Genomic DNA, 144,179 nt, shown 5'->3' with positions numbered 1-144,179 from the left:
TAGCTGTTTTCCCTAATGCTCTCCTACCTCATGCCCTCCCCCAACAGGCCCCAGTGTATGTTTTTCCCCTTCTGTGTCCATGTGTTCTCGTCGTTCAGGCCCCACTTATTAAAAACAAGCTGCATTAGGTTTTCTGTTCCTGTGTTAGTTTGCTGAGGATAATGGCTGTCAGCTTCATCCATGTTCCTGCAGAGAAAATGATCTCATTCCTTTTTATGGCTGCACAGTATTCCATAGTGTATATGTTCCACATTTTCTTTATCCAGTCTATCATTGATGGGCATTTGGGTTGATTTCATGGCTTTGTTATTGTGAATAGTTCCTCTTTTTGAGCCTCTTGTAATTTAGATGTAGCAGATAGCAATGTCTTCAATACTTCTATCGGTACTTGATATGGTTTGGCTGTGTCCCCATTCAAATCTAAACTTGAATTGTATCTCCCAGAATTTCCATGTGTAGTGGGAGGGACTCAGGAGGGACCCAGGGGGAGGTAGTTGAATCATTGGGCTGGTCTTTCCCATGCTATTCTAGTGATAGTGAATAAGTCTCACCAGATCAGATGGGTTTATCAGGGGTTTCTGCTTTGCTTCTTTCTCATTTTCTCTTGCTGATGCAATGCAAGAAGTGCCTTTAACCTTCTGCCATGATTCTGAGGCCCCCTCAGCCATGTGGAATGGTAAGTCCAGTTATACCTCTTTTTCTTCCCAATCTCAGGTATGTCTTTATCAGGAGCTTGAAAACGGACTAATACAGTAAATTGGTACCAGAAGTACGGTGTTGCTGAAAAGATACCTAAAAATGTGGAAGCGACTTTGAAACTGGGTAACAGGCAGAGATTGGAACACATTGGAGGGCTCAGAAGAACACAGGAAAATGTGGGTAAGTTTGGAACCTCCTAGAGATTTGTTGAATGGCTTTGACAAAAATTCTGATGGTGATATGGACAATTAGGTCCAGGCTTAGGTGGTCTCAGATGAAAATGAGGAACTTTTTGGGAACTGAAGCAAAGGTGACTCTTGTTATGTTTTAGCAAAGGGACTAGTGGCATTATGCCCCTGCCCTAGAGATTTGTGGAACTTGAACTTGAGAAGGATGATTTAGGGTATCTGACAGAAGAAATTTCTAAGCAGAAAAGCATTCAAGAGGTGACTTGGGTACTGTTTAAAGCATTCTGTTTTAAAATGGAAACAGCATAAAGTTTGGAAAATTTGCATCCTGATGATGGAGTAGAAAAGAAAAATCCATTTTTTCAGGAAAAATTCAAGCAGGCTGCAGAAGTTTGCATAAGGAGCAAGGAGCCTAATGTTAATCCCCAAGGCCATGGGGAAAATGCCTCCAGGCCATTTCAGAGACTTTCACAGCAGCCCCTTCCATCACAGGCCCAGAGGCCCTGCAGGAAAAAGTGGTTTTGTGGGCCCTGCCCAGGGTCCCCATGCTATGTGCAGCCTAGGGACTTGGTGCCTTGTGTCCCAGTTGCTCCAGCTATAGGTGAAAGGGGTCAATGTACAGCTTGGGCTGTGGTTTCAGAGGGTGGAAGCCCCAAGCCTTGGCAGCTTCCATGTGATGTTGAGCCAGCAGGTGCACAGAAGTCAAGAACTGAGGTTTGGGAACCTCTTCCTAGATTTCAGTAGATGTATGGGAACGCCTGGATGCCCAGGCAAAAGTTTGCTGCAGGGGCGGGGCCCTCATGGAGAACCTCTGCTAGGGCTGTGCAGAAGGGAAATGTAGGGTAGGAGCTCCCACACAAAGTCCCTACTGGGGCACTGCCTAGCGGAGCTGTGAGAAGAGGGCAACTGTCTTCCATACCCCACAATGGTATATTCACTGACTGCTTGCACACTGCACCTGGAAAAGCCACAGACACCCAACACCACACCATGAAAGCAGCCAGGAGAAAGGCTGTACCCTGCAAAGTCATTGGGGTGGAGCTGCCTAAGACCATGCCTAAGACACACTTGCATCAGTGTGACCTGGATCTGAGATCTGGAGTCAAAAGAGATCATTTTGGAGCTTTAAAATTTGACTGTCCCGCTGGATTTTAGACTTGCATGGGGCCTGTAGCCCCTTTGTTTTGGCCAATCTCTCCCATTTGAAACAGCTGTGTTTACCCAATACCTGTAACCACATTGTATCTAGGAAGTAACTAACTTGCTTTTGATTTTACAGGCTCCTAGGTGGAAGGGACTTTACTTTTTTCAGATGAGACTTTGGACTGTGGACTTTTGGGTTAATGTTGAAATGAGTTAAGACCTTGGGACACTGTTGGGAAAGCATGATTGATTTTGAAATGTGAGGACATGAGATTTGGAGGGGTCAGAGGCGGAATAATATGGTTTGTCTGTGTTCCCATTCAAATCTAATCTTGAATTGTATCTCCCAGAATTCCCACATGATGCGGGAGGGACCCAGGGTGAGACAATTGAATCACGGGGTCTGGTCTTTTCCATGCTATTATCATGATAGTGAATAAGGCTCATGAGATCTGATGGATTTATCAGGGGTTTCCACTTTTGCTTCTTCCTCATTTTCTCTTGCTGCCATGATGTAAGAAGTGCCTTTGGCCTTATTTCTTGATTCTGAGGCCTCCCCAGCCATGTGGAACTGTAAGTCCAATTAAACCTCTTTTTCTTCCAAGTCTCAGATATGTCTTTATCAGGAGTGTGAAAAAGGACTAATACAGTACTAATGTGAAATTGAGAAACAAATTCCAAAGTGAAAAAAGACACTTTGAATTAAGAGATTCTCAGGAAAACTATGTGGTTCTAAACATGGGTTCAAACGTTTTGATTAATAGCATTTTTTTCTGACATATCAATATACAGACACTAATCAAACAATTGAAAGTTAAATTTGATTTTTCACCTAATGATATTCCAAGTTATTATACATTGGAGCTAATTTGGCAGCACTGACAACTTGAATTACTACTTTCTAAGGTTTTATTGTGATAAAACACACCCTAATTTATTCATTGAAAAATATAATAAACCCTTTACGAGCCAGATTAACACAATATAAGAGCTAAACATGTAAGTAAACACTAAAAAAGAGCAATAACACATTTACATGAAAATATGAAAATAATAACAAGAAAATACCACATGCTACTATGTACAAGTAAATCAAAAATATAGAGAAAACAGGCTACTTTTTATCAAAATGTAATCTTCCAAAATTGCCCTTGGAGATGTAAAACATTTATTTAGATACATTATCATAAAATAAATTGTTAAAATATTTGAGTGTCTGCCATTAAATAATACATCAAGGTAAGATATGTTCCAAGTATACTTCTATCTAAAATTTACAAAGAAAATAATTCAAATATTATTAAAAATTTTATGACAAGCTAACAAAAAATAAAGTAGTATGAAGCAAAAATAACATTAATAATAAAACATTGAAATAATTTAAAAACTTGAAGGTACTCTTATTTATGAATGTAGAAACAACAATTATATATAAAATGCATGAAAAAGACTCCCACAGTATATTAAAATAAAAATTTACTAAGATCAAGTAGGCCTCCCCTTCCCTCCTCTGAGCATAGATGGGTTGTTCAAAATTATGACATTAGAAAATCATAATATTATGGGACCCACCCATCATAAATGCAGTTTATTGTTGACTGACTTTCATTATGCAGTTCATGAGTGTACAGTCAAAAAGAATCCAAAAGTTAAAAAAATTAGACATTTTATAAAGAAAGTTTAATAAGCTAAAATTAATTATTTAGAGGAAAAAATTTTTATAAATTTACTGCAGCCTAAGTGTACAGTGTTTATAACATTTACAAGAGTGTACAGTAATATCCTAGGCCTTTACATTCACTTACTACTCACTCACTGACTCACACAGAGCAAATTTCAATCCTGTAAGCTCCATTCATGGAACATGCCTTATATAGGTATACCATATTTTATCATTTATATATTATTTGCTGTACATTTTCATTGTTTAGATGTTTACATACACAAATTCTGACCATTTTGCTATAATTTCCTACAGTATTGAGTACACTAATATTTTCTAAAGGTTTGTAGCATGTGAGAAATATGCTATTACGTATAGTCCCCATGTGTATACCAACTAGGTTTGTGTAAGCACAGTCTATGAAGTATGCACAACAAAATTGCCTAGTGATGCATTTCTCAGAACATATTCATGTCCCTAATTAATGCATGACTATAGATATATATATACACACACGTATAATTTCATCAATATTGTTTAAAGCTGTATGAAATAATACAACAGCCATTTCTAACAACTCAAAGCAAAATAAGAACAGAAGTTAAACTATTTAGTGATAGCATGAGTACTAGCACAGATGCAAAGCTTGTCAGCATCATTTAGCATCGTAGTGAAGCTTCTAGTAGGTATATAATATTCAAATACATTCCAGATTGAATATGTATCAAAATATTATTACTAATAATTAATACACATTTATAATCTAGCTGAGATGCTGGGGTGATTTTTTGATCAATACTAGAATTCAGAAACTTCAAAAAATATTTAAAAAATCAAAATCAGATATATTTGAATATACAAAAAAATTAAAACTGTTGTACATAAAATGTTACCATAATGTTAGTAAATAATCTATGGATTTTGAAGGATGTACTTATAATGTTGACAGAAAATGTCTCCTATTCATTAAAAAAGGGTTGTTAGAGATTTACAAGGAAAATTTTATAGAACAATGAACAAATTATATAAATGAGAATTTTACAGATGAAAAATCTAAATGGATAAGCACATGAAAATATTATATTTATATTGTTAATATTATGCAGTTGTTAAAAATTATGAATTAGAATTTCACCTTTGGAGTGAGGATAATATAGATTGATAAAGAGGAGTGATAGAAAACAGAAAAGAAAATAAAGCAAACAAATAAAATGTAGACCGTTATAAAAGAAAAAGGGGCTATATATTATAATTATATTGTGTTCTGTAAATTATATATGTATCAATAAATATGACTAAATATTAAAAATTTCAAAGAGGACATTATACCAGGTTTTTTTTTTGTTACAACGTAATAAATTACCACAAACTTAGTTAAAACATTACATTTATTAGCCCACTGTTTCCTTGGATCAGGAATGGTGAAATTGCTTAGCTGAGTCCTCTGCTGAAGGTCTCACAAGGCTGTAATTAAGGTATGTTAGTTAGGCTATGTTTCCTGTGCTTGTGTCCCTCTTCTAAGCTCCTTCAGATTGGTGAAAGTATTCAGTTTCATTGAGTTGTACTACTGAGATTCCTATTTTCTTATTGAATGTGAGCTGAGGGCTGCTGTCAGCTCTTACAGGTGTTCACAGGCCTTTTAACAACACAGCAGATAACTTCTTTAAAGCCAGCAGGACAATCTTTCATTCTAGTCTGTTAAGATAGATTCATGCAGTATTATAACTAGTAATGTGGGTTCCCTTTTTGTCTCCACCCAAATCTAATGTTGATTTGTAATTCCCAATGTTGGGGGAGGCACCTGATGATTGGTTCATGAGGGCCTATTTCCCTCATGCTGTTTTCCTGATAGTGACTGACTTCTCACAAGATCTGATGCTTTTATAAGGCAGTTTTCCCTGCTCTTGCTCACTTTATCTCACCTGATGCCGTGTAAGACGTGGTTGCTTTCTCTTCTACCATAATTATGTTTCCTGAGGCCTCCACAGCCATACAGAACTGTGCGTTAATTAAACCTCCTTTGTTTATAAATTACCCAATCTTGATAGTATCATTATAGCAGTGTGAGAATGAAGTAATACAGGAAATTGGTACCACAGAGAGTGTGACACTGCTATAAGGATACCCAGAAATGTGGAAGCAACTATGGAACTGGGAAACAGGCAGAAGTTGAAACAGTTTAGAGGGCTGAGAAGAAGACAAGACAAGTCTAGAGACTTGTTGGTTTTAATCAAAATGCTAATAGTAATATGGACAACGAAGTCCAGGCTGAGGTGGTCTCAGATGGAGATGAGAAACTTGTTGAAAAGTGGAGTGAGGGTCACTCTTGCTATGCTTTACCAAAGAGACTGGTGGCATTTTGCCCCTACCCTAGAAATCTGTGGAACTTTGAACCTCAGAGAAATGACTTGAAATTGGAATTTATATGTAAAAGGGAAGCAGAGCATAAAAGTTTGGAAAATTTGCAGCCTGATGACGCAATAGAAAAGAAAAATCCATTTTCTGGAGAGAAATTCAAGCCTGCTACAGAAATTTGCATAAATAGCAAGCAGCCAAATGTTAATCACCAAGACAATGGGAAAAATGTCTCCAGGGCATGTCAGAGATCTTGTCAACAGCCTCTCTAATCAGAGGCCCACTGGCCTAGGAGGGAAAAATGGTTACATGGCCCAGGCCCAGGCGTCCCTGCTCTGTGCAGCCTTGCGACTTGGTGCCCTGTGTCCCAGCTACTCCAGCTCCAGTCCTGGCTAAAAGGGGCCAAGGTACAGCTTAGGCCATTGCTTCAGAGGTGCAAGCCTCAAGCCTTAGTGGCTTTCACATGGCATTGGGTCTGCAGATGCACAGAAATCAAGAATTGAGGTTTGGGAACATCTACCTAGATATCAGAAGATGTATGAAAAGGCCTGAATGACCAGGCAGAAGTCTTCTGCAGGGGCAAATCCCTCATGGGGAACCTCTGCTAGGGCAATGCAAAGGAAAAATGTGGGGTTGTAGCTTCTACACACAGTCCCCACTGGGGCCTAGTGGAGCTGACAGAAAAGGGCCACTGCCCTCCAGACCCCAGAATGATAGATCTGCTGACAGCTTGCACTGTGTACCTGGAAAAGCCACAGACACTCAATACCAGCCATGAAAGCAGCCAGGGCAGAAAGCTATATTCTGCAAAGCTACAGGGGCAGAGCTGTCCAAGGCCATAGTACCCCACCTTTTGCATCAGTGTTCTGTGGATGTGAGACATGGAGTCAAGAGAAATTATTTGGAGCATTAAGATTTAATGTCTGCCCCAGTTGGTTTCAGACTTTCATGGGGCCTGTAGCCTCTTTGTTTTGACCAATTACTCCTATTTGGAATGGGAACATTTATCCAATGCCTGTACCTTCATTGTATCTTGGAAGTAACTAACTTTCTTTTTATTTTACAAGCTCCTAGGTGGAAGAGACTTGTCTTGTCTTAACTCATTCAGCATTAACCCAAAATTCCACAGTCCAAAGATTAGACTTTGCGGAACTGAGGGGAAGACATAAGTGTATTTTGGAATGTGAGGATTTGTGATTTGTGAAGGGCCAGATGTAGAATAATATGGTTTGGCTCTGTGTACCCTCCCCAAACTCTTCTTGAATTGTAATCCTCATAATCCCCACATATCAAGGAAGGGACCAGCTGGGAGGTGATTCGATCATGGGGGTGATTTACCCCATGCTGTTCTCATAATAGTGAGTGAGTTCTCACAAGATCTGATGGTTTTGTAAGACAGTTTTTCCTACTCTTGTTTGCTCTCTCTCACCTGCCACCATGTAATATGTACCTGTTTCCCCTTCTGCCATAATTGTAAATTTCCTGAGGCCTCATAGCCATGTGGAACTGTGAGTCAATTAAACCTTCTTTGCTTATAAATTACCCAGTCTCAGGTACTTTCTTTATAGTAGTGTGAGAACGAACAAATACATCCAGTAAAGGTACTACCTAGGTAACTATTGGAATAAGTATCTTTGCCATGTAGTTTCTTATTAAAAAAATTCAACAAGTGGTAACTATACATGTGTAATAATAACCATGCAATATATAAAGTTAAAATTTGTGATACCAATAATGTAAACTACAAGGAAGCAAACTATATTAAACCAAAGTGTTTGTCTACTATTGAATATAAATGGGTATACATTCAAATTAGTTTACTGTAAATCTAAGATGCCAATGGTAATCTTCACCAAGAAAACAACTAAAAAATATAGAGAAAACAAAATGAGGAGGAAATAATAAAAAGAAGACACACTAGAAAGAAACATCAATCAAACATCAAACACATAAAAAAGTGTCATTTGATGAATTGAAGGCAAACAATATGGAAAACACTTAAAAATCATATAGAAAAGTGCCATAAATCTCTTCCTTTCACCTTACTTTAAATGAAAATTGAATAAATTCAAATAGAAGACAGAGACTAGGGGAACTGATAAAAGAGGAAGATCCAATAATATACTGTCTACAGAGACATATTTTAGAAACAAAGACACAAATATATTGAAAATAAAAAAAGAGAAAAAATAATATTCTATGTAAAGAGTAACCAAAAGAGATCTGCTAGGAGGTGGAACAAGATGATGGAATATAAGGCTTCACTAACTTTTCCTTCTGCAAGGACACTAAGTTAACAAGTATCTACACATAAAAACCACCTTCATGAGTACCTAATGGTGACTACTTATAGTACCTGGTTTTAGTTTTATATTGCTGAAAGAACTGAAGAAATAAAAAAAAGTCCTTAATCACCAATGCCACCTCTTCTTCACTCTCTGGCAGCAGTGGTGAGGTGTGGAGAGCATCTCTGGGTACTGAGGGAGAGAGAACACAACATATGAGACATTGAACTCAGTGCTGTTCTGTTAGAGCAGAAAGAAAAACCATGCCAAACTCAGCTAATGGAGGGAGCATTTAAACCAGCCCTAGCAGACGGGAATTGCCAATTCCAGCAGTCTGAACTTGAATGCCTGAAAACCACACCACCTAGGGCTACAGTACTGTTTGTTTGCAAGTAAACTTGAAAAACAGTTTGAGCCATAAAAATCGCAATCATTCTGTGAGTCCTAGTGCTGAACTAGGCCCAGAGACAGACTGGGAGGCACACAACACACTGACACAATAGCTGAATCAACCAAGGGAGTGCTGGAATCACCTTTCCCCTAGCCCCAGGCTGTGCAGCTCATGGCTCCAAAAGCAACCTCTTTTTTCCACTGGAGGAGAGGAGAGGGAAGAGTTGGAAGGACTTTTTTTGCATTTGGGATACCAGCTCAGCCACAGAAAAATGGGGCACTGATCGGATTCGTTAGGCCTCTGTTCTAGTCTCTAGCTCTCAGACAGCATATCTAGACACTGGGCCAAAGGGAATCTGCTTCCTTGAAGGAAAAGACCCAGTCCTCACAGCATTATCACCCATTAACTGAAGAGCTCTTAGGCTCTGAATAACTCACAGTGATACCCAGGTGCTATGTTAAAGGCCTTAGGTGAGCCTCTGATACTTGGTGGCTTCAGGTGAGGCTCAGCACATTACCACCAGTGGCAAAACTCTTTCTGCTTGTGAAAAGCAAAGGTAAAAGTAAAAGGGACTTTGTCTTGTCCCTTAGGTACCAGCACAACCACAGGAGGCTAGAGCACCAAGCAAGCTCTTGGGGTTCCAAATTCCATAACTTGATTCTTGGAAAGCATTTCTGGACTTACGCTGGACCAGAAGTTCACTAAATGAAGGGTGAGTCCCAATCCAGGCAGCATTTATGACAAGCTGACTTAAGAGGCCTTGGGCCCTAAGAAAACCTCAATGATAATCTGGCAGTACTCCTTATGGCCTGGGGCAACAGTGACTATGGTGTGGTGCTCCTCTGCCTTTGGAAAGGAGATGGAAGAGTGGAAAGGACTTCATGTTGTAGTTGAGTGCCAACTCAGCTACAAAATAATAGAGCATCAGGGAGAATTATAAGGTTTTACTCTAGTCTCTGACTTCCAGCACCTCTGGACCTACCAGGGACCTAGGAAATCTTGCCACCCTAATGAGAAGTACAGAGCCCATTCTGGCTTTGCCACCTGCTAATTGCAGAACTACTGAGCCTTCAGCAAACATAAGCAGTAGCCAGGGAGCAGTTACAGCAGGCCATGCGTGAGACCCAGTGCTGTGCAGGCTTCAGTTCTCATCAAGCACAGTTATAGCAGTGGAGGCTACATGAATGCTTGTGTCACTTCAACTGTAGCTTCAGATGGCTCAGAATAGAAAGAGAGAGAGACTCTGTTTTGGAGAAAGTAAGGAAAGAGAACAAGAGTCATGCTCCGGTAATTCAGAGAATTCTTCCCAATCTTGTCCAAGACCATCAAGGTGGTACCTCTAAGAGTCTGCAAGAACCAGAGCATTACTGGGATTGGAATGACCCCTAAAGTAGATACAGCTTAAATTACAGCACTCAAGTCCTTTCAAATATCTGGAAAGCATTTCCAAGAAGAATAACTACAAACAAGCCCATGCAGTGAATACCACAATAAACACCTAACTCTACAATGCCCAGACACCAAAGAACATTTACTAGCATCAGTGCCATTCAGAAAAACGTGATGTCACCCAATGCACTAAGTAAGGCACCAGGGATCAATCCTGGATATAAGAAAAAGATATGTCCAGAGAATTGAAAATAGTAGCGTTGAGGAAACAAAGGAAATTCGAAGTAACACAAAGAAGCTATTCAGAATCCCATCAGATAAATTTAACAAATAAATAATTATAATTAAAAAGAATCAAGCAGCAATACTTGAGCTATAAGATGCAATGGCATACAGAAGAATGCCTGAGTCCTTTAATAACCGAATTGCTCAAGCAGAAGAAAGAAATAGTAAGTTTGAAAACAAGCTATTTAAAAATACATAGTAAAAGGAGACAAAAGCAAAAAGAATAAAAAGCAATGAAGTACACCTTCAAGATCTAGAAAACAACCACAAAATGGCAAATCTAAAAGTTATTGTCCTTAAAAAGGAGGTAGTGATAAACATAGGGGTAGAAAGCTTATTCAAAGGGATAATAACACAAAACTTGCCAAATCTAGAAAAAGATATTAATATCAAAGTATAAGAAGCTTATAGAACACCAAGCAGATTTAATCAAAAGAAGAGCACTTCAAAACTTTTAATTAAATTCCTAAATATTAAGGACAAGGAAAGAGTTCTAAATGCACCAAAAGAAAATAAACAAATAGCATACAATGGTGCTCCAGTAAGTTGGGCAGTAGACTTTTCAGTGGAAACTTTACAAACCTGGAGAGAAAGGCACAACATATTTAAAGTGCTGAAGGAATAAAAATCTGTTACCGTAGAATAGTATATCTGGCAAAAATGTTTTTTAAACATGAATGAGAAATACTTTCCTAGACAAAGAAAAGCTGAGGGATTTTGTTAATACCAGATCTGTATTATAAGAAATTCTAAATGAAGTACTTCAATCAGAAAACCAGAATATTAATGAGCAATAAATAATTACCTGAAGGTACAAAACTCCCTGGTGATAATGACTACAAAAAATACAGAATATTATAACATTGGAACTGTAGTGTATAAATGTCTCTTATCCTAAGTAGAAAGACTAAAGAATAAACCAATCAAAAATAAAATAACTACAACAACTTTTCAAGGCACAGTCAATACAATAAGAAATAAATAAAAACAACAAAAAGTTAAAAAGCACAGGGACAAAGTTAAGGTATAGAATTTTTATAGTTTCTTTTTAGATTGATTTTTTTATGCAAACAGTGTTGTTGTTATCAGGTAAAAATAGTGGGATATAAAGTAGTGTTTGTAAGCCACATGGTAACTTTAAACAAAAAAGACATATGATAGATACATAAAAAATAAAAAGCAATAAGCTAACTCATATCACCAGAAAAATCATCTGCACTAGAGGAAGACAGAAAGAATAGAAAGTAGGAAGAGAAGACCACAAAACAATCAGAAAACAAAGAAGAAAATGGAAAGAGTAAGTCCATACTTATCAATCATAACATTAAATATAAATGAACTAAACTCTCCAATAAAATGCACAGACTGTCTAAATAGATAAAAGAACAAGAATCATTGATGTGTTGCCTAAAAGAAATACAGTTTGACTATAAAGACTTAGGTAGACTGCAAATAAAGGGATGAAGGGCAAGAGTTGCTATACTTATCTCAGTCAAGCTATATTGCAAGGCAAAAACTATCAGAGACCAAGATGGTCATTGTCTAATGATACAAGGGTCAATGAAGCAAGACAATATAGCAATTTTACATACATATGCATTCAACACTGGATTCTCAGATATAAAAAGCAAATATTATTAGAGATAAAGGGAGTAATAGGCTCCAATACAATAATAGCTAAAGACTTCAACACCATATTTTCATCATTGGACAGATCTTTCATAAAGAAAACCAAAAAAGAATCATAAGACTTCATCTTCACTGTTGACCAAATGACTAGAATAGATATTTACAGAAATTTTTATCCAATAGCTGTGGAATACACTTTATTTTTCTCAACACATGGATCATTCTCATGGATAGACCACAAGTAACAAAACAAGTCCTAAAACATTAAAAGCATTGAAATAATATTGGGCATAATCTCTGACCACAATGGAATAAAACTAATAATTTTAAACAAGAAGAATTTTGGAAACCATATAAATACATAAAAATCAAAAGTATGCTACTGAATGACAAGTAGAGAAAAAAGAAATTAAGAAGAAAATTGAACAATTTCTAGAAACAAATAACAATTATAACAACATACCAAAACCTATGGAATACAGCAAAACCAGTAGTACTAAGAGGGAAGTTTATGTCTGTAAGTGCCTACATTAAACAAGAGGAAAAACTTCAAATGAACCATCTAACAATACATCTTAAAAAATTAGAAAAGCAAGAGGAAACCAAATCCAAAAATACTAGAAGAAAAAAATAATAAGTAACAGCAGAAAAATGAAATTGAAATAAAAATACAAAAGACCAATAAAAAATAGTTGGTTTTTTTGAAAAATTAAAACAATTGGCAAATCTTTAGACAGACTAACAACAACAACAGCAAAAAACCAGAAAGGAACTAATAAAATCAGAAATAAAAAAGGAGACATTATAACTGATATTGCAGAAATTCAAAGGATTATTAGTGGCCACTGTGAGCAACTATATTTCAATAAATTGGAAAATCTAAAAGAAATGAACAAATTCCTAAATAAATACAACCTACCAAGGATGAACAATGAAAAAATCTAAAACTTGACAAAACTGATATCAAGTAATGAGATTGAAGCCCTATTAAAAAGCCTCCTGGTAGCAGAAGGCCCAAGACCTGATGGCTTCAATGCTGAATTCTATGAAACATTTAAAGAAGCACTAATACCAACCCTACTAGGCTATTCTGAGAAATAAATGAGGAGGGAGTATTTCCAAACTTACTATATGAGGCCAGTATTACCCTGATACCAAAACCAGATGAAGACACTTAACAACAACAACAAAAAAGTTAAAGGCCAAAATATCTGATGAATATTTATGCAAAAAATTTTAAATGAAATACTATCTAAACAAATTAAACAATATATTAGAAATATCATTTATGATGGCCAAGTGTAATTTATGCCTTTGATGTAAGAATGGTTCAAAATATGAAATCAATCAATTTGATACATTACATAAACAGAATATAGGATAATAGCCATGAGACCATTTCAATTGATGCTAAAAAAGCATTTGATACTATCCAACATTATTTCATGATAAAAACCTTCAAAAAACGGGATAGAAAGAACAAACCCTCAACATAATAAAAGCCTATATAAGAAATCCACAGGTAGAATTATACTTGATGACAAAAACTGAAAGCCTTTCCTCTGAGATCTGGAACATGACAAGGTTGCCCAACGTCACCACTGTTATTCAACATAGCATTGGAAGTTCTAGTTAGAGTAATCAAACAAGAGAACAATATTAAGGGCATACAATTAGAAAAGGAAAAAGTCAAATTACCCTTGGTTGCAGATGATATAATCTTATATTTGGAAAAGGCTGAAGACTCAACAAGAAAACTACTGCAAATTCAGTAAAATTGCAGAATACAAAAGCAACATAGAAAAGTCAGGAGCATTTTTATATGCCAACAGTGAACACTATAAAAATGAAGTAAAAAAAAGTCACCCCACCTACAATAGCCACACATTATATTAACTATTTAGGGATTACCCAAAAAAGTGAAACAAATCTCTATAATGAAAACTGTCATGTAAAAATAATAAAAAAACCGTCAAACACTAGTAAAAAAAATTGAAGAGGACACCAAAAAGCAGAAAAATATTTCATGTCCATTCATTGGAAAAAATTAATATTGTTAAAATGTTAGTATGGTCCATGGCTATCTATGATTCAATTCAATTCCTGTTAGAATACCTATTATATGCTTCACAGAAATAGAAAAAAAACTAAAATTCATAAAGAACCACAAAACACTGAGAATAGACAATGCTATCCTAAGGAAAAATAACACAACTGGAGGAATTATACTGCCCTACTTAAAATTATACTATGGAACTATACTAAGCAAAACAGCATGCTATTGTCATAAAAAAAAACAGAAACATAGACCAATGTAACTGAATAGAGAACCCACAAATAAATCCATACACCTACAGTGCACTTGTTTTTGACAAAAGTGCCAAGAACATACACTGGGAAAAGACAGTCTCTTTAATAAATAGTGTTGGGAAAATGGATATCCATATGCAGAAGACTGAAACTCGACCCCTATCTATCTCCATATAGAAAAATCAAATCAAAATGGATTAAATATTTAAATCTAGATCCCAAACAATGAAACCACTACAATAAAACATGAGGGAAAATCTCCAAGACACTGGTACAGGCAAAAATTTATTGAGCAATACCCCATAAATACAGGCAACCAAACAAAAATAGACAACTGGTATCACATGAAGTGAAAAGCTTCCACATAGTAAAGGATACAATCAACAAAGTGAGGAGACAATCCACAGAATGGGAGAAAATATTGATAAACTACCCATCTAATAAGGAATAAATATGCAGAATATATAAGGAGCTCCAACAACTCTATAGGAAAAAATCTAATAATGTGATCAAATATGGGCAAAATATTTGAATGGACATTTCTCAAAAGAAGACATACAAATGAGACACAGGCATATGAAAAGGTGCTCAACATCATTGATCATCAGAGAAATGCAAATCAAAACTAAAATAAAATATTTTCTTACCCCAGTTAAAATGGCTTATATCTAAAAATCAGGCAATAACAAATGCTGATGAGGATGTGGAGAAAAAGAAAAAAAAAACCCTTTTACACTGTTGGTGGGAAGGTAAATTAATAAAACTACTATGGAGAAAAGTTTGGAGGTTATTCAAATAACTAAAAATTGTGCTAGTATATAATCCAGCAATCCCATGGGTGTACTCCCAAACAAGAAAATCAGTATATCAAAGAGATATCTGCACTTCTATGTTTGTTGCAAGACTGCTTATGATAGCGAAGATTTGCAAGTAATGTATGTGTTCATCAAAATAAAAAAAGGTGAATGGATAAATAAAATGTGGTAAAGATTCACAATAGGATACTATTTAATTACAAATAAGAATGAGATTCAGTCATTTGCAACAATATAAATGGAACTGGAAATCATAATGTTAAATAAAATAAGAACGGAAGTATTTTGGAGAATTAGCTAAAAATTTAATATCTCTTGTAAATATAGTGCTATTCACTTTATCTGTTTCTTCTTGATTTGTCTTGTTAGTTTGTGTCTTTCAAATAATTTACCTATTTCATGTAAGTTGTCATTTTTGCCAGAAATGTGTTAATCATATTATCTTATATTTTTAATATTCCTATTTTCTTGCTATCTTCTCACTCCCTGATATTGGCAAGTTATATCATATGTATTTTTTCTCTGATCAGTCTTGCTATAATTTGATCAGATTTATTGATCTTAAAAATAGCTTTTGGTTTCATTGATTTTCTATACCATTTTTTCCTGTTTTCTATTTTATTAGTTTCCATAATGATCCATATTATTTCATTTCTTCTATTTACTATGTGTTTAATTTGTACTCTTCTTACTAGTTTAAGGTTGAAGCTTCACGTATTTTTAATTTTTGAATTTTAATATTTCAGACGAGTGGAGTACACATTTAAATTGCCATCACTGACAAATGTTTCCACTATAATTATGTTCTCTACTTGCTCAGGTATCTTACTTAACATTACAGAATCCCTCATATTCTGCCTAAATTTTTCTCGCAACATTCTTGTTTGGGGTAGTTTAGTCAATTAAACCAATTTGATAATTCAAATTTGGCAAGTAATTTTTTTCTATTTCAGGAATTGCATTAGATTTTTAAAATTCTTGGCATTTGAGAGATACTGCATATTATCACCTCTACATGACTGTGCTTTCCTTAGGAAAAAATTGTATTTTTGCCAGAATACTTTTGAAAATGACATAGTCTTTGAATATGAAAAGTTACATCAATATGTTTTTAGTAGAAAATTGTTTTTACTGTAGACTTCAGCAAAAATATTGTGTCTCATAGTAGAGCCAATTGTATTTAATTTCTGAAGATTAAATGTTGCCAGTTTTGGTTAGTGTGTAAATTTCACGAACCCTCTTTTTAAATTATGTTTCCATTCCCTTCATTTCCACTGTCATATTGAGGAGAACTCACATTTTGCAACTGGCTATTTCAGTTTGGCACCTTACTCTTGCGATTTCAATTTGGCACCTTACTTCAATCAAAGAAAACAATTTGCTATATTTTAAGCACAATTGTGAATTGCATGTATTTCAAGGAGGATGTGCAATCCTAATTGCAAATTTGACTGGCGTTTTTCATAAGTGTTTTCACTGTTATGATTTTTGGAATGCCTTTCATTATTGAATTTATTCTGTGTAATATCAAACACTAATTTATGTATATTCCAGGGAACAGCCAGTTTTATTTTGGAGCCCAGTTTGATGCTGTTTGTGAATCATATGCCTCATCATTCTGTCACTTCTGACAGCTCAAAGGAGTGAAATCAAAAGCTTTGCATTTTCATTAGCTCTTGAATTGGGTAGGAATAATTTTCTCTTGAACATAGTTCTTTTTAGGAATCTCTTTTAATGAATAGAAAAAAACTTATTAATTCATTTTAATTAGATAAGTTTTTAGTTCTGTATATAAACTAGGTAAGCTTGACAGAATAAATATTTTCTGTGAGGAGGTGAAATTATCTTGGCATAAATGAAAGCTTCCTTCTCTGCTATTCTATGATTCCTAGCTGAAGAGCCTATAGTATCATTATTGCTATGTGTTGAATTGTCACTTCTAGCTATCACACATAAAAAGAAAATTTGTCATTTTCTCTCAATTAAATCAAATTCACTAAAAAACTAGAAATAACTCGAAATATGCATCTAGCTATTAAATAAAATTTAAACATTTTTCCTGTGAAATGTGCTAGTCTTGGAGTTTAAATTTACTAGCATAAGCCTTCACTTTATAAACATTTAGTTTTCAGAGGAAATTCTGCATTAACTAGTTTTTTGGTGTTCAAGTCTACTCGCAAATTACATTCTTGTATGCTTTGAGGAAGAAGAGCTATCTGACTAAATAATCAGAAGTATAATGTTCTAAATGTATATTGTATTAAGGAATATATAATACAGAAGAGAAAAAATAGTCAAATATGAGAAATTATCAAAAGATAAAAATGAGCATAATATGTGAGAAATTATAAGATAGACAATGCCTTGAAAAATTGGTGAAACTAAGAAAATTAAAAATGGGAAAAACATTACGAAAAAAGCACATATTCATTTTGAAATTTAGACTATAATTGATGTTGGATATAGAATCACTATTTAAAGAAAGAAAACCACCCTTTATCTATTCAACACTTATTTCATCTAAGTATTAAACAATTTTTAATTTCCAGGTTTTAAAATAGTTGCATGACTACTTGAGAGTTTAAAATTGTCCAGGTCATACACAAATTCACATCATATATAGGTATATATGTATGAGTATGTATTTACATATGTAATTCATAGCATATATGATGTATGTTTGTGTATGTATATGTGGTTTGTGTGTAATTATATTTTGTTTTAATTGTCAAATTCATCATCTCCAAAAGCTTTTGCATCTATACAGGTCACAGCAGAATAATCAAAGAGACCTGCTAAATTTTGAAGAAAGCTGTTTATTAAACAATCAAAATTATTTCTACCTAGAAGTTTTACTAATGACATTTATTTATCTCTGCTCAGATATTTGGATCTAATACCACAACTTTTTAAAAAATAATATCTGTTGACATTCCTCAATTATTTTTCTGAGTCTTCTCTCTGGAACAGGAGAGAAATGGATCTTGGGTCACTTTTTAAATCCTTTCTTCCTCTGGCTAAATTCAGAATGGAATTTCAGAGACACTATATCAAACCATGTACCTAGACCTGACCATTTACAATTTGAGCCTATATTAATCTGACCACTAATGGGCAAACAAATTATTATCACTGTTTATAGCTTCTCTACATTTTCTTCTATTATTTTGTGCCTTCTTCTTTTCATCTCATTAACAATTTCTGAATATTATAGATATTTTGCCTGTCTTTTCTGTGCAGTAAATTGTTGCTTTCAAATGTACACTTTGTCTAATGACTTTTGTAGAATTAATAAACTACACTTTTTAGAGCAGTCTTAGGTTGATAGCAAGATTAGGTGGTAGGTACTATATACCTCTTGTCACCAATAATGATCAACCTTTCTCACTATCAACATCCTGCACCAAAGTGCTATTTTTTTACACCTTATTAGCCTATATTTATACATCCTTATCATCAAATGACCATGGTTTACATGGCGTACATTGTATGGGTTTTCAAAAATATATTAATATAACTACCATGATAGCATTATGCAGAATTATTTTACTGCCATAAAAATCCTCTGTGTTCTGGCTATTAATCATTTCATCACCACAATCCCCAACAACCACTAATCATTTTACTCTCTACATAATTTTTCTCCTTTCAAAATGTCATATAGTTGGAATCAGACAGTACGCAGCCTTTTTACATTTACTTCTTTTTCTTAGCAATATGCATTTAAGATTCTACTGTGACTTTTCATTCTATGAAAGCTAATTTATGCATAGCACTAAATGATATTCCATTATCTGGACATGCCACAGTTTATTTATCCATTTACCTACTGAAGGACAATCTTGTTGCCTCTAAGTTTTGATAATTATGAATAAAGCTGCTATAAACATCTGCAGGCAGATTTTTGTGTCAGCATACGTTTTCAACACTTTTGGATAAATACCAAGTAGTAGGATTGCTGGATCATATAATAAGAGTTTGTTTAGTCTTGTAAGAAACTGCCAAAATGTCTTCCAAAGCTTCTGTACTATTTCACATTCCCACCAGCTATGAACAAGGGTTCCTGTTACTCCACATCCTTGACAGAATTTTCTCTTTTCAGAGTTCTGGATTTTAGTCATTCTAATTGGTATATAGTGGTATTTCATTGTTGTCTTAATTTGAAATTCTGTAATAACATTTGATATTGAGCATATTTTTGTATGCCTGTTTTCCATCTGTGGTGTGATGTCCATGTGTTTTGCCTATTTTTAAATCAGATTGCTTATTTTCTTATGGTTGAGTTTTAAGAGATTTTTGTATATTTTGGATAATCATTCCTTATTGTAATAGTTTCTTTTGTAAGTAGTTTCAATCTGTGGCTTGTCTTCTAATTCCCTTGACAAGATCTTTAGCTGAGAAATGTTTTAAATTTTAATAAAGTCCAGCTTATTGATTCCCCTAGAGATTCTTCCTAAGGGTCTTCAAACTTTCCAATACTATTTATTTAAAAATAACCTGTCATTTCCCCCATCGAATGACTTTGGCACTCATAGGGAAAATTGTTAGATTTTAATAGAAGGTTTGTTTTGGGGTTCTATATTTCATTTATCCATAGGTCTGTTTTTATGGCAGCACTACACTGTTTCGATTACTAAAGTTTTGTAGTAAGTTTTGAAATCAGGAATTTTTTATAACTCTAACAATGTTTTGTAGTTTTCAGTGTACAAGTCTTTTGCCTTCTTGGTTAACTTTTTTTGCTAGCTGTTTTATTCTGTTTATGCTTTGGCTGATGAAGTATTATTCTCAATTTTCTCTTGGAATTGTTTAATATTAGAGTATAGAAAGGTAACTGATTATTGTCTGTTCATTTTGCATCCCCAAAATTTGCAGAATTTATTTATTAGCTCTAAACAAGTTTTTGTTTGTTTGTTTGTTTCATTTGTTAAACCTTTGAGGTCTTCTACATATAAGATCATGTTGTCTAAAAGCAGATATAATTTCACATCTTCCTTTTAAATTTGGATGCCTTTTAAATCTTTTATTGCCTAATTACTCTGTTTGGGACTTCCAGTACTCTAATGAATACAAGTGGTGAAAGTGAATATTCCTGTCTTAGTCTTTACCTTACAGGAAAAGGTTTCACTTATTTATATTACATATGATGTTAGCCATATGTTTTCCATATATGATTTTTATTATGTTGAGGCAATTTCCTCTTATTTTGAATTTGCTTAAATAGCTTACCATGCAAGGTGTAGAATTATGTCAAATGATTTTTCTGCATCAATTTAGATAATTATGGGTTTTTTCTCTCTTTTACTCTGTTAACGTGGTATTATTATAGTGAATGAGTTTTGAATATTGAGCCATCCTTGCATTCCAGAAATAAATTCCACTTGGCCTTGGTGTTTAATTCTTTTAATATGCTGATAATTCATTTAGCAAGTGCTTTAGTCATGATTTTACATTAATATTCATAAGGGGGATGGGTCTGTAGTTTTCTTTTCTTCTAGTGTTTTTGTCTAGCATTATTATCTGGGTAATGCTGGCCTAATAGAATGAGTTAGAAAGTTTTTCTATTCATACTTTTTTTGGAAGAGTTTGAGAATTTCCATTAAACTTTTTGTAAAAGTTTGTTAAAATTTATCAATGAAGCCATTTTGTTTTTAACTTTTCATTGTGGGAATTTTTTATTGTTAATTCACTTTATATTTAGTAACTCCTAATGCTATCCTCATTAATTACAGTTCTATTCAATATTTCAATTTCTTTATAACAGATTCTTGATATGTTGTATGTTTCTATGAATTCATCTATTTCATTTAGATTACCTAATTTGCTGGTGTACAATTGTTCATAGTACACTCTTATAATCCTTTTTATTTCTGTTAAAAGGTAGTAATGTCCTCTTTTTCATTTTTTGTTTTGGTTGAGCCTTGTCTCTTTTTTTCTTAATCAATTCTGCTAGAAATTGTTAAATTCTGCTCACTTTTTGAAGAATTAACTCTTCGTTTCATTGATTTTCTTTACTGACTTTGTATTCTCTATGCTATTTACCACTACTCTAATCTTTTTCATTTCCTTCTGTGGACTTTAAAGTTACTTTTTTTCATTCTACGTTTTTAAGGTATAGAGTTAGATTTTTAATTTGAGAACTTTTTTCTCTTTATTGTAATTGTTTGGAGTTATTAATTTTCTGTTTTGCTTTGCTTTTGCTAAATCCCATGGGTTTTTATATGTCGTGTTTCCATGGTCTTTTGTCTCAAGATATTTCCAATTTCTCTTATTTGTATTAATTCATTGGTTAGTTAACAGTGTATTGTTTAGTTTCTATATATTTGGATATTTTATAGTTTTCCATCTGCTATTGATTTATTGTTTTGTTCCATTGTCATATGTTGTATGATTTCAGTCTCTTTAATTTATCAAGACTAGTTTGTGTACTAACGTGTTCTGTGTTTATTTCAGAAAAAATATTTATTCTGCTGTTGTTATGTGGAGTATTCTATATATGTACATTAGTCTATAGTGTTGTTCTAAACCTCTCTTTTCTTTTTTTTAATTTTTAAGCCAAATTCCTAAAATCATTCAAAAAACACTTGCATTTTATAATTGTCAAGCAATGCATTTATGTAATAAAAGATACAACAAATTTAGAAATAAAAAATCTCACACTATATTCCAAGTACCAAAATAAGAAAGAAGAAATTTGCAAATTAAGAAATTATCAATGTTGCTCAGAAACATGCCTTACTTTTACTCTGAAATTCACTTTAACTGCTTGACATATAATTTAGTACTTAAAAATAATATAGCTAAGTTGTTTAACAGTATTCATAGAATGTTACTTTTCTGGGTAGACAGGTTTCACACAACAGTTTTCAATTAATGATGAGAATTCATTTGATAATTTTAGTCATAATTTATGATTCACTGATTAATAAATTAATAATTTATTCAGTAATTTAGATGCCATAAGAACCATTGAAAGGAATAATCGGATAGTTGCTCATTGTACAATCCTGCCCATTAGTAATACTAAGCCAAGAATCTGATAGCTCTCCCACTCTGTTGAATTACATGTTTCCATTTGTGTGATTTTGGTCAACAACAAAAAATCAATACACAATGTCACGCTTTTTCCTTTTCCTTTTTTTTTTTTTTTTAAACGAGCAGCTCGATGATTTGAGAGGTTGGTTAGTACAACACAGAGAACATAGGGAGAAAGTATAAAATGGCATTTAATGCCAATGCCAATACATATTTCATTATGTTTATAACTAAGGATATTATTAATATTTGTGTTGTTTTTCTTTAGAACATAAATCAAAGCCATTAACTTGGACTTGAGGTATATACACATTACACACACAACCTTAAGTCAAATACTTTTCATAAGTAGCATTACATTTTAAAATATTGGAAACTGAATATCTGTGCTGATTTGTATTTTGACTTCATGGAACAAGAAAAAAACAACATTCAACTAGGGAGGGTTATACTGATAACAAAGCTCTTAAAATTCAAAATGTCTTCCTCTCCCTTTGTACTTACCACAGGCTACACAATGTCCTGAGAGGATTCATTATGAGAAATATGTCAATAACAGCTTTAATTACTTACTTTGGAAAAAACTACTGAGAAAGCACACTGGAAGGTGAGACTTTGTCTTTGTTTTCAAATAAGTGGTCCTAATTTTTCTTCTTATAGCAAATGTTTAAATCAGTTTATTTTAAATATATATAAACCATTAACTTTTGCAGCTCTCAGGTACTAAGTCCAGCACTTCATTTATACAAAGTCTATGAGAAGAGGTCAGCAGAGATCATCTAATCTTATGTCATGACATCATCCATTCAAGTCCTTGCCACAATCCCTCGCCAGTTAGAGCACAACATGCCTGGATATGCCACTGGTGATCTTTAATAGAAGTTAGCTTCAAAAACTGGGAGATTTCTGCTACAGTCATGCATTCTTTAACATCTTGGTTATTAGCAAAAATCAGCAATCCAGCTTTTCTTAGATCCTCATGTGCTAACATTTTATAGAGTTCTTTTCTAGTTACAAATCCTCTCTCTGTCTGTACTGTCCACAACAACTATTACAAAAATTGGTAAAGGATGGTAGTTTTCCCTGCATTACCCAGCCCAACAAAGATAACTTTGTGCTCCTGGTGATTGAACAGTCTCCATATTCCGGTGAAGAGAATTCCCATTCTCAGGCAGTGGACCCCCCCTCCAGACACTCGGGCCGCCTGGCCTCCTCTGGCTCAGGCTGAGCGGGAGGAAAGAGACGCCCTGGAGCCTCCGCCTCTGCTGCTGCTTCCGCACTGGCCGCGGGCCCGCTTCTAGGGAAACAGAGGGAGGCCGAAGCTCAGGCCGCCCCGCCACGCGCGAGGCCCCGCCGCTGCCGCCGCGGCACTGGCCTGGCTCGCAGGCATCGCCGCCGCGCTGTCTGCAAGGAGCCTCGCGGGTCACCCTCCTCCCCCAGCTCCTCCTCTCTTTTCCTATTAAACTTCTGCCTGGTTGTTCTATTCATTATTGAAAGTGGAGTATTGAGGTCTCTTTTTATTATAGAACTGTCTACTCTCATTCCAATTCTGTCAATGGTTGCTTCAGGTATTTAGGGTTAAATTTTTGGTGCATACATGTTTATAATTATTAAATCTTTTCAGTGAACTATTTTATCATTATGTTATGTCTTTCTTTGTCTCCTGTTACAGCTTTTAATGTAAATCCCATTTTATCTGATATTACTGTAGCCACCTCTCCTCTCATTTGGTTAGTATTTTCATAGACTGTCTTTTTCCATCCTTTTATTTTCAAACTATGAGTGTGATTACACATAAAGTGAGCCTCTTGTAGACAGCATATAGTTCAATCTTTTTGTTTTGTTTTCATCCATTCAGGTTATCTATTTTTTTATTTAGGGAGTTTAATCCATTTATATATAAAGTAATTATTGATAGGAAAGTACTTCTGCCATTTTGTTTTCTGTATACCTTATATCTATTTCTTCCTCATTTTTTCCATTACTGCCTTTGTGTTTGATTTTTTTGTAATGACACATTATGATTACCTTCTCACTTAAAAAATATTCTATATAGGCCGGGCGCGGTGGCTCACACCTGTAATCCCAGCACTTTGGGAGGCCGAGGCGGACGGATCACAAGGTCAGGAGATGGAGACCATCCTGGCTAACACAATGAAATCCCGTCTCTACTAAAAATACAAAAAAAAAAAAAAAATTAGCCTGGTGTGGTGGCGGGCGCCTGTGGTCCCAGCTACTCAGGAGGCTGAGGCAGGAGAATAGTGTGAACCTGGGAGGCTAAGCTTGCAGTGAGCCGAGATCGCGCCACTGCACTCCAGCCTGGGCGACAGAGCGAGACTCCGACTCAAAAAAAAAAAAATTATATATATATATATTCTATATATATTTTTTGTGGTTACCATAAGGATTACATATAACATTCTAAAGTTATAATGGCCCATTTTAAATTTACTTCAAATGCATTTGAGAACTCTAATCCTTTGGGGTATTTTTGGTGTTGATTTGTGATTATTTATGTTAAATCAGTGTTTATGTTACTGATGTCACAAATTACATCTTTGCATACTGGGTCCCCATTAACATAGATTTATAATTATTTTTGTACTTTTATCTTTAAAATTGTGTAGAGGAATAAAAAGTAGAGTTATAAATAATTACAGTATACTTATTTTTATATTTTTCTATGTATTACTTTTACTGGAGAACTTTCTATTTTTTTATGCCTTTGAGTTGCTCTAGTGTTTCTTATTTGATATGTAATCTGACAGAATTAGAGTCCTTATAAGAATGGACACCAGAGTGCTTTCTCTTTTTCTCTTTCTGTCCCTCCCTCCCTTATTTCCTCTCTCCCCTTTTTTCCGTATGCACTAAGAAAAGCCATGTGAACACACAGCAAAAAGGCGGCCATCTGCAACACAAGTGGGGAAACTTCACCAGACACCAACCCTACTGGCACCTTAATCTTGTACTCCTCAGCCTCCATAAAATGAGAAAATCAATTTCTGTTTTGTAAACCACAGAGTCTGTGGTATTTTGTTACAACAGCCCAACAAAATGATCGCAGCCATAAAGACAGCTTTTACAGTCGAGGAGCATTTGCTTGATTACTATAGATCTTTCATAGCTTATCAAGGCACTTACAAAGATATTTTATGCACCTCTAGTTCTTTCTTTAATATTTCTGTAAGGAATGAATGTCTGGGGTTCCTTAGATTACTTTCTTGCTAAAGTTTGATATAAAATATTGCCAGACACATTAAAAAATTTAAAATGGTTATCTCTTTCTCTCCTGTTCTTAGTTATTTTTTATGTTGTATTGGTAATTTTTCTTTTTTTAAATACTCAGGAGAGTTTACCTGCACAGTTATTGTTGGACCAGGGTATTCTTTGTGAGATGTGTTATTGTAAACTTCTTTATTTTGAACAATATTGTGCCTATTTCAAGGAGGATATGCACTACAATTAAATCCTTGTAGTATTCAAATTCAGTCACCAGGTGTTGTTATTTTATTGCATTTGATTTTTTTCTCTCTAGTTCAAACACATATACAGTTATATTCAAACATATTTTTCTTAAGAATATATTTTGAATTAGCAGCATCATCCCACTTCACCCCTCAACAGTTCAAATTTTGTCTACTTTTAGTAGACATTTTTAATCAACATTTTTTCTGCATAACCTCAATATTATTATTACACATATGAAAATTGAAAATAATTGCATGTTATCATGCAAAATACTCTGATTCATGAAAATATGCAGATTTCTACAAGTTGATCTCAAAACAGATTGCAGCTTTTTAATGTTTCATTATAATTCTATAAAATTTTACTCATTTGTGTCCTTTTAGTTTCTACTGAAGTAGAATGATTTCTCTTTCTTGTGTGTGTGGTGTGTGTGTGTTTAGTGTGTGTGTGTGTGCGTGTGTAGGTTTCACTGCAATAATTTTTGCTAAAACCAGGCTTTTTTAATCTATAGAAAGTGCATATACTGGACTGACATAAATATTTCCTTTTTTGTTGTTGTTTTTTGAGATGGAGTTTTGCTCTTGTCTCTCAGGCTGGAGTGCAATGGCACAATCTCGGCTCACTGAAACCTCCGCCTCCTGGGTTCAAGTGATTCTCCTGCCTCAGCCTCCTGAGTAGCTGGGATTACAGGGGTCTGCCACCACGCCCAGCTAATGTTTGTATTTTTAGCAGAGACAGGGTTTCACCAGGTTGGCCAGGCTGGTCTCGAACTCCTGACCTCAGGTGATCCACCTGCTTCTACCTCCCAAAGTGCTGGGATTACAGGTGTGAGCCACGGCACCCGTCCAAATATTTACTTCTAAGGGTGCTTAAGATTCATATTTGGGGGCAAATATATTACATAATTCATGTGTCAGTACCCCCTTGCAACACAGCAGGAGGCACATAATATCAGATCCCCTATTATAAGAAGATCAAAGAGATTAACCAGATGCCTTATCATGCAGGCACCTTTTCTTCTTTGTACTTTTGGACCATGAATAATTTAAAGTGTATTGTTAAAGTGTATTGTTTAATTTTTAAGTATTTGAAATTTACACTTCTTTGGAGGAAAAGTTAAATATTAAATTTGAACTCGATTGAACATGGACACAAACAAAGGTCACCAAGTCCTGGAACAGGTTGTGTGAGCCCCTTGAGGAGTTCATCCAACACCATTTCAGAGAAATCTCTGTTTTAATCTGTTCCTGTATGTTAGTTATTGAAAAACAAGTTGACCTTTTTGTGTTCCTTGAGCCCAGTCATGAACGGCCCTTGTGACTGGGCCTCACACCAAACAACTCATTACACAAAGAGCTAACGTCCCAGATCACGCCAAAGCTTCGTGAGACCTCTTCTCATCTGTGCATGGACGGGTGACCAACTCTGGAGCCCAGGCTGTTGCTTCCCCGTATAATGATGAATCCGCCATAGTCTGGTGAGTGTAGAGGCTGACTCTGGAGCCCAGGCTGTTCCTTCTCGGTCTGGTGATGAATCCTCAATCGTGTGGTGAGTGTAAATACATATATTTTTTCCTTTCTCCCCTTCCCATTGCAATTTGCTTATTATATGATTTGCTTATTATATCTGTATTGCCATATACTTGGGATAAAGACTGTTTATCCTTAAAATTATTGTGTGTGTCTTTTCCTTTCCCCTTGTGCATTTCCTGCACAGAACAACTTCTTAGAAATATTATTGTTGATGATTTCTAATTCAATACAATTATTGCAAGAGAACATAGTCAATATGATTACATTTATTTTAAAATGTATTAAAACCTGTTTAAGTCCTAGCTTATGATCCATTTTTGGTGTACTTGCCATATGCACTTAACAGAAGTTTATTCTTCGGTTGTAGAGTGCAGCCTTACTATGAATGCAGTTAAAATTTCCCTGCATGCTCATGGAATTATATACTTTATTTCTGTTAAGTGCTGCCTTATGTATTTGGAATGCTATTTATAATGCACATGCATATTTACAATTGTTATATCTCTCTGATAAATTTTCATGTTTGCCATAAAATCATGAAATGTCTCTGTTTATGTTAATACTCCTATACTTTAACTTATCTGATTATAATATAGTGACTCCAGCCTTTTTGTTCTTACTTATGATGCTATTTTTTTTATATATCATCTATCTTTCTTCAACCTATCACAACATAAAGTTGGCTGCAGCTTTTTAATGAGTTTTATTCATCTCAACTTTTATGTTGGAGTATTTATTCCATTAATATTTAAATGTCATTATTGATATTGATATGTTTGGATTCACATTTACAATTACTCATTTGTTTTCAAATTGTTCCCTTTATTTTTGCCTATTTCTGCTTATTTTCCTCTTTATGACTGAATTAAATATTTTTTCAAATACTCTTTCATCTGTTTTTCATGACTAAATATTTGCATTTTTTAGCTTTTTCTCTGGCCGTTGTGACACATATTGTTAATTTCCAAAGTCTATATGGGGTTAGCACTGTTTTTCTTCATATAAAATATAAGACCTTTCAACATTATTTTATTTATTATTATTTAGCTTATCTTTACAGTAGTCACCTGTGCCTGTGTGTGTGCTTGTGTATGGATGAATGCATATGTTTATATATGCATATTTATTGACTCATACACATATATGCACACATATATACCTATTTATAAATTCATATGAATATATAAATTGAAGGCAAGAAATTATATATAATACATATATAGTATTAGATACATAATACTCAAATATAATATATTGTTTTCAATTTATATGTACAATGAATTTAATACATCCAATAGATTTATATATAAGTTATATAAACATATTGTATATATATATATGAAAGCTGGTTTTACTTTTTTTCTATAGAAGTGAGTTTCCATGTTGTATCATTTTTCCTCAACTTGGTGTACTTCCTTTTTTCTGCATTTTTTTTTAATGGGAAAATGTGGAGTCCTCCAACTTTGTTATTTTTCAAGACTGTTTTGGCTATTCATGTTCTCTTGAAATTCTATATTAGTTGTAAGATGAGCTTGTCATTTCTTCAAAAAAGGCAGTTGAAACTTTGATAGCTATTGCATGGAATCTCTACACCAATTTGTGCTGTATTGCTATCTTAACAATATTGTTTTTCAATGCATGAATATGTGATATCTTTTCATTTATTTATCTACTCTTTAATTTCTCTCAAACTTGTTCTATAGTTTTAAGTATACAAGTCTTGCATCTCCTTAGCTAACTTTATTTCTAAGTGTTTTATTCTTTTTGATGTTATTGTAAATAAAATTGTTTTCTTAATTTCACTTTAAGACTGCTAATATAGCTTCTTCTCTATGGGCTGAGCCCAGCAGAGACTAACTCTGACCCCTCTGTCTGGAGGAAGCGAACACTGGAGCCAGCTGGCACCTTGCATATTTTGAGTAGCTCATCCAAATGCATCTCAGTGATCTAATTAATCGAGATATGACAATGTTGAGCTTTCACTTCAACATAGTAAAACATTAGCTGGGGCTTACCCACCAGGAGGAGGAGCCAAGATGGCCGAATAGGAACAGCTCCGGTCTACAGCTCCCAGCGCGAGCGACGCAGAAGACGGGTGATTTCTGCATTTCCATCTGAGGTACCGTGTTCGTCTCACTAGGGAGTGCCAGACAGTGGGCGCAGGTCAGTGGGTGAGCGCACCGTGTGCCAGCCGAAGCAGGGGCGAGGCATTGCCTCACTCGGGAAGCGCAAGGGGTCAGGGAGTTCCCCTTCCAGGGGTGAAAGACGGCACCTGGAAAATCGGGCCACTCCCACCCGAATACTGTGCTTTTCTGACGGGCTTAGGAAACGGTGCCCCAGGAGAGTATAGCCCGCACCTGGCTCAGAGGGTCCTACGCCCACGGAGTCTCGCTGATTGCTAGCACAGCAGTCTGAGATCAAACAGCAAGTCGGCAGCGAGGCTGGGGGAGGGGCGCCCGCCATTGCCCAGGCTCGCTTAGGTAAACAAAGCAGCCTGGAAGCTTGAACTGGGTGGAGCCCACCACAGCTCAAGGAGGCCTGCCTGCCTCTGTAGGCTCCACCTCTGGGGGCAGGGCACAGACAAACAAAAAGACAGCAGTAACCTCTGCAGACTTAAATGTCCCTGTCTGACAGCTGTGAGGAGAGCAGTGGTTCTCCCAGCACGCAGCTGGAGATCTGAGAACGGGCTGACTGCCTCCTCAAGTGGGTCCCTGACCCCTGACCCCCGAGCAGCCTAACTGGGAGGCACCCCCCAGCAGGGGCAGACTGACACCTCACACGGCCGGCCAGGTACTCCAACAGACCTGCAGCTGAGGGTTCTGTCTGTTAGAAGGAAAACTAACAGAAAGGACATCCACACCAAAAACCCATCTGTACATCACCATCATCAAAGACCAAAAGTAGATAAAACCACAAAGATGGGGAAAAAACAGAGCAGAAAAACTGGAAACTCTAAAAACCAGAGTACCTCTCCTCCTCCAAAGGAACGCAGTTCCTCACCAGCAACGGAACAAAGCTGGACGGAGAAAGACTTTGACGAGCTGAGAGAAGAAGGCTTCAGACGATCAAATTACTCCGAGCTACGGGAGGATATTCAAACCAAAGGCAAAGAAGTTGAAAACTTTGAAAAAAATTTAGAAGAATGTATAACTAGAATAACCAATACAGAGAAGTGCTTAAAGGAGCTGATGGAGCTGAAAACCAAGGCTCGAGAACTACGTGAAGAATGCAGAAGCCTCAGGAGCCGATGCGATCAAATGGAAGAAAGGGTATCAGCCCTGGAAGATGAAATGAATGAAATGAAGCGAGAAGGGAAGTTTAGAGAAAAAAGAATAAAAAGAAATGAGCAAAGCCTCCAAGAAATGTGGGACTATGTGAAAAGACCAAATCTACGTCTGATTGGTGTACCTGAAAGTGATGGGGAGAATGGAAACAAGTTGGAAAACACTCTGCAGGATATTATCCAGGAGAACTTCCCCAATCTAGCAAGGCAGGCCAACATTCAGATTAAGGAAATACAGAGAACGCCACAAAGATACTCCTCGAGAAGAGCAACTCCAAGACACATAATTGTCAGATTCACCAAAGTTGAAATGAAGGAAAAAATGTTAAGGGCAGCCAGAGAGAAAGGTCGGGTTACCATCAAAGGGAAGCCCATCAGACTAACAGCGGATCTCTCGGCAGAAACCCTACAAGCCAGAAGAGAGTGGGGGCCAATATTCAACATTCTTAAAGAAAAGAATTTTCAACCCAGAATTTCATATCCTGCCAAACTAAGCTTCATAAGTGAAGGAGAAATAAAATACTTTACAGACAAGCAAATGCTGAGAGATTTTGTCACCACCAGGCCTGCCCTAAAAGAGCTCCTGAAGGAAGCGCTAAACATGGAAAGGCACAACCGGTACCAGCCACTGCAAAATCATACCGAAATGTAAAGACCATCGAGACTAGGAAGAGACTGCATCAACTAACGAGCAAAATATCCAGCTAACATCATAATGACAGGATCAAATTCACACATAACAATATTAACTTTAAATGTAAATGGACTAAATGCTCCAATTAAAAGACACAGACTGGCAAATTGGATAAAGAGTCAAGACCCATCAGTGTGCTGTATTCAGGAAACCCATCTCACGTGCAGAGACACACATAGGCTCAAAATAAAAGGATGGAGGAAGATCTACCAAGCAAATGGAAAACAAAAAAAGGCAGGGGTTGCAATCCTAGTCTCTGATAAAACAGACTTTAAACCAACAAAGATCAAAAGAGACAAAGAAGGCCATTACATAATGGTAAAGGGATTAATTCAACAAGAAGAGCTAACTATCCTAAATATAAATGCACCCAATACAGGAGCACCCAGATTCATAAAGCAAGTCCTGAGTGACTTACAAAGAGACTTAGACTCCCACACATTAATAATGGGAGACTTTAACACCCCACTGTCAACATTAGACAGATCAACGAGACAGAAAGTCAACAAGGATACCCAGGAATTGAACTCAGCTCTGCACCAAGCGGACCTAATAGACATCTACAGAACTCTCCACCCCAAATCAACAGAATATACATTTTTTTCAGCACCACACCACACCTATTCCAAAATTGACCATATACTTGGAAGTAAAGCTCTCCTCAATAAATGTAAAAGAACAGAAATTGTAACAAACTGTCTCTCAGATCACAGTGCAATCAAGCTAGAACTCAGGATTAAGAATCTCACTCAAAACTGCTCAACTACGTGGAAACTGAACAACCTGCTCCTGAATGACTACTGGGTACATAACGAAACGAAGACAGAAATAAAGATGTTCTTTGAAACCAACGAGAACCAAGACACAACATACCAGAACCTCTGGGATGCATTCAAAGCAGTGTGTAGAGGGAAATTTATAGCACTAAATGCCCACAAGAGAAAGCAGGAAAGATCCAAAATTGACACCCTAACATCACAATTAAAAGAACTAGAAAAGCAAGAGCAAACACATTCAAAAGCTAGCAGAAGGTAAGAAATAACTAAAATCAGAGCAGAACTGAAGGAAATAGAGACACAAAAAACCCTTCAAAAAATCAATGAATCCAGGAGCTGGTTTTTTGAAAGGATCAACAAAATTGATAGACCGCTAGCAAGATTAATAAAGAAAAAAAGAGAGAAGAATCAAATAGATGCAATAAAAAATGATAAAGGGGATATCACCACCGATCCCACAGAAATACAAACTACCATCAGAGAATATTACAAACACCTCTATGCATATAAACTAGAAAATCTAGAAGAAATGGATAAATTCCTCAACACATACACCCTCCCAAGACTAAACCAGGAAGAAGTTGAATCTCTGAATAGACCAATAACAGGAGCTGAAATTGTGGCAATAATCAACAGCTTACCAACCAAAAAAAGTCCAGGACCAGATGGGTTCACAGCCGAATTCTACCAGAGGTACAAGGATGAGCTGGTACCATTCCTTCTGAAACTATTCCAATCAATAGAAAAAGAGGGAATCCTCCCTAACTCATTTTATGAGGCCAGCATCATCCTGATACCAAAGCCTGGCAGAGACACAACAAAAAAAGAGAATTTTAGACCAATATCCTTGATGAACATTGATGCAAAAATCCTCAATAAAATACTGGCAAACAGAATCCAGCAGCACATCAAAAAGCTTATCCACCATGATCAAGTGGGCTTCATCCCTGGGATGCAAGGCTGGTTCAATATACGCAAATCAATAAATGTAATCCAGCATATAAACAGAACCAAAGACAAAAACCACATGATTATCTCAATAGATGCAGAAAAGGCCTTTGACAAAATTCAACAACCTTCATGCTAAAAACTCTCAATAAATTAGGAATTGATGGGACGTATCTCAAAATAATAAGAGCTATCTATGACAAACCCACAGCCAATATCATACTGAATGGGAAAAAACTGGAAGCATTCCCTTTGAAAACTGGCACAAGACAGGGATGCCCTCTCTCACCACTTCTATTCAACGTAGTGTTGGAAGTTCTGGCCAGGGCAATTAGGCAGGAGAAGGAAATCAAGGGTATTCAATTAGGAAAAGAGGAAGTCAAATTGTCCCTGTTTGCAGATGACATGATAGTATATCTAGAAAACCCCATTGTCTCAGCCCAAAATCTCCTTAAGCTGATAAGCAACTTCAGCAAAGTCTCAGGATACAAAATCAATGTGCAAAAATCACAAGCATTCTTATACATCAATAACAGACAGACAGAGAGCCAAATCATGAGTGAATTCCCATTCACAATTGCTTCAAAGAGAATAAAATACCTAGGAATCCAACTTACAAGGGATGTGAAAGACCTCTTCAAGGAGAACTACAAACCACTGCTCAATGAAATAAAAGAGGATACAAACAAATGGAAGAACATTCCATGCTCATGGGTAGGAAGAATCAATATCATGAAAATGGCCATCCTTCCCAAGGTAATTTACAGATTCAATGCCATCCCCATCAAGCTACCAATGACTTTCTTCACAGAATTGGAAAAAACTACTTTAAAGTTCATATGGAACCAAAAAAGAGCCCACATCGCCAAGTCAATCCTAAGCCAAAAGAACAAAGCTGGAGGCATCACACTACCTGACTTCAAACTATACTACAAGGCTACAGTAACCAAAACAGCATGGTACTGGTACCAAAACAGAGATATAGATCAATGGAACAGAACAGAGCCGTCAGAAATAATGCCACATATCTACAAGTATCTGATCTTTGACAAACCTGACAAAAACAAGAAATGGGGAAAGGATTCCCTATTTAATAAATGGTGCTGGGAAAACTGGCTAGCCATATGTAGAAAGCTGAAACTGGATCCCTTCCTTACACCTTATACAAAAATCAATTCAAGATGGATTAAAGACTTAAATGTTAGACCTAAAACCATAAAAACCCTAGAAGAAAACCTAGGCATTACCATTCAGGACATAGGCATGGGCAAGGACTTCATGTCTAAAACACCAAAAGCAATGGCAACAAAAGCCAAAATTGACAAATGGGATCTAATTAAACTCAAGAGCTTCTGCACAGCAAAAGAAACTACCATCAGAGTGAACAGGCAACCTACAAAATGGGAGAAAATTTTCGCAACCTACTCATCTGACAAAGGGCTAATATCCAGAATCTACAATGAACTCCAACAAATTTACAAGAAAAAAACAAACAACCCCATCAAAAAGTGGGCGAAGGACATGAACAGACACTTCTCAAAAGAAGACATTTATGCAGCCAAAAAACACATGAAAAAATGCTCACCATCACTGGCCATCAGAGAAATGCAAATCAAAACCACAATGAGATACCATCTGACACCAGTTAGAATGGCAATCATTAAAAAGTCAGGAAACAACAGGTGCTGGAGAGGATGTGGAGAAATAGGAACACTTTTACACTGTTGGTGGGATTGTAAACTAGTTCAACCCTTGTGGAAGTTGGTGTGGCGATTCCTCAGGGATCTAGAACTAGAAATTCCATTCGACCCAGCCATCCCATTACTGGGTATATACCCAAAGGACTATAAATCATGCTGCTATAAAGACACATGCACACGTATGTTTATTGCCGCATTATTCACAATAGCAAAGACTTGGAACCAAGCCAAATGTCCAACAATGATAGACTGGATTAAGAAAATGTGGCACATATACACCATGGAATACTATGCAGCCATAAAAAATGATGAGTTCATGTCCTTTGTAGGGACATGGATGAAATTGGAAATCATCATTCTCAGTAAACTATCACAAGAACAAAAAACCAAACACCGCATATTCTCACTCATAGGTGGGAATTGAACAATGAGAACACATGGACACAGGAAGGGGAACATCACACTTTGGGGACTGTTGTAGGGTGGGGGGAGGGGGGAGGGATAGCACTGGGAGATATACCTAATGCTAGATGACGAGTTGGTGGGTGCAGCGCACCAGCATGGCACATGTATACATATGTAACTTACCTGCACATTGCGCACATGTACCATAAAACCTAAAGTATAATAATAATAATAATAATAATAATAATAAAAGAAAAAAAGAAAAAAAAAGACTGCTAATATATAAAAATACAGCTGATTTTGTATGTTGATGTATGCTGCAACTTTTCTGAATTAATTTCTTAAATATAGTAGTTTTTATGGATTACTTATGGTATTCTATATATAAGATCATGTCACCTATGAATAAAGATAATTCTATTCTTTATTCCCCAATCTGGATACTTTTTACTTTTATTGTTACCTAATTTCTCTGGCCATAACTTCTAGCACAATACTGAAGAGAAGTGGAAAAAAATCCTTTTTTTGTTTTGATCTTACAGAAAAATTTTTAGTCTTTCACCATAAGTATCATATTAGCTGTATATTTTTCTTACATGCCTTTTATTAAGTTGAAGGAATATTCTTCGATTCCTAGTTTGTTGAATATTTTATTTTTCCTAGTTTGTTGAATATTTTATTTCAGAAAAGGGTGACGGGCTTTGTCAAAAGCTCTTTTTTTTTTTCATCAATGTAATAGTTATGTGCTTCCCCCTGTTCGTTCTATTAATGCAGTGTTGCATTGATTTTTTGTGTGTTGAATCACTCTTGTATTCCATTAATAAATCCTACTTTTTCATGATGCATATTCTTTTTAAAATGTGCTCTTGGATTTGTGATATTGGTCTGCAGTTTTCCTTTGTTTCTATGTTATTACCTCATTTTGGAATCAGTTACATTAGCTTCGCAGAATTAGTTAAGAAATGTTATGTAGGTTTTATGCATTTAAAAAGTGGAGAATTCTTTATTCAAATATGGTTGAAGATTAATTCCTCCCTCAGATAACTACTGTCCATAATCTCTTTGAAGTTCTGCAGTACTTTACACTCTTGTATCCTGATACATTTCAGTTATTTTATCAAATATATACATATATACATGTATATGTATATATGTGTGTGTCTATGTATATGTGAGTGTGTGTGTGTGCAGGATACTTATTCACATCTTATAAAATGAGTGTTCTTTGAAATGCACTTTAAAAATCTGCTCCTTATTTGTGAGTATTATAAACATTTTAGATTCTACTGTACAGTATATATCTGGTAGAAAGAAAGTATTTGAGAACCATTAGAATGTCTCTGTATTGTAGCACACGGGTGGTTTTATATCTTAGCTCCATTTTGTATACCCTTAGTTTCAGAAGAGAATAACTGTCTTTTTTACTTTTGGTTATCATTATCTCTGTGCACTTTTTCCTTTATATCACTAACAGGTGTAGCCATCATGGTTTAGGATGATTCTTAGAAGTATTGCATTTCAGTGTGGTAAGAAAATAATAATGTGATATAGTAGATATATTGAGGAGAGTAAAATTTGTGCTTGTTTTTGAAAAAATAAACTAATAAGTGCATGTAGTTGTAATTGATATAAACCATAAAATATTTAATTAATGAGAAATTATACAAAATTGTGCTTCGGACAGAAGAGCTAAGAATAACAGCTCCATTTGCTTGAAACATTTTAGTATTTAAATATTCACTCAAATTGACAGGAGAACAAGAGAAAGTTCAATTATCTTACAGTTTCATTTCATCTTACTTTTATTTCTCAATAAACAATACAATATTTAACAATACATTATTTAAATATTCTCTCAAACTGACAGGAGAACAGGGGAAACTTCAATTATCTTGCAGTTTCATTTCATCTCACTTTTATTTCCCAGTTGGTCACTCAGGTAACAAGAGATCAGAAAATGTTGAACTGCTAAATATTCCAGCTCAATATTAGATATGGAATTGAGAAAAGAAAGCTGGAAAACTGAAAGTTTTTAAACTGTATAACTTTTACTGATGTATCCATATTGACAGGGGAAAAGAGGAGGTAAAGTATGGCTAACCATGATTTGTTTTGGAAATGCTCTATGGCATACAGAATGACAGTCTGACTAACATGACATGACAAATCTATGATTTTAATAAATAATGCTACTTTACTCACAGACTTTTAACTTATTAAACTTCATAAATGGGAAAAATCAATGCTTATTATACATTTACTTAAATATATATGAGTGTATGTGTGTATACACACGTATATCCATATATATACAATTTTTAAAGAAAGATGCTAACAGTGCTTAATCTTTTTTAACTTTTAATTTTGAGGTAATTTTAGATTCACATTCAGTAGTAAGAAACAACACAGAGAAATTTCATGTAAAATTATTACCCAGTTTCAATGTTAACCAATGATAATATTTTTCCTATAGTACAGTGTCAATTAACATTTATACAATTCACCAAACTTATTCAGGTTTTACCAGTTTTACGTGCACTATTTTGTGTGCATATATTTAGTTCTATGCAATTTCATAACATTTGCTGATTTGTATGATCATTATCAATGTAGAGATATAGAACAGTTCTATCACAAGTATCTATTGTGCTACCAACTTCAGACCAGAGCCATCTTTCTACTTCTCCCCCAAAACCTCTGGCAATCACAAATCTGTTCTCCATCTCTTTAATTTTGTCTCTTCACGATTGTTCTGAAAATGGGATCATACATTATGTTACCTTTTGAGATGAGCTCTTTCACACAGCATAATGCCCTTGTAATTAGTGTGTACATCACTAGTCCATTGGTAAGCAGTATTCTATGAAATGGATGGTTTAGCTCATCACATATCTTATAACAGCTGAGTTATTTCCAATTTTGAATATTATAAATAAAGCTGCTTGAACATTAGTGTATAATTTTTTTGTAAACAAAAATATACCCATTCTCTGGGATAAAGGTCAAAAAGTCCAATCATTGTGTCATATGGTAATCAAATGTTTCGTTTTATAAGAAATTGTCAAACTGTTTTATAGTGTTCACCTTTACATTCCCATCAGCAATACATATAGGATGCAGTTTCTCTGCGTCCTTGCCACTTGTCACATGTTTTTGTTTTAGTCATTTTAATAAGTTTGTAGTAATATTTAATTGTAATTTTAATCTGTATTTTCTTAATGGCTAATGATGTTGAAAATTACTCCTATTTATTAGGCTTCCATGTCTTCTTTTCAGTGAGACGTCCCATCAAACATTTTGCCCATTTCAATTGGATTGCTTTATTTGCTTATATTTACTATGTTTTTACAAAGATATCTTTATATACTCTAGATATAAGTTTCTTATCAGGTATTCAGGTTGCAAGTATTTTGTCTCTTCATAGCTTGTATTTTCATCCTTCTTATGGGGACTTTCACACAGCAAATATTTTCAATTTTGATTTCCAATTTATCATTTTTTTTTTCATTTTATGGGTCATGTTTTTGGTGTCGAGTCTACGAACCACTTGCCTAGCCCTAGATCTTAATAATTTTCCTCTATGTTTTTTTTTTTCCTAAGGGTTGTATAGTTTTACATCTTATAGTTAAGTTTATAATCCACTTTGGGTTAAGTCTTGTATAAGACGTGAGAATGATGTCAAAGTTTACCTTTTTTTCTGGTTAATATGTACCCAGTTGCTTCAATATCATTTATTTAAAAGGGTATCTTTTTTCCTATTTAATTGCTTTTTCATCTTTGTCAAAAATCAGTCCAGCACATTTGTGTGAATCTGTATTTGGTTTCTCTGTTTTTTTTTTTTTTTCCATTGATCTATGTGTCTATTCGTCTAACAATATTACATTGTCTTGAATAGTATAGTTATATAGTAAGATTCAATATCAGATAGAGTGATTCCTCCTACTTAATCCATATGTTTTAAGATTGTTTTTCCTATTCTAGGGCCTGTGCCTTTTTCATATGGGGACCTGCTTAAAGAAGCAGTCTGGCCATGCCTTTGTAGAGCAGCTGTGCTGTGCTGGGGTATTGCTTATGCACTGGTTGGCTTGAGCTTACCAAAGCCCACAGGCTGGAATGGCTAAGTTGCCCAAACAGCAAAGATAGCAGCCCTCCCCTCCCTCTGAGAGGTTCCCTTGGTTCCATGTCGCTCCTGGGTGGGCTGTCGTCCTGCTTTATTTTTCTCCATTCTCTGTGGGTCAAGTTATTTCCTTGATTAGTCCCAATGTGAGTACCTGGATGTTTCCGTTGAAGCTGCTGTATTTACTTGCCCTTTCCATTCCTCTCTGTGAAAGCCACGCATCTAAGCCGCTTCTAGTCCTGGTGGGGTCTTAGGGGAATTATACTAAGTGGAAAAAATGCAAATCTGCAAATGTTTCATACCATACCATGGAATTCTGTGTATACAGCATTCTTGAAAAGACAAAATAATATTAGTGAAGAACAGATTCGTGGTTTCTAGGGTTTGCAAAGGTCTAGGGAGAAGGATGTGAATGTGGTTATGAGAAGACAGCATGAGAGATCCTTGCGGTGATAAAATTATCCTATATCCTGACTGTGGCAGCGGTCACATGAATCTTCATGCGACATGTGATAAAATTTCACAGCATGAAATAAACACACAGACACTCAATGACTGTGTGCAACACTGGTAAAATGTGAATAGATAGAGTGTATCAATTTCTATTTTTTAGTCATGACAATGTAAAATAGTTATGCAAGATGTTACCATTGGGGGAAACTAGGTAATACATATATAGGATTTATCTGATTATTTATTGCCACTACATGTAATTCAATAACTACCTCAAAATAGAATGTTAATAAAAGGAATGAAGATATTATTTTTTAGCTGATATGGAGTGAATTATAGGATATAATGTAAATGCTAAAAAGTGAGAAAACAAGATGCTAATGAAAATATTTATTATATATTTGGTGGATAGGTATAGAGTGATGGAGTAAAATTGAAGCAAGACTACTACTTTTCACTTAATTTTGAGTTTTGAACATGTAAATAAATACTCAAAAATTAAATTAAACACAAAAAGATTAAAGAAATACTCTGAAGATGTGGATGAACCCACATTACTAACTAAAATAAAAACACATACTGTGATTCTACACACTTGGTGGAATACATTCTAATGACAAATGTTAGTACAACAAAATCTCAACTTTTACTTTTGATTTTGGTAGTACTCGTGTGGTAACTTTGAAGTTATTTTATGTTTACTTGAAGATAGAGGACTGTCATGAAATATTGATATTGTTGGAAACTTGAGTTCTCAGTAGGAAAGAAAAAAGATAAAAATACAAAATAAAATAAAGCATCCTGTGGTACTGAATTTGAATTGGAGGTTACAGTATGAACTCATGATTTCACTAAAAATGTATTTTCTGACTCTGACTACTAAAAAGTGCTCAGAAAATATATCGTGTTATTTCCTGTGATTGCTGTAACAAATTATCACAAATTCAGTGACTTAATCAAAATTGACTTGCAATTCTCAAGGCTGGGATCCAAAATAAGTACTGCTGGGCCAAAATCAAGATGTCAGCAGGGGTCTACTACTTCCCAATGTATCTAGGGGAATAATCTATTCCTTTTGCAAAGTCTTTTATTTTTAAATTTGATCATATTTTCATGTATTCTGTTTCTCAGAGCATATTAATCATATATATTTTATATTATGTGTTTAATAACTCCAATTATAAAGTATTATGATGTCTGATTGTGCTGTCTTTTGTGTTTAGTGTTTGTAATTCATAGTAACTTTTTTGTGAATTTTGTCATTTTTGAATGTAAGATAACATGGTATTTTGTTAGTGGAAAATCATTACGGCAGGCTTCTATTTCTTCAAAGAGGGTTTGCGCTTACTTCTTCCAGGAAATACTTTTAAAATTATTCCTGCATAAAGGTGAAAGTCATATATATTTACTTACATAAGTCAGAATTACTGTGAAAGTCATATATCTTTATTTACATAAATCAAAATTTACAAGTGGCTTATTGTGTTTATTATTTAATACACACATAAGATATTACTAATGCATTCCCATTTGGGGGGTTAAACATATTGGTAAACACATTTTATTTCAATTTTTTTCTTTCAGATCAACTCAGTTATATGAAAAAAAATCATTAGGTGAAGCTCCACATACACTTTGACAATTCTGTCCTAAACACAGATATCTTGTCATTGCAATGTTCTATCTCTAAACTTTCACCCCTACAATCTTTAGGATAAAGTCATCTGATACATTTTAGAGTAGTGATATCATTTCTGTTTAATATAATTTAATTACATTTAGAAACTTTCTGTGTTTTAACTCATTATTTAGTTAGCCATTAATCCATTTTGCAGAGGCATTTGTATTGTGTTTATGTTTAGTAATAGTTTCATACTAGCTTGACCATGTTATTTAAATTTTAATTTAACTGCACAATAAACCTAATATTGGTATATGTTTACAAATAACTACTTTTATTCTTTCTTACGTTAGTTTTTTTAATAAGATGTGTTTTATTTTGACTGGCCAATGTATCTATTAAATTAGGAATCATTAGACATTTCTAGATGATTTTGTATTTGGTTTGGTTTTTCAAAAATAATTCTAGTGTATATTAAGTAGGATTTGTTTTATGTTCTACTTATTCATATCATGTTTTTTCTTAATTGTACAGCAAACTGACTTTTTATAGTTTAAATAAAAATACTTTAACATATAGAACTAATTAATCATGTTCATAATAATATTAATTATCATAATTAGTGCTTTCCTTAAGAAAAAAATACTTATTTTATATATCCTTTTCAGTTTCTCATCCTTTAAGTCAAATATTTGTTATAAAATATTCTAAAAAAATCATATTTATTAGTACTGGAGAATGAGAATAAAAGTGCTATGTGAGTATGTTTATAATGCAGATAAAAAATGAACTAAGGCCGAATGTGGTGGCTCACGCCTGTAATCCCAGCACTTTGAGAGGCCGAGGTGGGTGGATCACGTGAGGTCAGGATTTTGAGACCAGCCTGGCCAACATGCTGAAATCCTGTCTCTACAAAAATACAAAAATTAGCCCGGTGTGGTGGCACATGCCTGCAGTCCCAGCTACTCAGGAGACTGAGGTAGGAGAATCACTTGAACCTGGGAGGCAGAGGTTGCAGTGAGCTGAGATCGTGCCACTGCACTCCAGCCTGGGTGACAGATGGAGACTCCATCTTGAACAAACAAACAAAAAAATGAACTAAGGTGATAATATTTTCTGTACAATGACATTTTCCTCAATAAAATGAATAGAGAAGAAAAAAAGAAATAGATTAAAATTGTGAACACTAGGTTAAAGGAGAACTTAAATATATGATAATCACCAATACAAGCTGATACTCAATAGATCTAGAAATTACATTGAGAAGCTGAGTGCAAAACTATAAGCCGTTTTTGTAATAGTTCCTTATGCACATAATGCCAGCTCATTTGTTGTTGAAAAGATATTCAAAATTATCCATATTATGTAAAGGAAAGAATGAATTTATGCATGAATATAAATGTATTCATTTCTTGTGCTGTTCTAATCTATACTTTCTCCTATCAGCAATAGCAAGCATGTATAGGTTTTACTTTGGTCATCACTCAAAATGAATGCAATCCAAAGCAGTTACTTTGCCACTGAGAGTTAACCTTCAGAGACCTCTTCAAGAGTAGAAGTGTTTTAGGACAGCTATAGCTTTACCATTGACCTTTTTCTTTTTATTTTTCCCTTTAGTTTTTAATTATCTGTCATTTGTTACCTGTGAATTTGACCTAGGAAAGAAGATAGGTAGCTAACATACTCAGAGAAATGCAATATTGTTCCCACTTAAAGATATTATAATAACAGCATCATAAAAATGTGCCTGAAGGCTACATAAATTCAGCATCTATGAACAACGAAATAATCTTTCATTTTTCACATTGGTTTTGTTTCAATTTACAACAAAGGACTAACAACAGCAGCTGCAAAACAGTGGTCACACATAATGTGATCTGTAAGCAAATGTTTATTCACGAAGTACCCATTTCTCTTCCAGTGCTTTCTAGCTGACTTGTTGCTCAGCATGTAGTGTAATAATCACCGCATGGTACACTAGCAGGCATGCAGCGACCAGCAATAAGGAATCTGCTATGCATTCAAAAACAAATATCAAATGTATTTCTCCAGAAATTTCTAATGGATTTTATGTAGACTAGAGACTATTTGTATCTTTTGGGAGACATCTTTCTTAGAACAAAGGTATATACATTTTTATTATTTTGGTGCATGAACTTTTTCAAAGATGCTTGCAAACACACACATGCACAACTAAATCCTGATCTTTCACAAAATTTGAAGGGCTCATTGTCCTGTATATAAGGAGGCTTTGCTACTTTGATTGGGTCTCACAGTATAAACTCATCATATACATATGAGTGTGTATTTTTCTTCACATAGCTAACTGAAATAAAAGTTTTATGAAACTTGCAAGTGTTATCTGACATTTTTATCCTTTTTCTTTTCTTTTCAATTTCATTAAAAAACCCTCTGATTGTGATTCACTAAATTGATCTCATAAAGCATCATCATGACCCTTTATTTCAAAATCACTCCTACAGCATGTACAACATATACATATATTGAAACATCACACTGTTCCCCATAAACATGTCAATTATTATGTGTCAGTTATAAACAAAATAAGAAGTTTTTCTATCAATGTCATACCACAATATTGAATGCTGACATTCGTATTTACTTCCAACTAAATGGAATTACCATTGTATTACTTCAGAATTGTTAATAGAGACTGTACTAAATTTGAAAAATGTGTACTTCTGTTAATACTCCTAATTTTTGTAAATTCTATAGAAAATTTGATGTATACAGTACTTTTTTAGTTCCTGAATATCATTGTGTATACTTAAAAACATTAAAATGTGGACAAATTTATAAGGAAATTATTCTTATCAATAACTCTAATCACTAAAAATTACTTAATCTTTGATATTGGAAATTCATAAAGTTTATTTCTGTGTGAAGTTTATTTTTGTAGAGCACCACCTGTATGCTTCTCCTTGGTTATTTTCATCAAACTATGTAAGAGATAGAATGATATTAGTACAGCTGATTTATTGCAGCTCCATTTTCTTCCTATCTTTACATTCACCAGGTCAGATCTAAGGGGCTAATTGAGAAAACATTTTCTTCTAGTAAAGTCTAATTTGGAAGAAATTCCCAGAGAGAACAAATCTAATCTGAATGTCCATAAACGGAAAGATTGTCAAAGAGAGACAAAGATACAGTAATTGTTGTGTCCAAGAGTTCTGTCTATAACTTCAAAAGAAAAACATTTAGTGAATCTAACACACAAGAGTGAAATTAGGATCTCTCAATTTCCTCAGCCTCCTGTATTAATAATTTTTGTTGTTTATTTAGGATTTTTTGCTATTATAAATGTTACTGTGCTGTACATACATTTGCTCTATCATCATCATTTAGGACTTTTTTTGACTTAAGAAACTGTTCTAAAGAGTGACATGCTTCAAGTTCTGGATGAATTACAAAAAAATTTTCCCAAAAAGTAATACTAATATGTAGTTCCACATCAGTGCATGACTGTATCTAATTCACCACTTCATTGCCAAAATAAATATTATCTTGTAATTTAAATAAAAAATATTTGTCCATATGACTTACAGAAACAATACAAAAGGGATCATGATAAAAAGCAATAATCCTGCCTCACTCTTCATCACAAGTCCTACTTCTGAGCAAAAAAGAAAAAAAGCCATCTTTAATTGCTTCAGGTTTTAACTTTTCTGATATGTTATGCTATAAACTCAAATTATGTTTTGTTAATATTTTAAAATATGTTAAAATAGCAATTTTTGAGTTTATAGCATATCAGAAATGTTTATCATTTTAAACATGATCCATTTAAATCCCATTATCATGTCCAAAGATTTAGTTCATATACATATCTCCACATTTCCTCACATTCTCCCTGTCCAGGAAAACTAAGTCATTAATATTATTTAACTTATCTATAGCAATTATGACTTATATAACTTAATTATACCTCTATTTCTAGACTCTGCACTTTATAAAAAAGTTTTTAGCAACCCTACTCTTTTTCTTTTCTTTCTACCTGCCAGTTTCTTATCTATTTCAATTTTGTAAATTGCATATAATAACAAAAACGTATACGGTGTAATTTTTTTTCCTGTTGGGCTGAAATTATGACTATGGGTAAAATTGGGTACAAAATGCATTAAATGTCTCTCATTCTAAGTTCAAAATTGTGCTACAATGGTATCAAATTAGCTAAAAATGCAGTTTAAGACCAGTTTCTCCCCATGGGGCTTACTGAGTGTCCCATAACTAGCCTACATTCTCCAGTTACCCTCCCCCACCTCATGCCTAGAAATCATGAGGGAAAAGAATGTATACATTACAGTTTTTGAAATCTGGTGAGAGTGACAATTCAAGCAAACCATTCATAAAGATTAGAAATGCCTGCAGGAAATGTCCATTAGTATTCTGTTACCCATCTGGAAGTCTGTTTTACTCCTGATGGTGCTATGTGGCCTGCCTTCTAACCTCGCTACTGATTGTCAGGTAAGAGGTATTTGGCAATCTAGAATTTGAAAATAGAAGGGTGAGAACATTCTGAGAGAAAAAGTGTGTTTTATAATGCACAGATCACTTTCTTGCCATTATAAGTCACTTGCAGTTTAGACCAGACTAGGTTGTCTTAGGTTGGGTGGTAGTGTCAGAGGCATGTGAACCAGAGAAGCTCCACCTTGAACAGGGATTGGGTAAAATGAGGCTGAGACCTACTAGGGTGCATTCCCGGATGGTTAAGACGTTCTAAATCACAGGGTGAGATAGGAGGTCAGCACCAGATACAGGTCATAAAGACCTTGCTGATAAAACAGGTTGCAGTAAAGAAGCTGGCTAAAACCCACCAAAACCAAGATTGCCAGGAGAGTGACCTGTGTTCTACCTCACGGTTACACTCCCACCAGTGCCATGGTAGTTTGTAAATGCCATGACAACATCAAGAAATTACCCTATATGGTCTAAAAGGGGGAGACATGAATAATCCACCCTTGTTTATTTTATCATCTAGAGATAACCAGGTAGATGGGTACTCAGCAGCCCTCAGGGCTGCTCTATCTATGGAGTAGCCATTCTTTTATTCCTTTACTTTCCTAATAAACTGGCTTTCACTTTACTCTATGGACTTATCCTGAATTATTTCTTGCTCAGGATCCAAGAACCCTCTCTTGGGATCTGGATTGGGACCCCTTTCCTGTAACAGTAGGATAAATACTTTGAAGCAGGTTTGATATTACAGCTTTAACATGAGTAGAACCGAAATGGTAATACCAACAAGAGAATATTTAAGCAGGTTAAAGTGAAAGAAAATTACAGAATCTATCCAAGATGTTATTAAGATATACGATACACATCAGGATAGTGAGGTTTGATAGTGAGGTACAATTGAAAGACAATGCAGTAGCAGTCATCAGGGAAAAATATAAAACCTCATTTTGTGTTTATGTGTTAACAAGTTGAGCAAGTCGAGACTCCTCAAAAACCTGGTTACATTTATGTTACAGTCTATAATTTTATATTTTGTGTGCTTTGTCTATAGGTTGAACCCTCAAAATTGTAAATTGACAGTTCATATAATCATAGCAAATTCTGCTTCATGACCATATAGTCTGTTCCATTTTATTTTCTCTTTTGCACACTTTTATCTTTGCAGGAATATCTATTAGTATTTCTAGGTTTTAATATATTTTTAGATTATATCTTATTAGTAAATTCTCCTAATGTCTCAAGCATATTATCTTTTCTATGAGATCTCCTTTTATCACGGATAACTTCCTTCTGGAACTCCTTGCCTGCCTTCTCCATATTGAACTAGTTGGTCTCTGAGCATGTAGTGCTCTCCTGGATTAGATCTATTCATTTCTGAATTCCATATGTTCTCCTAACTGGGTTTACTTCCTGGTGTTGCAAAAATATCAAGTCTCTTTCCAATAAGGAGTTTATAAAAGGCAAGTGTTCTGAGTTCTGATATGGCTTTTACTTGATTTTATTTAGTATAATATTGTAAGATAAAAATCATTTTTCCTCAGATCTTTGAAGAAACTTTTCTACTTTCTTCTAGAGTCCAGAATTGTTTATGAGATATCAAAAAACAGGACAGAAAACAGATGTACCTTTTTTCTCTGTTTCTCTTTCTCTCTTTCCTCTGAAATTTCACAATTATACATCTAGCTATGCATATTGTTTTCCATTAGTGCACTCTTTTAATTTTCAGAATTATATTTTATTTCATTTGTGGAAAGTACCTTGTATTATTAGTTTCATTATTTCCTCTACTTAATTTTTAATATTTTAATTTTCTGTAAGTTTTACAGGTAAAATATTATGGAGAAATAAGTGAAGGGCAATGAGAAGATAAATATTAAAAAGTTGAATTGCTGGAGAAAAGGAATATGCATTTTAGCTTGTTTATTAAAAAGGCATACCTCCATGGGATAAAACCAAACAACAGCTTGATCCCTCTCACATTATTTGTTTCAAACACACTCAGTCCAATCTCTCTTTTTTGCTTCTGAATGACAACCTGGAAAAGCAGGTCACACAGCTTTTTAGGTCACTTTCAAATATTAACAGTGTAATTTTCAAGTTAAAAAATATAGAACATGAGATCAAATCTTTTACCTTTTACATAATTCACAGTCTAATTCCATCAATCTCCCTGACTTGATGCTCAGAGTTTAGCATGTAGGATGGAGGAGGCATTTTTTTCTGTTCTTTCATTCATTTACTCCTTTTTCTCACTAATTCTGCTTTGATACTGGGGAGAGTGAATGGGTAAAAGAGCAAAAGCTTTTTGATTTATCTAGTATAACTTGAAATTTTCTCTTGCCTTCCACTGCTAATGGTTTCCAAATGTTTACTCTCTTTTCTTGAGGTTCTTTTTTCAGGTTTTATAGAGACATATTTGACAAAAGACTTCATATTTTACCATTCCTTGGTACAGAATATTATTTGACTAAATATTTGACTTAATATTTGATGGGTTGTATTACCTGGTATGAATCCCTTACCTGCACCTGCCACAGTGCAGGAATGCCACCAAGTACCATAAACATATGTCAAAGAAACAATTGTCATACCTGAAAATTACCTTCTGGGAACTATGATACCTCTCAATTCTCTTTTCTTTTGTGGTAAAATGGTATATTAGATCTCAACATTCTACAATAGTTTGGTGAGTTTTTTAACATTTTATTTTACAAAAGTTATCACTTCTTATAAATATTTAATAGTCATTGGCCAATGTGAAACGAGAATTAAGAAGCTTCAGTCTCACAATCAATATTTAGATGCTGCTACTTCTTCTGAAATAGTTAAAATCTTACACACACAGCTTAACTATGAAACTGGAGAATGTAAAATCTGTCAACTCTATCAAAAATATGAGTACATTTAAATTAATGAGTCTAATTAGAAGAGATAATAGAACAATGCAGTGATATAGAACAGGAATGAGTAAACTATAGCCTGAGTGTCAAATACAGTTCATTTTCTGTTTTTGTACCTAAAGTTTTGTTGAAACACAACAACATTTATGTATTTGCTCATTGCCTTTGGTTTCTTTTGTGCTACAGAAACAGATTTAAGTGTCTATGGCAGAGACCTGACAGGCTACAAAACCCAATATATTTACTATCTGACCCTTTCCAGAAAAAGTGTCATACCCCTGATCTAGAAGAATAGGTAAATGTTTCACTTCCTAAGATATATGCATTGCTGGATGGAAATATTCAGGCATAGCAGAATGCATTATAAGTTCAGTAGTGGTAGCAATCCTGTGTCTGACAGCAGGAATAGACTGTAGTATTATCAGAAATCATTTCATTTTCTCCACATCCTCATCACCTGCATTTGTTATTGCCTGTCTTTTGGAAATATAAGCCATTTTAACTGGGATGAGATGATATTTCATTGCAGTTCTGATTTGCATTTCTTTCATGATAAGTGATGTTGACCACCTTTTCATATGCTTTGTTTGCCATTTGTATGTCTTCATTTGAGAAATGTCTATTCAAATATTTTGTCCATATAGATGGACTGATCATTTTAATATATTGTTTTATTTGGTTTGCTAGTATTTTGTTAAGGATGATTGCACCAATACTTATCAGTGATATTGGGCTGTGGTTTTCTTTTTTTGATGTGTCTTGTCTGGTTTTGGTATCCAGCTAATACTAGACCCATAGAAAGAGTTTGTAAGTAGTCATTCCTCCTCTATTTTATGAAATAGTTTGAGGAGAATTGATGTTAGTTCTTATTTTAATGCTTGGTAAAATTCAGGAGTGAAGACATCGGGTCTCAGCCTTTTTTTTTTGCTAGGACACTTTGTATTATAGCTTTGATATCATTATTTATTATTGATTCGTTCAGGTTTTGGATTTCTTCTTGGTTCAATCTTTGTAAATTGTATGCGTGAGGAAATTCATGCCTTTCCTCTAGAATTTCCAGTTTGTTGGCATACAGTTGCTCATAGCAGCCACTAATGATCCTTTGAAATTCTGTAGTATCAGCAGTATTGTCTCATTTTTCATCTCTGAATTTATTTATTTGAGTCTTCTCTCTTTTTTCTCAGTTAGAGTAAAGGTTTGTCAGTTTTGTTTATCTTTTCAAAAGACCGAATTTTTGTTTCATTGATCTTTTGTATTGTTTTCTTCATTTTAAATTCATTTATTTCTGCTCTAATCTTTATTATTCCTTCTCATCTACTAATTTAGGTTTTTGCTTGTTCTTGCTTTTCTAGTTCTTCAATACAATGATTTATATTCCTTTTGGTGTATACCTAATAATGGGATTGCTGGGACAAATGGTATTTCTGTCTTTAGGTCTTAGAGGGATCACCACACTGTCTTTCAAAATAGCTGAACTAGTTTACACTCTCACCAAGAGTGTATAAGTGTTCCATTTTCTCCACAATCTCACAAGCATCTGGTATTTTTTGACTTTTTAATAATAGCCATTCCGACCAGGGTTAGGTGGTATCTCATCGTTGTTTTGATTTGCATTTGTCCAACTATCAGTGATGTTAAGCTTTTTTTCGTATATGACTGCTGTCCACATATATGTCTTCTTTTGAAAAGTGTGTTCATGTCCTTTGCCCAATTTTTAAGGGATTGTTTTTCTTCTTGTAAATTTGATTAAGTTCTTTATAGGTGCTATATATTTGACCTTTATTTCTAATAATATTTGTTTTCTATATCCAGGTGGTCCAGTGCTGGGTGCATATATATTTAAAATTGATATAACCTCTTGCAGAATTGACCTAATAAAGAGGTCAATTCTTATAGTTTTTGTTGTGAAATCTAATTTGTCTGATATAAATATAGCTACTACTGCTCTTTTTTGTTTTCTATTAGCATTGACTATCTTTTTCCATTCATTTATTTTCAGTCTATATGTGTCTTTATAGGTGAAATGTATTTCTTGTAGGCTACAGAATATTGGGACTTGTTTTTTCTTTTATCTATTCAGCCACTCAGTGTCTTTTGATTGGAGTGTTTAGTCATTTATATTTAATGGTATTATTGATAAGAAGAGACTTACTGTTTTCATTTCCTTAATTATTTTTTGGTTGTTTGTTGTCTTCTCTTTCTTTCTTTATTTTTTTTATTTATTTTTTTTTTTGAGACAGAGTTTCACACTTGTCACCCAGGCTGGAGTGTAGTGGCGCAATCTCAGCTCACTGCAACCTCCACCTCCCAGGTTCAAGCAATTCTCTTGCCTCAGTCTCCTGAATAGCTGGGATTATAGGCATGTGCCACCATGCCAAGCTAATTTTGTATTTTTAATAGAGACACGGTTTCACCACCTTGGCCAGGCTGGCCTGTAACTCCTGACCTCAGGTGATCCACCTGCCTTGGCCTCCCAAAGTGCTGGAATTACAAGCGTGAGCCACCACGCACTGCCTGTTGTCTTCAATTTCTTCTTTTCTTCCTTTTTATCCTCCTTTTATTGATGGTCATTTTTTCTGGTTGTATGATTCAATTTTTTGCTTTACAATCATTATATATCTGTTGTATGATTTTTTTGATTTGAGGTTACCATGAGGCTTACAAATAGTATCTTATAACCCATAATTTTAAGCTAATAACAATACTGTTTTCATGAACAAACAAGCAGAAAGAAAACTAAGAAAAACTTATGCCTTACTTTTCTTCCTCTACTTTTTACATTTTTGTTTCTGTTTGTAACTTATTGTAGTGTATATGTCTTGAATATTTGTTGAAGTTAATACTTTTGATTAGATCATCATTTAATATATTTCTCACTTATATAAGAGTAATTTACACACCACAATTACAGTGTTGTAATATTTTTCATTTTTCTGTGTACATGCTATTACCAGTGAGTTTGGTACATTCAGATACTATCCTTCTTTTTTTTTTTTTTGAGACAGAATCTTGCTCTGTCTCCCAGGCTGGAGTGCAGTGGCATGATTTCGACTCACTGCAAGCTCCGCCTCCTGGGTTCACGCCATTCTCCTGCCTTAGCCTCCCGAGTAGGTGGGACCACAGGCACCCACCACCATGCCCGGCTAATTTTTTGTATTTTTAGTAGAGATGGGATTTCACCGTGTTAGCCAGGATGGTCTCAATCTCCTGACCTCGTGATCCGCCCACCTCGGCCTCCCAACATATACTATCTTTTTGATCACTAACATCTGTTTCTTCTATTGAAGTACTCCCTTTAGCATTTCTTGTAGAACACATCTGATGTCGATGAAATTCCTCAGGGTTTTTTTGACTGTATGTCTGAAGTCTTTAATTCTCCTCCATGCTCGAAGAATATTTTCACTGGATATACTATCTTAGGGTAAATGTTTTTTGTTTTTTTTTTTCCCCTCAGCATTTTAAATACGTCATAGCACTCTCTCCTGGCTGTAAGGTTTCCACTGAAATGTCTGCTGCCTGATGCATTAGAGCTCCATTGTATGTTATTTGTTTCTTTTATGTTGCTGTCTTTATTATTCTTTCTTTATCCTTTTCATTTAGTAGTTTGATTATTAAATGCCTTGAGGCAGTCGTCTGTGGGTTAAATCTGCATGGTGTTCTATAACTTTCTTGAACTCATATATTGATACCTTTCTCTATGATTGTAATGTTTTATTTTATTATCCATCTGAATAAATTTTCTACTTATTTCTCTTTTTCTACCTCCTCTTTAAGTCCAATAACTCTTAAATTTGGTCTATTGAGTCTATTTTTTAGAATTTGTAGGCATGCTCCATTTTTTTAATTTGTTTTGCTTTTGTCTTTTCTGTGTATTTTCAAATAGCTTGTCTTCAAGCTCATTAATTCTTCTGCTCGAGCAATTCTGCTATTATAAGACTCTGATGCATTCTTCAGTATGCCAGTTGCATTTTACAACTCCAATATTGCTGCTTGATTTTTAAAAATTATTTCAATGTATTTGTTAAATTCATCTGATAGAATTCTGAATTTCTTCTTTGTGTTATCTTTAATTTCTTGGAATTTCCTCAAGACAGTTATTTTGAATTCTCTGTCTGAAAGGCCACATATTTCTATTTCTGTAAGATTGGTCAATTGTGCCTGAGTTTATGTGGAGAGGTCATATTTTCCTGGATGTTCCTGATGTTTCTGGATGTTCATCTGTGCCTGAGCATTGAAAAGTTACATATTTATTGTAGTCTTTTCAGTCTGTGCTTCTTTGTGATCATCCTTCTTTCCAAAGCTTCATAGGTATTCAAAAGGACTTCAGTATTGTGTTCTTTTTTTTCTTTTTTTTTTAATTTTATTATTATTATACTTTAAGTTTTAGGATACATGTGCACAACGTGCAGGTTTGTTACATATGTATACATGTGCCATGTTGGTGTGCTGCACCCATTAACTCGTCATTTAGCATTAGGTGTATCTCCTAATGCTATCCCTCCCCCCTCCCCACACCCCACAACAGTCCCCGGTGTGTGATGTTCCCCTTCCTGTGTCCATGTGTTCTCATTGTTCAGTTCCTACCTATGATTGTGTTCTAAGTCACACCCGCATTAGCGGGCACCCCAAGCCCACTAACACTGTGGTTCTTGTAGACTCATAAAGGTATTGCCTTGATGGTCTTGTAAAAGATCCAGAAGAATTCTGTGGATTACCAGGCCAAGACTATTTTTCTCTTTCCTTACTTTCTAACAACAAATAGAATCTATCTCTGTGTACTAAGCTGACTGGAGTTGCAGATGGGCTGACACAAGAACCCCTGTGGCCACCACTACTGAGACTGCACCAGGTCAGACCTGAAGTCAGTACAGCACTGACGCTCACCCAAGGCCTGCTTTAACCACTCCCTGGCTACTGCTTATTTTCACTCAGGGCCCCGGGGCTCTAAAATTAGCAGGTGAGAAGCCAGCCAGGCTCATGTCTTTCCCTTCAGGGCAGTGAGCTTCCCCAAGCGCCTGGCAAGTCCAGTGGTGCCATTGTGAGCCAGAAGGTGAAGTCAAATTCTCATAATTTTATCTGTTATTCCATTGTACTGCAGCTGAGCTGTGACTCAAACCACAAGATTCAGTCATTCTCACTTATTTCTCCACTTTGCTTAGACAGACGAGCCTCACCTCCTGGCCACCTCCACCGTCAGCCCATACCAGAGTTTCCTTAAGGTCCAAGTGGGTTTCAGTCAGCTTGTGATGATTGTTGCCTTTCCTGGGACTCACACTTCAGGGCAGTGGGCTCCCCTCTGGCCCATGGCACTTCCAGAAATGCCATTCAAGAGCCAAATTTCTGGAATTTGGGGATCCCAGGAGCCCACTTGGTGCTCTACTTACCTGTGGCAGAGCTGATACCTAAAGGAAGCAAGTATCCAAGTCTCACCCAAGGCCCATGGTGTACTACCTGGATATCACTGGATATAAAGAGCCCACGGGCTCTTTAGTTAGCAGGTGATGAATCCTGCCGGGATGGAGTCTTTTTCTTCAAGCCAGTGATTTTCCTTCTGTCCCAGGTGTGTCTAGAAATGTTATCTTGGACCTACAGCCTGGAAAGTGGGCTTCATGCCTTTGACTGGTGCCCTGTGCTACTCTGGCTAAGCTGGTATCCAAGATGCAAGACAGAGTCTTTTAAAATTTTTCCTCTCCTCTCCACAAGTGGAAGAGAGGGGTCACTTTTGTGTCTGAGAGTTGTGCAGCCTGGGTTTGAGGGAGGGATTGTGCAAACACTCCCTTAGCTGCCCAACTGGTGTCTCAGCAGGTCACATGCCTCCCAAGTTCACTGGCTCTAAGCCCATTTCGGCAGTAGAATTTGCCTACGTTTTTCAGTCCTCTGGCCTAGATTGCATTGCAAGTTTACTTAGGGCACCAGTACGCTTTAGCCTACGGTGGCAAGCCTTACTAGAAATCTGCTTCTGACTGCTTAGATGGGTGATTCCTCTCTGGTTAGGGTTGTCTTAAATATTCTCTCCATGGGGGAGCATCAGCTGAGTTTAGCCTGGTTTTGGTTTTTTCTGTGATAGGGCAGTATTGAGTTCAATGCAATGTCTCACAACTGTTGCACTCTCCCTCTTCCAAGATCACAGATTCTCTATCTCTGCCACACAGTTGCTGCTGGGCACTAGGGAGGTGTAGTGTCAGCAATTCATGACTGTCTTTTTTAACCTTTTCTGTGCCTCTTTCAGTAATATGAAGTTAAACCAACATACTGTGATTATTCATTCGATTCTTTGTTCTTACGAAGATGCTTTCTTTGTTTAAATATTTGTTAAATTGTTTTTCTTGGTGAAGAGCTTTTGGGGGAGCCTTCTATTCACCCATCTTTCTCTGCCTTTCTCCAGCCAATACCTTTTCAAAGAAGTTTCTTTGACATATAACCCTTGCCCCCACACCACATACTGGATAGATACTGTACCTGTGGGTTTTTATAGTATCTTACAGTTACTTGTATTATGGCACTTACCAAATTGCCTTGTCATCATTTTATATCCCCCATGTAGGTTTTGGTTTCCTTCAGATGTGGAAGTGAATCTTGTTTTTCATGTGTTCAATATAGTATCTGAATATAATAGGCAATTATATGTATATAATTGAATGAATGAATCAGTAAATGAACAAATCAACAATATGCTAAAGAGTTACAGATAAATGGATGTAAACGAAAGTAAGCATAGAGATTTTTATGGAGAATGTAATATTGAACTAAGCCACTAGGGGAGGAGTAGAGTAGTATATGCAAAAGTACAGAGGCATGCATTAGCAAGTTGTGTACAATTGTGGAAGGGACATAGGATATATATTTTCGAATGGTGAAAAGCTAAGAAAATGGTCTGCCTGGGGGCAGATCATCAGGGCTTTACATAGCATGCTAAAAAGTTTGGATTTTATCTTGAAAGCTATAAAGAGACATTGAACATTTTTAAGCAAGTTGGTTACATGAGCAGATTTCCATTCAGAGAGATTACCTGGAGATAGATTGGAGGATGGAATGAGAAAGGAGAAAAAAAATGGAGGCAGAGAAATTACTTAGAAAGCTTTTTCAGTAATCTAGGTAATAGATGATGGTGAGTTGAATAAAGCCAGTAGTACTTCCAGGTGGAAATAAAATGACAAATTTAAGATATACTTATTAAGTCAAACTGACAGGAATCAAAGTATGAATACGAGATTTAAAAAAAAAAAACCAATGAGGATGATTCTCAAGTTTCTTTATTGGATATAAAATGAATATTTTCCTCATTAAATGAGATGTGAATTATAGGATAAGCAGTTAGTATGGGAGAATAGAATATACTGAATCTTGGTTTGGTCATGATGTTTGAGATTCTGTAAGATATTCAAGTAGATATGGGCAGGATGTCATTTGAAATACTTATTTGGGGCTTGTTAAAAATATTTACCTTTTCATTTGTCTGCTGGTATTCCTGCCTGCCAGCCTATCTCCTTAACTACCTTTCAATTGCCTAATAAATTACCATTCTATCTTGTCTGAAATTAAAACAGTGTTGTCTCAGAATTTGCTTTTATATCCTTCCAGTTTCAATCACTGGAATGGTTGTAATGACCCAATTTTAGCAATAATAATTTGATTCTCCCTTCTGCTTTCAGTTAAAACCTATCCCATTAGCCCCACATTTTTAATGTTTTCTGTCCTTACTACTTAGTTTCAAAATTTGAAGTCCATAGGACAGTCAAGGCACTAGCTGTTACCATAGGTTTGCTTTAAATGGTGGAAAAGCTAGAGATAGGCCCTTTGCCAATTAGCCATTGATTATACTTACCCTGACTACAGTGTTCTAATTCCAGCACTACCCATAGAACTGTATGGATTATTTTCCCTATCTCCCAGGATATCTGAAAGGCCTTACTGTTATAAGACTCTGAAAGTTTCAAGGTCATAAAATCTCCATAGCTGCCACAGCCTAAGTTCTTCGTATAACTCTATTTTGACCTAAAAGCTTTAAGTTTATTATTTATCTGTATTATTTTAAAGTGTGTGGGGTGGAGTTTCTTATTTATGCACAGAATTCACGGAGAATGAAGACGCTTTTTATTTATTTATTTTTTTTGAGTCGGAGTTTCTCTCTTGTCACCCAGGCTGGAGTGCAGTGGCGCCATCTCAGCTCACTGCAACTTCTGACTCCTGAGTTCAAGTGATTCTCCTGCCTCAGCCTCTTGAGTAGCTGGGATTACAGGTGCCTGCCACCATGCCTGGCTAATATTTTGTATTTTTAGTAGAGACAGGGTTTCGCCATGTTGGGCAGGCTGGTCTGGAACTCCTGACCTCAGGTCATCCGCCCGCCTCGGCCTCCCACAGTGCTGGGATTACAGGCGTGAGCCTATGGGTCCACTGAAGACACTTTATTGTAAAGTTTATCTGGGTTTAAGATATTTTAGAAGAAAATAATGTTGGTCTCAATGAGGTCTTATTTCTCATTTTCCTTATTTTCCAGTCCCATCACACCCTTCTGTATGACACAAGCCTATATATGGGTTAAACATTGCATGCTTCCAGTAATACCAATTTAAACAATTATGCCAGTGGACCAAAACATATTCATAATATAACAGCATCCTGGTACTACAGAAATATCAAGGCAAAGTTGAGAAATTGCATGAAAGATAATGCGTATCATCACTCATTTAATATAGGAACAGATGGAGAAAGCTATTTCTCTTATCTTCCATTTATTTATCACTGGTATTTTTGCAGCTGCCTAACTATAAACTTGCTAAGGAAGTCAGTAAAGTTGTATTTTAAAAACTGTGTTAACAAAGTGAAACATGTAGAAAAGTTTTACTTTCATATACTTACAGGCAATGGCAGATGCAAAATAATCCCACCTTTGACAGATGATACAAATTACAGATATCATGAACACCAAAAAATGTTCATTGTGTTCTCTGCCATAGTGTCACTTAAAGTAAAAGGAGAGAATACCAAGCAGTTTGATGTAACTGAAATCCAAACAACTATAAGTGCAAATAATATTTCTGTTAAGCTTAGTGATCTGATTTAAGAAGCGCGTGTTTGTTCTTTTCCTAACTGAAAGCAAGTGTCAATGCATTCAAAGGCTCTAGAATAACTTGTATGGTCTTCCTAACGTTTAAAATTAAACTATTGTTATTATATTTCACTAATAGGCACAAGTACCTTTTCTATTTGTTTGTTTCTTAGTTGTGGTTGATAATCTTTGGCCTTGTATCTTCAAGATAATAACTACAGAAAAGCCCCAATTTCTTTACTAATGTATTTCTGAGTGCTGGATTCAAGTCAAACTGTTGTAGGTCAGCTTCTCACTTCTTACATACGTGTTTCTATAAACTAGAATCCCATTAACAGGAATTTATTCCATAATATGAAAATACCAATATTAAGCATGTTATTAAAAGTAAATCCAATTATATGTTTTTACATGTATTTATTTTATAAAAACACAACAGCAAAGCTACAGGATATATATTCTCTAGGAGAATGTTTACTTTAATAAAATTGTTGAGGATTTCTTTAGAAAACTGACTTTTTAAGGTTTGTAAATGATACACAACACTACAAACTGAAAATGAAAACTAAAAATGAGCCCTCTATTACAACTAGAATATACCTCAGGTAAGCCCCACTCTTCCAGGCTGAACCCTGGAAGAACATGAAACAAACCTGAACCTGGTAATCAGTTCAGGTTTGAACCAAAGCTCCCTTAGCTTACCCATCAACCCGTCAGTGAAAAATTAATGTTGGTAAACCACTGAGTTTTGGGGTTGTTATGCAGCTTTATCTCACACAAGCACACTAATGGACCAAAGTTAAGTCACTGAATCGCAGAAATTACAAACAATAAATCTCAATCCTCTCTAGAAAAGCACAAAACATTTAAAGAACTAAAAGATACACTTACAAAAATAGGCAAACACGGGAAATTAACAGGAATGAACATACACATTTTGGGAGAAAATTTACAACATATGGAAAATCTAGATACAGAAAATGTAATTGTTAACCAAAAATCAAACTCAGTGGATGAATTTAACAACATATTAGACACAATTTAAGTGATAATTAGTGAAGTGGGAGAGTCTGTGAAAAAAATTACCCAATATGGAACACAGAGACTAAAAGATGGACAATATGAAAGATATCATAAAAGATAATGAAGATAGAATGAGAAGTCTAGTCATGTAATATGTATCTAATTAAAGGTTCAGATATAGAGAATTAAAAGAAGAAAGTGTAAGTAATTATTTGAAAAATACCAAACTAATAAAACTAAACATAAATCCAAGAAGGAACAATATATACCAAGTAGTATATAACTAAAAAAAAATCCACTTTGACATGTTGTAGAAAATTTGAAGAAAGACACATAAAAGGTCTTATTTGCAATTATATAAAGACAGGTCACATACAAAGAATGAGCAATCAGAATATTAGAATTTATTTCAGAATAAAATTGGACTCATCTGCTTTTATTAGGGCTTTTTCTTTGGGAAATTAAGCCTCCTCTCTCAAAGAATAAAGGCTTCTGCCTTTTGTTGAAAATCTTTGAGTTATCACTTTGGCTAAATTAGTGACTTATTTTACAACGACCTGTGATCCTATTTAGTGATATTAAGTGTTTTAAACTTTTTACTTTTGACAAACTTTTCAAAGTCAAGTTCTAACTTTGGTCCTCATTAATTTTTTAATATTAGTCCCCTGAAGTCCAAAAGAAATATATTCAGCTTATTTGATATAAGGAAATCGTACAGGAAGTACTGTCAAATATAAAATATGTGACAATATTTTGTCAAACTAAATTAGGTGTTTAATCTTCTTTGGATTATATTTATATAAATGTGTTATTAGTATGGTTCCAGAATTGTATACAATTCCTGTTATGCTGATATGTTTTAGCATATGTTAACAGTAGTAATTATAATTATTATGTAAAATTATATGCCACAGAGGTAACCAAATTTTCTTGTCAATTGTGTCTTTATGACTGTTTTAAGACTTTTGTCATCCACAATTGTTTTACTTTTATCATTTTCAAAAGGTGGTTTTGTAATCAGCATAGTACTCTGATGGGTGCTGTGAAATGCAGTTTTGGAGATTGTGACATAGATTAGGGAAAAAAAACTCCCAAGACTCCCATGGAGAGCTAAAATGTTACTGAATATCAAGCAGAATGGGAGGTAACGACATGGACTGAACTAACAGAAGACTGAAATAATCCTGTAATGACTTTTTGCTTAAAATGTTGTTATCCTTTTCTTTGTTTTTCACGGCCAAAAAAAAAATTTTTTTCTTTTGAGCTATTTACAGCTTTTAACAATCGAATAAAGTGTGCTCCTATAAAAAAAAATTGGAGCATATTTCTCTCTACCTAATTTCTCCAAAATTTAGAAACTAGTTTTGAATATGTAAGGTCGGCCGAGAGAGAAAGAATGAGAGAGAGATACCCAAGTTCAGGCAAGCCTTTATTAACCTACAGACTGCCCTCTTAACAGTCAGAGAGAGCAGCCCCCAGCTTACAGAATGAGGGATTTATATTGGGGAGGGAGTGAGGGAGTTCTTTGGTATGGCTGCATCCCGGGGTTGTTTGCTGGTTAATTTTGCCACGTATTACCTTGTGATGTTTATGGTAGAATTTACAGGAAGGCATAGGTAAAGTTTGTTTATGCTTCGCACAACCTCCCCCGTGTGGTCTGGATGTTTTGTAATTGGGGTTTGCTTTTTTGAAGCAAGGCCTGATAGATAAAGTCTGCTGGCTTCACCACAGCGCCTAGATGAGGGCTTAGAAATGTAAAATGGTTTTGGGGAAGGATGGGCAGCATGGAGAGGTTTTGGGGAAGTGTTGGCAGTACCAAGAAGCTTTTCGGGGCAGTTTGTCCCTAACAGAATATACTTCACTTATGGCAATATAGTTATTTGCATAAGTACAATAAGAATCTGTGTTATTTTGTAACAGGACAGAATTGGAGACATTGGTTACTTAAGGTTTTGACTGAAATGGCATGCTATCAGATAAAGACTCCTTTAAGGAACGAAAGATGGCTTACAGAGCCAATGAAAGCCCCTTGGGAAAGCTGACTTCAAACCTTGTCTACAAAGTCCTCGTATAGGTTTCTGATCTGTGGTAAGTAAAGAATGTCACTTTCTGGCCAGGTGCGGTGGCTCATGCCTGTAATCCCAGCACTTTGGGAGGCCGAGGCAGGTGGATCACAAGATTAGGAGTTCGAGACCAGCCTGACCAACATGGTGAAACCCCATTTCTACTAAAAATATAAAAATTAGCTGGGTGTGGTGGTGCGCACCTGTAATCCCAGCTACTCAGGAGGCTGAGGCAGGAGAATCACTTGAATCTGGGAGGCGGATGTTGCAGTGAGCCGAGATCATGCCATTGCACTCCAGCCTGGGTGACAGAGCGAGACTCCATCTAAAAAAAAAAAAAAAAAAAGAATGTCGCTTTCTGACAAGCCCAGGGGCTCCAAGTTTTCTGGGGACCTTGAGGTGAAGAATTCACCTAATTAATAAAGGTATTTGCAGGCACAGGCTGGGCCTAAGGCATTAAAGTTAAATCTGAGATTCCTTATGGAATAAAATTCCAGAAAAGCCAATTTTAACAAAAAGGAGGAGCCTATATACTAAATAATTATCCTTGCTGACTTTATGCAAATACTCCAGCCAAGTATAGTAAGACTAAAACTTATTTTGCAAATGAATTTGTCCTATGATTTGTCTTTAGCAAAATCAGGACTGGAGAGAGAGTTTTTCAAAATAAACTATAGTACACCTGTTGTTAGATTCTAGTCTTGCCTAACCTAATGTTTTTCAATTTTTATTATTTTCTACAGTTTGGAATGAATTTTAAAATTTTTCCTGGGTACAAGTCTCCAAAATAATGTTTCCAATTATTTTCCTTCCTTTCCTTTTATTCCCATTTTTTTTCTGATTTGAAATCACTAAAAATTAAGCTCTCTTCTCTTAAAGCCAAGAGAACGGAAGCTAAACAACTTAAATTTCAGGAGAAAATAACAGCAATCTAGTTACATAAATAAACCACTTTCATATCTGCCTACTGATGTATAGATTTTAGAATAATATGGCCTAAATCAATTTTCCAGAATTAATATCTTTTTGTTATTTTGCTTCCCTTCTTCCCCTATTTTCTCTTTGTAGGACGTGAGATTTTACAACCTGCTAAAAATGAGCTTTCCTAATAATGTGGGACCTATTCATCTAAGAATAAATCATCCGCTCTGTGACAGATCAGACAGAACCTGAGACCAGAAACTCATTTTCTTCTAAAATGCTTTCTCTGAAAGATTTTAAAAAGAAAAGGGGGAAATGTAAAAGGAAAATACATCTTGAGACCCCCAAATCACTAAGCCAAAGAAAAAGGTTAAGCTGAGACCTGCTTAGGGAAAATCTTCCTTCCATTCTATTCCTAAAAACAATAGCTTGTAAGATTAAAAAAGCTACATACCTGCCTCACAAGAAATTTCCTTGTGGACAAAGGGCATGCAGAACTCAAAGTCATCCCTCTGCTCACTGAGATAGATATGTATTGATTGTCTCCATTGGAAAGGCTAATCAGAAACTCAAAAGAATAACATCGAGGTTGCCACTCCTGAGGAAATCTCAACTGCACGACCCCTACTATGCCCCAATTCAGCAGGAGGCAGTTAGAGCGGTCGTGGGCCAACCTCCCCAATAGCACTTGGGTTTTCCTGTTGAGAGGGGGACTGAAAGGCAGGACTAGCTGGATTTCCTAGGCCGACTAAGAATCCCTAAGCCTAGCCAGGAAGGTGACCGCATCCACCTTTAAACACAGGGCTTGCAACTTAGCTCGCACTTGACCAATCAGGTAGTAAAGAGAGCTCACTAAAACGCTAATTAGGCTAAAACAGGAAGTAAAGAAATAGTCAATCATCTATTGCCTGAGAGCACAGGGGGAGGGACAATGATCGGGATATAAACCCAGGCATTCAAGCTGGCAAGGGTAACTCCCTTTGAGTCCCCTCCCATTTTATGGGAGCTCTGTTTTCACTCTATTAAATCTTGCAACTGCGAAAAAAAAAAAATGCAACGGTTTACCTTTTATCTGCCTATGACCTGGAAGCCCCCTCCCTGCTTTGAGTTGTCCTGCCTTTCAGGACTGAACCAATGTACACCTTACACATATTGATTGATGTCTCATGTCTCTCTAAAATGTATAAACCAAGCTGTGCCCCGACCACCTTGGGCACATGTCGCCAGGGCCTCCTGAGGCTATGTTACAGGCACATGTCCTTAACTTTGGGAAAATAAACTTTCTAAATTGACTGGGATCTTTCTCAGATATTTGGAACTCACTCTACACAGACACACAGACACACACACAAACACACTCACAAACATGCACACACAAATACACGTATATGTATATTTGTGTTATAAACGTATTAGTCCTTTTTCTGTAATACAGATTTTAAGTAAACTCCAGTGCTTCATTTGTCTTTTTACTTTGCTTATCGTTCTTTTTTTTTTTTTTTTTTTTTTAAGTTTTAAAGCACTTTAGGGAATAGGAAGAGCAAGATGACTAAAAAAAACTCTCCAGTGATAATCCTACCATAGGAACACCAAATTGAATAACTATACATGCAAGAAAGAACTTCCATAAAAAACAAAAAACAAGTAAGCAATCACAGTACCTGATTATAACATCATATCAAGAAAAGAAGCACTGAAGAGGGTAGCCAAGGTAGTCTTGCATTGCCTACATCATCCCTCCTCCATCCCCCAGCAGTACAAAGAGAGATAATGTATGTGCTTGTGGGAGGGGGAGTCAAGGACTTTGGTATTTGTATTGGAATTCAGTGCTACCTTGTCCCAGTGGAACACAATACAGGGCAGAATTTAGCCAGTGCCAACAGAGGAGGCATTTAGACTAACCCCAGTCAAAAGGTAATCTTTTACTCCAGCAGTGGGAACCTGAGTTCTGGCTAGCTCCATCAATGCCTGATTAATGTAGCCTGAGGTCCTGGATAAACTTGAAAGACAGTCAGGCCCAAGGCTTGCAGTCCTTGGGTAAGTCCTGGTGCTTTGCTGAGCTTGGAGACAGTGGTATTGAGATACCCACAACTCAGTGAGACAAAAGCTGGAGTGGCCAAGGGAATGCTTGCATCACCTCTTCTCCAACTCCAGGAAGCACAACTCATAGCTCCAAGAGAGACTCCTTCCACTTGCAGAAAGGAAAAGGAAGAGTAAAAAGAACTTTGTCCTGTGACTTGGATACACGTTCAGCCACAGTTTAAAAATAACAATAATAAAAAAATAAAAGCATAAAGCAGAGTCCTGAGACCTCCAATTCCAGACCCTAGGTCTTGGATGACATTTCTAAATCCACCCTGGGCTAGAAGGGAACCCACTAACCTGAAGTGAAAAACCAAGCCTTGGCAGGATGCAACATATGCTGACTAAAGGGACCTTGATAGGGCTACATGAGTGGTAGCCAGGCAGTAGTCACCATGGGCCTTGGACTAGACCCACTACCATGCTGGCTTCAAGTGTGACCCAGCAAAGTCCCAACTTTGGTGGCCCTGGAAGTGTTTGCATCATCCCTCCCCCAATTTCAGTCAGCGTAGCACAGAGAGACAAACACTTGTTTGGGGAAATTGAGAGAAGAGGATGAGAGACTCCCTGGTATTCCAGGAAATTCTCCCAGATTTTATTCAAGTCCACCCATGATATACCTCTGCAAGTATGCAAATATGGCAACATTACTGGACTTGTGGCACTCGCTAGCACAGATATAGCTGCAGTAACCAAAGACTTAAGTTGCAACTCTAAATTCCGTTTAAGAAATGGGAAAGTCTTCTCAAGAAGTATAAATCCAAACAAGCAAGAACTGCAAAGATTAGAATACCTAAACTCTTCAGCGCCCAAACATCATGAACATCAACAAGCATCAAGAACATACAAGAAAACATGACCTGACCAAATGAACAAAATAAGGCACCACTGACCAATCCCGGAGTGAGAGACATATGTGACTTTTCAAAAGAGAACTCAAAATAGCTTTTTTTGAGGAAGCTTAACCAATTTCACAGTAGCACAAATAAGGAATTTAGAATTCTATTAGAAAACATTTACAAAGAGATTGAAATAATAGAAAAATCAAGTAGATATTTAGGAGTTTAAAAATTCAATTAACAAAATGAAAAAATGCATCAGAGTATTTTAATAGCAGAAATTATTAAGCTGAAAAAAAAGTAGTGAACTTGGAGATCGGCTACTGAAAATGCACAGTAAGAGAAAGCAAAAGAAAAAAGGATGAAAAAGAATGAAGTAAACCAACAAGATCTAGAAAAAGGCCTCAAAAAAATCTAATCATTACTGGTCTAAAAGAGGAGGTATACCAAGAGGTTGGGGTAGAAATCTATTCAAAGAAATAATAACAGTGAACTTTTGAAACCTAAAGAAAGTTATCAATATTCAAGTATAAGAAAGTAATAGAACACCAAGTGGATTTAACACATTAAGACTACTTCAAGACATTCAATAATCAAACTCCCAAAACTAAAAGATAAGAAAGAATCCTAAAAGCAGCAAGAAAAAACAAGCAAATAACATACAAAAGAGTGTCAGTATCCAGTGAAAATACCTTTAAAACATAAAGGAGGCCAGGCACGGTGGCTCATGCCTGTAATCCCAGCACATTAGCAGGCTGAGGCAGGTGGCTGCACGACGTCAGGAATTTGAGACCAGCCTGGCCAACATGGTAAAACCCTGTCTCTAGTAAAAATACAAAAATTATCTAAGGGTTGTGGCATGCACCTGTAACCCCAGCTGCTTGAGAGGCCGAGGCAAGAGAATCGCTTGAACCCAGGAGTCAGAGGTTGTAGTGAGCTGAGATCGGAGATCATGCCATTGCACTCCAGCCGGGGTGACAGAGCAAGACTCTTTCACACACACACACACAAAAAAACCACACACATGAAGGAGAAATATTTTCCCAATGAGCATTAAGAAATTTGGAAAACACCAGACCTGTCCTTCAAGAAATGTAAAAGGAAGTTCTTGATTCTAAAAAGAAAGGATGTTAATGAGCAATAAGAAATTATCTAAAGGTAAAAACTCACAGGTAACAGTGAGTACACAAAGAATATTCTGACAATGTATTCGTTGTGTGTAAACCATACATATCTTGAGTAGTAAGACTAAAAGACAAACTTATTAAAAATAATAACTAAAATACTTTTTAAGGTGTAGATACTGCAAAGGACGTGAACTCATTCTTTTTTATAGCTGCATAGTATTCCATGATGTATATGTACCACATTTTCTTTATGCAGTCTAACATTGATGAGCATTTGGGTTGGTTCCAAGTCTTTGTTATTGTGAACAGTGCTTCAATAAACATATGTGTGCATGTGTCTTTATAGTAGAATGATTTATAATCCTTTGGGTATATACCCTGTAATGGGATTGCTGAGTCAAATGGTATTTCTGGTTCTGGATCCTTGAGGAATCAACACACTGTCTTCTACAATGGTTGAATTAATTTACACTCCCACCCACAGTGTAAAAGCGGATACATTACTAGACATACACAACTTACCAAAAAAAAAAAAGATAGTAAAAGCATTTCTATTTCTCCAAATCCTCTCCAGCATCTGTTGTTTCCCGACTTTTTAGTGATTGCCATTCTAACTGGCATGAGATGGTATCTAATTGTGGTTTGATTTGCATTTCTCTAATGACCAGTGATGATGAGCTTTTTTTCATATGTTTGTTGGCTGCATAAATGTCTTCTTTTGAAAAGTGTTTATATCCTTTGCCCACTTTTTGATAAGGTTGTTTGCTTTTTTCTTGTAAATTTGTTTAAGTTTCTTGTAAATTCTGGATATTAGCCCTTTATCAGATGGATAGATTGCAAAAATTTTCTCCCATTCTGTAGGCTGCCTGTTCACTCTGATGATAGCTTCTTTTGCTGTGCCGAAGCTCTTCATTCTCAGCAAACTAACACAGGAACAGAAAACCAAACACCACATGTTCTCACTCATAAGTGGGAGTTGAAAAATGAGAACATACGGGCACAGGGAGGGGAATATCACACACAGGGGCCTGTCAGGGGGTTGGGGGCTAGGGGAGGGATAGCATTAGGACAAATACCTAATTTAGATGACGGTTGATGGGTGCAGTGAACAACTATGGCACATGTATACCTATGTAACAAACCTGCACATTCTGCAGGTTTGCAATCATCCTCAAATTATTCCCAAAAATAGAGAAGGAGAAAATACTTCGAAACTAATTCTACAAAGCCAGTATTACCCTGACACCAAAACCAGAAAAAGGCACAACAAAAAAAGAAAACTATGTGCCAGAACTTAAAGTATAACTTTAAAAAAAAGATGTAAACACAATAAACAGATATCAATAGAAACAACAAAAAATTAGAAAGTTTGGGGTGATGGAGTTAAAGCTTATAAATTGTATGAGTTATTTATTAGTTGAGTTTTTTTTTGCAATCAGAATTAAATTGTCATCAGTTTAATATGATCATTTATAAAATGTCGTTTACAAGCCTCATGGTAACCTCAAATCAAAAGACCTACAGTAGACATACAAAAAATAAAAAGCATGAAATTAAAACACACCATAAAAGAAAAATCACCTTTATACAAATGAAGATAAAGGAAGAAAGAAGGGCGATAGCACCAAAAAAATCAGAAAACAAATAACAAAATGTCAGTAAAGTCCTCACATATCAATTACATTAAATGTAAACAGACAAAAATATTCAATCAAAAGACATAAAGTGCCTGAATAGATTTTAAAAAGAGACCCAACTATGTGCTGACTGTAAGAAACTCAACTCATCTATAAAATACACAGACCGAAAATAAAGGAATGGAAAACATATTCTATGCCAACAGAAACCAGAAAAAGAGCAGAAGTGCCTATACTTTCATCAGATAAAATATATTTTAAGACAAAAATTCTGAAAAGAGACAAAGAAGGTCATTAAATAGTGACAAAAGAGTCTTGGTGAATTGTTATATTCAGCAAGAGAATATAACAATTTAAATGGATTTAAATATGCACCCAATGCTGGAGCACTTAGATATGTGAAGCAAATATTATTAAAGCTAAAGAGAGAAATGGACACCAATACAATAATAGCTAGAGACTTCATCTTCCAACTTTCAGCATTGAGTAGATTACCTAGAAAGAATATCAGCAAAGACACACTGAACTTAACCTGCATTATAGACCGAATGCAGCTAATAGATAGTTACAGAACATTTCATTCAATAGCTGCAGAGTACACATTCTTTTCTTCAGCATGTGGGTCATTCTCAAAGATAGATCATATTTTAGGCCACAAAACAAGTCTTAAAACATTCCAAAAAGTGAAGAGAATTATATCAAGCATGTCCTCTGACTAAAATTGAATAAAACTAGAAATCAATAACAAAAGGAACTTTGGAAACTATACAAACACATGGAAATTAATTAATATGCTCCTGAATAAAGACATTTTAAAAAATAAATTTTTTTGAAACAAATGAAAATAGTAATAAAACATATCAAAATTTATGGAATACAGTAAACCATCACTAAGAAAAGGTTTACAGCAGTAAGTACCTACATTAAAAAGGTAGAAAAATTTCAAAGGAACAATGATGCATCTTAAAGAACTAGGAAAGCACCTACAAAGCAAACCAAAAGTTAGTAGAAGAAAAGAAATAATAAAGATCAGAGCAGAAGTAGTGAAATTAAAACTAAAATCAATTACAAAATATTAATGAAAGGGAAAGTTGGTGTTCATAAAAGAAAAAGTCAACAAACTTAGGCAAACTAACTAAAAAACAAAGAGATAATAAAAATAAATAAATAAAATCAGAGAATCAAGAAGAGATATTACAACTGATACTGCAGAAATTCAAAGGATAATTAGTGACTACTACAGCAAGTATATGACAATAAATTGGAAAACCTAGGAGAAATGGATACATTACTAGACATAGACAACTTACCAAAATAGAACAATAAAGAAAGCCAAAACCTTAACAACAAGATCAAAGCCATAATAAAAAGTCTCCTATCGAAGAAAAGTCCAGGAATCAATGACTTCACAGTTGAATTTTACTAAACATTTTAAAAAGAACTAAATACAATCATTCTCAAATCATTCCCCAAAACAGAGAAGGAGAAAATACTTCCAAACTAATTCTACAAAGCCGGTATTACCCTGACACCAAAACCAGAAAAAGACACAACAAAAAAAGAAAACTATGTGCTAGTATCTCTGATGAACATTGATGCAAAAATAATTAACGAAATACTAACAAATCCAATTAAACAATGGATTAACAGATCATTCATCTTGACCAAGTGGGATTTATCCTAGTGATGCAAAGATGGTTTAACTACACAAATAAATCAATGTGATTCATCATATCAACACAATAAAGAACAAAAACTATATAATCATTTCAACTGATGCTGAAAAACAATTTGATGAAATTCAACATCCTTTCATTGTAAAAACTCTCAAAAACTGGGTTATAGAAGGAATATGCATCAACACAATAAAACCCATATTAGATAGAGCCACAGCTAGTGTCATACTGAATGGAAAAAAAAAAAACTACCACTGCTATTTAACATAGTACTGGAAGTCCTAGCTAGAGTGATAAGACAACAGAAAAAAAAAAAGTGCATCCAACTTGGAACGTAAGTTAAATTATCCTTGATTGCAGATGAAATAGTCTTATATTTAGAAAAACACAAATACTTCACCAAAAAAACTATGATAACTAATGAATGAACCCAGTAAAGTTGCAGATGCAAAGTCAACATACAAATTCATTAGCATGTCTACATGCCAAAGGCAATCAAGAAAGTAATTTCATTTACAATAGATACAAATAAAATAAAACACCTAGAAATTAACTTAACCAAAGATATGAGAGATCTCTACAAAGAAAACTATAAAGCATTGATGAAAGAAATTGAAAAAAACACACACACACACAATTATGTTTATGGATTTAAATAATCAATATTGTTAAAATTTCCATACTATCCAAAATACTACAGATTTGAGGCAATCCCTAACAAAATACCAATGACACGCTTCACAGAAATCTAAAACAAACAAACAAAAAACTAATCCTAACATTTATATGGAACCATATACAAAAAAACAAAAATATCCAAAGCCATTCTGAGAAAAAAATAACAAAACTGGAAGAATCACATTACCTTATTTAAAATTTCACTACAGGGCTTTGGTAACCAAAAGAACATGGTACTGGCATAAAACAAGACACATAGACAAATGGAATGGAATAAAGAAGCCAGAAGTAAATTTATATATCTATGGTGAACTGATTTTTGACAAAGTTACCAAGAGTATACACTGGAGAAAGGATAGTCTCTTCAATAAATGGTGCTGGAAAAACTGGATGTCATATGCAGAAGAATGAAACTAGACACATATCTCTTGCCACATACAAAAAATCAAATCAAAATGGGTTAAAGCCTTGAACCTAGGAGATGAAACCATGAAAGTACTAAAAGAAAACATAGGGAAACATCTCTAGGACATTGGTCTGGAGAAATATTTCTTGAGTCATACCTACAAAGCATAGACAACCAAAGCAAAAAACGGGATCACATTATGTTAAAAAAAAAACAAACGAACAAAAAAAGACTTCTGCACAAAAAGGAAACAATCAACAAAGTTAAGAAACAACCCACGGGGTGAAAAAATATGTTCAAACTACCCATCTGAGTAGGGATTAATAATCAGAATATATAAGCAGCTCAAACTACCTAATAAGAAAAAAACAAACCAATGAAAAATTCGGTAAAATATTGTAACAGGTATTTCTCAAAAGAAGATATACATTTTCCCATCAACCTCAGGACTGGAGGACGTCTTAGCATGTCTCTCCCGCTTGAAAAGAAAAAGTAATGTGTAGAGACAGACTGTGGACATATATTTTCCAATAAGCAACACAGTAACTAAGCAGGAAAACTTCATAAAACCACAGACCCTTTGAAAAAATGGTTGGCTGCAGCCTACAATGTGAGTCAGGCAGAAAACTGCGAGTCCCCACAGTGTGAGAGGGGGAGACCATGCCTCTGGCATATATACACTTTCACTGGGGAACCTGACACTCCCAGGCCATGGGGAAATGCTTTAACCCTACCCAGCACTTGAGCCGATTTAGTAAGCGGTGGAGAGTATATGAGAAGGATCAACATTGCACGTGCTTTGTGTGCAGTCCTAGATTCCAGTGGGGATGGAGGCAAGCCAATTCTGATCTTACCTCACAGGGGACCTTGTGGAAGTCAGCCAGCTAACTCAGGCAGGAGTCACAGATTGAGAGAAGCTAACAACTGAGATTCATAATATAATCCTGAATGGGAATGGACCCCCTTGGCCAGAAATGAGAAGTGAGTGGAAAGTGTGATATAACCTTGGGCACAGAAACTTGATGCCCCTGCTTCACAGAAGGGATTTGGAGGAGTCTGGCCTGAAAACCCCATTAAACTGGGAGGTTTCTTTCTTAGCAGGGAAGCTTTATTGCTGGGGACAGTTTTGAGTTCTGAGTGCAGACTACCTGGAACCCAGCTAGCTGCTGCTAGTGGGACACTGTGGCTTGCCAAGTGCATGGGAACTGGGTGGAGCTCATTGCCAGCTGCTACTCCCCATTCCCTTTGTGTATTCTTCTGTGCAGCATAGTCAGTTGTGCTTCCCTCTGAAACATCACCACAGCAGCCAGAGAACTGCTCCCTGATCCTCACTGGGGCCACTGCTTGTACCTGCATGTGCAGAGCCAGAGCAAGGACATGCCTGACCACAGTACAATTCATCCACGTAACCAAAAAGCACTTGTACCCTTAAAGCTACTGAAATGAAACACACACATATATACACAGAGAGACACACAAAGAAGGCATACAAATGGCAACCAGGTATAACAAAAAATTCTCAAATCATTAATTATCAGAGAAATGCAAATCAAAAGTACAATGGGTTATCATCTCACCCAGTTTAAATAGCTTTCATCCAAGTGACAGGCAATAACAATGGCTGGTGAGGATGGGAAGAAAGGGGAACTCTTGGACACTGTTGGTAGGAATGTAAATTAGTATTGCCTCTATGGAGAACAGTATGTAGGTTCCTCAACAAATTAAAAGTAGAACTGTCAATCCTCACTGATATTGCTGGATTATATGATACCCCAAAACAGGAGAACCAGCATATCAAAAATATATCTTCCTTCTCAAATATAGAATAAAATGTTTCTTTCATATCTGAGAAAATACAAGTTTATACTCATGAAATAAGAACATGCAATTGTGAAAGGAACACTCAGAGGAGAAAAGAAGAACTCTTGATTTTTTTTTTAATTTTAAAATCTTTCCTGTAGGTAAGCAATAAAACAAAGAGATAAAAAATAAAACAAAGGTTATAAAATTAGAGTTTCAATAGAAGTTCTACATGAGAAAGTAATAAGAAAGAAAAAGAGAATTTTAAAAAAGCTGAATGGAAGAAACAATTCACAAATTTTCTCCTAAATAGAAGGCTACAAATTTTCAGACAAACAAGCATTACTGAGGACCCAGCAAATGGATAGAAATGGACCGACATAAAAACAAATCATTGTAATGTTTCAGAACACTAGGAAAAATAAGATTGTATAAACTTCCAAAAAGAGAACAAGGGAAAAATAAACGGACATGGTCTTATATATTTTTAGCAAGAATCTGAATGATTTCAGATTTCTTAACACAACAGAGGAAGGTAGCTGACAAAGGAGTGCTTTCTTGAAAATGTGAAGGCAAATTATTTCCAAACTGGACTTCTATACCCAGCCGAATTAGCAATCAAGTATGAAGGTAATATAAATACATATGTAGCAAACCGAGTTCATAAGAATTTTCCTTCTTCATAAATTAATACATTTCAGAAATTAATATTATTCCCAGGATATCAATTATTATTATTATTATTGCTACTATTATAGTTTCTGACAATGAAAATTGCATTTTACAGTGGGTATTGCTTACATTTACATTTTCCAGGGTACAGTAACAATTTTTGAATTGAGTTTCACAATATTTTGTATAAAAATTTAAGAGACAGTTTAAATGAAAAAAAGACAAGGTTGTATATTTTAATGTGAGTTTTCAGACTAGCAAAATAAGATTTTTTCTACTGTAAATTATTAAATTCATTCAATTTATTATTTTTTTGGTACCAGCATTTTAATTCAATAGGGCTTCAGCATCTCCACAACTATGAGAAACAAGGTCACAATTTTTATGTCTTAAGTTTCTAAAAATTGTTCTATCAGAAGTTAGGAGGGCTTGTACTTTCTAAGAATAAGCACTGACATTTTAATATTTAGTATAAGGAGAAAAATAAAGAGCTAAACTAAATAAATCTAAAACTTACAATAGAGAAAAATGTCAAAACTTTTTTTTTAAAAAAAGTACAGCAAAAAATTAAACATATACCGTATTTATTAGCTATTAATATCACCAATATATTTATCAGGTTATAAACACTGAATACTTATTCAACCATAATTGCAATACAAATATGTTGAGAAGATGAGACAGAAAAGAAGTTTATGCATCTGTGATTTGGCAGGGTAGGGAAGGCTAGGTGTGAAAAACAACTAAATCCTCATCTCCTGTAATTAAAAATTAATAGCTAAATTATAAATATGAAACATAAAGTGGTAAAATCCATATATATTTTCAAAATATATTGCATTAAATAGCCAAAGTTTAAATAAAGAGGATTTCTAGGTAGTAGGAAAATTAGGTGTAAGGATAGTACTGTTGTTTTTCTTAACAAGCCTGGTGAATCTCTTGAATTTTAAAGCTATGTGCACCTGTAATGTTTTAAAAAATTATTTTAAATTAGTGATGTAAAAGTAATGTATGCTTATAGTAAGTAACTATAAGAAAATATAATAATATATTTTTATCACCCATAAATTAGAATGATGAAATTTGGAAACATGTATCTAGGCGTTATTTAATTAATATATGCAGTTAAAAAATACTGAGTTATACGGTTTGGCTATGTCCTCACCCAAATCTCATCTTGAGTTGAAATCCCCATAATTCCCACATGCCAATGGAGGTGCTTGGTGGGAGGTAATTGGCTCATGGTGGCAGTTTCCCTCATGATGTTCTAATGATAGTGAGTGAGTTCCCACGAGAGCTGATGGTTTTAAAGTGTGGCACTTCCTCATTCTTGCTCTCATTCTCTCTCTCTCTCTCTCTCTCTCTCTCTCTCTCTCTCTCTCTCTCTCTCGCCTGGCACCTTGTAAGACATGCCTGCTTCCCCTTCCACCATGATTGCAAGTTTCCTGAGGCCTCCCCAGCCATGCAAATCTGTGAGTCAAACCTCTTTCCTTTATAAATTACCCAGTCTCAGGAAGTTTTTTTTATAGCAGTGTGAAAATGTATTAATATACTGAGATAGCCAGATACAAATATTTTTAAATTAAGTCATAATTATAAAGCTGTATTTTTCCAAAAACATTTCATCTATTTTATTAAAAAACCCTAAAGCCTAATAAATGATGTGAAACTGAATGAGTTGACTAGTTGAAGATAAGTGCTTTATTATCATGACATATACTATTTCCTAAAAGGCCCCTCTAAAGTTAAGAAAAATTATGAATAACAGTAAAATGTTGGAGTTTTATATCATCTTTTAAACTACTTATTTTAAGTTTAGAAACAGTTGACAACCAACTCTGAAAAGGGTAGAAATAATCTAACAGCCAGTACTTTTTTCACAGCTTTTTTATCTCTAAATTTATTTTTTGACTGACTGAGGCTTTTGAAAATAACAATTTAATCTTGGATGTATTTTTCTTTGTCCCAAAAGAAGCACAGACATTGTTGACTGCACAAAGACTTTTAAAAAGCACTTGATACTAGGATTATATATTTTAGAAATCAGTGAATAACACATTCTTTAAATGACAATTTTGGAGGAATAATAAGTTACAGAGTAATTGAACTTTAAAGATCATTTAGTCTTTCTTTTCTGTAATATCTCATTATAAGCTTTTGTGAATATGGTTTTAAAAATCAAGCATTTTTAAGGATAAGCTCTACCTGGCATCACTGTGCTGCCTATCAAATTGACATAATGTTTCTATCATTTCAGTTAATAGTCAATTGTCATTGAGTCATTCAGTGACCCCAATTACATTATCATAACAACCAGTTTTAAAAAATTCCATGTACAGCTATTTGAAGTTGATTGTACTTATTTACCAAAAAGTTCTTAAGCTAGATAATTACTAATACTGATTTCTTTTATTCTCGTATAGCATTTTCTCATACATCACTGAGATCTTAAGCTTGCCACAAATGAACATTAGATTGGGAAGTGTTACTCTCTCCCAACACTGCCCAAAGTACACTTCCAGAAATGCTAGTGTTTTGGATGTTAACATCAGTAACATTCAAAGAGGTTCTGTAAGCAGATAACTTGGAAGAGTAGATAGTTACACAATTTCCTTTATTTCTCATCTTCAGAGAAACTTTAACTCCCTAATGTATATTTTAAACCTCCAAGGTATGGATATACTATTCAATATTCCAAATTTATTTGACTCTAAACCATGCCCTCCAATTTCAGAGAGCATTTAAAAAAATATTGTTCCTCTAAACATATTTTAAGAAATGCTTATACAGCCTATCCTAAATACAAATGATAAAGTTAGAAATTTTGTCAAGTGTGTTAATATTTTTTATTTTGAAATTTAAATTTGGTAACCACATGATCAGAATCCATTGAAAATATATTTTCCATTTGCATTGGCATGAAGCTTTCTTTTTAAAATTATATTTCCCAGATGATGGCATAACACATATTGTTATTCTTAATAATAAATTCAAATTATTTTTGAAGATTTATTATTTAAAATATAACTAATAACACATTAATAGAATCACTGGAAATAAATGACCTGAAATTGATACATATTCCATAACCTTTCCTCTTAATAGAATTACTAATCTAACTAACAATTGTTGAACACCTACTCCATTCAAATAACTACCATGCCCAGGGGATATAACAGATAATAAAAGAGGAAAATAGCCCTGCCCTCACAAAGTGTATCTTTAAGTGAGTCAGGGCTGTCTAGAGGGACAGAATGAGTTTATTAAAGAGTATTAAACTCATACGATCACAAGGTGCCACAGTAGGACATCTGCAAGCTGAGGAGCAAGGAAGCCAGTCCAAGTCCCAAAAGCTGAAGAACTTGGAGTCTGATGTTTGAGGGCCAGAAGTATCCAGCACAGGAGAAAGATGTAGGCTGTGAGCCTAGGCCAGTCTAGTCTATTCACATCCTTCTGCCTGCTTTTTATTCTGGCTGTGCTGACAGCTGATTAGATTGTGTTCATCTAGATTAAGGGTGGGTCTGCCTTTCCCAGCCCACTGACTCAAATGTTAGTCTCCTTTGGCAACATCCTCACGGACATACCCAAGATAAATACTTTGCATCCATCAATTCAATCAAGTTGACAGTATTAACCATCGAAAGTCCACCCCTTTTCCACTTGAACCCATACACATCTCCTGAGATCGTATATAATCCTCAAACAAAGACAATAATAAAGTCATAATTATGCCTAACATATTACAATTATCCTTCGTATAACTGGAAACACACCAATCCCCAACCCAAATGCTATTACATAAAGTTAACAATTAAATGCTCATATAAAGTCAATAAATATTACGTCACATAATATAGGAAAAAATAAAATGAAGGTATTTTCTTAGTACAGGTGTATACATTCACAAACGTGTTTTTAACAAAAGGAAGAGAAAATACTCATGACAATTACAGTCCCCATTTCTACCATCACTGTTGCTTCAGACATTGCATGATTTATCTCCCCAGACAAAGGTGTAAAGGCTGATGGCAGTGTGGGTCTGGGAGGGGATGTTGCCACAACTGGAGATAGGTGACCTGTTTCTTCTGGCAAAAAAGGTTCAGCAGAGTTTACAACCTCAGTGTACTCAGCTTCATCAGGGTCCTCCCACACATCCCCATTTCAAGTTGCAGGGTGCCATTCTTTTCAAATAAATGCCCTTGCTTTAACAGTAGACACCTGGCAAGGCTGTGCATGTACCTTCCATTGCAGGTCAGCCACTCTCATGATAAGAGCTTGTGTCTGATTTTTCACAATTTTAGCTCTTTCTCTACAGGAGATAAAACTCTCACTCAGGGAAATCTTAGCAGATTTGAGGCTCAGTATCTGCTTCTCAAGCCAGGAGTTAGAATACCTGAGTTTATCATTTTCTTTCATGACTTTGTTCAGTGAACTTAGGAGCAACCAACCAACTTCATTATGTTCCTAGATTCTCCACATCTAGTCAAAGGTATTATGTAAATCATCACTAAACTCCTTGCCTCTCATGAGCAGTGAATCAGGAATGCCAAATGCATGTATTTTGCATAATTTTCTAAACAGTTCATGACAAGGACTATCAGTGTTCTCCATACTATTATAAGTAGAGTTCTTAGCATTTTTGGATCTAATCATGTTAAGCAGCCAACTCCAGAAACCTCAAAACCAATTAAAGAACTCCATCCTTAATATTCTCTTCTTCTAGAACCACTCCTGGTACCAAAATCTGAATTATTTTTTCTCTTTGAGACGAAGTCTTGCTCTGTTGCCCAGGCTGGAGTGCAGTTGCTTGATCTCGGCTCACTGTAACCTCTGCCTCCCAGATCTAAGCAATTCTCCTGCCTCAGCCTCCTGAGTAGCTGGAATTACAGGCATGCACTGCCACACCCAGCTAAGTTTTGTATTTTTAGTAGAGACGGGGTTTCACCATGTTCGTCAGGCTGGTCTCGAACTCCTGACCTCGTGCATCCACCTGCCTCAGCCTCCCAATGTGCTGGGATTACAGGTGTGAGCCACCGTGCTGAGCCCACCAAAATCTGTATTATTCAGGATTCTCTAGAGGGACAGAACAAATAGCATATATATAAAGGAGTGTTTGTTAAGGAGTATTAAACTCACACAATCACAAGGTCTCACAATAGGCCATCTGCAAGCTGAGGAGTAAGGAAGCCAGTCTGAGTCCAAAAGCTGAAGAACTTGGAGTCCAGTGTTTGAGGGTAGGACACATCAAGCATGGGAGAAAGATGTAGGCTGGGAGAGTAAGCCAGTGTAGTCCTTTTATGTTCTTCTGCCTGTTTTTATCCTAGCTGTCCTGGCAGCTGATTAGATTTTGCCCACCCTGATTAAGGGTGGGTCTGCCTTTCCCAGCCCACTGTCTCAAATGTTAGTCTTCTTTGGCAACACCCTCACAGATAAACCCAGAATCAATACTTTGCATCCTTCAATCCAAATCAAGTTGATACTCAGTATTAATTATCACAAGTAGCTAGACTTTACTGAGTATTCTCCTAAATTCCTGTTGTGTATTAATTTATTTTTTCCTCAACCATGTAATATAATAGGTACTAATATTATCCCACTTTGCAGATGAGGAACTTAGAGGTAAACTATTCTTAATATTACATGTTTATTAACTAGAAAAGGCAGAATTATAACCCATACAGTTAAGCTCCTAAACACATTGTCTTTACCATTATACCATCACATTTTCTTTTGTATTTGAATGTATGACTTCTTTTTCATTTCAATTATTTTGGCCCTCAAGTGACCTTTATGGGTCTTTAAACTCTTAAACATTGTTTATGCAAGACGGCATTATTCTAACCTTGTAATATAAGCAAATATTTAGAAATATCCAAATAAGCACTTAATTGTTCAGTCAGTTCCAGACAACATTCTAAAAGCCTTCAAATACTCTTGGTTCCATTGAGGAATTCCTACAATTGAGAATATTTGGTTACTTCTTAATCTAATATATCACTTAGTTTTCCAATACTGCATATCATAATAAATTCCATGAGCAACAGCAATACATTTAAAATTGTTGGTTTTTTCAACTAAAGTTGTTCACCAGACTGGAGTTATCAAAGTACATACATTCAACTGGCTATTGAAAACGTGATAACTTGGGCCGAGAAAGATTCTCTACAAAAACAGTAGAGAATGTATCACAGAAGTATAGAAAAGAGAGGGAGCAGCCCAAACAGAAGGAAATGTATGGTCAGAGAAACAGGGATCTAGGAATAGTTTGTTGTGGCTAGAGACACAGCAGAAATAACATATTCAACATATATGGGAAAGAAGAAAAATATCAAATTCCACTAGGAATTTTTCTAAGATTAAAATACTTGGCTTATTAGTTTTATAATAGCATGAAAAATATAATTGAGCTCACAGAAAATAATTTACATATAATTCTGAGCAGCATGCCAATAATTTATACACTATAAATATATATTTGTAATGTAAACTGTCATTTTATTTTTCAATTTTAAGTCTTTATACTGTCTTTGAATTATAGATACCGAGATAAGTTAATGATTAAAAAAAATCATAAAAGGAAACTCAACTTCAGAGATGCTCTGCAAATATTCCAGTTTCATGTTTTGTTGGCACACTTGTTAATTTCAACAGCAATTCCCTTAAATCTAAGACTGCTAAAGATGAACAAAACCCCAGGAGACATGTCATTCAGATGTGAGGTAACATGACATACACTGGTATGGTTCAGGATATGCTACACCAAATGTATTCAAGCTGAAGGAATTTGAGAAAAATCACAGAAGCAGCAAGGTTATTCTCTCACCCTTTTCTGTGCTTCTCCCCTGAAGAAGGCCGTAAAACCTAGGAAAAATTTTCTGACGTTTCTCTGAAACGTCATAGAAACCTCATGTGAGAGGTGCCCTCTTTATATTCAGAGAAATAGAACATTATTACTTCTGAAAATGAAGAGACACAGATAAAAATCTGAACAAAATGGGTCATGTTATATTTCCTCCAGTTTGTTGTCACTTGATCATACTTTTTTATTCAGTTATACTTCTCCACTATTATTACCAGTTGAGGATAATTGTCCATGTTCTTGGCATGTTGAAAAAAGAATTGGACAAAACACACAAACAAAGCAAGAAAGCAAAAGCAGATTTATTTTAAAAGAAAGTACACTCCACAGGCTGGAGCCAGTGGCTTAAGAGCATTGGTTACACAATTTTCTGCGGTTTAAATACCCTCTGGTGGTTTCCCATTGGTTCACTCTATGCAAATAAAGTAGTGGCCCATGGTGACCAGTCTGACTGGTTGTGGGAGGGGACCAATTAGAGTGAAGAGTAGGCCTACAACCAGTCTGATTGGTTGTGGGAGGGGACCTATCAACGGTACTTTCATTTTTCAACTGCCGTGCAGAAAAAGAAGGGGTTGCAGCTGCCACACAGCAACTGCCACGCAGAAAAAGCGGAAAAATGAGAGGTTGAAAATTGAGTAGCCTCTAACATTCAGTCAGCATGAATCAGCCTTCTATGTTCCTTGCCTCCAGACTCTATTCTCCTGCCTCACTACTATCCACTTTATCAAACCTAGTGAAAGGAGTTATTTAGCTTGCCTTAGATAGATAGCAAGGAAGGTTCCCTGGAAAGCCCCTGGCCCATGGGTCAGTGCCTCTTTCCCACATAACATAAAAAGCAGCCTGAGAAAAAATTTAGGCAGCAGGCACTGATAAGGGAGCTAACATAGGGTGTTGTACCTAGAGAAATGCCCATGGTTGCACAGAGAGAAAAACCTCTGGCCCATTTGAATAAAAACTTGCGCAAACCTCCAGCTCACTCAGTTAAGGGAACAAGGCCTGGCATAACAATGCCTTTGTCTTTTGTATAGTCAGCAGGCTCCTAGGAAAACATTTATTCTCCTTTTTGTGGGAATGGGCACGGTGGGCTCTGGTGGGTTCCAGTGGGCACTCTATTTTCCTTTATTTGGACTGTAAGTCGGGCTTCCACGAATCATCACTTCAGCCCCTGATTGGTCCCAGGCCAACTTTCACTTCAGCTTCTGATAGGTCCTGGGCCAAGCTAAGAAGCAGCTATGAATCATTATTTCAGCTCCTGATTGGTCCTGGGCCAAGGTCCCAGGCCAAGCTTTCTGATTGGTCCTGGGCCAGGGTCACAGGCCAAGTTGAATGACATGTTCTCCAAGACAGCCTAAGCACATTCCTTCCGCATTCCAGTCCATAGAAACCTCAAAACAGACCTCATAGGAGGTACCACTGTTCGGGACTCCCTCTCTGCTGGCAAAGAGCTTTCTTTGGTTTTTTAAACTTTTGCTTCAACCTCATCTTTGTGTCCGTACTTCTTAATTTTTTTGGAGGTAAGACAAACAATTCTGAGCATAATCTCAGACAATAAGAGACTGTTACATTTTGGTGCATTGGTAAGACTACAACACTAGTATAAAAAATACACAGGCTTACAAATGTTAGAGGTCTTAGTTTCCCGATGAAGGCTCCCGTGTCACCTAAAACTTGTATTAAATAAATGTGTGTACTTTTCTCTTGTTAGTCTGTCTTCTATTATAAGGGCCTCAGCCATAAACCTAGGATTGGTAATGACACATTTACACCCTACAATTCAGGAGAACTTAGATATAAAATGCCATAACAATTTAACAAAATGTTCAGTGTATTTTTTACTTATATGTGAAAGTAACATTATTCTAGATAATGGTAACCCTGAAGCATGCTTAATTTATATTTGAGGTCTAATAACATAGTTAAATGGGGTTGGGTGTCAGAAGACTGAAGTCTTTCAGTTCTAGGTTTTTTAATCCACTCTGTGCTTTTAGACAAGTGAATTTATTTCTATATATTTTTGTTTCTTTGCAAAACTAGAATATATTTAATGTTTAGGTTCTTACAGAAAAATAATAGTAGTAATAATAAATAGGTCATGTCTTTGAGCACTTAGTGTAACCCAAGCAGTGTATTAATTGTTTAATATACATTATTTCATATAAGCAAAACAACACTGAGGTGTGCAGTAATTTTTTTATCTTAAAAATAGGATTAACTGATGCAAGATTGGTATACTTGCTTATTCTGGCCTCATAGGTGGTAAGCTGAAGATCAGACTCAAATCTAGTTATGTCTGACAAGAAAATTCATGTGTTTAATCTCTTTTCTCCCCAGAAGTGTGGCTTCCTTATTAGAGAGGTTGCGATTACATATAGAGAGTTTTAAGCTTTCCAGGCTATTAGGCTTTTTTGATGGCTGAATGTATTATATATCAAATTTAGAGTGTCTTCACCAGTTAAGGATGATTTTATTCTCACTATAAATCTCATCGAGAAACATGAATAGAGAGAAAATAGGTTTTTCTTGGGCAAAGGTCCACAGTTTTTAATATGTAGGTTTTTTCTTTTTTTTCTCTTAATTGAAGCAATTGAACACCTATTGTTCAAACCTTTGAAGCACAGCCATATCTTTCATGTAAATGAAAGGATAATCTAAAAACAGTTAAGCAAGCTATGTGTGAAAGGAAACACTATATTTGTATTGAATAATCTAGTTCACGATTGTGCAGGTGATTATGAAAAAGGAAGTATTTAAAAGCAAATTAATAGCTAAATTCCGATTAGAAACCTTTACATTTGGGGCCTATAATAACAGGCAGATCTCATGACTTCAGAAAAGAGAAGAAAAGATATTGCTATTTAAGATGTGTTATGTGTCACACATTGTATGGTCAGAACTTGAATAAAATATTTGACTTAATGCTTCTAGCATTTCTACTGCATAGGTAATATAGTCTTTAACTTACATATGAGGAAGCTGAGGGTCGTAGAGTTTAAATAACTAACTTAGGTTTATATATCTAGTAAATAATAGAGCTGAAATTCACATCTTGGTCATTTTCTTTAATCCCAAATAAATAAACTTTTCATTATATTTAACCGTTCCTCAAGAAAATAAATTGGTGTGATTGTAATAACTTGGAAAATTAACATAAGAAAATTAGTATGGATTTTCTTTACAATGAAATTGTAAAAACAAATAGATTTAGACAAGGAAGTTTTTTCATTGCTTAACAGGGCAGTGGATAAATCTCACCTTCAGTATTATTATCGTCAACATATCAGTGAATATATTATTTGTCAAACTTAGGCTAGCAATATCCTTGTACACATATTCGTGGCTAAACTCAAAATCTGTAGAATGAAATATAATTTCCACACATATATGAAAGTGTCTACCATGAACTAACTGAAAATGTCTTTCTCCTTCAGCTTCTTCACTCAGTTCAACAAACATACCTCATTGTTAGCATGTATAAAGCAGGACACTGCACAAAGATCAAGAGGCGTGCAGTCATAATGAATAGTCTCAAGAAGCAAAATAATTACCCAAAGAAAATATAATTCAATGGAGATTAACTTTTTTAAAAAAATTCAGTTTTTCAAGAATCAAAATAAGTACCTATGTATAATTAAATAAAGACTGAGAATAAAAAATAAAATAAAATATACTGTAAGAGTGATGTAATCTAAGTATTCTGAAACTTTGGTAAATAAAAAATTAGCTTTGGCTGGGAAAACCAAGGAAGGATTCATGAAAAAATTAGCATACAGGCTAGGCAGGTTGATAGTTCCTTATATATAACCTTATTTTTTGTTTGCTTTTCTCAGCTTTTTACCTTTTTAGTTTAAAAATGTTTTAATGTACGGTTGAAAGAATCATACAGTAGTTGAAAGGAGAGTAGAAAGGATGATACAATGAATAACTGAATACCCTTGCCGAAAACCAGAATTATCAGTTAACATTTAGCTACATCTGTGCTTGTCTGCTTCCCTTCTCTGTCTCTCTCTCTTTCTCTCCTTTTATCAATTAATAATGAACAAATATATAAATGATTGATAGAATTTTGACAAACATAAGTGTGGAAAGCTTACTACAGATTTCAAATACTATGTGAAGAGAGGAAGAGTTTGGAATGAAAAGGGACAATTTAGGGAAGAGCATGAACTCTAATGTAGTTGGAACAAAGGATATATGCAAGCAAGGAAATTTGCTTGAGATAAAATTTTGAAAGACCATAATGCTAGACCAAAAGCTGAGAATTTTATTATGTAGGCAACAAAAAGCACATATTTTGATACTTTTAAGTTTTGATTTTACTTATCTGCTACTGTTGCACTTAGATACAGTTGACTAAATCCTCATTCAATTTCCCACATTTATTAGCTCACAGGGTATCTCTTTTCTTAGGTCTCTTTTAACTTACTTTGTCACTCCTTCATGAAGACTGCCTTATGGGTACCTTTTTCTCCATCTGACCTGTAAGTGATACTATTATCTATGGCCCCATAATCAATGTTCTGGATTTTTAGCCTCTCTCTTTCCCTGAAGAATCACATCTGCCTTTATGGTTTCAATTATGTCAATAAATTGATGGCTCCTTAAGCTTAGCTCAAACTCTGATGTCTCATCTTTAGATTCAAGTTCAATTCAATGTATGTCTCTACGTGCATGTCCCATAGCCATCTAAAACTCCATATCTAGAAAATTCAAATTACCCCATTTCTGTCTTTTTCTAAATGTTCTCCCTCTTCTCTACTCACTATATCACTGAGTGTCATCTTCCTAGTTGCTAAAACCCCAAAGAAAGCTTTTATTTCTGCCTTTTTCTTCTCCTTTTCCTCGCTACCAAATCCTGTGGCTTTGCCCTTACTGGTAGTTTAATACAACTCTTCTTTCTATTTTTATTTTAACAAAACATGCTATTACTACTTCCTTCTTATGCTCAATGTTTTCAATATTTTAATACAGAGCTAAGGTATTCATTTGCCTTGATAACCTCTGTCACTGCATATCTGAGTTAATGGTTTTCTCTGAGTGCCCCCACAGAATTCCTTGTTTATCTTTATCATACCCTTTCAGAATGTGCTGTATTTGTTTACATGCCTTTCTTCTTCTTTATACAAAGTAATCCCTGAAGGTAGAAAATACATCTTTTATCACATTTCTTCCTTGCCAACAACATGTACAAAGTAGCCAACATATAAATATTTGTTGGATAAAGATTTAATGGATGAATAAGTTGAAGATTTTAGAGAAAGACGTAAAATGTTCACAAGATATGCTACATATAGCTATTTGACAAGTGTATTCTTGACAAACTTCAGATGTAAAGTGCTTAAAGTGAAAAGACTGAAAAATCTGAGCTCTTAGAGCACTATATATAGGTAGTCATTGTATCACATTTGTGTTAGTCTGTTTTGTTCTGTTATATCCTGTTATGGCACAGACTGGGTAATTTATTAAAAAACCAAAAATCAAATTCATTATTCTCAATTCTGAAGACTGGGGAGTCTGAGACTAAGCCACCAGTATCTGGTGAGGCATCTCTCTGCCTCCAAAATGGTACCTTATTGCTACATCCTGTGAAGGAAACTAATCCTGTGTCCTCACATGACAGAAGGACAAAAGAGAGTTAACCCACTCTCACAAACCCTTCTCACAGTGGCATTCATCCATTCATGAGAACAGAGCCCTAATAACCTAAAAACCTTTCATTAGTCTCTCCTTCCCAACACTGTTGCATTGGGGATTAAGTTTTCAACACACGCATTTTAGAAGACACCTTTACACCATAGTAACCTAGTATTGTAATATTTGTTATTATGATTATATACTTTCCCAGACCTTATACTCCCATGTCTATGTGTGATTCGTTCCTGTCTTTTATGCCAGTACCAATGTTTAATATTTATCAGAAATTTAAATGCTGTCTGATGAAATAAAGTTAAAATTTAGAAGAGGTTGAAGAGAGAGAGAAGTGTATATTATGAACAGAGCTGAGGTATGGAGAGCAGAACTAAGAGGTTTTAATAATCTATATGAATACTAGAGATGAATGTATAGCATTATTAGATTTGGACTGTTAAGATTAAGATAAAAAATACCTGTGATAATAAAAAGATGTCTGGTATTGTTAGAGGCAAAAGTGACTTGGGGGGAAATTGCAAATTATGTTTCGAATGTACAGGAAAATAAAGGCTTTGATTATTGATTTGAAGTTCAAGGCACTAGGAAGAAGATATGGTGTTTAGAGTTAAGATTACAATATAAATGGCAAAAAAGTAAAGTAATGGTTGCTAGGGTGTTAGGGGAAAGAGGAAACAAGTGGGAAAACAAAGATTACTCTGCGTAAAGAAGAATAAAGGCAAATAAGCAAAGTATCTCTGTTTCCTCTTTCCCCTAACACCCTGGCAACCACTACTTTACTTTCTGTTATTAAAGACTTGCCTATTCTGGATATTCCACATAAATTGTCTCATACAATGCCTGGCAATCTGTATCTTGTCTAGTTTCTTACACAGCATAATGTTTCAAATATTTATTCATGTTGTAGCATGTGTCAGCACTTCATTATTTCTTTTTGAAATATGATGTAACTATTCTGGAATTAGTAGTGATGATTGCACAACATTGTGAATACACTATAAACCACTCAACTGTATAATTTTAAAAGGTGGAATTTTATCATATGCAATTTATATCTCAATATAAAAATAAAAGAACACTCAATAATTTTGGTCTACTATAATCATTTCACTGTATGACTTGTAGATGCATTAATCTAGTTTAAAAAGATAATGAGAAGTTAAAAACTTATATTTAGAATGTAATTATGTAGAATGAAAACATATGTTTGAAATTTTGGATACTATTTATATAAAATAGTAGTAATCAAAAAGAAATTGATGACTGATTCTAAATGAATTTCTATTATTGTTTTTCTGGTTAACTTTTACTTATCATATTTATTATTACTACATATAGATAAAACACCTCAACTTCTAGGAAAGCTCAATGGCTCCCACCAAGCCATTAGGAGAAAGGGTTTGCCATATGTGAAAGGCTAAGAAATATAGTGTAACAATTTGTAGGGACTTTTGAATGAGGAGAAAATTAATAATAATTTTGCTTTCTGAGTTGCCTCTCTTTTCAATTCCTGTCTAGTAAATATTTTGTTTTAAATTTCAGTAAATAAAACAAGTGGCAAAAAAAGGCCAAAAGGAGCCACTGCTACTCTCTGAAGGCTTTACAAACCCTCTGATAGATTTTATGCCAAAGAAATAGACTGAGTCCTTGAGATTAGAGTTTAGCTCACTAGGGTAGTGGACATTTGCCTGGAATATCATCTGTAGCTATATCCCTTGAAAACCTTATGAGATCAGCAATATATTTAAGCAGCTGCTCAGGATTTGCATGTCTTTGATGCATGTAATATTATTAACTTTACTGGCTAAATGTGGAATTAATTCATTCTTTCTCACCATACTTTCCAGAAAATAGTAATAGATTTTATTTCTTTTTTTTCCATCTTTTCCTGTTTTTCCTTCCTTCCTTCCTTCCTTCCTTCTTTCCTTCCTTCCTTCCTTTCTTCCTTCTTTCCTTCCCTTCCCTTCCCCTTCCCTTCTCCTTCCTTCCTTCCTTTCCTTCCTTCTTTCTTTCCTCTTCTTTCTTTTTTATTTTCTTAGAAAGAAACACATAATAGTGTCTTATGAACAGAAGCCATAGTGCCTTATGAACAGAAGCCATATCTGTGTTCAGACACTGGCCAGAAAAGATGGTGGGTCCTCGCGGATGATTTTCTTAGTATCTGAAAATCTTTTCTTTTGGATGAAATATAGTAAGTTCTACTAGATTGGTAACAATAGAATGCATGAAGAATTACAAGCTCTCTGTGTGCATGTGTTTATGTATTTCTGTGTGTGTGCTGGTACATTAAGAGTTGAGAGGTTTCTATATGTTCGATGCTCAAAGTCTCTCCTGTGAAGAAATCAGAATAAGAAGTAGCACTTCACTTTCCTCTTCAAGTCAATTAATGCTGAGTTTTCGAGTCAAGCAACTTTTCTGAAGTTTGGAGCCTAATTTTACTTTGATTTTATCAAGTACATTAGGTAAATCATTCTTAATAGCATTTTATCTTTATAGCAAGTCATCCACAATCAAAAGAGGTAAACCAAAGGTATGCATTACCAGTTAATCCATCTAAATATATTTTTATTTGAGTGATGGCGTTTTTAAATATCTTTCAGAAAGACAGAATAATACAAAATCCTTGAGGCTAGAAACAGCTATTAAACGGTTATCTTCCATTCAGACCTCAAATAATTTTCCATAAAATGAGGTCCCAGAGGAAAGGGAACATAACCAGAAAGATTAGAAGATGAAAAAAACTGTCAGGAAGTTCTAGATTCTGGACCACAGGTGGATTGGTGCAGAAATGGTAAAGCTAGGTACATTTACTGCAAGCACCATGATAATACTGGACTCAGGGGAAGTAAAAAAGGGAATATCAAGCATAGAAAACCTAGTTTTTACTAGGGTTCTTCTTGGCTTACAGATTTGTTTGTATTTTATTATTAGATACTCAAGCATAGTTTCTGGTAAATGTGAATGAGAATAACATTTAGAAAATTAGAAGCAGCTTTTATAATCAGGATGCTCACTTGTTTAATAAGGATTAGTTTATTTTAATCTTGATTTTAACATGCTTCATATGTGTGAGGTGTGCCATTGTGATTAATATTTTTGCCTGACAAAATATACAGCAATTTCTATATTTGACAATAGACTGTTTCTTTCTATTTAATTAATACATCTTTCATAACCTACAATATGTTTTATTTGTGTTGGCACAGTTCTTTCCAATATTTTTCTGCCAGTCATTTTCTATTCATAAGAAAAAGGAAACAAGTAAATACGTACATTTGTTACAGATTTTCATGGTAAAAACATTACAATGTAACAGTAGAAAATCAATGTTATGAATGCATTTAAAGGAGTATAACATTGTAAAAAGAACATAGTGGCTAGGGCTTCAGGGAAATTGAACTAATATAATTCCGTTGCATTGATTTGTCACCATACATATTATTTTAACACAGTTGTCTACTTGAATATTTGTAATTTTTTAATGTACTTTCAGAAACAGCTAAACCATACCAAAATCTAATTCTATGTCTTTCTAAAGTAAACATGAAGATTAAGCTTAATCCTCTGAAGTTTAAAATATCAGATTTCCAACATTAGATTTCAGAAAAATGTATAATGAATTTTACAAGTGGCACTGGTTAAAAACTAACAACAATCTCAATGCAGCACCTTATGCATATTATTAATTCTATTTCTAAATATTATGAAATACTCCACATCTTTTCACCAATTCTTCTAATACTGAAGTGATTTCTGAAAATTAAAAAAAAATAAACAAATAATGAATTCATACTTTTAATTTTTTCCAGTGATGTTCTTTCTTGTGGGTAAGAAAATAACAGGACTCACAAATTTCCAACAACCCCATGCTGTCTTTCTAACAAGATGTTGTGTTATTTTCTAGATAAGCTTGTCATGATAAAAAGAATAGACTGGGGCTTTTATCAAGACAGTACCATCAGCAGCCTGATTTATGTCAATGGGTTCAAAAATAAAACTCTGGGAGAAGGAGAACAAAGGAAAGAGATGAATAAACATAGATGAATAGAATATAACAGGGCAAGATAAAATCATCCTAGTGAAACACTGATCACATATTTATATTAATCCTCATTAGACACTCTAAGTTATTGCTTTGCTGAAAGCAAACAAAAAGAAAAACTTTTTAAAACTCACTTTTAATGTTCACAGTTCAAACAAACCATATTAGACAGCCTTAGATTTCAAGTAAAAAGACATTTATTCATTTGAGAGTTGTTGTCTTTGTTGTTTAACTCAAGTTTAGACAACAATATAATCAATAAATTAGTTGAAAACTTCTCCTTGAGACATAAAATAAATACTCTTTTAAAGTTATATTTCTTGCTATGTATATGAGAGAATACCACTCATGTGTGACTGTGTTAGTCAAGTCTTCCCTAAAATCTGAGATTGTTTTTGAATTCATGATTCATCCTCAAAGTCTGATATTTGGAAAGATTATAACTCTTAGAATGCATGCTATTTTCTTAGAAAGACAGAACATGACTACTTCCATTTCATATTTAGAGAATAAACACTTCTTGAAAATTAATGTATTACACTGAATACTGCAGTATTGGAATTTCAAATTAAGTAGTTATTCGAAGCCAAAGAAAATCTAAAGTATTACATACACACAATTCTGTAGTCATGCTTGCATGTGTGTAATAGAAGTGAAACACATTATATACTACATAGTATTGGATTTTATTGTTTTAACAGTTTCCATTCATATCTACTTTAGTTACTTTTCTTTCTATGATTCACAAAATATGTGATTTATTAAGTGAATAATGTCAAAAAACAAAGTTTCTATTTCTCCTTCAAATTTTGCCATGCAAATGCTGGTTTACTCATTTTTATTATAAATGTTCAATATTTAGTTAATATACTAGACATACATATTTCACTAACATAATATTAATGCATGGAGTTAGTGAATGAACATGTAAAAAACAATGCTTATATTTTTATGATTTGATTTAAATTCCTTCCCTAATATTGTCACTTGAATTTCTACCTAGAAGTGTTATTGCTGATCCATCAGATATATATGGTTTGCAAATATTTTGTCTCAGTCTGTGGGTTGCCTCTTTATTCTGTTGTTTCCTATGCTGTGCAGAAGCATTTTATTTTGATGTATCCCATTTGTCTGTTTTTGCTTATATTGCCCATATTTGGTTCACATCCATGAAATCATTGCCAGACCAATGTTGTGGAGCTTTTCCTCTGTGCTTTCTTCTAGCATTTTTACAGTTTCAGATCTTATGTGTAAGTTGTTAATGAATTATGAGTTGACTTTTGTATGCGGTTTGAGATAAGGGTCCAATTTTACCTGTTTGCTTGTGGATATATGGTTTTCCCATTAAAATTTTTGAACAAAATCATCCTTTTCACATTGTGTATTTTTGGCAGCTATGTCAAAAATCAGTTGATTATAAATGCATGCATTTATTTCTGGACATTATATCCTGAACAACATGTTTCTTTTTATGCAAGTGCCATGCTATTTTGATTATAATATTTTTGTAATATATTTTGAAATAATGTAGTGTGATATCTCTAGCTTTGTTCTTTTCCTCAAGATTGCTTTAGCTATTTGAGCTCTTTTTTTGGTTCCATATGAATTTCAGGGGTTTTTTCCTATTGATGTGAAATATAATTTGAATTTGATAGGGATTGCATTTAATCTGTATATAGCTTTGGGTAAAATGGAACATTTTAACAATATTAATAATTCCTATTCATAAACATAGCATGTGTTATCATTTACTTATGTTATTCTCAATTTCTTTCATCAATGTTTTAGAGGTTTTAATATACACATAGTTTACCATCTTGGTTAAATTTACTTTTCAGTATTTTATATTTCTAATACTAATACGAATAAGATTGTTTTCTTAAATACTTTCCTTTGAATAATTTGTTGTTGGTGTATAGAAACTCTACTGACTTTTGCACATTGAATTTGTATTTTACAACCTAGCTGAATTCAGTAATCAGTAATCACAGTTATTGGTAGAGTCTTTGTTTTTTTAATATAAAATTATGATGTCCAAAAGCAGAGAATTTAACCTCTTGCTCTCTAATTTGGATCTCTTTCTTTCTTTCTTTCTTTCTTTCTTTCTTTCTATTCCGTAAATGCTTTGGCAGTACTATGTTGAACAAAAGTGGCAAAGGTGGAAATTCTTGTGTTATTCCTGATCTTAATGAAAAAATTTTCAATTTTTGACTATGAAGAATAATGTTTAATGTGGGCTTGTCATATATACTCTTCATTGTTCGAGGTATATTCCCTCTATCCTAACTTGTTGAGGGTTTTTATCATGAAAGGATGTGGAATTTTGTCTAATGCTTTTTTGCCTCTATTGAGATGATAATGTGGCTTTTGTCTTTTATTTTGTTAATATGATGTATTATATTCATTGATTTGTGTATATTGAATGTCCTTGCATCCCAGAGATAAATCTCACTTGATAATGGTGAATGATCCTTTTAACACGATTTTGAATTTTCTTTGTTAGAATTTAGTTGAGACTTTTTGCATGAGAATTCATCAGAGATATCTGCTTATATATTTTTTTCTTATAGCATCCTTGTCTGGCTTTGGTATCAGGGTAATGCTGGCCTTGTAAAATAAGTTTTAAAGTATTCTCTCATCTTCATTTTTTTTTAATGAGTTTGAGAAGCATTGGCATTCAATCTTTTAAAAATATCTGGTAAAATTCAGCCATGAAGCTGTTAGGTCTTAAGCTCTTCTTTAATGGGAGACTTTTTATTATTAATGCAATCTTTTACTCAGTATTAATCTCTTCAGATTTTTTATTTCTGCATGATTTTGTCTTTGTTGGTTATAAGTTTCTGGGAATTTATTCATTTCTTTCAAATTATCAAATTTGTGGGCGTATGATGATTTGTAGTACAGTTGACTCTAAAATAACATGGGTTTGAACTGTGTGGGTCTACTTATATACAGATTTTCTTCTGCCTCTGCTACCTCTGAGACGGCAAGACCAACTTCCTTCTTCCTCCACTTCTTTAGTATACTCATTGTGAAGGTGATTAAGATAAAGACCTGTACGATATTCAACTTACACTTAATGAATAGTAACTATATTTTATCTTCCTTATGACTTTCTAGTTCTAGAGGTGTAATATTAGATTGTTTACGTTTTTTCCTCTTTATATAGGCTTTTATTGCTATATAGTTCCGTCTTCAAAATCCTTTTACCACACCCAATATGTTTTGCTGTTTTCTTTCTATTTTTGTTTATCTCATGATATTTTGAAATTTATATTTTAATTTATTCTTTGACCCACTGGTTTTCCAGGAGCATGTTGTTTAATTTCTACATATTTGTGAATTTTCTAAGATTCTTCTTGTTAATGATTTCTAGTTCCATACCATTTTGGTCCAAAAACACACTTGGTATGATTTTAATCTTCTTAAGTGTCTTAAGACTTATTTTGTGATCTAACATATGATCTGTTCTGGAAAATGTTCAGTATACATTTGAGAAGAAAATGGATTGTGTGGCTGTTGGATGGAATATTCCACGTATGTTTGTCAGATTCATTTGTTCTAAAGTGTAGTTCATCGAATGTTTCATTATTGGTTTCCTGTCTAGATGATCTATCTATTGTTAAAATTGGGAAGTTGAAGTCTCCTGCTATAATTGTACTGCAGTCTAACTCTCCCTTCAAATATTTAAAGATTTGGTTTCTACTTTAGGTGCTGTGATTTTGAGTATATATATATTTTTATAATTGTTATCTCCTGTTGATGAATTGATACCTTTATTATTATAAAATGACCTGATCTCTTTTTTACAGTTGTTGACTTAAAGTCTATTTATCTGATATAAGTATAGCTACACCTGCACTTGTTTTGTTTTCTATTAGTATGGAATACATTTTTTATTCTTTCACTTTCATTCTAAGTATGCCCTTAAAGGTGAAGTGAGTCTCCTGTAGGCAGTATAAAGTTGGGTCTTGTTTTGTTGTTACCCTTTCTGTTACTCACGTCTTTTCATTTAAAAAATAATTTATTTGTATTCAAATTAATTATTTATAGGCAAGAACCTACTAGTGCCATTTTCTTAATTTTTTTCTAGTTGATTTGTACACCCTCTGTTCCTTTCCTTCTCTCTTGCTATCTCCCATTGTGATTTGATGATTTACTGTAGTGTTACACTTTGAAACTTTTCATGTTTTGTGTATCTACTATAGGTTTTTGTTGATTACTACCATGAGGCTTAAGTAAAACATCTTATGCTTGTAACAGGCTATTCTAAGTTTATAATAACTTAATTTTAATTACATACACAAACTTAACACTTCACTTCTTCTTCCAATTTGTGTTTTCAATATCTTAACATATATTTCTATAATTTGTATGTGTTAACACACTATTATAGCTACAATTATTATTAATTGTTTTGTCTTTTAATCTTTATACCAGAGGTATAACTGATCTACAAGCCATCATTACAGTATGAGTATTCTTAATCTAAATATGTATTTATTTTAACATATATTTTAATATGTTGTTATGTTACTGGCTAGGGTTCTGCTTCTTAAGCTTTAAAAACTCACTTTAACATTTATTATAAGGGAGATCTAGTGGTGATAATCATCTTCAGCATTTGTTTGTATGTGAAAGTGATATGGTTTTGTTCTGTCCCTATCCAAATCTCATCTTGAATTGTAGTTCCCATAATCCCACATGTCATGGTGGGGACCTGGTGGGAGGTAATTGAATCATAGGGGTGGTTACCCTCATACTATTCTAGGGACAGTGAGTGAGCTCTTACAAGACTTGAGGGTTTTATAAGCGCTTTCCCTGCTCTTCACTAATTCTTCTTCTTCCTGCCTCCATGTGAAGAAGAATGTGTTTGCTTCCCCTTCCACCATGATTGGAAGTTTCCTCAGGCCTCACCACCCCTGTGAAATTTTGAGTCAATTAAACCTCTTTTCTTTATAATTTACCCAGTTGTGGGGAGTTCTTTATGGCAGCGTGAGAACAGACTAATACAGAAAGTTTTTCCCTCTCATTTATTTTTGTTTTTATTTTTATTTTATATGACTTTTGACTAAAAGCTTGCTAATTTTATTTTAATTTTTAAGTCCATTGCCTCAAGCATTTATCCTTTCAGTTACAAAAAAAAACTAACTAAAATCTTTATTTTAAAATGCACAATTAAGTAATTATTGAATATAATCACCATGTTGTGCTAACAAATAGTAGGTTTATTCATTCTTTCTATTTCTTTAGTAGAGATTAATCATCTCCACCTTCCTCAAAACCCACAATACCCATCCCAGCCACTGGTAACCATTCTTCTACTCTCTATGTCCATGAGTTCAATTGCTTTGATTTTTAGATCCCACAAATAAGTGAGAACATGTGACATATGTCTTTCTGTACGTGGCTTATTTCACTTAATATAAAGATCTCCAGTTCCATCTATGTTGTTACAAATGACTGGATCTCATTCTTTCTTATTGCTGAATGACACTACATTATGTATATTTACCAAATTTTCTTTATCCACTTATCTGTTTATGGACACTTACATTGTTTCCAAATCATAGCTATTGTAAAGAGTGCTGCAACAACAACAACAACAAAAAAGAGTGCAGATAACTTTCTGATATACTGATTTCTTTTGTTTGTGGTATATAATCAGCAGTGGAATTGCTGAATCAAATGATAGCTCAATTTTTGAGGTTTTTGAGGAACCTCCAAGCTGTTGGAGCAGTTGAGAGTTTGATTATTAAATGACTTGAGGTAGTCTTGTTTCTATTAAATTTACTTGGTGTTCTATAACTTTCTTGTACTTGGATATTGATATATTTCCCTAGGTTTGCGAAGTTCTCTGTTATTATCTCTTTGAGTAAACTTTCTACCCATATCTCTTTGTCTATATCCTCTTAACTCCCAATAACTCTTTTTTTCTCTCTCTATTTCTTGTAAAAAAAAAATGAAATAGATGTGCAGAATGTGCAGGTTTGTTACATAGGTATACATGTGCCATGCTGGTTTGCTGCACCTATTGACCTGTCCTCTAACTTCCCTTCCCTCAGCCCCTACCCCACAACAGGTCCTGGTGTTTGTTTTTCCTCTCTCTGTGTCCATGTGTTCTCAATATTCAGCTCCCACTTATGAGTGAGAACATGCGGTGTTTGTTTTTACGTTCCTGTGTTAGTTTGCTGAGGATGATGACTTCCAGCTTCATCTATGTCCCTGCAAAGAACATGATCTCATTCTTTTTTTATGGCTACGTAGCATTCCATGGTGTATATATACCACATTTTCTTTATCCAGTCTATCATTTTGGGGCATTTGGATTAGTTCTATTTCTTTGTTATTGTAAATAGTGCTGCAATAAACATATGTGTGCATGTGTCTTTATAGTAGAATGATTTATATTCCTTTGGGTATATACCGAGTGATGGGATTGCTGGGCAAATGGTATTTTTGGTTTTAGATCCGTGAGGAATTGCCATAACATCTTCCAGAATTCCTGAACTTATTGGCATTCCCAACAACTGTCTAAAAGCATTCCTATTTCTCCACAGCCTTGGCAGCATCTATGGTTTCCAGAATTTTTAATAATTGCCATTCTGACTGGTGTGAGATGGGATCTCACTGTGGTTTTGATGTGCATTTCTCTAGTGATCAGTTATGTTGAGCTTTTTTTTTCTATGTTTGTTGACTGCTTGAATATCTTCTTTTGAGAAGTGTCTGTTCATATCATTTGCCCACTTTTTAATGGGGTTGTTTGTTTTCTTGTAAATATGCTTAAGTTTCTTATAAATTCTGCATATTATATCTTTGTCAGATGGGTAGATTGCAAAAATTTTCTCCCATTCTGTAGGTTGCCTGTTAACCTGATGATAGTTTCTTTTGCTCTGCAGAAGCTCCTTCTTTTAATGAGAATACATTTGTCAATTTTGGCTTTTGTTGAGAAGATCAGATAGTTGTAGATGTGCAGTGTTGTTTCTGAGGTCTCTGTTCTGCTCCATTGGTCTGTATGTCTGTTTTGGTACCAGTACCATGCTCTTTTGGTTACTGTAGCCTTGTAGTGTAGTTTGAAGTCAGGTAGCATGATGCCTCAAGCTTTGTTCTTTTTGCTTAGGATCGTCTTGGCTATATGGGGTTTTCTTTAATTCCATATGAAATTAAAAAGTTTTTTTTTAATTTTATTATTATTATACTTTAAGTTTTAGGGTACATGTGCACAACGTGCAGGTTTGTTACATATGTATACATGTGCCATGTTGCTGTGCTGCACCCTTTAACTCGTCATTTAGCATTAGGTTTATCTCCTAATGTGATCCCTCCCCCCTCCCCCCACTCCACAACAGGCCCCAGTGTGTGATGTTCCCCTTCCTGTGTCCACGTGTTCTCATTGTTCAATTCCCACCTATGAGTGAGAACATGTGGTGGTTGATTTTCTGTCCTTGCAATAGTTTGCTGAGAATGATGGTTTCCAGCTTCATCCATGTCCCTACAAAGGACATGAACTCATCATTTTTTATGGCTGCATAGTATTCCATGGTGTATATGTGCCACATTTTCTTAATCCAGTCTATCATCGTTGGACATTTGGGTTGGTTCCAAGTCTTTGCTATTGTGAATAGTGCCACAATAAACATACATGTGCATGTGTCTTTATAGCAGCATGATTAATAATCCTTTGGGTATATACCCAGTAATGGGATGGCTGGGTCAAATGGTATTTCTAGTTCTAGATCCCTGAGGAATCGCCACACTGACTTCCACAATGGTTGAACTAGTTTACATTCCCACCAACAGTGTAAAAGTGTTCCTATTTCTCCACATCCTCTCCAGCACCTGTTGTTTCCTGACTTTTTAATGATTGCCATTCTAACTGGTGTGAGATGGTATCTCATTGTGGTTTTGATTTGCATTTCTCTGATGGCCAGTGATGGTGAGCATTTTTTCATGTGTTTTTGGGCTGCATAAATGTCTTCTTTTGAGAAGTGTCTGTTCATATCCTTCACCCACTTGTTGATGGGGTTGTTTGTTTTTTCTTGTAAATTTGTTTGAGTTCATTTTTTCATGAACTCATGTTTCATGTTTGAGTTCATTTGTCAGATGAGTAGGTTACAAAAATTTTCTCCCATTCTGTAGGTTGCCTGTTCACTCTGATGGTAATTTCTTTTGCTGGGCAGAAGCTCTTTAGTTTAATTAGATCCCATTTGTCAATTTTGGCTTTTGTTGCCATTGCTTTTGGTGTTTGAGACATGAAGTCTTTGCCCATGCCTATGCCCTGAATGGTATTGCCTAGGTTTTCTTCTAGGGTTTTTGTGGTTTTAGGTCTAACTTGTAAGTCTTTAATCCATCTTGAATTAATTTTTGTATAAGGTGTAAGGAACTGGCTAGCCATATGTAGAAAGCTGAAACTGGATCCATTCCTTACACCTTATACAAAAATTAATTCAAGATGGATTAAAAAGTTTTTTTCTAATTCTGTGAAGAATGCCAACAGTAGTTTGATGGAAATAGTATTGAATCTATAAATTACTTTGGGCAGTATGGCCATTTTTATGTTATCAATTCTTCCTATCCATGAGGATGGAATGTTTTTCCATTTGTGCCCTCTCTTATTTCCTTGAGCAGTGGTTTGTAGTTCTCCTTGAAGACGTCCTTCACATCCCTTGTTAGTGGTATTCCAAGGTATTTGATTTTCTTTGTAGCAATTGTGAAGGGCGTTCCTTCATGATTTGGCTCTCTGCTTGCCTATTGTTGGTGTAAAGGAATGCTTATAATTTTTGCACATTGATTTTGTGTCCTGAGACTTTACTCAAGTTGTTTATCAGTTCAAGAAGTTTTTTGGGCTGAGATGATGGGGTTTTCTAAATATAAACTCATGTCATCCACAAACAGAGACAATTTGACTTTCTCTCTTCCTACTTGTATATGATTTATTTATTTCTCTTGCTTGATAGCCCTGGCCAGCACTTCCAATACTATCATGAATAGGAGTGGTGAGAGAGGGCATCCTCGTCTTGTACCAGTTTTCAAAGGGAATGCTTTCAGATTTTGCCCATTAAATATGATACTGGCTGTTGTTTTGCCATAAATAGCTCTTATTATTTTGAGATGTGTTCCATCAATACCAAGTTCATTGAGTTTTTAACATGAAGGGATGTTGAATTTTATCAAAGGCCTTTTCTGCATCTACTGAGATAATCAGGTGGTTTTTATCTTTGGTCCTGTGTATGTGGTGGTTTACATTTATTTATTTGCATATGTTGAACCAGCCTTGCTTCCCAGGGATGATGCCAACTTGATCGTGGTAGATAAGCTTTTTGATGTGTTGCTGGATTCGTCTTGCCAGTATTTTAAGAAGGATTTTTGCATCAATGTACATCAGGGATATTGTCCTGAAGTTTTCCTTTTTGTTGTTTTTGTGTCTCTTACTGGTTTCAGGATCAGGATAATGCTGGCTTCATAAAATGAGTTAGGAAGGAGTCCCTCCTTTTTAATTGTTTGGAATAGTTTCAGAAGGAATGGTACCAGCTTCGCTTTGTATTTCTGGTAGAATTCAGCTGTTAATCTTTCTGGTTCTGAGCATTTTTTGATTGATATACTATTAATTACTGCCATTGGTCTATTCAGGGATTTGACTTCTTCCTGGTTTAGTCTTTGTAGGGTGTATGCATCCAGGAATTTATCCATTTCTTCTGGATTTTCTAGTTTATTTGTGTAGAGGTGTTTATAGTATTCTCTGATGGTAGTTTGTATTTCTGTGGGGTCAGTGGTGAGATTTCCTTTATCATTTTTCTATTGTGCCTATTTGATTCTTCACATTTTTCTTCTTTATTAATCTAGCTAGGAGTCTATCTATTTTCTTAATTTTTTCAAAAAACCATCTCCTGGATTCATTGATTTTCTCTGAGGTTTTTTTGCATCTCTACCTCTTTCAATTCTGCTCTGATCTTAGTTATTTCTTATCTTCTTTTAGATTAGTTTGTTCTTGTTTCTCTAGCTCTTTCCATTGTGATGTTAGGGTGTCCATTTGAGATCTTTCTAGCTTTCTCATGTGGACATTTAGTGCTATAAATTTCCCTCTTAATACTGTTTTAACTGTGTCTCAGAAATTCTGGTACATTTTCTCTTTATTCTCATTGGTTTCAAAGAACTTCTTGATTTCTACTTTAATTTCATTATTTACCCAGTAGTCATTCAGGAGCAGGTTGTTCAATTTCCATGTAATTGTGTGGTGTTGAGTGAGTTTCTTAATCCTGAGTTCTAATTTGATTGCACTCTGGTCTAAGAGACTGTTCATTATGATTTCAGTTCTTTTGCATTTGCTGGGGAGTGTTTCACTTCCAATTATGTGGTCAATTTTATAATAAGTGCCATGTGGCACTGAGACAAATGTATATTCTATTGATTTGAAATAAAGACTTCTGTAGATGTCTATTAGGTCCACTTGATCCAGAGCTGAGATCAAGTCCTGAATATCCTTGTTCATTTTCTGTCTCATTGATCTGTCTAATACTCACAGTGGGGTGTTAAAGTCTCACACTATTATTGTGTGGGAGACTAAGTCTCTTTGTTAGTCTCTAAGAACTTGTTTTATGAATCTGGATACTCCTGTATTGGGTGCATATATATTCAGAATAGTTCACTCTTCTTGTTAAATTGTTCCCTTTACCATGAGGTAATGCCCTTCTTTGTCTTTTTTGATCTTTGTTGGTTTAAAGTCTGTTTTGTCAGAGACTAGGATTGCAACTCCTCCTTTTTATTTTATTTTATTTTATTTTTGCTTTTCAATTTCCTTTTTAATTTTCCTTCATCCCTTTACTTTGATCCTGTGTGTGTCTTTGCACATAAAATGGACCTGTTGAATACAGCACACTGATGAATCTTGACTCCCTGTGCAATTTGCCAGTCTGTGTTTTTTGACTGGGGTATGTAGTCCATTTACATCTAAGGTTAGTACTGTTATGTGTGAATTTGATCCTGTCATCATGATGCTGTCTGGTTATTTTGCACACTAGCTGATACAGTTTCTTCATAGTGTCATTGGTCTTTATATTTTGGTTTGTTTTTGCAGTGGCTGGTACCAGTTTTACCCTTCAGTATTTAGTGCTTCTTTTCAGCAGTTCTTGCAGGGCCGGCATGTTGGTAACAAAGTCTCTCAGCATTTGCTTGTCTGGAAAGGATTTTATTTATCCTTTGCTTATAAAGCTTAGATTGGCTGGATATGAAATTCTGGGTTGAAAATTATTTTCTTGAAGAATGTTAAATATTGGCCCTCAATCTCTTCCAGCTTGTAGGGTTTCTGCTAAGAGGTCCACTTGTAGTCTGATGGGCTTCCCTTTGCCTGTGACCTGGCCTTACTCTCTAGCTGCCCTTAACATTTTTTTCTTCTAAAACATGCTCCTTAACTCATTCTTTATTACCCATCTTCTGGAGCCTACTTCTGTCAATTTGTCCATCTGATCCTCCATCCAGTTCTGTGCCCTTGATGGAGAGACGTTGTCATCATTTGGAGGAGAAAAGTCACTCTGGTCTTTTAGGTTTTCAGCATTTATTCCTGATTCTTTCTCATCTTCATGAGTTTGTCTAGTTTTGGTATTTGATGCTGCCGACCCTTTGATGGAGTTTTTGTTGGGGCATTTTTGTTGTTCTTGTTCATGCTGTTGTTATCACTTTCTGCTTGTTTTTCTTTCAATAGTCAGGTCCCTCTTCTGTAGGGCTGTTGCAGTTTGTTGGGGGTTCACTTCATATCTTATTCACCTGATTCGCTCGTGTACCTGGAGATGTTACTAAAGGAGGCTGGAGAGCAGCAAAGATGGTACCTGCTCTTTTTTCTGGGACCTCTGACCTCTAGGGGCACCAAGCTGATGCCAGTAGAATTGCTCCTGTATAGAGTGCCTGACAACTCCTGTTGGAGGGTCTCACCCAGTTGGGTGGCATGGGGAGCAGGACCCATTTAATGAAGCACTTTGTCCTTTGGTGGAGAGGCTGTGTTTTGCTGGGAGGGAAACCCACTCATCTGGGTTGCCCAGATTCCTCAGAACTAACAGGAGTAGAGGCTAAGTCTGCTGGTCCGCAGAGATTTCAGCCACTCCTCCTCCTAGGTGCTCAGGCCCAGGGAGATCCAAATTCTGTTCCTGAGACTCTGGCTGGAATTATTGGAGATCCCGCAGGGAAGCACCACCCACTGAGGAAGGATGGGTCAGGGTTAGACCTGAAGAGGCACTCTGGCTGCAGACTCCCACAGCTGGTGTGTTGGGCTCTGGGAGCAAGTCTTGGGACCAAGCCGTCCAGCATCCCTGGCTCCAACAGGGAAAAAGTGTAGCCTGGAGCTATAGAAATGGGTGCCACCCTTCTCTTGCCCAGGGAGCTTAGCATGTTAGGCAATTGCAAGTCCCAGGGCAGGCTGCTGCCCCTCCCCCAAGGGGCTCAAATGGCTTAGACAGCAGGCAGCCACAGACAGCGCTGGTCACCCCTCAACCCAGGAGTTTGGTAGGCTTAAGCAGATTCCAGCTGAGAGGCTGTAAGAATCTGCACGTTCCAGGGTTAGGACACTAGGCCCCGGTTGCATGTATTTATGAGTGTGATCTCCTGATCCATGGGTTGCACAGTTCCAGGGAAAAATCAGTTTTATTGGCTGGGTAGCACGCTTACTCACCACCTCCCTTGGGTGGGGGAAGGGTGTTCCCCTTCCCCATGTTGCTCTCAGGTGGGTTGCCACACCACAGTGCTCTTCCTTCTCTCCTTGGGTCATGCCAGCCTTCTAGTCAATTTTGATGATAGAACCTGGATGCCTTGGTTGCCAGTGAAGGATTCACATGCTTATTATGCTTTTTCCTATGCGAGCCTCCAAACAGCACTGCTTCTAGTCAGCCATCTTGGCCCCACCCCTAGCCCAATAACTCAGAATTGCTCTTTTGAGGATATTTTCTAGATCCTGTAGGCGTGCTTCATTTTTTTTCATTATTCTTTTTTTTTTTTTGTCTCCTCTGACTGTGTATTTTCGAATAGCCTGCCTTCAAGCTCACTAATTCTTTCTTCTGCTTGATTGATTCTGCTACTAAAGGAATCTAATGCATTCTTCAGTATGCCAGTTGCATTTTTCAGCTCTAGAATTTTTGTTTAATTTATTTTAATTGTTTTAATCTATTTGTTATATTTATCTGATAGAATTCTGAACTTTTTCCCTGTGGTATCTTAAATTTCTTCGAGTTTCCTCAACACAGCTATTTTGAATTCTCTCTCTGAAAGGTCACATATTTCTGTTTCTCCAAGATTGGTCACTGGTGCCTTATTTAGTTTTTTTGATGAGGTCACCTTCTCCTGGCTGGTATTGATGCTAGTAGATGTTTTTTAATGTCTGGGCATTGAAGAGTTAGATATTTATTGTAGACTTTTCTGTGTGGGATTATTTGTACCTGTCTTTCTTAGAAAGGCTTTCCTAATATATAAAAGAACTTGGGTTTTGTAATCTAAACTATATACATATATATATATATATATGTGTATGTATATTTTTTTTAGATGGAGTCTCGCTCTGTCACCCAGGCTGGAGTGCAGTGCAGTGGCGTGATCTTGGCTCACTGCTGGATCTTATGGTAGGTGGAGATGAGAAACTTGTTGGGAACTGGAATAAAGGTGACCCTCGCTATGCTGTAGCAAAGAGACTCACAGCATTTTTCCCCTGCCCTAGAGATCTGTGGAACTTTGAACTTGAGGTAAATTATTTAGGGTATCTGGCAGAAGAATTTTTTTCCCCTTTCACTTGGTCCTCATCCTCTCTTGCCTGCTGCCATGTAAGACATGCCTTTCACCTTCCACCATGATCATGAGGCCTCCTCAGCCACGTGGAACTGTGAGTCCATTAAGCTCCTCTTTCCTTAATAAATTACCCAGTCCTGGCTATGCCTTTATTAGCAGCATAAGAAAAAACTAATACATTATATATCTGATGAGGAGCTAATATTTAAAATAAATAAATGACACAACTCAATAGAAAGAATAGAAATAGTGCCATTATAAATGAACAATGGAATTGAATAGAAATTTTTTCGAAAGAGATATAAAAATGGTCAACAAGTATATGAAAAGATGTTTAACATGACTAATTTTCAGGGAAATGCAAATCAAAATCACAATGAGATATTGCTTCACACTTACTAGAATGTCTATTATCAAAAAGACAAGAGATAAGTATTGATGAGGATATGGGAAAAAGAAAATTCTTGGACACTGTTGGACTAAATGTAAAATGGTACAGCCGTTATAGAAAACAGCATGTTGGTGATTTTTATGTTGATTTTCCTCAAAAAAAAATTAAAAAGAACTACCATAAGATCCAGCAACCTCTCTGCTGGGTATATACTCAAAGAATATAAAATATGGACTTTGTAGAGACATGTGAACTTCCATGTTCATTGCAATATTTAGCTCAATAGCCAAGATATTGGGATCAAGGGAAGTGCTCATGGAAAAGTAAATATTTAAAGAAATTTTCATATATATACACAATACAATACTACTAACTTTAAAAAAGGAGATATTGCCATTTGTGACAAATTGGTGAACATGGAGGATATTATGTTATTTAAAATAAGCCAGGCATAGAAAGAAAAATACTGCAGGATTTCAATTATATTTCAAATCTAAATAAAAGTTAAATATATAGAAATAGAGAGTATATTAGTGATTATTAGAAACAGGGATGGACAGAAAATGGAAAAAAATAGGTCAAATGACACATACTTGCAGTTATGTATAATAAATGTCTAGATATCTAATGTACAGAATGAAAACTATAGTTAATAACATTGTATGGCATATTAAAAATTTGCTGAGAGTAGATTTTAGGCGCTTTTACCACACTCACAAAAGTGTCAATATGGAAGGTAAGGAATATGTTAATTTACGTAAGCGTAGTAATTATTTTACTATGTACATGTATATCACATTATCATGCTGTATACCTAAAATATATACAATAAAATACATTTTAACATAAAGTAATTCAAAAGTTTTGGACTTGTGCCAGGTGCGGTGGCTCACTCCTGTAATCCCAGCACTTTGAGAGGCCGAGGCGGGCGGATCACGAGGTCAGGAGATCGAGATCATCCTGGCTAACACAGTGAAAACCCGTCTCTACTAAAAATACAAAAAAAAAAAAAAAAAATAGCTGGGAGTTGTGGTGGGCGCCTGTAGTCCCAGCTACTCGGGAGGCTGAAGCAGGAGAATGGCGTGAACCCGGGAGGCGGAGCTTGCAGTGAGCCGAGATAGTGCCACTGCACTCCAGCCTGGGCGACCGATTGAGACTCCATCTCAAAAAAAAAAAAAAAAAAGTTTTGGACTTTAAAAAAGGGGAGTAAAATTATGAGAAAGTAGAAGATGATCATTTAAAGCAATTTAAAAAATAATAAAATAATATTTCTACCATGATAATAATATCTAGCAACTGGATTCAGAAAAATATTCAATCCTACTAAACTCAGGAAAGAAAGAAAATAAAAGTCCAGTATAACAAACAGAAAACCCATAGCAAGATGGCACATTAAACCAAAACATATCCACAACTACAAAAATGTACATGGTTTAAACACTCCACTAAATATATTAAATATCAGTTCACCAATTGATTAAAAGAAAAGGGATGAAAATGGTTTACCATGCAAACAGTAATCAAAAGAAAGGTGGAGTGACCATATTAACATTAGACCAAACAGACTTTAGAACAAGTAATGTAGCCATGCATAAAGAGGAAAATTTCATAAAGGTAAAGCAGTATATTCTTTAACAAGACACAAAAATTCTAAATACCTGTGTACATGATAACAGAACTTCAAAATAAATGAAGCCAAAACTGACGTATGCAAAAAAAGTAGACAGATACCCAGTTATATTTAAAATGTTCAGTGGTCTTTTTTTAAATGAAAACATTCATTGACACGTTAATGAGGGTTTGACAGAAATTTTCTATGTTATGGTTTTGTTAAGAGTTTTACTATGTGTGAAGGGCCGGGCACGGTGGCTCACGCCTGTAATCCCAGCACTTTGGGAGGCCTAGGGGGGCAGATCACGAGGTCAGGAGATCGAGACCATCCTGGCTAACACGGCGAAAACCCGTCTCTACTAAAAATACAAAAAATTAGCCGAGCCTTGTGGCGGGCGCCTGTAGTCACAGGTACTGGGAAGGCTGAGGCAGGAGAATGGAGAGGACCCGGGAGGCGGAGCTTGAAGTGAGCCGATATCGCGCCAGTGCACTCCAGTCTGGGCCTGGGCGACACAGAGCGAGACACCGTCTCAAAAAAAAAGAAAAAAAAAAAAAAAAAAGAGAGAGAGAGAGTTTGACTATGTGTTTGTGAAAACTCATAGACATATAGATCTTTATTTCCAGTAAGCCATACTTAAAAAAATATATGGCAGACCAATAACGTCAGCAAGAAATGGCAGAGTAAACGCCTCCAAAAACTCTCTCCTCCATAAAGGCAATGAGAAAACTGGCAAAAAAATTTCAGAAATCATCTTTTTAGAACTCTGGAAACTAATCAAAGGATTATGATAATCCAGAAAAATAATTGAGAAAAATAGCTGCATATCTGTAAGAACATTGAGCTTTGTAGCATTTTTAACTTGCTCTAATCTCATGTTCCACTCTCCAGCTCTATGGTACCCATAAAATTTAGTAGCTTTCATTTGCAGTGACAATCAGCATCTTAGAAATCACTAGAGGGAACAGAATCAGATGGAGCTTTTTGAAAGTCTTATATCAAAATAAATATTATTATGTAATCTTGTGGGTTATTCTCTGAAACACCACACTTGCTAGGCTGTCTATATTTTATATTTATTTGGAACTCAGGCAGTGCTAAAAAGTATTTCTCATAAAAACTACAGTAACTTTGTGTCTACCTGAGGCAAGGGTGAACAATTTAAGCAAGCAATACATTTTTTTAAGGTTAAAGAGGAAAAGCTGGGGAATTAAATGTTCACAGAGACTTTGAAAAATTCCAACGCATTCCTTGGAATCTGGAGGCCATGAGAATGCATAGAACTGTGTGCTTGCCAAAGACTGTTCACATGCTCAGAAAAAAACTCAGAAGATCCTAAACTTTCACCTGTTGCTGACTTTTATGCTTTGCACAAGCAGTAAGAAGTTTAAGTAAGTGTTGTTAGCATGCCTGAATGAGTGTTTATGTATGTCCAAACACATGCAGAATATCTCCATAAAGATTAGGAGATATTATTTTCAGGTGGTTAAGAAAATTTCCCTCCATTTATTTTCCTACCATTAAGTAAACAGGATATATTGTGTGGCATGAAGACATAACAACAATAGTTAAGCAAAATCACCAAACAAAGAACAACAACGACAAACTCTGAGAAGGAAAATATGATTTCTTTGGAACACTCCACTCAACAACAGAACACAAATTATTCTCAAGTACACATAGAATATTCTTGAGGTTAGACCATAAAACATTTTTCCAAAAGTAATATACAAATTGTCAATAGGCACATAACAAGATGTTCATCATTCGCCTTTAGGAAAATGTAACTCAAAGTCACAATGAAAAATCACTTTGAAACCACTAGGATGGCTATAAGAAAAAAATCACATAAAATAAGCCAGTCCAAAAGGTCACATATTTTATAATTTCATTTATACCAAATGCACAAGATAAGCAAATTATTAGAGAAGAAGAGCAATTATTTGTTCTCAGAGCGTGGGAGAGTATCGAGAAACTTGTGTATGAGGGAAAATATGCTAAAAGCCCTGAATTGCATGCTTCAAAATGGTGAGTTAATTGTATGTCAATTATATATCAGTTAAAAAGTATGAATTCCATTTATCCTTCTAAAAATTAATAAGCTTTTTTAATAGAAGAAAACATATTTGATTTAACATTTATTCATAATAACAGTCTGTCAAAAATAGAAATAGAAAACATAATATTAAAAGAGCATTTAACAAAATCATGTAACAAAGAGTGTTCTCAATAATAAAATGATGAAGCATTTTGTATTAGTCTGTTCTCACACTGCTAATAAAGACATACCCAAGACTAGGTAATTTATTAAAAAAAAAAAAAAGTTTATTGGACTCACAATTCCACATGGCTGGAGAGGCCTCACAATTATGGCGGAAGGTGAAAGGAAAGCAAGACACATCTTACAGGCAGCAGGCTAGAGGCTTGGTGCAAGGGAACTCTCCTTTATAAAACCATCAGATCTCATGAGACTTACTCACTATCATGAGAACAGCACAGGAAAGACACATCCCCGTGATTTAATTACCTCCCACCAGGTCCCTCCTATGACACTTGGGGATTATGAGAATTACAATTTAAGATGAGATTTGAGTGGAGACACAGCCAAACCATATTATTCCACCACTGGCCCCTTCAAAATCTCGTGTCCTCACACATTTCAAAACACAATTATGCCCCTCCAACAGTCTCCCAAAGTCTTAATTCATTCCAGCATTAACTCAGAAGTCCAAGTCCAAAGTCTAATATGAGACAAGGGAGTTTCTTCAGCCTATGAGCCTGTAAAATCAAAAGCAAGTTAGTTAACTCCTAGATACCATGGGAGTACAAGCATTGGGTACATACGCCCATTCCAAATGGGAGAAACTGGCCAAAATGAAAGAGATACAGGCCCCATGCAAGTCCAAAATCCAACAGGGCAGCCATTAAACTTTAAAGTTCCAAAATGTTCTTCTTTGATTCCATGTCTTACATCCAGGACACTGATACAAAAGGTGAGCTTCGTGGCCTTGGGCAGCTCCAGCCCTATGACTTTGCAGGATACAGCCACCCTCCCAGTTGCTTTCATGCGCTGGCATTGAGTGTCTGCAGCTTTTCCACACACATGGTGTAAGCTGCTCCTTGATCTACCATTCTGGGATATAGAGGACGGTGGCCCTCTTCTCACAGCTCCACTGGGCAGTGCCCCAGTGGGGACTCTGTGTGGGGGCTCCAACCCCACATTTTCCTTCCACACTGACCTAGCAGAGGTTCTCCATGAGGGCCCCGCCCCTGTAGCAAACTTCTGCCTGGTCCTCTAGGCATTTGCATACATCCTCTTAAATCTAGGTGGGGGTTCCCAAACCTTAATTCTGAACTTCTGTGCACCAACACTCCCAATATCATAGGTTTACATTATCATTTGTTTCAAAATTTTTCAAAAATTTTCTTCTTAATTTCTTCATTGACCCACTGGTTATTCAGTGGGTCATATTGTTTAATTTCCATGTATTTGTATAGATTCTAAAATTCCTCTTGTTATTAATTTGTAGTGTTATCACATTATGGGCAGAGAAGATGCTTGATATTATTTTAATATTTTTGAATATTTTAAGATTTGTTTTGCAACTTAACATTCTCATAGATTATTCCCAAGGATAGAATAATCCATGTGCTGAAGTAAAGAATATGTATTTCACAGCTCCTTTATAAAATGTTCTGTAAATATTTATCATATCCATTTGGCATAAAGTGCAGAGTAAATCTGATGTTTCTTTGTTTATTTTCTGTCTGGAAGATCTGTCCAATTCTGAAAGTGGGGTCTTGAGTTTCCATCTAATATTGTATTGGGGCCTCTCTATTTACTCAAACAATATTTCATTTATATATCCGGGTGCTCCAGTGTTGGGTGCATATATATTTTAAATTGTTACATTCTCTTGTTGAACTGACTCCTTTATTATTATATAGTGACCTTTTTTGTCTCTTTCTAACAATTTTGTCTTGAAATCTATTTTGTCTAAGTATAGCAACTTCAGCCTTTTTTTGGCATCCATTGAAATAGAATATATGTTTCCATACCTTGGTTTTCAGGCTATGTGTGTCTTTATATTTGAAATGTGTTTCTTGTAGGCAACAGATAAATGGGACTTGTGCCTTTATTCATTTAGCCAGTTTATTTCTTTTGATTGGATAGTTTAGTCCATTTACATTTAATGTGATTATTAATAAGTAAAGAGTTACTACTGTTATTTTTTATTTGTTTTCTAGTTATTTTGTTTCTTTTCTTCCTTTCTTCCTCTAATGAAAGTGATTTTCTCTGGTGATATAATTTAGTTTATTGCTTTATATTTTGTGTGTCTCCATTGTATATTTTTTGGTTTGACATTACCATGAGGCTTGCAGGTAATATATTATAACCCATTATTTTAACATGATAATGACTTAACGTTATTCGCATAAACAAGCAAACCAGCAGAAAACTAATAAAAATTCCACACTTTAACTATATTTTAGCTCCCTGCTTTTTAACTTTTTGCTGCATCTATTTTTGTCTTATTTTATTGGCCATGTCTTAAAAAGCAGTTGTAGTTATTATTTTTCATTGGTTCATTATTTAGTGTTTCTACTTAGGATAAGAGTAGTTTACACACCACCAGTACAGTGTTATAATATTCTGTGTTTTTCTGTGTACTTACTATTACCAGTGACTTTTGTACCTTCAGGTGATGATTTATGCTCATTAATGTCTTTTCTGTCTCACTGAAGTACTCCCTTTAACATTTATTGTACGACAGGTCTAGTGTTAATAAAGTCCCACAGCTTTAGTTATTTTGGGGGAAGTCTTCATTTCTTCTTCATGCTTGAGGTACATTTTTGATGAACATACTATTTTAGGGAAAAAGGTATTTCCTTCAGCACTTTAAGTATTTCATGCTATTCTCTCCCGGCCTGTGAGGTTTCCACTGAGTAGCCTGTGGCCAGATGTATTGGAGCTCCATTGTATGTTATTTGTTTATTTTGTCTTGCTGCTTTTAGAATCCTTTCTTTGTCTGTGAAGTTTTGAACTTTTATTATTAAATGCCTTGAGATAGTGTTCTTTCAATTAAATTTGCTTGTTGTTCTAAAACTTTCTTATACTTGGATATTAACATCTTTCTCTAGGTTTCAATTGTTCTCTATTATTATCCCTTTGAATAAACTTTCTATGTATACCTCTATCTCTACCTCCTCTTTAAGAGTAACCCCTAGATTTGCCCTTTTGAGGCTATTTTCTAGATCGTGTAGGCATGCTTGATTGTGTTTTTTTCTTTTGTCTTTTGTCTCCTCTGACTGCATGTTTTCTTTTTTAAAAATGTTTATTTTAAGTTCAGAGTACAAATGAAGATTTGTTACATGAGTAAACTTGTTTCATGGGAGTTTCTTCTAAAGATTATTGCAAATTATTGTGTTTTCAATTAGCCTGTCTTCAAATTCACTGATTCTTTCTTCTGCTTGATTAATGCTGCTATTAAAATACTTCAATGCATTCTTTAGTATGCCAACTGCATTTTTTCAGCTCCAGAATTTCTGCTAAATTCTTATTAATTATTGTAATCTTTGTTAAATTCATATGAGAGAATTCTGTTCCTTCTGTTTTTTGATTTTTTTTTTAGTATCATCAACACAGCTATTTTGAATTCTGTCTGAAAGATCACATATCTCTGTTTCTCCCGAATAAGTCCCTTATGTCTTATTTAGTTTATGGGGTAAGGTCATGTTTTCCTGGATGGTTTTGATGCTAGTAGATGTTCTTAGGTGTCTGGGCATTGAAGGGTTTAGCATTTATTGTAGTCTTCCATTGTCTGGGTCTATTTGTAGCTGTTCTTCTTGAGAAGGATTTCTAAATATTTAAAATTACTTGGGTATTGTGATCTAAGCTGTATCTGCTTTAGGGGTCACCCCAATCCCAGTAACACTGTGGTCCTTGCAGACTCATAGAGGTACTGATGGTCTTGGACAAGTTCTGCAAAGATTGTCTGGATTACCAGGCAGAGACTCTTTTTCTCTTCCCTTACTTTCTCTCAAATGTACACAGTCACTCTCTCTGTTCTGAGCCACCCACAGATGATGGTGGAGTGACACAAGCACCCCTGTGGTCACCACCAGTAAATGGTAAAGCCAGACAGACATCTGTCCTTCCCTTCAGAGAAGTGAGGTCCCCTGGGTCTCAGGTAGATTCAGAGTTTCCACCTGGGAGTCAGAGACTAGAGGCAAAATCCTTAAATGTCTACCTGTGTTCTAGTGTACTGTGGCTGAGCTGGCACTCCAAACCACAAGATACATTTTTTCCCACTCTAACTTCCTCTTTCCAAAGGTAAAGCAGCCTCACCCTGCAGCTACCACCACCCCAGATCACGAGGAGTACTGCCAGACTATTGCTGATGTTCCCTTAAGGCTCAAGGGCTCTTAAGTCAGTTTGTGGTAAATGTTGCCTTGCCTCTGACTCTCCCTTCAGGGAAATGGGCTTCCCTGTGACCCAGGGCATGTCCAGAAATGCCATCCAAAAGTCCTGTCTTGGAATCAGGGATCCTAAGAACCCACTTGTTGCTCTACCTACTGTGGCTGTAGGTATCTAAGGTGCAAGAAAAAGTACCATTTACTTTTTCCTCTGCTTTTCTCAAGCAAAAGGTATGTTGCCCCATAGCCACAACAGCTGATTATATGCCAAATCTCACCTGAAGCCAGCAAGTCTTGGAAGTTTACCTAAGGCCCTTGATTTAGTACCTGGGTATCACTGCTGGTTATTCAGGGCACAATGATTCTTCAGTTAGATGGTGATTAATTCTGCCAGGACTAGTCCTATCTTTCAAGGAAAGAGGTTCCCTTCTGATTTAATTTGTGTTTAAAAATGACTTCTGGGAGCTGTGACCTGAAGGAACTATGAGGGATGGAGGACTCATGACTCTGACGAGTGACCTGTCTTGTTGTGGTTGGGCTGGTATCCTAGATGGAAGACAAAGTCCTTTTCCCCTTTCCCTCTCCTCTCCTAAAATGGAAGGAAGGAGTCTCTTTTGGAGCCTGGAGCTGTGAGGCTTGGAGTTAGGGAAAGGGTGATGCCAGCACTCCCTTGATGCCCCAGCTGGAGTCTCAGTAGGTCACATTCTCCTCTCCCCCACCAGTCCACTTTCTCTGGTTCTAATTCAGCACTAGGAATCACTTAAGACTTGTAGTCCTTATGGCCTAAAATGCCTTTCAGGGTTACTTAGAGACAGGCAGTGCTGTGGTCCGTGGTGTTAAGGTTTGCAGGAACTCAAATTCAGACCACTTGGATTGAAAGTTTTCCTCTGGCTATGGCTGGTTTAAGAGCTCCCTCCATGGGCAGACATCAGCTGAGTTTGGTTCTTTTTTTTTTTTTTTCTGCTTTAACCAAACAGCAGTGCATTCATTGTCTCACAATTGCTGTGTTCTCCCTCCCCCAACACCCAGAGTTGCTCTCTGTACCATGCTGCTGCCAGGGGTGGAAGAGGGGTGGCATCAGCAGTTCAGGACTGTTTTTTAATCTCTTCAGTGCCTCTTTCAGTGATATGAAGTTAAAACCATGTATTATGAGGCTCTCCTAATTTTTGGTTTTTATTAAAATGTTATTTCTGTGTCAATAGTTGTTAACTTGGTGTCCTCGTGGCAGGGAGGATTGGTGGAGCTTTCTATTTCACCACCATGCTTCACCCTCTATGCAGGTATTTTATATATATATATAAAATCACATATATATATAAAATCATATATATATATATATACACACACACACACACATACATACACTGATCTTATGGATAAATAACCAGTAGTGAAATTCTTAGATTGTATGGTAGTTCTATTATTAGTTTATTGAAAGTTGTCCATATTGTTTCCCAGTGTGGCCATACTCATTTGCATTTCGACCAGCATTGTATAATTTTCTTTGTATCCTCACCAGCACCTGTTATTTTTTATCTTTTAAAAAATAGTCATTCTAACTTGGGTAAGATAATATTATGTTGGAGTTTTGATTTTTATTTTCCTGATGATTAATGATGTTGACTTTTAAAAAATATACCTTTTAGCAATATATATGTCTTTTATATGGTTTGGTTCTGTTTCCCTACCCAAATCTCATGTTGAATTGTAATCCCCAATGTTGAAGGAGGGGACTGGTGGGAGGTTATTAGATCATGGGGGTGGATTTCTTCCTTACTGTTCTCATAAGAGTTTGTGAGTTCTCATGATATATCTTTTTTAAAAACGTTTAACACTTCCCCCTTCACTTTCTCTGATGCAGGCTATGTGAAGATGTGCTTTCTTCCCCTTCACTTCCATTATAAGTTTCCTGAGGCCTCCACAGTCATGCTTCCTGTACAGCCTGCACAATAATAAACCAATTAAACCACTTTTAAAAAAATAAATTACCCAGTCTCAGGTAGGGCTTTATAGCAATGTGATAATGGACTAATATAGAAAATTAATAACTGAGAAGTGTGACATTGCAATAAAGATATCTGAAAATGTGGAAGTGGCTTTGGAACTGGGTGTTGGGCAGTGGTTGGATCAGTTTGGAGGGCCCAGAAGAAGAGAGAAATATAAGGGAGAGTTTGGAACTTCCTAGGGACTAGCTAAATCATTGTGACCAAAATGCTGATAGTGATATGAACAGTGAAGTCCAGGCTGAGAGGATATCAGATGAAAAAGAGGAACTTATTGGGAACAGAGTAAAGGTCACTCTTGCTATCCTTTAGCAAAGAGACTGGTGGCATTGTGCCCCTGCTCTAAGAAGCTGTGAAACTTGGAACATGACAGAGATGATTTAGAAAATCTTGCAGAAAAAAATTCTAAGCAGCAAAGCGTTCAAAATGTGGCCTGGATACTTCTAACAGTGTACACTCAGATGAGGTCACAAATAGATTTTCTGAAACTGAAACTTATATTTAAAAAGAAAGCAGAACAGAAAAGTTTGGAGAATTTACAGCCTGATCATGTGGTAGAAAAAAAAATACTGGGGAAGAATTTAAGGCTGCATAAATTTGCATAAGTAAAAATAAGCCAAATGTTAATAGCCCAAGACAATAGGGAAAATACCTCCAGGGAATTTCAGCAACTTTTGTGGCAGCCTCTCCTATCACAGGCCTAAATGCCTAGAAGGGAAATAATTGTTTCATGGACCAGACTCAGGGCCCTGCTATACTGTGCAGCCTCAAGACACAGTGCCCTGTGTCCCAGCCACTCCAGCTTCTTCTGTCACTAAAAGGTGCCAAGGTACAAGTCAGGCCATTGCATCAGACAGAGCATGTCCCAAGCCTTGCTGGCTTCCATGTGGTGTTGGGCTTGCAGATGCAAAGATGCCAAGGGTTGAATTTTGGAAGCCTCTGACTAGATTTCAGAGGATGTGTAAAAACACCTGGATGTCCAGGCAGAAATCTTCTGCAGGGTTGGATCCCTCATGGAGAACCTCTATTAGGGCAATGTGGAGAGGAAATGAGGTCAAAGCCCCCACACAGAGTCCCTACTTGGGCACTGCCTAGTGGACCTATGAGAAAAGGTCCACCATTCTGCAAATCCTAGAATGATAACTCCAACAGCTGCACTGTGCACCTGGAATAGCTGCAGGCACTCAAAGTCAATCCATAATAGCAGTTGTGGGGGCGGTACCCTGCAGACCCACAGGGGAAGAGCTGTTCAAGGCCTTGGGGGCCCAACCCTTGCATCAGTGTGGCCTGGATGTGAGACATGGAGTCAAAGGAGATTATTTTGAAGCTTTAAGATTTAATGACTACCCTACTGGGTTTCAGACCTGCATGGGGACTGTAGCCTCTTTGTTTTGGCCTATCCATCTATTTTGGAACAGAAGCATTTACTCAATGTCTGTACCTTCATTGTGTCTGAAAGTAAATAACTTGTTTTTTGTTTGTTTGTTTGTTTCTTTAAATTTTACTGGCTCATAGGCAGAAGGGACTTGCCTGGCCTCAGATGAGACTTTGGACTTGGACTTTTGGGTTAATGCTGGAATGAGTTAAAACTTTGGGGCATGATTGGTTTTGAAAAGTGAGAAAGACATGAGATTTGGGAGGGCAGGGATGGAATAATATGGTTTGGTATCCCCACTTCAATATTATGTTTAATTGTAATCCCCAATGTTGGGGGAAGGACCCGGTGGGAGGTGATTGGATTACGGGGGTAGATTTCCCCTTTGCTATTCTCATGTTAGTGAGTGAGTTCTGATAAAATCTGGTTGTTTAAAAGTGTGAAGCACTCTCCCCACCCTGCTGGTCATGTGAAGATGTGCTTGCTTTCCTTTTGCCTTCCACCATGGTTGTAAGTTTTCTGAGGCCTCCCCAGCCATGCTTCCTATACATCCTGCATAACTGTGAGTCAATTGAACCTCTTTTCTTTATAAATTACTCAGTCTCATGTAGTTATTTAGAGCAATGTGAGAACAGACTAATACATTCTTTTGAGAAACATCTATTTAGATACTTTGCCCACTTCTTAATGAGAATTCTTGGTTTTGTTTTATTTTATTTTACTGCTAAGCTGTTTAAATTTTTGGTATATTCTGGATATTAATCCCTTGTCAGATTAAAATTTTAAAAATGTATTCTACCATTTAATAGGTTTTCTCTTCACCCTGTTGATATTTTCCTTTGCCATACAGAAACTTTTTAGTTTAATATAGTCCGATTTTTCTATTTTTTTAATACCTGTGCCTTTGAGTTCTTAGTCATAAAATCTTTGCCTAGGCCAATTATTTATTTTGGTTTTATGTTTAAGTCTTTAATTAATTTTAAGTTGATCTTTGTATGTAGTGAAATATGGGGATCTAGTTTCATTCTTCTACATACAAATATTTCATTTTCACAGAACCATACATACACTGTCCTTCCTTCCATGTACGTTCTTTGCACCTTTACAAAAGATGAGTTGATTGTAAGTGCATTAATTTATTTCTGTTTTCACTATTATGTCCTATTTTTCTATGTGTTCTTTTATAATGTTTTCTATGTGTTGTTTTGTTGCTGCGGCTTTGTGACATATGTTCAAGTCAGGTAATGTGATGCCTCCAGTTCTGTTTATTTTGCTTAAGATAGCTTTGGCTATTTAGGGTCTGTTCAGGTTCCATATATATTTTCCAACTTCTTTTTCTATTTCCATGAAAAAATGACATTGGTATTTTGATAGGCATTGCATTGAATCTGTAGATTGCTTTGGGTAGTATGGTTATTTTAACAATGTTAATTCGTCCAATCCATGAGCATGGAATGTCTTTCTATTGACTTGTTTTCTCTTTAATTTCTTTCAACAGAGTTTTGTAGGTTTCCTTAGAGAGGTGTTCTACCTTCTTGATTAAATGTATTCCCAGGTATTTCTTTTTGGTTAAAATTATTCCTAGGTTTTTTATTTTATTTTTATTTTATTTTATTTTATTTATTTTATTATTTTATTTTATTTTATTTTATAGCTAGTGTAGCCCTTGGATGACATACTTGGGCACTGGGGCTTGCGTAGACCTCAGCTTGGTAGACCTAACCTCAGGCTCCCCAGTGGTGCACGCTGGTGCTGGTTGTGGTAAGCCTGCCTGGGTCAGGTAGTTTCCAGGCTCACTGTAGAATGCTTAGGTGGGAGGAGCAGTGGTTGTGTTATGGCTCTGCTGCTGGGGAGGGCAAGGTTGATTTCAGTGACAGCATCTAAAAACAGGCAGCTGAGGAGTGCATGCTTGGACCCCTAGTGGCAGCTAAAAGCAAGGCAGCCTCTCCTCAGGGTGCTTTAAAATACGTGGTGGCCCTGCTACCAGGAGTCACTACCAAGGGCTCATGCTTCAGCCCTGGAAGTAGCAGCCAGCATTCTCTCTCAGGTAATCTATTCAAATTGTGATGATCTACATTTAGATATCTTCTTTGTAAAGGGGGTAAGTAATAGATGCTTCTAGTTGCCCATCTTAAATCCTATGTCAAGACCATTTTCATTAAAATCATTGATAAGTAAGGATTTACTATTGCCATTTTGTTATCTGTTTTTTGTTTGTCTTGTGATTGCTTTGTCCCTCGTAGCTTTTTTTGCTATCTTATTTTGTGTTTTGGTGCTTTTCCTTTTGCATTACTAGGTTTTGATTCTTGCATTTTATTTTCTTTGTGTAACTACAGTAACTATTTTATTTGTTGCTATCAAGGGGCTTACATAAATTATATTATGGTTACAAGTTAACTTTAAGCTGATAACAGCATAACTTTTCTTGCATTCAGACTTCGTTCTTTTACATCTATTTTACTTACAGTGTGTTCTGTTTATGTTACAATTTTCAACTATTGTGTGTATCCATTATATAATTTAGTTATAGTTGTTTTAATATTTTTGTCTTTCAGCTTTTATAGTAGGATTACAATAGATTCACTCACCACTTTTATAACACTAAATTTTTTTCATCAATATTTCTTCATTTGCCAACCAGTGTCACACTTTCTTTTGCTCTCATGTTGCTGTTTTGTATCTTGTCATTTCAACTTGATGAACTTCATGTAGCACTTTTTGTAAGGCAGGTCTAGTGATGATAAATTCCTTCAGCTGTTGTCTGTGAAAGTCTTTATCTCTCCTTAATTAATAAAGAACATGTTTGCTGGTACAGTATTCTTGGTTGATAGGGTTGTTTTTCTTCTTTCAGCACTTTGAATATATTATCTCACTTTTTTCTAATCTGTATTATTTCTACTGAAAAACTTGCAGATCATATTATGAATCTTCCCTTGTGTTTAATAGATCACTTTTCTTTTGCTACTGTCAGAATTATCTTTTTGACTTTAATTTTTCCCAATTTTACTATAATGTGTCTTAGTATCAGTCACTTTGGATTCATCTTTGGATTCCTGGACATGAATTTCTATTTTTTTTTTTTTCAGGTTTGGACAGTTTCCAGCCATAATTTATTTGAATACTTTTTTCTTTTTTTTCTCTTCTTTTTCTGAGACTTGAAATTGCCTATATTAGTCTACTTGATGATGTCTCGTAAGTCCCCTAGGCTTTCTTTACTTTTCAAATTTTTTGCTTTCAGATTAAATGATTTCTAATAACCTGTTTTTGAGTTCACTGTTCCTTTCTTCCACTTGATTTAATCTGATATGGAATTCCTCTATTTATTTTTAAGTTATGTTATTGTGTCCTTCAGCTGTTTGAGTTCTTTATATTTTTATATTACCTATCCCTTTGTTGAAATTATTAGTTGGTTCATGCTTTGCTCTCTGAGTTCAGTAAGCATAGCTATAAACATTATTTTGAATTATCTGTTGGGTAAATTATACCAGTGACGATTAATACTGAGTGTAAATTTGATTGGATTGAAGGATGCAAAGTATTGATCCTGAGTGTGTCTGTGAGGGTGTTGCCGAAAAACAATTAACATGTTAGTCAGTGGGCTGGGAAAGGCAGACCCACCCTTAATCTGGGTGGGCACCATATAATCAACAGCCAGTGCAGCTAGAATATAAAGAGGGAGAAAAACATGAAAAGGATAGACTGGCCTAGACTTCCAGCCTACATGTTTCTCCCATGCTAGATGCTTCCTGCCCTCAAACAGTAGACTCCAAGTTCTTCAGTTTTGGGACTCAGACTGGCTCTCCTTACTCCTCAGCTTGCAGACAGCCTATTGTGGAACCTTGTGATTTTGTGAGTTATACTTAATAAAATCATATGTGTATATGATTTTATTAAGTATTACTCACAAAATCATAAGGTCCCACTACATATATATATATATATATATATATATTTAGTTCTGTCCCTCTAGAGAACCCTAACTAATACATTAACAATCTTTATTTTATTATCTATCTTTATTGTATTAAGTTCAGTTTCTGGAGATGTATCTTGTTCTTTTATTGGGAACAAATTAATCTTTCCCTGTTTCTTCATTTTCTTTGACTCTCCGTTGGTGTCTGTACATGAAATAATAAAACAATATCATCTAGCCTTGTCACACTGACTTTTTTTTGTAGGCAATTGTCATCACAAACCAGCTTACTAGAGATTCTGGGTGCTTCTTAAATTTTTATGCTTATCCCAACTGCTATCTTTTTCACAGTGATCCCCAGGATATTTGGTTGTGTGAAATTCTGTCATTATCCTAAGACAGGTGAGATAGAAGCCAGTTTTTGGAGATGCCATTTGGAAAAAATGGGTTTTTAGAGGTATTTTGTAATTATTTCTTACTTACTTCCATTGTTTTTCAGACCACCCACAAAGCCCAGGGAAATGGCCACTGGAAGTGTTTGCACATCTATTTAAAACTCACCATTTTGGTCTTCATAATATAGGGAGACTTATGAATGCAGAGGCCTATCAATTCCCAGAGCTAGGTGATTGAGGAGACAAGCCCTTACATAGAAGCTATAAAAGTTGGTCCATTAAATGTGTGCACAATCTCCTTTCAAGGAGACTTTACATACCTGGATTTATTGAAGGTAAATGGTGGAGCAGTAGTCAAGAGAAGTGTGTCCACATTCTTGTTTAGGCTCCTAGAGGCCTATTATTTATCTGCCTCATTGCACCCCAGAGTCAGTTTAGTTCAAAACTCCATTTTTGAGCAACTACTGGAAAAGTAGGCAGACAAACCCCTCCCAGGGTAAAACTGGTATATAGGCGTTTTCGCCCAATTTATCTGCACTGTTTTCAGGGGTACAGCTTTTGGAATTACATACCCAATTAAAGCCACACTTTGTTCTTCATGGTCTAGGGGGACTCACAACTGATGAGATATTTTTGCTTTCAGTGCTAGGTAATTTAAGAGCCAGACCCTTTAGTGGAGGTTATAAAAGTTGGGGTGCTCTGTGTGACTCACACTTTTTATGCCTCAAGAATCTTGGAGTTGTGAATTCCTTCCTCATTGTCAAGTGTTGTGCCTGGGATGGAGTTTGAGTATTAGTGTGGCTCAGCTTTTTCTACCCATTTTGATGTGGACATCTTCTCAGTTGGTCAATATGCAGCAGTCTGTCAACTAGTATTTGGCTTTCTCTCAGAGGATATTTATCCATGTGTAGACGTTTATTCAGTGTATACTTGGAAGGAGGAATAGTTAAGAGCCTCTTATCCAGCCATAATTTTGGTGACCCTAGTCTAAAACTTAAAAAGAATATACTTCTATTTTCTGTTTCCATTCTTTATGTTGTTTTAGTCATACATTTTACATATACACTTTCTTATTATTTATACTTCATAAGGCAATAATTTTTAATCAGAATTAAAAATAAAAAACTAGTATATTTACTAACATATTTATTATATCTGGCAATCCATATATCTTCATTTTATAGATCCAGTTTTTTTTTTTTTCTGGCATATGTTTTCTTTTAATTGTCTAAAAGGAATTCATTTTTACCACAGATTTATTCATGTATTTCTCTCAGCTTTTGTTAATTAGAAAAAGTTTTATTTGATCTCTATTGTTAAACTTTATTGAAATAGAAATTACATATTATATAATTCACACATTTAACATGTGCAATTTTATTGATTACTATATTCATAAAATTATGCAATACTAATTATGATCTAATTTTAGAACATTTATATTTTCCCACAAAAACTTCCATACCTATTGGCAGTCATATGTTATTCCTTACTCCACATAGCTCCTGAAAACTACTACCTAAAATTATACCATATGTGGGCTTTTGTGTCTAGATTCTTTCTTTTAACCTGATGTTTTTAGGTTTATCTATGGTGCAGCATTAGTACTTTCTTCCTTTATCAATATATAAACTCCCATTTTATGGACATACCACATTTTACTTACCCATTCAACAAATAATGGACATCTGTGTTGTCAACACATTTTGGCTATGATGAATAATGCTGCTATGAACATTTAGGTATCAATTTTGTGTGAATATAGGTTTTTATATATCCTGAGTATATACCTAAAAGTGAAATTGCTTAGTCGTGTAGTAACTCTATGTTCAACTTTCTGAGATACTGTCAAACCATTTCCAAAAGCAGCTATACTCTACCTTTCCTCTACCCATATATGAGGGTTCCAGTTTCTCCACATTTTTTGACAATACTTGCTACTGTTTGTCTTTTTCATTACAGTCAGCCTAGTGTGGGTGATATAATACCTCATTGGGCTTTTAGCTTGGATTTCTCTGATAACTAAAGATAATGAACATGTATGTATGTGCTTATTGATCATTTGTATATCTTCTTTAGAGATATAGCTATTCAAATCCTCTAACAAATAAGTAATTTGGATATTTGTATTTTTATTGTCAAATTATACATTTTTATGTATTCTGGATACTAGATATTTTATTACATAAGTATTACATTCTGTTGGTTGCCATTTTATTTTCTTGATGGTGTGTCATTTGCAGCAAAGATTTTTTCTTGACTTAAAGAGTTTTAAAACTTTAGCTTTTACATGTAGGTCAATTATGTATTCTAAATTAAGTTTTGCATATGTTGTAAAGTAGGTGACCCAATTTATTCTTTGGCATATGGATATCCAGTTGTCTCAACTTCATCTGCTGAAAAGCCAATATTTTATTGAACTGAGTTATGTTGTCACCCTTCTTGAAAGTCAGTTTCCTGTTGATGTAAGGTTATCACCAGATTCTTATTCCTCTTCTATTGATGTATATCTATGTATTTGCTTTAGTTTTACTTGCTTCTGATTATCCCAACTTTGTTTCTGAAACAGAGTAATTTGACCATGCAAACGCTGATTTTTTTTTTCTAAATTGTTTTGGCTGTTTTATGTCTCTCAATTTTCACATTAATTATCAACTTGTTAATGTATGCAAAAGGCAGTTTGTATTTTGATAAGAGCTGTATTGAATCTGTAGGAGAATTTCAGGTTACTGACATCTTAAAAATATTTTTTCAATTCAAAAATATTATTTTAACATGAAATATTTTCATATTTATTTAGGTCTTCCATAAGTTATTTCAATGATGTTTTATAGTTTTTACTGAAAAAGTCTTGCATAATTTTGTGAAAACTATTTTCAAATAATTTTTTATTATGATGCTATTATAAATGCAATTATTTTCTGACTTATTTTGGGAGTTTTTAATGCCATTGTATATTTAAAAATTAATTTTTTTGGATCTTGAAAACCTCCTGAACTTATTTGTTAGCTCTAATAGGGTGTATTTTTGTAAATTCCTTAGGACTATGTATATATAAGATGTCATTTAAAAACAGATAGTTGTAATTCTGTTCGAATCTGAATGATTTATATTTCTTTTCCCTAATTTCCCTGAATAGAACATTCAATATGTTAAATAGAAGTAGTAAGATAAAGATCCTTGTCTTCTTCACCATGTTAGGAGGAAAGCTGTCAGTATCCTACCATTAATTGTTTCCTGTGGGCTATTCATAGATGCCCTTTATCAGAACATGAACTTTGTCTTGGATTTCTAGTCTGTTGAGTATTTTTTATCATAAAATAATGTTGGAATTGGTCTAATTTTTTGGTGTCTGTGGAAAAGATTATGTGGTATTATACCTCATAATATTAGTATGATGATTATACTTTGACATCCATATTGTTGAATCAACTTTGGATTCTTGAGATTCATCTGGCTTTATTATTGTATGCAATCATTTTTCTATTTTGCCTAAATTGTTATTTAAGTGTTTAGTTGGGTATTTAGACCTCAATATTATAACAATATTCTAACAATATTATAACAATGATTGGTCTATAGTTTTCATGTGATATATTTGTCTGTTTTTAGTATTAGAGTAATACTGACCTCATAAGATGAGTTGAAGAGTGTTACCTTTACTTTTTTGTTTTGGAACAGATTGTCAAGGAATGTGGATTTCTTCCTTAAATATTTGGTAGAATTCACCTGTGAAACCATCTAGTCCTAGAATTTTCTTTGTGCGAAATCTTTGGTTCTAATTTATTATCTTTATTTGTTGTAGGCTTATTCTGATTTTTAATTTCTTCTTGAGTTAGTTTCAATAGTTTTTAACTTTAGTTTAGGAAATTTTACATTGGGGGTATTTTTATTATATAGGTTACCTAATTTGTTAGCATACAATTGTTAAGGTATTTTATTATAATCCTTTTTACTTCTGTAAGGTTGGTGCTGATGCCACATCATTCCTTCTCGATTTTAATAATTTATTTTTCTTTCTTTTTTTTTTTTTAACTGATCTGCCTAACTAAGTTTTGCCAACCTTACTAATTTTTTCAAAAAACTATCTTTGGGCTTTGTTGATTTCTCTATTGCTTTCCATTTGCTATATCATTTATTTTCATTCCTTAATATTTCCTTCCTTCTGTTTTTCTTGAGTTTATTTTTTGTTCTTCTCTTTTGAATTTCATAAGGTAGAAGGTTAGATCACTAAATTGAGATCTTTCTTCTTTTTAGTACAGGTGTTTACAACCATAAAGTTTCCTTTAAACACTGTTTTTACTATGTCTCATAAAATTTGGTTACTGTTTTAATTTTTTTTCTCAAAGAATTTCTGTTTTTTCTTATGATGTGTTCTTTGATATATTGGTCTTATATAATGGTTAATATTAGGTATCAACTTGACTAGATTGAGGGATGCCTAGATGGTTGATGAAGCATTGTTCCTGGGTGTTTCTGTGAGAATGTTGCCAGAGGAGATTGCCCTTTGAGTCAGTGGACTAGACAGGAAGTCCCACCCTCAGTGTTGTGGGACCCCATTCAATTGCCTACCAGCATAGCTATAACAAAGCTGGTGGGAAAGGGGGGAATAAATAACTTGCTTGCTGTGTCTACTCACTATCTCTCTCTTCCCGTGCCTGATACTTGCTTCCTCTCCTCCAGTTCTTTGACATCAGACTCCAAGTTCTTTAGTCTTTGGACTCTGAGACTTGTAGCAGCAGCCTCTTGGAAGCTTTCAGGTCTTCGGACTCAGACTGAGGGCTCCACTGTAGGCTTCCCTGGTTTTGAGGTCTTTGGACTTGTACTGAGCCATGCTACTAGCTTACCTCTTTTTCCAGTTTTCAGATGGCCTATCATAGGACTTTGCCTTGTAATCATGTGATCCAATTCTCCCTAATAAACTCCCTTTTACATACGCATATATGCTGTAGGCTCTGTCCCTCAGGAGAACCTTAATACATTATGTAACAACGTGTTCTTTAACTGTCAAATATCTGTGAATTTCCCAAATTTTCTTTATTATAGATTTTTATTCCATTCCATTTTAGTGGGAATACATAATTTTTATAATTTTAATCATTTAAATCAATGTAGACTTGTTTTATTACCTAAAATATGTTATATTCTGTAAAAAGTTTCATGAGCATTTAATGGGAATTTTGATGTTATTCATGCATAGGTCTATAGATACTAGATTAGCAAGGAAATAAAAGACATAAACTATATTGTATGTAAAATAGAGTTAACATCTATAGATGTACAATGTAGTTCATATCTTCTATTTCCTTGCTAACATTCTGTCTAGTCATTCTATTCATTACTGAAACTGAAAAATTAAACTCTAAAAATAATATTGTTAAATATTTATTTCTTACCTTAATTCTGTCTGTTGTTTACTGCATGTTGTGTATTCTGTTACTAGATGTGTATATATTCCTGTTTGTTTTACCTTCTTGGTGAATTGACTCCTTTATCTTAATAAATGTTTTGCTTTTTTCTCTATGACAATTTTTGTCTTAACATTAAATTTGTCTGATATTTGTTTAGCCAGTCAAGCTTTCATTTTGTTTATATAACATTTCTTTTTCTGTCCTTTTACGTTCAGCATGTTTACATCATTTCCTTTTTTTTTTTTTTTTTTGAGAAAGAGTCTTGCTCTGTCACCGAGGTTGGAGTGAAATGGTGCAATCTCGGCTCACTGCAACCTCCACCTCCCAGGCTCAAGAGATTCTCCTGCCTCAGCCTCCCAAGTAGCTGGGATTACAGGCATGTGCCACCATGTCCAGCTAATTTTTGTATTTTTAGTAGAGATGAGGTTTCACCATGTTGGCCAGGCTGGTCTTGAACTCCTGACCTCAGGTGATCCACCCACCTTGGCCTCCCAAAGTGCTGGGATTACAGGTGTGAGCCACCGCACCCGGCCCATTTTCATTTCTTTAAGGTCTACTCTGTGTGTATGTTGTGGCATACCTTCAATGCTGAGGCAGTGCTATAGACTTAATGGTTTTATCCCCCAAAATTTACAAGTTGAAATTGTAACACCCAACATGATGGCATTAGAAAGTCAGGCCTTTGGTTGGTGATTAGGCCATGGGGGCAGTGCCCTCCTAAATGAGATTAGTGGCCTTAGAAAAGAGACACTAAAGAGCTCCCTCATACTTTCAGCATGTAAGGACACAGTAAGGCCATCACAGTAATATGAAGGCCATTTATGAACTAGGACATGTATTCACTAAGCCTGCTGGCACCTTGAATTTAGACTTTTCAGTTTCTACAACTGTGGAAAATAAATTTCTGTCATTTATAGCCACCCGGTCTATGGCAATTTTGTTAAAGAAGCCTTTACAGACTGTAAAAGGCAGGAAGTTTATAATTCTGCCTTTGTTTTCTGCTAACTCAACATCTGAGGGTCAGGCTGGTGTGATTGTTTAGGGTCTTATTAGATCTTTCCTGGGCATGGAACCAGTCCTTTGTATGTACTAGTCTTTAACATGTGCAGCACCTTTAATTTTCCAGGAATATATTAGAAGGTTTCAAAGCTACTAAATAAACAGATTTAATTTCAATTTCTTATAAGTGAATAGTCAGAGATATATTTATAAAATAATAAAAGTGTTTTATATAGTTTATACCCCATTTTTTAGTTACTATTATATGATGAAGTCTTACCTATATGCTAAATATTTCTCTAAAGCAGGAATTTTAACTTCTGCATTACAATTTTTACAGATGTTATGTATTTTACTATGCTATTAAAAATTCCTACTAATGAATATAATTAATGATAGTATTATATGCAGAAGCCAAAGATTATTGCTGTGCATTGATAGGTAGTTTGTGAAATTTTTATTTATTCACAGCAGGCTCTGATGGATTAGTTTAAAAAAAATACACCACCACCAAGTCAAATTTTTACCATCAAATTGTTTTAATCCTAGCCCGAAATTAAAAACAATGTAGACTCTGCCTTTTTCATAGCCTATGAAAATGCACTAAACATCTACTAGCCATAAATAAGATAAATCCCAGACAACAAAGACTCCAAGCCACTGCTGCCCTTTAGAACTCTATGACACAAAGATTGCACCATGCTGCTGCCTAATATCACCTATACATGTGAGCCCTTCCTCTCCAATTCCTCTGTGCCCTGGGAATTTCCTGACCCTTCTAAGTGGTGAACCATGCTATAGCCTCTGTTGAGATTCTTACTGTGAGGAACTTTCCCCGCAAGCAAACATTTCAAGGCATTTCCCAATAAAATCTGTGTGTTCTACTGCCTATGAGTAGTCAGATCTTTTATCTTGATACGCTCCCAAATCCCTAAAACCCCTATATATACATCATTGTGGTCATCACTGATTATGTCTTTGGGTTAAGTTACTCTAAATAATATAGTGTTCCCAAAGTCATTGACCTTTCTAGTAACATTCACATTTTACACATTTGCAAAAATAAAACATATTAATTCCATACATTTTGAAAAACTACAACATATCAATGATTAAAATGTATGCATTCTTAAATCTGATTAAGAATTTAGAAGAAAAAAATTCATACATTTCAAATGACTCAGAGAAAATTGTTTCTGGCAGTTTTTGCTCTTTATAGATACATATGTAACATATATATATATATCCACATATGTGTATTTTTAACTAAAATATGACATATTTTACATACACTTTGAGGGTAAAATTTCCACTTAGTATCCTATATTTATTGTACAAATAAATATACTATATTAATTTATAGCTATCTAGTATTTTATTGTGTGACTGCTTCCTTATTTAATTAAGCCCCTAATTTCAAATACATACATCATTTCATATACTTTGTTATTTTAAAATTGTGGTCTTTTAGAATAATGTTTTTGCAAATATTCTTGATCATTCACCTCAAGAAAACTAAAAAGTTACATTGCTGAATCAAACAGCATGCAGTGTTTTGTTTTGTTTTTGACTTTTGGTATATTAGGACCATAAAGATGATCTCAACCTGAGCAAGATAGAGAACTATGAAGATTTAAGCTCTTTTTCCTCCCATGGAAACATTTAAAAAGTACCTAGCATTGGCTAAAATAATTTTGTAAGAACTCTACAAGACAGTCAAAGATGTAAAGAAACCAAGTAAATGCCCCATAAAGAAAAAGTCACATTTTTAAAAGTAGGAAATTTCATGGCATATGGATTTGCCCTTGCCCTGCCTCCATACCACAAAACACACCATAGTCAGGAGGAAGCAACAGTTCAATTTCCAATGGCCACCCTTGATAGAGTAGGAGAAGGGAGTGTTCTATTCTGCCTGTGGAATGCCGGAAGGTCTTTGTTTTGTCTCACTCAGAGCTCAAAGGGGGAAAGCAGCATAGTTCAGCTCTCAGGTTAGGAAAAGACAATGTAAAGAGCAAGCAGTCTTCATAAAAGCTGAAGAGGACTACAAACATTCAGATACCTCAGAGCAAGAGATTACTTGTAGATAAATACAATAAAACATCTAAGGCCCCAAGAAGTAGCTGGAGTAAGCTGGTAAATTAAGACCTTGAAAAGCAGCCTTGCATAAGAGGAATAAAATAAACATGGACACACCAAAATACATGTACATTAGGCAAGATGCATGACCAGGTAAAACCTGAGAATTCCAGAAATCTTCACCCTGAGCTAATCCCAAGGATCAGAACATGTCCTGATAATTACTGAAGGGCTTCCCCAGAAATAAGCCAGTCTGTAAAAACTAAGAGAAGGCTCTTTTTTTTTCAAATGCCCAATTTTCAACAAAATAAAACAAGAAGATTTTTAAAACAGAAGAATGTGGTCCATTCAAAGAAAGAAAGTTAAGTGGCAGAAATTGTCCATGGGAAAACAAAGGCATTTGTTATACAAAGCAAAGATGTGAAAACTGTCTTAAATATGTGCAAAGTGCTTAAGGAAAACATGGACAGAGAACCAAAGAAAGCTCAACAGAAAAATGACATGTGAACAAAAATGAGAGTATCAACAAATAAATAAAAGTGGAAAGTACAATAATTTAATTAAAATGATATCACTAGAGGGGTTCAAGAGCTGACTGAAGCAGACAGAGGAAGATCCAGCAAAGTTGAAGATAGGATATTTCAAACTATTGAGTCTGGGGAGCAGAAGAAAGAAATAAAGAAATGTTAACAGAGCCTAAGGGATTTATGAGATAGCATCAAACAGATAAATAGACACACTATGGGGGTTCCAAGAAGTAAAAACTGAGAAAATGGCAAAAAAGATTATTTGAAAAAATAATGGCCATAAAATTTTCTAAATCTTTAAAAAAAAGGTGTGAATATACAAATCCAAGGTGCATGATGAGCTTCAAGTAGGATATACCCCGAGAGACCCACAATGAGACATAATCAAACACCCAAAAGCCAAAAAACAGAAAATCTTGATGAACAGTAAGAGAGAAGTTACTCAAGTACAGTAATCTCCCCTTATCTGTGGGGGATATATTCCAACACCCACAGTACACACCTGAAACCATGGATAGTACCAAACCCAATGTATACTATAAGTTTTCCTGTACACACATACCTATGATAAAGTTTAAGTTATAAATTAGGCACAGTAAGTGACCTCTTTTTGGTATATATTTGGCTTCTCTTTGGCATATTTTAAACTTCCAGTGTCACTACTCTTGTGCTTTGAGGTCAGTATTAAGTAAATTAAGAGTTACTTGAGCACAAGGACTGCAATACCACAACAGTCAATCCGATAACTGAGATGGCCACAAAGTGACTAATGAGTGGGTAGTGTATACAGCATGGATAAGTTGGAAACAGGAGTAGTTCACGTCCAGGGTGAGATTTCATCACACTACACAGAATGTCACACAATTCAAAACTTATAAATTGCTTGTTTCTGAAATGTTATATTTAATAATTTTTTACCATGGTTGACAATGGGTAACAGAAACCATGGAAAGTGAAAATGCAGATAAAGGAAGACTATTGCACAGGAATTCCTAGCGAGATTACCAATAGATTCTTCAGTGAGGACCTTAGAGGCCAGAAGTACTGGGATGATAATTTAAAGTGCTAAAAGAAGAAAACTGTAAATCAAGAATTCTATATCTAGCAAAACAAGAAAACTGTAAATCAAGAATACTATATATAGCAAAACACTGGATAGACATCAAGGGTCTTTAAAAAATGAGGGAGAAATTAAAACATTCCCATATCAATAAAAGTTCAGAATATTCATTACCTCTAGAGCTTCCTTACTTAAAAAAAATGTTAAATTAAGTTCTTCAAGTTGAAATGAAAGGACATTAGACAAACACACAGCCATAGGAAAACATAAATATCTGTAGGAAAAGCAAATACATAGACAAATATAAAAATATTATTGTGGCCGGGTGTGGTGGCTCATGCCTGTAATCCCAGCACTTTGGGAGGCCAAAGCGGGCTGATCACAAGGTCAGAAGATCGAGACCACCCTGGCTAACACAGTGAAACCCCGTCTCTACTAAAAATACAAAAAATTAGCCGGGCGTGGTGGCAGGCACCTGTAGTCCCAGCTACTGGGGAGGCTGAGGCAGGAGAATGGCATGAACCCAGGAGGCAGAGCTTGCAGTGAGCCGAGATAGCACCACTGCACTCCAGCCTGGGTGAAAGAGCGAGGAGACTCTGTCTCAAGCAAACAAACAAACAAACAACAACAGCAACAAATATATATATATAATTGCAAATTTTGTTAATAACTTTGCTTTTCCTTTACCACAGGATTTCTGACAAATGCAGAAAAGACAAATGAAGAAAATCAAAGACAAATGCAGAAAAAAATCATTGTAAATGTATGCTAATGTGCACAAAATGTATAAAGATGTTATTTGTACATTAACATAAAGTGGGGGTGGTGAGCTGTAAAAAGCAGAGTTTTGTATACACTTGAAGTTAGACCGTATCAATTAAAAGTAGACGGTTTTAACTTTAAGATGTTATATACAATCCACATAGTATCCACAAATAAAATACCTATAGAATATATTCAGAAGGAAATGAGAAGGGTATAAAAATTTGTCACTATGAAAAATTATGGAGCAAATTAGGAGAAACTATGGAGCAAATTAGGAGAAAAAACTGTACAGAAAACAAATAACAAAATGGCAAATGTAATTCCATTTCTGAATTGTAGAAGATTTCCGTCTGAAAGGCAGAGAAAATATTTAAAGTTGCAAGTTTTCTAAAGTAAATTCCCTAAGGAAAAGTAAGTCAGGGATTTACAGTCAGGTTTTGACGGGAACAAAGACTAAATTATTTTCGTATCATTGAGATTTCTCAGGCAGGCATTTTTAAGCAGCTAGAGTCATCCTAGTAACATAGTCATGATAGATTTGATCAACTCTCTTAATGTGTATGTGTGCAGAGGGGTTTGGATGGAGTCCTTGGTATCATGTTGTTTTTATTTATTTTTTTATATTAATGTTTGCTTGTGTGTATGTGTGTTTATTCAACTTTTCTTTTAGAACAGCTGTGGGTTTGCTGAGATTACAGGCTTGAGATTACAGGCTTTATTCCCAGCCTACAATAATGAAATTTGATGTAATATCACCTTAGTTTCGACCAGTGCGGATTCATTCAAACTACTTTCTGGGTCTCTTTGACATATTCCTATCATTCTTCAAGTAGTCTCTAAATTTCTAGCACAACAAGTTTTTCCAGGACCATCATGTACTTTTTTGCTCCAGACCTGTAACTGGCTATTTCTCCAAGGAGCTATGGAATCTTTTATTGGGTAATGGTATTCATAAATGAAAATCTGATTGCTAGTCTTGCTCATTCCTACTGGGGAATCATTGATTCTAGTTCTTCTCAGTAGAAAATTATACTAACATGTCCAATAAAAATCTGATATTACAGGATTAATGGATGCATTCTAGCTCAAATTGTTTTTTTCACTATTTATTATTTTCAACTCTAAAAGTGAGAATGCTGAATCTATACTGAATGTATTTACTTATTTGCTCAAGCCTAGCTTACACAGGAAGTAGTTTTAGAAACACTAACCCATAACATTGTTAAAAGAAAATTTAATAAAACATGTTCAATATTTGTTTGCAGTTATTATTTTGTGAAGAAAATCCCTACAGAAGAAAACACAAAGGTATTATTTGTACAATTCAATAAATTTTGATACATATGTGTACCTCTGTAAGTATCACCCTAATTAGGATATAGGATAGTTCCACTACACCCAGAATTCCTTTAGGTCTTCATCCAGTAAATTCCTACACCATGACAGGCAAAGAACATTCTGAATTTGTCACCTAATTATCCATGCCTGTTCTTGTACCTAAATTATTTTAGCTATATCTCTTTGGATTATTTTTATAATGATTGCTAGTGATTACAATCTATATTCTTGATTTATAATCAGACAAAGTCTTCTTAGAGCTAGTATTTTACCACTTTACAGAAAGTATAAAAATTTAGAATAGTATGATTACATTTACCTGCACATCTTTGTTGCTATTGTTGTCATATAGTTCACATCTTTAGGTATCAGAAAATCTACTATACATGCTTTGTTGTAAACAATTTGTTTAAAGAAATTAAAATTGAGAAAACATATATTTATATTTGCCTATGCACTTACTTTTTATGTCACACTTCAGTCCTTTGTGTAGATATGATATTTAATCTGGTGATACAATTCTTCATTCCGAAGAAGTTTCTTTAACATTACTTTAAGTGAAAGTTGGATAGTAATAAATTCTTAATTTTAATTTATCTAAAAATGTATTTTTCCTTAATACTTTACAGATATTTTAACTAGTTATAGAATTAGGGATTGATCCCTTTTTTTTTTTTTATCTTCAGCATTTTAAAAGTAGTGTTCCATTGTGGTGTTTGTGTGTGTGTACTTGATTATTTATTTATAATGAGAGGGAAGCCATTATTTCTATCACTATTTCTCTCAAGGTAATGTTATGAACTCTGCCTGCTTTCAAGATTCACAATTCATTTTTCGTTTCACTAGTTTGAATATGATTTGCTGAAGTTATGGTTTGATTCCATGATGACTGAAATTAACTGAAATTCCTGGGTCTCTACGTCAAAGTTTTGAACTAAATTTTGAAAAAATAAAAAAAAAATTAAATTTTTTCACCCCTCTTTTCAGGGGAGTCCATTCCTTCTTTTTGATTAACTTCATTACTGGTGAAAGTGCAATCTTGTGTCTTTCAAGAAGAGTATATTCATGGGTTAGTTTTCTAGGGATTTATCATATTAGAATATGTTAGTTGTGTTTATACCTGAAAAAAAAATCTACTTTTGCATAAAATTCTTGGTCACCTTTTTTTCCTTAATACTCTACAGAAAGGTAATTCTTAATCATTGAGGACATTTGATGAAATAGGTATGATGAAATAGCATGCTGAAATAGGTAGGTAACTTTCAAACCCTAAGCCATAATTACCAGCTCTTGATGTAGGCAATACTGCTGTTAATGGGAGTGAGTTCGGCACATAAGTGATGAAAAGGTAGAAAAACATATGGCTGTTTTTGTTTGTTTGTTTGTTTTTGGTCAAGTAAGGTTGTACTGAAGTGTGATGTCAATTCCCTTATATCCCATGTTTTTAGGTTATATAGTTTTCTCCTGTTATATTTTTAAAAACTTAAATTTTCCTTTGTAATCTGAACACATTTGCAGTTGAGTATAGGTGTTGGTCTCACCTTATTCAGTATGGAACCCATCAGTCTGCATACACATGAATTTTTTCAACTTTGGGAAAAATCTACAGCTATAGGGTTGAATATTTATTTGCAATTGTTTTGATTTGTTGTCCAGAGATAACTGTAATTCCTTTAAAAAATAATTTCAAGTTTTGTTTCTAATTCAGGGGGTAAATATGCAGGTTTGTTACCTGGGTATGTTGTGTGTCACTGAGGTGTGAGGTATGAATGACCCCAACACCCAAGTACTGAGCATAGTACTAAGTAGGTAATTTTTCAGACCTTGGCCCGCTTCCTCTCTTCCTTCTTTTATAGTCTCCTGTGTCTATAGTTCCCATATTTATGTCTATTTTTTCCCAGTGATAAGATATCACTTACAAGTGAGGACATGTGGTATGATTTTCTGTTCCTGTATTAATTCACTTAGGATAATGGCCTCCAGCTACATCCATGTTCATGCAAATGACATGATTTTGTTATTTTTAATGGTTTCATACTATTCAGTGGTGTGTATGTACCACATTTTTTATCCAATCCACCATTGATGGGCACTTGTGCTTTTACTCCATGTCTTTGCTATTGTGAATAGCACTGCAACGAACATGTGAGTATGGGTATCTTTTTGGTAGAATGATACTTTTCCTTTGGGTATATACCCAGTAATGACATTGCTGGGTTGAATGGTAGTTCTGCTTTGAGGTCTTTGTGAAATTTCACAACTTCTTTCCACCGTGGCTGAACTAATTTACATTCTCTTCAACAGTGCATAAGGGCTCCCTATTCTCTACAGCCTTGCCAGTATCAGTTATTTTTTTTCACTTTTTAATAATAGTCATTCTGACTGCTGTGAGATGGTATCTCATTGTGGTTTTGACTTGCATTTCTCTGATAATTAGGGATGTTGAGCATTTTTCATATCTTTGTTAGCTGCTTTTATGTCTTCTTTTGAAAGGTGGCAGTTCATATCCTTTGTCCTTTTTAATGGGGCTGTTTTTTGCATGTTAAATTGTTTAAGTTCATTATAGATTCTGAATAATAGATTTTTTTCTGATGAGTATTTTGTGAATATTTTCTCCTCTTCTGTAGGTTGTATTTTTGCTCTGTTGTTAGTTTATTTTGCTGTGAAGAAGCTCCTTAGTTTAATTAGATTCCACTTGTTCATTTTTGTTTTTGCTGCAATTGCTTTTGAGAAATGAGTCCTAAGTTATTTGCCAGGACCAATGTACAAAATGGAAACTAGGAAACTAGGTTTTCTTCCAGGATCGTTATAGCTTAAGAACTTACATTTGAATCCTTCATCGATCTTGAGTTAATTTTTGTATGTGCTGAAATGCAGGGGTCTAGTGTTATTCTTCTGCATATGGCTAACCAGTTACCCAAGCCCCCTTTGTTGAATAGGAAGTCCTTTCCCCATTGCTTATTTTTGTTAACTTTCTTGAAGATCAGATGGCTGTAGGTGTGCAACTTTACCTGGGTTCTCTCTGATGTTCCATTGGTTTATGTGTCTGTTTTTGTGCCAGTATCGTGCTATTTTTTTAATTATAACTTTATAATATAGTGTGAAGTCAGATAATGTGATTGCAGCAATAACACATTCAGACCAGATCCATGTCACCAAGCTGGTAACCCAGGAGGAATCATGGCTGCAGGAGCTTTCCTCCTACCCCAGACTTTTATCAGCTAGATGCCATTGCAGATAGTGTTTGCCCACCTTCTACTTCCCAATATCTGGATTGCCCTTCACTGTTACATTGGATTCCCATTTTCCTTCTTGAATGAAATCTCAGAGTTGATAATTATGCACTATTTTGCTATTTCCAATGGCTGGGGCATGCCCAAAGCCTCTAATCCACCATTGTTTTATTAGGAATTCTAGGGTGTTTTTTTCTTTGTTTTCTTTCTTTCAGAAGTTTTTGTTTTTTCTTAGTCAGATGGCTCCATCACAATTTCTGGAATGAAGCAACAGACAAATGAAAAGCCTTCCAATTTGAGCCAGGTGTCTGTTGTTTAAGCACTTGCTAGTTCTTGGTAGCTCATGCTAGTTTTCCTGTTTTCTCTGGAGGGAAGACCAGAAGGTGATGCTGGGAATCAGTCCCCAGTGCTCTCCTTATGTGGACTATTGTGAGGCACATACATACTCTCACTGCCTCTGCTCTTAGAGGGGCAGCCTTCAAAACAAAAGGGATGAGTGTGGGGGACATGTGCGTGGGGGTTTCCATGGCCACTGGGTTATCCAACCTCACCACATCTCAACCTAACTAAACACACCCCTTCGGGGAACTTAGAACCCTCTCAGCTGATCACCACCTTGGAGGTTTCCTGGGGTGCAGCCTCAAGTTGGCACTGCTAAGTGCTGCTGCTGCCATCACTGCTGCAAAAGAATAAGGTGGGACTATAATTCTTAAGTTGAATATCCATTTTCTTGATCTGCATAGAAACTACTCACTCTTTTAATTTTTATTTTTTGGCAGCTTAAGGATGTTTATCTTACATTTATGACTTGCTTTTCCTTTTTCATGGAAGGCATGTTTTCCAATATCTCATTGGTAATACCAATCAGATTTCTTTTTAGTAGTTATACTTCTATGAACGAAATAATTTCAGGAGGATGTGTTAAGCAAGGCTTCAGAAGAAGGTTCATTTCCCTAGGCCCACAATATATTTCAAAGAATCCTTATAAGACTTTTTTGTTCCTGCTAAAGTATACTGGAATCATAAGAGAGATGTATGCCATGTTTTCCATGTGATAATGTCATTTGAATTGGCCCAAGTAATGTCATATAATTTTAATAGAAGTGGAAAATCAGAATTTTTCATTCAATGAGTTTCATGATGGAGAAGGAACACTTTACATGTTTTCATGGCACATTCTTTTTTCACAGATACAATGCTTAAATTCTCGACTGCTCAGTAAGAAATATGAGGAACTACTATGCTCACTCTTAGATACTGACTGTATTGGTATTTTTTTCCCAAAACAACAGATGAAGAAAGTTGATATGACTATATTATATTTCAATTTCTACTATGTTAAAATTATTTATCTATGACAACTGTTTAAACATTCTATAACACTGTAATCCTAGGGAGTTTCTGAAAATATCTTAAATCTTTAGCATAAACTCTAGATGGTCCATTGGTCAGTACCTACAAACCAACAAAGAATTCTTTTTTGTCTACGTACTTTTCTGCACTTTCTAGTATGCAATGTACTGCTACCATTATTCATTTGGCTTCAGGCTATGTTAGGAATAGAGAGAGAGATAGTTGTCAGTATGGTTTCAATGTATGTGTCTCTCCAAATTTCATATGTTGAAACCTAATCCTTAAGATGATGATTTTAAGAGGTGGGTCTTTGGAAGATAATTAGGTCATGAGGATGGAGTCCTCATGAATGGGATTTGTGCCTTTACCAAAATGGCTTGAGGAAGCTTGCTAGCCCTTTTTTGCTTATCCACTATGTGAAGATAGAGCAAGAATGTGTCATCTGTGGGGAATGGGCCCTCACCAGACACCAAATTTTCTGGAGCCTTGATCTTGTACTTTCCAGCCTTCAGAACTGTGATAAATAAATTTTTGTTGTTTATAAATTACCCAGTATAACATGTTTTGTCATAGAAGTCTGAACTGACAAATGCAGTTGTATTTTCTTGAGAGTAAATAAAAAATCAGTTCTAAGGGTGAGCTGTGTTTCCGAGAATAATACTCTGAATATCCATCTGTCTGGCAAGACTGCTATTTATATTGCTCATTGTGAAATATGTTTCAGCTCTTTTGCTCTTGTTATGAGTAAACATTCCTTTCCAACTCTACTACTAGGTAGTATATCAGCCTTGTTTAGGTTTTTGAAAAAGGAGCTAATGTTTTTTATCTATTTTTGTGTCTTCTGAGTATTATAAGAAAATTGAGAAAGAGGTGTAAGGATGCCATTTTAAAAACTCAGAAAATCATGATTGGATTATTGAAGAAAATACCACATATCTTAATTTTCCCCTTCTTTCTTTTACAATAACAGCATTTTTTCCTTGAATATTCAGTAAAGAATTGATGAGCATTTTAATGTTTGCATTTTATGAAATGTGCCATAAGATTTTGTCATTTTTTTCATTTTTTGAAACTATTCATACATTTGTTATATTTTCTTCAAGTTAAATTGAGATTAATCCATAGTATTTTAAAGGAAATACTATGCAGAAAATGAATTACAAGGGGAACAATAATTTGAGGAAAATTTCTTACTTTGACCTAAAAGTTTACTTCCCTGTTATGAAACTCTATCCTTAAAAAAAATAAGTTTTCTACCACAAGTAATTGTAACAAAAGCCAAAACTGACAAAAATGGGGTCTAATTAAACTAAAGAGCTTCTTCTCAGCAAAAGAAACTATCATCAGAGTGAACAGACAACCTACAGAATGGGAGAACATTTTTGCAATTTATCCATCTGACAAAGGTGTAATATCCAGAATCTCCAAGGGACTTAAATTTACAAGAAAAAACAAACAACCCCATCAAAAAGTGGGCAAAGGACATGAACACTACTCAAAAGAAGACATTTATGTGGCCAAAAAACATATAAACAAAGCTCACCATCACTCGACATTAGAGAAATGCAAATCAAAACCACAATGAGATGCCATCTCACACCAGTTAGAATGGCGATCATTAAAAAGTCTGGAAACAACAGATGCTGGTGAGGATATGGAGAAATAGGAATGCTTTTACACTGTTGGTGGGAGTGTAAATTAGTTCAACCATTGTGGAAGACAGTGTGGTGATTCCTCAAGGATGTAGAGCTAAAAATACCATTTGACCTAGCAATCCCATTGCTGGGTATATATCCAAAGGATTATAAATCATTTCCGCTATAAAGAAACATGCACACATATGTTTATTGCAGCACTGTTTATAATAGCAAGGACTTGGAACCAACCAAAATGGCCACCAATGATAGACTGGATAAGAAAATGTGGCACATATACACCATGGAATACTACGCAGCCATAAAAAGGAAAGAGTTCATGTTTTTTTTTTTTTTTTTTGCAGGGACATGGATGAAGCTGGAAACCATCATCCTCAGCAAACTAACACAGGAACAGAAAACCAAACACTGCATGTTCTCACTTATAAGTGGGAGTTGAACAATGAGAATACATGGACACAAGGAGGGGAACATCACACACTGGGGCCTGTCAAGGGGTGGAGGGGAAAGTGGAGAGAGAGCATTAGGACAAATACTTAATGCAAGTGGGGCTTAAAACATAGATGACAGGTTGATATATGCAGCAAACCACAATGGCACATGTATACCTACATAACAAACCTGCATGTTCAGCATGTGTATCCCAGAACTTAAAGTAAAATAAAAAATATATGTAAATAAATGAAATTATTTAGAAATGGAAAATAATAAATTTTCTTATCATTCAATCAAATTTTATTTAGCCCTTGATTCTGCAAACTATTCTAGGCACTATGGTGGAATCTAAGATAAGACATAATATTCTTTTTAGTTCAGGTCTATATAATCTTGTTGATACTTGCTTTAATGTGACCTTATTGAATATATCAGGTTAACTGAATTTGTGAGGGTAACCTAATCTACTTCAGGTAAATATTTATTATCAATCTTTTATTCATTAATTTTATAGTCCTTCACCCAGAAACCATTATGAATAGTTACTGAATAATTTGATGGGAATTCAAAAAGGAATATTGCATTTCTCCTGACCTGTCTAAGGTGTTCACATACTAGTGAAGAAGACAGAAGCAAACACCAAAGATTATAGTAACTAATATTAACATGAACAAACACCTATGGGAGTAAAGAGAAGAAAGTGATTAATTTCTTCTTGTCTACTTTCTTGTCTACTCCTTGAGAGCAAAAACTATTTATTTCATGTTCAAAAAATATCACCCATGGACAAGTGCCTGTCTCATTGTAACCATTCAATAAATATTTGTTTAATACATAAATAAATAAAATTTTAAAAGTAATTTGAAATGTTTCACAGAGAAAGTTATATGTGTGTGAGTCTTAAAAGTAAGAAAGGATACTTCCAGGAGAAAAGTGGTAGAAGGAGCATTCCAGGCAGAAAGGATAATGTGAGCAAAATTATACAAAGATAAAAATGAATGGTGTGACTGAGGAGCAGTAATTATTCAGTTATAGCAAATAATGCCATATATACTTAAGGCTTTTTCTAAAAAAGGTTTTTTAGGCTCAGATGATGAGTGAAGATGTATGACAACTTAAGGAAATGGGACATTATTCTGTAGGTAATTAGAAATCACTGATGATTTTCAAGTTACAGGATGAGAACTTGTCTGAGTTCTTTGTACTAATGGAGAGGAAAACAGGAAAGAGTATGTCAAAAACCTTTGTAAGTATTTTTAAAGCATTGTAAAAATAAAGATTCAAAAATTGTCTCAACACATTGTAACAAAATTTTATTCAAAGACTAAGATGTGCTGCTTTCCATACAGGTAATTTTGTTCAAAAAATTGGCATCTACTCTCTTAGACAAGCTGAGTAGTAACCAAATGATGCCATGTGTTACTGTGCTTTTATTTTTAAGCTCTTGAACTCTTGTCATATTCTAATTCGATATCAGATTATTTCTTTGTAGGAGATGCTTTGGGGATATGGACAGGAATTGTATTTATGAACTGTAGTGGCCATTAGCCATTTCCAATTTGGTGGAATCAGAACTTGTTTTTATAATCACACAAATGCTCTGGGTTTAAAAACTACTTCTTTAAGAGTATGTAAGGACTTACAGCCAATAATGTTTGTCATTAGCCTACCATAAAAATATCCAGGGTTTATGACTTAATGCCTTTTATTTTTGCTGCAATCCTAGTGGCTAATATGTACATTTATGAGCTGTATTTTATCATTTGAAAGACCTTGAAACATTTTTTTTATCAGTAGGAAGTTGGATATTTTCCATGAGCATAAGAAAAAGCTCTAAATAATAGATTCAGAAAGCTTTAAAATAATCAGTAGACGGTTTTAAAACAAAAACTAAAGATACAGGAGTGAGGATGATTCTAATGACCCATTAATGCTCCTGCCTCCACTGCTGTCATTATAGCACAAAAAAATCAGCTTTAAATTCTTTCTGTAGCTGAGGATGTACATGTAGTTTCAAGCTGCCCTTTCATGGCAGCTGCTTTGCAATATATATATATATTTCAGAATAATGTATTTTAAAAAGCATGCTATTGTAACATTTCAATGTATACTTCCCAACTGTCCTTCACATCTGTTGTTGCCCAAAGGTGGTGTATGTCTCCTCAGTATAATAATCTTCAGGTCCATAGTCATGCAAAGTTAAATATGTGCACTTGAAAGATAAGCTGTATAGGTAACCCAAAATCTGATTTTGTTGACTTTAAGAATTATTTTAATTGGTTTATGAATTTATATTCACTTACGTAATCTTTAAGTGCTTTAAGATACTACATATGTGATACCAAAAAAAAAAATCATTAGTCAAGGCCAAAGTAATTGTTAGCAGTATTTAATGCATGCAAGGCATCGTATTTTGGTCACTGATATAATCATTTATGAGTAACCTATTACAATTTGCACAGAAGTGACCTTTTCCTTGTAAGTAAAGGGCACATTTTACAGCTTTCTGAACATGTCTTATCTACTTAAGAAGTTTGAGAAAATATAAGAGGTGGTGACATTTAATTTTATTCTAGTTCATTGCCATTAACTTCCTGATGCTGACTTTTAGATAGTCATATATGGTCCTTTGTTAAGACAAAAAATAAAAACTCCCTATGTCATTGAAACTTGTTAAAGTATGAAGAAAATAAAAAAGGATTGAAGAGTTTAATAAATGCTTGGGATTATTAATACTGAGTGTCAACTTGATTGGACTAAAGGATACAAAGTATTGATTCTGGGTATGTCTGTGAGGGTGTGGCCAAAAGAGATTAACATTTGAGTCAGTGGGCTCCACATACTTAAATTCACATAAACAGTAGAAAGATTACAAAATAGAAAATGCTTCTGTTTCTGAGCTTTTTTCCAATGTTGCAATTTAATCCAGAATACAATTCCATTCCCAACTATGCCACACTTTTTAAATATACTCAGTGTCTGGCCTTGAATCCTGTGGATCAATTCAGCTATGAATTTAACAAAATATGGAAGCTTTCTATGAGCATATGTTCAACCATGCATTTGCTATCCTCCTCTCCACAGTGTGTAATGGATTTGGACATACAATTTAAGGTATTTCACAGGCTGCTTGCTATGTATGGAAAATCAGAGTTCAGAATGAGGTTTTCATTCTAGTTAATTTAATGTTTGAAGTGTGTGTGTCAGCTATATGAGAGATGGGTAGTTATACTGTGTGTGCAATAAAAGAATCAAATCATCCGTACTCCTCCCCTATGCTTAGCCTTTCTAGAATGTGTTCATTAAACTGATAAATGACTTCCAACAAAGAACATTAGAAATACTTCAGACATTGGAGAATAAAAAGAGAATAAGAAAAACTGAAATTGAAGTTAGAATATAATAGAGAATATTCTATTACAAACCTCAGTCTTAGTAATTGTTATTTTGATACTGCAATTATTTTTCACTATTGGCTATGATTTCAAATGTTAAATTTTTAAAAATCAGACCCTTGTACTAATTACAAATGTGAATGCAAAATATCTGAGACATGTCTGTCAATTTAGAAAGTTTATGTTGCCAAGGTTAAGGACGTGCCTGTGACAAAGCCTCAGGAATCCCTGAGACATGTGCCCAAGGTGGTCAGGAGTACAGTTGGTTTTTATACATTTTAGGGAGATATGAAATATCAATCAATATGTGTAAGATGTACATTAAGTGGTCTGGTAAGGTGGGACAACTCCAAGCAGGAGCTTCTGGGTTAGAAGTAGATAAGGGAAAAAGGTTGAATTCTTTCGAGTCCTTGATCAGCCTTCCACTGAATACAGAATTCAGTCTGTCTCACTGAATATACATTTTTACATAAATAATAGGAAAGAGGGAGTGTGGGGGTCCATCCCACAGACCCTAACCCAACAATGGATGAATAATGTACACTGACACAGATATTATGCTTGTCAGTCTGGCTGAGGGTCTGGGCTGCTTACAGACTCCCAGGAGAGTGTTGTAAAGAGTTCCAACCGTGGCCCCAACTTGCTGGCCTTTCCAGCATTTATTCAGCCCATATTAAATGACAAAAGTCTCAAGTAAACACCACTAGAAGGTAATTACCATTGCCGACCCCCGAATAGAGAGCAATCATGCATCCGTGGATGGTCAAAGGTTAGTCTTAGGACCAGATGAGTAAACAAGCTATTTAGATAGACTCCTCTACATTCCCATGTTAGTTACCCTTGCTATAGCTCAAAGAGGATTAGGCTGCCTTCAGCTATTAACTCTATCCTGAAGCTTTTGCAAAAACCTTCTGGCCCTCCAAGAAGGTTTATTTTACAATTTTTCCCACCATCCTGACTGAATCCCTACCTCTTCACCTTTTCTGTTTTCTGCATCAGGTCTTATTGATTGGAGAGCGCAGATGTATGCAGCAACAGGTTTGTTGGGCATGGTGGTCATTGCTCTTATTCTGGCTTTGCATCCTAGAATTAGTAAATAAAATAAGACAATCATGAGTATAATTAGCAAAATTCTTTTCCAGTCAAAGAGTGACTCCAGGAGTGGGGGTCTAACCCAGAGAGGTGAACTTGCACACCCTTCCATATGGCTGTTTGTTGGGTGTGTAGATCTATAGGGTGAAGGGATTCTAAAATTTTAAAGTTACTTTATGTCTGCTGTTAAATTATCATGAAAGATTCCCCAGAAGCGTTGTTTCACCTCATCCCAACTATGTATTGATTGATTCCATCATAGAGAAGTGACACAGATATGTTTATGGTCCCAGTCACAGTTTAATTGCTGTTGGAATGCCAGGGCATCTTGTTGCTACCCCACATATTCTGAAGCAGCCTCGAGGGCTTGCAGACGTGCAAGATTTTTTTGATCTATACCCTGCTGTAAGAGAAGTTAATTAGACACATTTTGGTGAGAGTATGTACAAAGGCAGCTGTTTGTACTGACTCAGTAACAGATGCCACAGCAACACTAACAGTTGCCAGGATGACTATGGCTGAGGCTATAAAGACTATAGACTATGAAGACTATAAAGGCTGTAAGTGTAACTATGAATCTTTTGTGTCTGACCTGGTACAGAGCATGTTCTAAGGTGGCAAGGGCAGAGGAACCTTGCTAATCATGTGTCAAATTGGTAGGAATGCCTCAGATTGTCTCCTTAATACCATGACACCAGTAACATTTAGATCAGATATATTGTAATTAGTGATACATAAGACAAACCAAGCCTGTCCGTGCACCTGGGTCACAAATGCAGAGTTTTGGAGTGTAATGGAAATATTGATTCCCATATGGAAATATATGGATGGGTAGTACAAATTAGGCATAATCATAATCAAATTCATAATCAGTGTGGTTATTAATAAAGGTTATAGTATAGTTGTTACTGGAATTATGATATGTCCCATGCCAGGTGTCAAGGGAGGTGCCAAGATGTCCCAGGAACCATAAAATATCTTGTGGTGGCATGGATTTTACTTGGGGTCTGGGATATCCCATCTCTTCATTGGCCCAAATCATAGGGGAACAGGATGTGGCTACAAAACTGATTGATGCCATGACAGATGAGGACATTAGTAAGGCTGCCCTGCAAATGGCCGTGGGGGCTCCAGTCTAAGATGTTATAATTGCCTAACTGGAGGCTACAGGCTTGTCCCCCATGACAGACCTCCTAGCTAAAGTGAAATCAATTACTTTCCCAGCTTTGTCCTTTAGCACAGGAAAGAATGTTTGGGAAAGCAGCATTTATTGCATTACCTGGTTTGAGGCTACCTGCAGCTAAGGCTGTTAAGGCATTTCCTTTGCCATGATGTAGCCATAATTGTGTTTGGGCAAATACACAGTAAGGGTTAGAGCCTTTATAACTTACACACAGTGGGAGGATAGTGGTGATATGTAGTGTTATCTCGCACCTTAGTCCAATGTGTGCCATTATTGAGGGACCCCACTGGGGGTAAATCTATCCCTCCTAGCCAAGCAGTCACATTATTATAGGCTGGGAAGGAGGTGTCTGCCCAGGTGACAGGGCAAAAGAAAGGCGGATCTAAGATATGAGCCCAATAGAGTGTAGCAGGTGCAGGTTGCAGACAAAGCGAGAGCATAAAAAAGATCAATACCCTATGTGAGTTGCAACGTACAACAGAAAGCATAGCAAGGAGCAAATTCCCTGGAGTAAATGGTGTCTGTGTCTGGAGAAGAATTTGTTCAGCCTCCTGAGTTGTCCTCTTCGGCATCCCTCAGGTAACATCTGGGGCTTGTGTCGTCCGTGGAAGCTGCATCGTCCAGGGCTGTGGGTCCTGTAGGGTTGGTTCCTTCATCTCTGGTATCAGGTTGGGTCCTAGCCACGCCATGGTATGGTTTGATGTGTCATGCTGGAA

General features: G+C 35.2%; 1 pseudogene; it reads right to left on the bottom strand.

The window, feature by feature from the left end:
• Positions 1 to 22,915: 22,915 nt before the first annotated feature.
• On the bottom strand, positions 22,916 to 23,367 carry LOC112131003 (ADP-ribosylation factor-like protein 5A; annotated as a pseudogene).
• Between the last annotated feature and the right edge of the window lie 120,812 nt (positions 23,368 to 144,179).

This window comes from Pongo abelii, chromosome X, assembly GCF_028885655.2.
Source record: "Pongo abelii isolate AG06213 chromosome X, NHGRI_mPonAbe1-v2.0_pri, whole genome shotgun sequence".
Lineage (NCBI taxonomy): Eukaryota > Metazoa > Chordata > Mammalia > Primates > Hominidae > Pongo > Pongo abelii.
This window is presented reverse-complemented; position numbering and strand designations above follow the sequence as displayed.